At 49.2% G+C, this 139,873-nt stretch overlaps 6 protein-coding genes and 1 long non-coding RNA gene across 13 annotated transcripts in view; 3 read left to right on the forward strand and 4 right to left on the reverse strand.

Moving 5' to 3' along the window:
• Window positions 1-3,425, reverse strand: part of UTS2 (urotensin 2) — a 5,852-nt gene extending 2,427 nt beyond the window's left edge. The window contains exons 1-2 of the mRNA XM_082230709.1: window positions 3,299-3,425; window positions 597-719 (exon numbers count right to left, since the gene is read on the reverse strand). Coding sequence (XP_082086835.1) covers window positions 597-719; window positions 3,299-3,398 — 223 coding nt within the window. The 5' untranslated portion in view covers window positions 3,399-3,425. The remainder of the gene's footprint in view (window positions 1-596; window positions 720-3,298) is intronic.
• A 7,802-nt stretch (window positions 3,426-11,227) lies between these two features.
• LOC309536284 (uncharacterized protein) lies at window positions 11,228-37,593 on the forward strand. 4 transcript variants are annotated; one of them, XM_082230359.1, is made up of 12 exons: window positions 11,228-12,255; window positions 17,276-17,369; window positions 23,766-23,828; window positions 25,558-25,690; window positions 27,137-27,227; window positions 28,839-28,962; window positions 29,905-30,023; window positions 31,811-31,873; window positions 32,756-32,899; window positions 34,047-34,144; window positions 34,384-34,493; window positions 36,343-37,593. In XM_082230359.1, exons 2-12 carry the CDS (start codon window positions 17,321-17,323, stop codon window positions 36,501-36,503), a joined length of 1,155 nt encoding a protein of 384 aa, XP_082086485.1. In that variant the 5' UTR covers window positions 11,228-12,255; window positions 17,276-17,320; the 3' UTR covers window positions 36,504-37,593. The 4 variants fall into 4 exon arrangements, with proteins under 4 accessions (XP_082086485.1, XP_082086486.1, XP_082086484.1 ...); XM_082230360.1 differs by lacking the exon at window positions 11,228-12,255 and adding an exon at window positions 12,435-12,539 and having other exon boundaries at window positions 34,050-34,144; XM_082230358.1 differs by lacking the exon at window positions 11,228-12,255 and adding an exon at window positions 12,436-12,539.
• A 637-nt stretch (window positions 37,594-38,230) lies between these two features.
• On the reverse strand, window positions 38,231-55,044 carry TNFRSF9 (TNF receptor superfamily member 9). Of its 2 annotated transcripts, none has more exons than XM_082230528.1 (7): window positions 53,731-55,044; window positions 52,732-52,785; window positions 51,284-51,415; window positions 50,440-50,506; window positions 50,231-50,346; window positions 47,608-47,742; window positions 38,231-40,953 (listed from the first exon to the last, which is right to left on the reverse strand). In XM_082230528.1, the coding sequence occupies exons 1-7, from the start codon at window positions 53,948-53,950 to the stop codon at window positions 40,832-40,834; spliced, it is 846 nt and encodes a 281-aa protein (XP_082086654.1). In that variant the 5' UTR covers window positions 53,951-55,044; the 3' UTR covers window positions 38,231-40,831. The 2 variants fall into 2 exon arrangements, with proteins under 2 accessions (XP_082086654.1, XP_082086655.1); XM_082230529.1 differs by lacking the exon at window positions 53,731-55,044 and adding an exon at window positions 52,892-53,194.
• A 4,091-nt stretch (window positions 55,045-59,135) lies between these two features.
• On the forward strand, window positions 59,136-69,561 carry PARK7 (Parkinsonism associated deglycase). Of its 3 annotated transcripts, none has more exons than XM_082230664.1 (7): window positions 59,136-59,281; window positions 62,276-62,449; window positions 65,185-65,286; window positions 66,002-66,061; window positions 66,508-66,577; window positions 68,698-68,784; window positions 69,151-69,561. In XM_082230664.1, exons 2-7 carry the CDS (start codon window positions 62,360-62,362, stop codon window positions 69,309-69,311), a joined length of 570 nt encoding a protein of 189 aa, XP_082086790.1. In that variant the 5' UTR covers window positions 59,136-59,281; window positions 62,276-62,359; the 3' UTR covers window positions 69,312-69,561. The 3 variants fall into 3 exon arrangements, with proteins under 3 accessions (XP_082086790.1, XP_082086788.1, XP_082086789.1); XM_082230662.1 differs by having other exon boundaries at window positions 59,142-59,281; window positions 62,294-62,449; XM_082230663.1 differs by having other exon boundaries at window positions 59,142-59,281; window positions 62,298-62,449.
• On the forward strand, window positions 62,457-64,347 carry LOC309536594. Its single transcript, XR_014221658.1, has 2 exons — window positions 62,457-63,206; window positions 64,242-64,347. It is a non-coding gene; the product is annotated as an uncharacterized lncRNA (long non-coding RNA).
• Window positions 69,562-71,115: 1,554 nt separating the features above from the next.
• On the reverse strand, window positions 71,116-82,970 carry LOC309536109 (taste receptor type 1 member 1-like). Its single transcript, XM_082229972.1, has 6 exons — window positions 82,534-82,970; window positions 81,936-82,218; window positions 78,726-79,505; window positions 75,874-76,080; window positions 74,518-74,638; window positions 71,116-72,378 (listed from the first exon to the last, which is right to left on the reverse strand). Exons 1-6 carry the CDS (start codon window positions 82,710-82,712, stop codon window positions 71,435-71,437), a joined length of 2,514 nt encoding a protein of 837 aa, XP_082086098.1. The 5' UTR covers window positions 82,713-82,970; the 3' UTR covers window positions 71,116-71,434.
• Window positions 82,971-97,119: 14,149 nt separating this feature from the next.
• ERRFI1 (ERBB receptor feedback inhibitor 1) lies at window positions 97,120-111,400 on the reverse strand. The gene is made up of 4 exons (XM_082230235.1): window positions 111,293-111,400; window positions 101,992-102,176; window positions 101,117-101,193; window positions 97,120-99,720 (listed from the first exon to the last, which is right to left on the reverse strand). The coding sequence occupies exons 2-4, from the start codon at window positions 102,105-102,107 to the stop codon at window positions 98,531-98,533; spliced, it is 1,383 nt and encodes a 460-aa protein (XP_082086361.1). The 5' UTR covers window positions 102,108-102,176; window positions 111,293-111,400; the 3' UTR covers window positions 97,120-98,530.
• Between the last annotated feature and the right edge of the window lie 28,473 nt (window positions 111,401-139,873).

A 139,873-nucleotide genomic window follows, 5' to 3' on the forward strand; every position in this document is an offset into this window, starting at 1 on the left:
CTGGATGGGAGTTTTCCAAATTAAAAGTAATGAAACCCAGCCTTGCAGAATACCAGGCATTTCCCTATTATGCCCTTCCCCAGCAGCTTGCTTATCAGGACTCTTATCTCACCTTTTCTACCCCCAAGGTGACTTTCTTCCCACTTGATCCTAACAACAACCCTGTGAAGAGGAGGTTAGACTGAGAGGCAGGAACTGGCCTGAGTTCAGAGTTTGTGGCCAAGCGGAGATTCAAAGCCTGGCCTCCCGATTCCTGGTTTAGCCCCCTAACCACTACACCAGGGGTCTTCCGCCCTTTCAAATCCACCTGCTGCAGTTGCACCCAGCCTTGGATCAAACCATAGGTCCTGACCCATCAGTCAGAAGACCCCTGGCTCTGTTTTGAATGCTCCCTGGTTGGCTAGGTTGCATGGAGTGCGAAAGAAGGTGAACAGGTAGTTCTAAGGGCAGGTATGGCGTGGGCGGTTTCAACCCTTGGAGCAGGATCCACTCGGAAGCCGGAGCAGCAGCAGTTTGGTTGTCTGCGTTGCAAGTGCTGCAGAATGCCCCTGTCTGGCTTGCTCCTCCAGAAGCAAAAGGGGGTGTCTCTGTCTTACCTGCTTTCCTCAAAGTGTCTTCCATCTGTGCTCCCACTAATCCCTGTGGGGTCTGCATGAGGGAGGACCCTCTGTTCCTGCTGCTCAGGGCCTCCAGAGTTATCCTGGCATCTTCATCAGTGGCTGTAAGGAGAGAAGGACACGAGAGGGTGGCATCGCGCAGCCTGAGGGGGACTCTATGCCTTGTCATGGGCCAACTGAGGCACAGTGGGTGGTTGGGTTGGTGGGATGCAGTTGACACTCGTGTGGTAGCAGATTCTTCCCAAAGGGGCTCTGCACAATCCACCCACCTTCTTCTCTCTTTCCCTGCAAAAGAGAGTTTCCCCTGCCCGGTAGCTTTTCCCCTGTGTTATTCTGTCACCTTTAAGAGTGTAAGATCAGACCAAAGTCCTCCAGTGTCTATTGGGCAGCTTGTCCCCTGCTCACCCTCTGCTCTTCAGAGGGCCCCTGGATCTAGGGCCTACTATGGGGTGGGAGCCAGGAGGGCCCCTTGGCCCAGGGCCTCAAGGGCCCCCTCAGATTTAGATGCCAATTTTTAGACATTGGATAAACTTGCTTTTATGCTCATCCAACAAAAACCTCTCTCTAACAAACACACACACACAGAGAGAGAGAGAGAGAGAGAGAGAGAGAGAGAGAGAGAGAGAGAGAGAGATTATAACTGCAAATTTAAGCAAAGAAGATACATAGTTTAGTAAAATGATATTTTTTGTTGTTGACTGATACCTATTAACATTTGGGGGAATTCCAGAGTCTGATGGGGTCTGCCTGCCTGTACTGAAAAGGGTGTGTGAACTGAGACTCACAGGCTTGCGGCTCTGGGTTTGTGGGCTTCTGTAGCTTGTTGTTATTCCTGTTGTTTCTGTATGTGTTTTTTAATATATTTCTCACTTTTTATAAACCTCTGTCGGCCTCTTTCAAGACACCTCTTGTTTGAATCTTGATTTTAAAGCTCCTCTGCATTAGTGCTGAAAAGTCTCTGTTCTTATTATTTTCTCCCACTCTGTCTGCTTCTGATATGAATTGTGACTTTTTGTAAGAAAGCACATTATGTGCACACAAGGAAGATGCACAGACAGGTAATGACGGTATGTGCTTTGCACACAAATTATAATCGCATTCCCCTGGGCAGTAGTATTCACAATATTTTTTAAATGCCATTTGCACAGCAATTTGCAGCACAATCCTAAACATATCTACTCAGAAGTAAGTTTTATTGAATTCAGTGGGGCTTACTCCCAGGTAAGTGGGCTTAGAATTGCTGCCAAAATATTTGAGAATTGGGAGTTTCCAATGCCAATTTCTCCCATCCAGTCTGTGCATTTAGTACTCAGGCAGATCATTTTTATTTACTGCTGTGAGTCTGAAGCAATAAAAGGAAGCAGCTTTTGGTTGTTGAATGCCCTATTTTGTTTTTCTGTGCGGGCTCGCCATTTTTAATTTTCATTATGGGTAGGGATGTCAAAAGCCAGGCCTCTGAGCGGCTCAGCCTGCCCCCGGACATGCCTTTTTAAAAAGGCCATCTAAGCTGCTTGTGGCAGGGAGTTCCGTAAGTGAATTAGGCTTCCTTGGGTCAGACCTGTCCTGCTGCAAATGAAGAACTGTGGCTCAAAACCTTTGCCTCCCTCCGCACCCCAGCCAGAAAGGATCATGTCAGGGTCTGGTGTTCATCTGCAGACACAGTCCCCCCCCCCCCAGTTTCTTTCCACAGGGCTCCAGCAGCGTCAACCACCCACCTCATCCTTTGACAAGGAGCAGATCTCGGTAACCTACAAAGACTGCTACAATGGCCATTCCCAGGGATGAGTGGCTTTCATGGGCATTCCTTTTCTTCTGTCATTATTAAACGTCAGGAGGAAAAGCTTCTCAATGGATGGATTGATGCTCTTTCAAAGATCCTCATATTTGGCAGTGCCAAGTACCGGAGCCATTCCCAGTGGTTGGGGTGGGGGGTTTAGAATAGATGACCCGCAAGGTCCCTTCTAACTCTGCAATTTTACGATTCTATGATTCTGTATCCTGACAGGCTCCCGGGAAAGGGCTTGCCAGTTTCCTGATGTGCCTGTTGTTCATCCCTTGAGGGTCCATTTAGGGCACCAGGGGCTCCCTTAAGCCGACACCCAGCTTCTAATCCTCAAGCAATCGGCACACCTGTGTGAACTGGGATGTTTATCCATTTATTTGTATTAGGAAATTTATATGCTTTGCCCAAAGGCCCTCAGGGCGGTTCCTGTCATAATTATAAATGATGCAATAACCACCCAACACAAGAACTTAAAACAATTGTATCAACCCAAATCCTATTTAAAGCAGCAATGTCGACCCATTCATAAATTTCTTGGCCGTTCCTCTCATTGGGAACATGAGAAGCTGCCTTATGCTGTATCAGACTGTTGGACCGTTTAACTTAGTGTTGTCCACACTGGCTGGCAGCAGCTCTCCAAGGTCTCAGGCCGGCGGGGATTGAACCAGGGACCTTCTGCATGCAAGGCAGATGCTTTGCCACTGAGCTATGAGGGCAAACTCCTGCTGGAAGAGGCGTGTCTTACCTGTTCCCTAAAAGAAGCGGTGTGACTGGATGCCCAGCATTGGGGGAGATAGTTCACGAAATTTCTCTCCCTTGGCTTTTCTGGTTCTCCTGAACCTATTCTTCCACAACAAAGCAATGTCTTACTGAGCAAATGGAAAGGGAGAGGACTTACCTGGGAGCCAGTAGGACCCTTCGCTGGCCACAGGGATTGCCCAGAGTGGGCCAGAGAGACTGGCAAGGGAGAGGCAGATCCAGGTCAGCTTGTCCATCATGCCTCCCCAAAACGTCAGTGCTGAGATTCCCACCTGGCCGATGCGTCTTCTCCTGCTGTTGCCCCCATCGTGTGCTTTTATGCCACAGGTCCACCCGTGATGGCGAGTGACCTCATGACTCCACCCAGCGCGGATTCTCCAATGGCTGTCTCGTCCGTGGAAGTGGCAACGCAAGCACGCTCTTCGCATTGATGTCATCTTTCAGAGTAGCGGTTCTCAGACAATAAATTTACTGTCTCGTTGGCCCGGTGGACAAAGCGAACATGATCTCCGACGAGGGGTGGGGTGGGGAAAGAGCAGGAAAAAAAGTTTATAAATCGGGCATAAAATAAAAGAGAGCACCTTCCAGCGATAAATCATGAGCTTAATGAAAGAGCTGGACGTCATTTGAAATGGGCAGAGTATTGAAATGGCTGATTTATGAACCTGGGCAGGCCTGACGCAAAGGATCTGGGACTGAACGGATTGCGCTTTTTCTCACTTCCCTCCCCCCTCCATCTTTTGGGAAGATGGATGAATGAGAATGAGAATGTTTGAAGCTGCCACGCCAAGATGGTGAAGCACACGAGGAGGGAATGACAGATCCTATTTCAACTTCTTCGCATCAAGGAAAGTTGAGATGAAGTTCTCGGTGGACTTTTTCCCATTTTGTTTTTTTCTTCTTCCCTTTCCCCGCTTGCTGATGCCACATGCAAGAGGGATATAGGTGATTTGCCACGGCATTATAAAAAAAAAAATCAACATGTACGCAACCATGTCCAAAGAGCACAAGGGTGGCGTATTCATCTCGGGCTGCTGCAGTGCACCATGCCAGCAACACTGGTCTTGTGTGGGAATGTCGGCAATGACACTGAGCCGGTCGGTTTTCTGTGCTTGCCCCACTCTTGAGGGCCGGTGAGAGTATAACCAGAAAAGGGCAGAGGCAAAAAAAGGGGAGTCCCTCTAGGCAGGGACTGTGGGGTTGCCACAGATAGCCGAGTGCCTCTTATGTGAAAAGACGTACGTTCCCTCAATGGTCACCTGGTGATGGACTCCGCTGGTCCAGTTTCCCAATATCCTCCAACTAAAGATACCCACTTTTAGTCCCTGATTGGCATGGCTGGCCCAAGATATCTGGGCACCTGAGGCAGGCCCCAAAATGGCACCTCCCTCTCTGCCAGGGAAGAAGGGCTGGGGTGGGAAAAAAGATTGATATTGGGATCTGCTGCTCCAGTGGATTCTGTTGCCTGAGGCGGGTGCCTCATCTTGCCTCATGGGAGAGCTGGCCTGGCTGATTGGGCCTCCTCTATGTCCAAAGATTGAGGCAAAGGAAGCCCAGAGGAGGTGCTGTCAGTGTCATGGATTGTGTGGCGTGCAACGACACTGCACCAACCTCCTGAGGATTGGGCTCCTGAGGATGAAACGTGGACCTTTTGCTTTCAAAGCAGGTGCTTCCAATCATTCAGGTCATTTATTTTCCCCTCCTGTCAAAAATAGGCCCATTGAAATATTTAGAAAGCATAAAGGTTAAAGCTGGGGTCAGGGAGTGTCCGCAGTAGGCTTCCCCGGCCTGCTGCCATTCAGATTTTTGGATCACAGCTTCCATCAACCTCAGCCGGCACAGCTGTATGATGCTGCTGCTGGGGCTGCTGGGAATTGTAGTCCAAAACATCTGGAGGGTGTCAGGTTGAGGAAAGCTGTTTTAGGGAGAGGAAAGGGCCATGGCAGAACGGTCAGTGTGTATGTTCGGGTGCAATACATTTATTCCTTCAGCCTGCCGTCATCTCGGGTCAAACAGGTTTGTAGGTTTGTAGGTATTTCAACAATCCAAAAAGCCTGTTTGACCAGAGACCAGATAAGTCACCAGCCAAATCTGCGCATAAATTCGATTCAAGCTTTAGTTTAACTCATTGACGAGGCTGCAAGTCAAGGGCACAGGCTTTTATTTTGAGGGGTTATCATTTCTTTCGGAAAAAATATCAACATTGGGAAGGGGGAAAATATGGTCATGAACAGCATAAGATCAACAATACTTTGCTTACCATTGTGCTACAGGGACATGGAATGAAAGCAAAAGTATGGGCAATGGCCTTTCTTTCAAACAATGAGGTTTAGTTCATTTCTAAGCCACTTGAGACTTCAGAAGGTGAAAGAGGCACTAGCATTGAGGGTTTTTGTTTGTTTTTATTTTTTGTGGTTGTTGTTTTTTTGTAGCCATGGGCCAATGTGGCTCCTGGCTTTATCTAAAGTCAGTTTCTGAGGGTCACAAGTGAGGAAAAATATAGTAAGAGCTGTCCTTGGAGGTTTTCAAACGGTAGTTGGATGGCCATCTTTCATGGATGCTTTAGCTGAGATTCCTGCATTGCAGGGGGTTGGACTAGATGACCCCTGGGGTCCCAACTCTACGATTCCAAGATTCCCATGTTGCCCACTGTGAGAACAAGAGGCTAGGTGGGCCGCATTTGCTCTGACCCAGCAGGCCTCTTCTAATTGCTACGGGAGTCGGAAAGTTGGATGATTAATCGGCATGCCGGGCTCAAATGGATTGACAGCTCTCTCTTGATGGGAGAGGAGCCGGCTGCCTCCTCCGGCCCGCTCCTTCCATCTCCTCCTCGGTGACTCATGGGCCTCATTTCATTTTGCTGTAGCGCAAAGTAATTAGGTCTGTGTGGAGACGGCGCGACCTCATTGCTCACAACAAACCCTTCTTCTCCTTCTCCTTCAACAAATTGCCAGTGACAAAAGCGTCCACCTCCACTCGGAGGAGCCACAGCGGAAAGCTAATGAAGGGAGACCTTCTTGAGAAGGTGCGGCCTGGAGAGGTGCGTCATGAAGGGGCTGGCAGTGGTGGGTGGGGGTTGCCTGTGCCCTCCTGCCTTCACCTTGGCTGCTCATCGCCTCTGGCCCATGACGGTGGCATCTTCCGACACAAATGGACGTCAGTCGGCACTGCAGTGGCACAGAGATGAACCAAGAAGTTTCTCCAAGTGTTGAGGCGGAGGACATGGAGGGAAGATCTCCGACAATGGCAGTGTCATAAGAAAAAAACCTGCTCCTTTTCTCTTATGGGGTATCCAAGAGCCCGTATAGAGTCCTTAAGTGGGTTCCCTATTGGTAGGAGAAAATAACAGAGGCGAACCAGAGTACAGTGGTACCTCGGGTTACAGACGCTTCAGGTTACAGACGCTTCAGGTTACAGATTCTGCTAACCCAGAAATAGTACCTCGGGTTAAGAACTTTGCTTCAGGATGAGAACAGAAATTGTGCGGCAGTGGTGTGGCAGCAGCGGGAGGCCCCATTAGCTAAAGTGTTTCCTCATGTTAACAGTTTCAGGTTCTCTGGAACGAATTAAGTTCTTAACCCAAGGTACCACTGTATATTGAGAAGCAAAGCAGCTAGTAAGCCTGAATTTTCTTAAACTGTTGCAACGGGGTCCCCACTCACCACACGCAGGAGGGAGGAGCACGCCGAACAACGGTGCGCAAGCCCTTATATAGACTTTTGAAACTGCCCACCCCGTAGCCCAAGACCCCCCCCAAAACACCATACATACATCACAGAAAAAGGAGTCTACAGCAGGGGAGGCGGTCTACAGCGGTCTAAATCCGGCCTCCCAGGATACCTGATAATGGTCACTGATTGCTTTACCTGGGCAGCCCGGCTATTCTTTTGTGATGGTTAATACTTTAGTTCCTGAATCCAGGTCTCAGGCTCACCCTATTCATACACAAAAACGCCCTGAAGACAGGATTTGTAAGCAAAAGACAATGGGGAGGCTTTCCCATTTCCTTCCTCCTTGCAGAGAAATATTTGAGGTCAATTTGGGAGAGTCAAAATGGATTCAGGATTGCTCTCCTGTACTATTTCAGACACGGGTGGCACTGTGGGTTAAACCACAGAGCCTAGGACTTGCTCATCAGAAGGTTGGCGGTTCAAATCCCCGCGACAGGGTGAGCTCCCGTTTCTCAGTCCCAGCTCCTGCCAACCTAGCAGTTCGAAAGCATGTCAAAGTGCAAGTAGATAAATAGGTACCGCTCTGGCGGGAAGGTAAACGGCGTTTCCGTGTGCTGCTCTGGTTCGCCAGAAGCGGCTTAGTCATGCTGGCCACATGACCCGGAAGCTGTACGCTCGGCCAATAAAGTGAGATGAGCACCGCAACCCCAGAGTCGGCCATGACTGGACCTAATGGTCAAGGGTCCCTTTACCTTTACTATTTCAGACACAGGGTTTATATACTTATGTATGTGTTTGCCTTGTACATTTAGGAACATTTAATTTATATTTGAGACCTTATAATTCTTATAAAAGCAGGATAAGGCATAGAACAGTTTTTTTGAGATCATAGGGGGCAGGTGCCTACTTTGGGGCAACACCAGTGCCACGCTAGGCAGCAGCCTTCCCCTTTCGTCCATTTGATGCCACCTCTGCCAAGAAGCCAGGAGCGGGGTTGCACTCTGGGCCTCCATGAAGACTCGCTGGTTCTTCCCTAAACAATCCCTCAAGCATCACACCAGGACCACGTACGTATAGCGAGGGGAGGGGAGACACAACTGCCCTGCCTTGGCAATACAAGCATCTCCTAAGAGAGGCCTCCAAACCCTTTCCCAGCTGCCAAAACATCGCTCTTTGTAGTGCTTTCTCTTGCATGGAGCCCTGCTGGGCTGGCATGTGACCCGTACGGCCCCTTCTGCCCAAGCGGAGCCTTTTCGAGCAGCACGCTGGCATTTCACAACCAAAACCCTCTCTGCCCCGTTCACCATGAGGGAAAACAAGTCTGGCATGAGGCCAGAGGTGCCTCCTCACAGCCGAGTCCCCTCTCAGCCCCCGGCAAGGGCAGGCCTCCTGGGAGAGATTGAAGAGGCTGCCCCAAAAGGAGGCCCCAGTCCTCGCCGCCTCCCAAGACGAGCATTGACTCTTGGGGAGACGGGGAGATGTTGCGGCCTAGATGCTTAGGTTCCACTTGCTGCTCTAAAGGCAAGCCCAGCGGTGCCACAGGGTATCACAACTATGACGTAATGCTTGTTTTGTTTAGTTGTTCAGTCGTGTCCGACTCTTCCCTACCCCATGGACCAGAGCACGCCAGGCACTCCTGTCTTCCAATGCTTCCCGCAGCTTGGTCAAATTCATGTTCGTAGCTTCGAGAACACTGTCCAACTATCTTGTCCTCTGTCGTCCCCTTCTCCTTGTGGCCTCAATCTTTCCCAACATCAGGGTCTTTTCCAGGGAGTCTTCTCTTCTCATGAGGTGGCCAAAGTATTGGAGCCTCAGCTTCACGATCTGTCCTTCCAGTGAGCACTCAGGGCTGATTTCCTTAAGAATGGATAGGTTTGATCTTCTTGCAGTCCATGGGACTCTCAAGAGTCTCCTCCAGCACCATAATTCAAAAGCATCAATTCTTCGGCAATCAGCCTTCTTTATGGTCCAGCTCTCACTTCCATACATCACTATTGGGAAAACCATAGCTTTAACTATACAGACCTTTGTCGGCAAGGTGATGTCTCTGCTTTTTAAGATGCTGTCTAGGTTTGTCATTGCTTTTCTCCCAAGAAGCAGGTGTCTTTAATTTCATGACTGCTGTTACCATCTGCAGTGATCATGGAGCCTACCAGGAGTAGGAACTGGCAAGCCACTCCAGTATCCCTGCCAAGAAAACTCCAATGACATAATGCAGTGGTTCCCAATTGTTAGTCCCCAGTCCTCAGGGGGTCTGCATAACCCACCCAAGGGGTCCTTGGCACCCATTCACATAACAAAAGCTACCATTGAGATATATAAGATTCGAAAGTAAAGGGTCAGTGGCTTTGCTTTTGAAAAGGGGGGGAGGGGTCCGCAGTACTTGGCCAATTGGGAGCCACTGATGTAATGAATTGAATAGAATGGAAGGCAAGAGGCAGGAGAGGCGTCAAATTTTGGCCTTGCAGAGGGTGCCGCTGAAATTTGAAAGGTCAAAGTCCGCCCCAGATTCCCCTCTCCACTTGGGTACTCTGGACTTTAAAATTTGTTTCAGAAATCTATTGCTCGGCTTGAAATTGCTTACACTACAAGTGAGGAGGCTTACAATTGCACTCTGCCAGCAGATGGCGCCGGTAACCTTGCTTGTCATTTATTTTTCCGCCCCAAATGGCAGAACCCAAAAACGGGTTTGCATCTGGGGCTCTGAGGTCCCCATGCCCCATACTTTTTATAAGAGGCAATACATATATACTGGTACAAACCTGTGGTTCTTAAAGGATCAAACACCGCTTGCTTATTTGCTTAATTTATGCATTGCTTCCCAAGAAACACCTCATAGCAATTAACAATAATAAAAGATCAACAGTAAAAACAATTTCATACACAGACTTGGGAGGGAGGACCGAAGGGCTGTGGTGCCGCCACACCAAAGGCCTGATTCCTGCATCATGTGTCGGTGGGACAGATCTCTTCTATCTGCAGCACAAAGTCTAGTCTGCAAAGCATGCTATAGAATCATAGAATTGTAGAGTTGGAAGGGGACAACGTGGGCCTTGAACCCACAACCTTGAGATTGCCTCAAGCTCTGCCGACTGAGCTACCAGCTGAGTATATAAGGGGCAAGACGCTCTCTTAGTTTATCCTGATACCAAGCCGCATAGGGCTTTGTATACCAGGACCAGCATATTAAACTTAGTCCCGCAGCTAACTGGCAGCGGGTTCAAGGCCTTCAGCACTGGCATAACATGAAGCCAATACTGTATTCTGCCCCCAGGGAGCAGTCCAGCTGCTGCTTTTTGTACTCGCTGCAAGTTCCAGGCCAACCACACAGAGGGCATTTCAGTAATCCAGCCTGGCAGTTTACCAGCACATGGCTGCAGCTGGTGAAAGGAACTCCTGGCCACTGAGAACAGCTGGGCTTCTATTTATTTATTTTTCCAATTTTTTTATTCATTTCATAACACAAATAAACAATACAAACAGAAATACAAACAATACAAACAAATTCTTGTCTTATCCTTATTTTTTCTAAACATTGTTAGGTGAGCTTCCCCAAGTCCCCCTTATCTGATTTTCATTTTACCTCACCTTTAGCAGTTTCATATATCATAATTTTTAACCATTTTTTAAATCACACTTTTACCTTAAAAAATCTTCACATTTTATCACTTGCAAATAATACTTTTTAAAAATACACTATCTTCTACTTCTAACCCTACAGCCCATATCCACTTCCAAAGCTATTCAAAGATTTAAATATTAACATATTTTCCCAAATATTCTTTAAACTTCTTCCAGTCTTCTTCCACTGTCTCTTCTCTCTGGTCTCGGAGTCTCCCAGTCAGTTCAGCAAGTTCCATATGGAGGACAGCTGGGCTTCTAGCGACACAGATGATGCAGGCGAATCCCTGGATTTACAAACTTACTCTTTCAGAGGGGAGTATGCAGGCAATTGTCCCAGCTGGAGAACTGGACACTCTCAGCACCTCTGCCTTGCCAGGATTCAGAATCAGTTTGTTGGCCCTCGTCCAACCGACCACTGAGTCCAGCCACTGGTCCAAGGTTTGCACAGTTTCTTCTGATTCAGATGTTACGGAGAAATTGTTCCACCAGCACACAGAGGACACTGTGCCCCGAATCACCAAATGATTGTTCCCAATGGTTAGTGTGGGAGGTTAAATAGCTCTGAGAACAAGCTGGTACCCTTCGGCACCCTACGGTACAACTGCTGCCCTCTCCCAAAATAATAATCACCCAGTGCCAGTGCTATTTGTCTAGGAAAAAAAGAGGTGCTGGAACTCACTTGGAAATGCCCCCTTTGGTAAAACATGGAGTCAGTTCAGGAAGATTCCACCATCAATGGAATATTTGCTGAGAGATTAAGCAAGAATAATAGGGTGGCCAGGGCTTTTATTCAGCCAGAACTCAGTTCCGGCACCTCTCAGGTGGGCACCATTGCCATAATAAGAGAACAAAGGAGGTGTTTCAAGGTGAGTTCTGGCACCTCTTTTTCTTGAAAAACAGCACCACAGGGGGGCGCTCCCCTTGTCCTTCTCCCCATGAGGTTCACCCATCAGGACACTTCAGGCCTTTAAAGAGCCAGGCTTGGACCCAGCCTGAAAAGGGACAAAGTGATCAGTTTCACCCAAGTGTATTTGCAACTGTCTTGCCACTGTCTCCCTTAATAGCCTTTCCCCCATGGAGGGTATTTGTCACAAGCCGCTGGGTCCAGAGTGAACTTTCTTCTCAGAAGTGGTGGGATCCCCATCTCTTTCAAGAGGTCCAGGACCACTCCCTTCATGCCGAGATGTGTTCAGCCACTTCTGAATTATGTATTCAGACAATCTTATATACAGTACTGCCCAATTGCAATCGTCTTTAAAGCCATACAAACTTCAGACAAGTTCGCTTTGGATCCTGGTAGGATGGTTGTTAATAACTTGAACCACACACACACTTTTTCATCTTTTTTTTTTAACCCGAACTAAAACAAGTTTTCTTGCATTTGCTGAAAACCTTTCACAACATCATCCAAGCGACCTCAGTGAGCATTTCAAATACTCTGATTGTTCCTACTTTTAGTTAAGGATTTTTATTTATCTTGCTTGCAGCCTTTATTGGGGGGTGGGGCCTTTTCGTGGAGGAAGGAACCTGGACAGCTCAGTTGGCTAGAGCCTGGTGCTGATCATGCCAAGGTTGCATGTTCGATCCCCTGCAGGGGTTGGACTAGATCCCTTCCAACTCTACAATTCTACGACTTGCTTGATTTACGCCTGGCAACGCCTGGGGTCCCTTCGTCCTGATGGGTCTCCTTTGAGTAAATTTAGCTGGCTGCAGCCCCCGTTTCCTCCTCCGCCTCCTCCTCCCCTTGCTTTAATCCTACGCAAGGCCGCTTATCCAGGCGGTCGCCGGGCAGGAGGACGAGGTAGGAGCCGCTGCTGCAGCTGGATCCGCCCGCTTCCCTCCTTCCTTCTTGCGCTCCTTGGGGAGGCCTCCGGGACCGGGGAAGGCGGCGGGCCCCGTGGGTGGGTAGGCGGGCAGGGGCTGCGGGGGGGCTCGGCGGGGCCAGGAAGGCGGGGGAGGCGTCGCCCAGCCTCCCTCCCTCCTTTCCTTCCTTCCTCCCATCCGCCTGCGGAGCCGCAGAGCCGCCGCCTCCTGCCCGCCAGAAGGCGGGGCGAGAGCGCCTTGGCCGCGCAAGCAGGCAGGCAGGTAAGTACTTGGGTGGGTGGTTTTGGGGTGGGGGTCTCCCTCGTCCCTTCTCATTCTGGCGTCTTGGATGAGAGGTTGGGGGTGGCCTCCCCCTCCCCAGCAGGTTGGAGGGAGGGGCCGGAGGGGTTTCGCCCAACAACAGCCCTGCGAGGTGGTCCCGCCTTCCTCTGACCCGGCGTCCTGAAAGTGTTGGCTGGGGGGGGGGGCGTGGAGGAAGAAAGGGCGGTGTCCATCACGGCCAAGAGTGGAGACCTGGCGCAGCAACGCGGATGCGGGTCTCCCCTCTGGGCTTTGCAGCAAGGATAGCTCAAGCCAGGCAGGGGAAGGAGGGACCAGGGTCGTGGCTATGCCCCCTCCCACCATGGCATGCCTGCCAGGTTGCCTTGTCTCGCTGTAATCCTCTGGTCATGTGCAGAGTGCTGCCTCTTCCTCCTAAAAGGGATAAATCTTGCCGTCAGCCTGTCTGCATGCAACCCCCCCCAAAAAAAAATCAACCCCAGGTGGGACCTGGAAAACCTTGGGAAGGGTTGTAGCCAGCAGAGGCCCTTAAAAGGAACAGAGATGCTACTGGCCATGTGCAAAGTTCTTCCCCCTGTTGTATATTAGCAAAGAAGGGTCCAGTCATGTCCCCGATAACATGAAGTCAAAACCAAACCCAAAATGGCAGCTTACTAAAAATCCTAGAGGGGCTGTAGAGGTCACCAAGTTGAAATCCACATCCCCACCGCCACCCCACCGCTGCTCATTGCAGGAATTTGCAACTGCAGCAGTCCCTTGGGGGAGGCTGCCCATTCTACCCACTGGCTTCAAAGGTAGCCTTAGTCTCAGTTCCACGATCAAATAATAGATCTTGGCTGCTCAGAGGTTATCTGCTCCCCTTCTTCCTTGATTCTGGTTGCTGGAGCATCTGCAGGGGATTCCACTGAGAGCAACTACACCTCTGTTACCGTGGCTTTACATTGCTTCACAAGAGCATCTTGCTAGAGGGACAAAATTCAAGCCGTTTGATCATTTTGGATGAACAGTGTGTGTATCTCTCTGTGTGTGTCTGTGTTACGGTTGCATATCCTTCAACAGTGGCGTAGCGTGGGTTGTCAGCACCTGGGGCAAGGCAAGTAATTTGCGCCCCCTAACCCGTGGATTTGCGCCCCCTAACCCTAACCCCCAAATGTTGCGCCCGGTGTGGCCGCCCCCCCTGCACCCCCCACGCTACGCCACTGTCTTTCAATTAACTTCTAGGGTTGCCAGGTTTCTTGCATACTCTCCTTTGGATTCCTTTGAGGGGCCTTGCTCATGTTCTGGGGGTCTGGAGGAAACGGGATTATGATATAGGGGATTTGGCAAAGACTTTCCGAGCGTTGGAGGGACGCGGGTGGCGCTGTGGGTTAAACCACAGAGCCTAGGACTTGCAGATCAGAAGGTCGGCAGTTCGAATCCCCGCGACGGGGTGAGCTCCCGTTGCTTGGTCCCTGCTCCTGTCAACCTAACAGTTCGAAAGCACGTCAAAGTGCACGTAGATAAATAGGTACTGCTCCAGCGGGAAGGTAAACGGCGTTTCCGTGCGCTGTTCTGGTTCGCCAAAAGCGGCTTAGTCATGCTGGCCACATGACCTGGAAGCTGTATGCCGGCTCCCTCGGCCAATAAAGAGAGATGAGCGCCGCAACCCCAGAGTCGGTCACCACTGGACCTAATGGTCAGGGGTCCCTTTACCTTTACCTTTCTGAGCGCTGGGTTAATTGATGGAGAAGTTGGGGCTGAAGTGAGCCTGCTGGGAATGGGTTGCAACTCTGCAATTGCAGATGTGTTCATGTTACTACACACACACACCATGGGTTTCACATCTGCACAGCTTCATTATTGTCAGATTTGTTACCTGTTTTGTGTGCGCACCGGGGGACATTGACAAGATGGGGGTGTCTTCACTCTTCTGACCTTAGGCAGAGATGAGCTTTGTGAACACAGAGGGGAAACCTGGTAGCACTCACAATACAGCGAGTGCAGAATAAAGGGAAGTCTGGATGGAGCCACGATACAGAGAAATTGAGCAGGAGAAGCTCTACCCACCCTTTGTCTCCCTGAGAGGAAGCGCTTCACATTTGCAGTCTTACAGGAAAAAAAAGATGAGGCACATATAGAGAGTAGACCCCCACACATCAACCGGGCACATTCATATGCCCTTACTTGGGAAAAGTTGCATTCCTCTCTGGCTGCTATTTCCAGAAGGAATCCACAGTCTTCAAGCTCTCCACTGGGGAGTTTGTTTAAATTTAGGAATGAGCAGAGACTTTGTACAACCAGACCAAGCCTTGATGAAGGGGAGGTTGGCACCACGCTAGAAGTTAGAGAGAGGTCAGGGGTCCCTTGTGAGTGCGCCTTCCATGGGCAAGTCAGGTATGTTTTATATAAAGCTTTGAACCACCTTCTGATTTTGTGTGGAGTGATTTTGTGTGGGGTTGTCTGTTGGCAGTAAATATCATCATCACTTTTCTGTGTTAGGTCATAAGTTCAGCTCCTCTTCTTCCATTAAGGGGAACAAGAGTAGAATCTCTGTTCAGCTATGCTGAAAAGCAACACATGGCTAGAAATGGTCTAGGGCTATTCTAGGGACAAATGACAAATTGGCAAATCTCGGAGTCTTGATGGTGTTCATCTAAGTAGGGTTCTTAACACAATCCTCTTCATGTGTATGTTGAAGTAAGCCCTAGTGAGTTTAGTGGGACTTGGATCTATGTATTTTTTTGCAGGATTTCAGCCTAAAGGAGATGAACTTGCTCAAAATATTCCACCTCTTGCTAAAATATCCCCCCTTAGCAGAGAACTGGAAGGCAGGCAGCTTAACATGTATACTTATTTATTTATTAAGTGTATCCAGGGGCAGGGGGAGGATCCAGGAAATTGCATTGTAATGTCCGTTTCAGGTAAATTGGTGGAAAGCATAATTAAAGACGAAATTGATCATGCACATAGAAGAACAAGTCTAGCTGAGAATGAATCAGCAAGGCTTCTGTAAAGGGAAGTTCTGCCTCAGCAACCTTTTAAGAGTTTGTGAAGAAGAGTCAGGGAGCACGTGGGTAAGGGAAATCCAGAAGATGTTGTATATGTCTTCTGACACCCAGCGTAGCATAGTGGTTAGAGTGTTGAGCTATGAACTTGGAGACTTGAGTTCAAATCCCCTCTCAGCTCCCTGGGTAAGCTTGGGCCATTCACCATTCCTTGGAGGAAACACGGGGTAGAAATGTAATAATAAGCACACTCAAAAACCTATTGACAAAGAAACACTTCACCGAAAGCAAATTAAATCAAATGCATTTAACAGTCATAGGATAAGACAATAGGCCTTTTTTAGGAGTTAGCAACTAATTAAAGAACAGTAAGCAGAGGGTGGAGTAAATAAGTATTCCTTGCAAAGGAGGAAAGCAAAAAGTGGAGTCGGTCTGCCTGCATACTGAGGGAATCGGAGCTTGTTGTGACTCTCCCCAGAGGGTGCTGTGCAGTCGTGGCAAATAGCTTAGTGCAAACACTGTGCGACAGCTGCGGAAAAGGCTAATTCCATGCTGGGGATTATTAAGAAAGGGACTGAAAATAAAACTGTCAGTATCGTAATGCTCTTAAGCAAATCTTTGGTGCAGCAGCTGCATTTGGATCTCTTTCCCCCACCCCCATTTCAAAAAAAGTAGAGTAGGAAAAGGCGGAGCAATCAAAAATATGTTGGGACTATGGAGGCAACTCCCCAAAGGAGTAAGGGTAAAGCTACCATTATTCCTGTTGAGACAACTTCCCCACCCACCCACCCACCGTAATACTAGAAGTTCAGGTCACCCAGTGAAACTTGCCAGCCAGCAGATCCGAGCGAGATAAAAGAGAGCCGCTGTTCGCAGAGTGTGCAATTTTAACTTGTGGAATTTGCTTCGGCAAGAAGATGGCGGCAGGTTTAGAAAGGGGAATAGACACGTGGGGCAGTGTCTGTGTTGGTGGAGAGGAAGGCAAGCTGCCCGTTGGAGGCTGGCAGCAACTGGAAGCCACCCCATGCCTTTGTGCCATCCTCTGCTGGGTCACCCATCTTGCCCCTCACCATGTTGGCAGCAGGAGGTGCAGGGAGACAGCACTGGGCTCCTTTGGGAGGAAGGGCCGGGTATAGATGTGATCAAGTGGAATGTTTGCCCAGCGTTGATCATGAGTTCACACGCCTTCTTTTCTCTCAATGCCCTCCAGATGTTTGGGACTGTAACTCCTGCAGCTTAGAGTGGGGATTGCAGTTTAGAATGACAACTGGAAGGCAAGTCTCTCTCTCTCTCTCTCTCTCTCTCTCTCTCTCTCTCTCTCTCACACACACACACACACACACACACACACACACCTTCCCTAAATCAGGGTTTTCCAAACTTGGGTCTCCAGCTGTTTTTGGACTACAAACCCCCATCACCCCTAGCTAGAAGGACCAGTGAAAGCCTTGCACAAGAGTTCTTCGGGGATCCTGTGGGCTATCTCTTTTTCCTGGGCTCGGGGAACTCTACACAGAAGCATTTCCTCTTGCGCTGGCCCTGGGAGAGAGTTTTTTGGAGGAGCATGCTCACCTGTCAGCACCGACAGGCTTTGCCAGGCGAACCTCCCTGAGAGAGCAGCAGAGATAACCTGGGCTTATGCAGTGGGAAGGGTTTCTCCTCCAGCATCTCTGAAATCCACTTAGGTTATCATCACTAGGCAATCCCAGTAACTCGTAGCCTCTCTTCTTGCAGGTGGCCTTTTCAGGAGTCCATGAGAGCATAGCCCGGTCTCTGAAGATGACGGAAGTTCAGATTGACACCTCCCGCCTGCCTCCGGTGCAGGAAGGTAAGCCATGCAAGAAGCTAGGAGCTCACCTTGGGGTGTGTGTGTGTGTGTGTGTGTGTGTGTTAGGAAACACGAAGTGAAGCTTCTCTGATAATCCCACTTTACTGATCTGCAGCTTGAAATGCATGAAATTTCTAATCTTGAAAGGTGAGGGTTAATAATAATAATAATAATAATAATAATAATAATTTATTATTTATACCCCGCCCATCTGGCTGGGTTTCCCCAGCCACTTTGGGCAGCTTTCAACAGAATATTAAAATACAATACAGTGGTACATTGGGTTACATACGCTTCAGGTTACATACGCTTCAGGTTACAGACTCCACTAACCCAGATATATTACCTCGGGTTAAGAACTTTGCTTCAGGCAGCAGCAGTAGGCCCCATTAGCTAAAGTGGTGCTTCAGGTTAAGAACAGTTTCAGGTTAAGAATGGACCTCCGGAACGAATTAAGTACTTAACCCGAGGTACCACTGTAGTCTATTTAACATTAAAAGCTTCCCTAAACAGTGCTTCCTTCAGATGTCTTTTAAAGATAGGATAGCTGCTTATTTCCTTCACATTTGAAGGGAGGGTGTTCCACAGGGTGGGTGCCACTACTGAGAAGGCCCTCTGCCTGGTTCCCTGTAACTTGGCTTTTTGCTGCGAGGGAACTGCCAGAAGGCCCTCAGCACTGGACCTCAGTGTCCGGGCAGAACGATGGGGGTGGAGACGCTCCTTCAGGTATGTTGTTGTTGTTGTTATTTATTGAATTTATATACCGTCCTATACCTGGAGGTCTCAGGGCGGTTCACACAAAAAGACCACAGTATATAAAATTAAAATAAAAGCAATTACCCAATAATACCCCCCCACCCAAAGACCCTTTTAAAAGGGTATGGGATGTTGATCAGGTCAACCAAAGGCCTGGTTAAAAAGGAACGTTTTTGCCTGGTGCCTAAAGTGTATAATGAAGGCGCCAGGTGGACTTCCCTGGGGAGAGCATTCCACAGATGGGGAGCCACTGTGGGGAAGGCCCATTCTCGTGTTGCCACCCTCTGGACATCTCAAGGAGGAGGCACACGGAGGGCCTCAGAAGATGATCTCAGGGTCCGGGTAGGCTCATATGGGAAGAGACGGGCCTTGAGGTATTGTGGTTGCATTTATAAGAGTAAGACCACAGCTTTGCCCAGTCGCCATCATGGCAAGGCAGGGACTTCTGGGAAGTCCACTTGCAGAACCCAGCCAGAAGTCTGCCTCTGAACTTGGAAGCTCCATTCTTAAGGGTAATGTATATGCTGCTCTTCTACAAAAAAGAGAAATGTACAAAATAATCATCAAAACAGAGAGCAGCTTATAAGAAGTAAATAAGGAGGCCAGATACAGGAGAAAGGAAGTCTTTTATTTGGTTGTTTGTATTGTTGCATGCTATGCTTATTGTATGTTATGTTCACGCTTAATGAGGGTGGATTTCTGTATTGGGGGGGCGGGGGTTTATGTTATGTTGTAAATAAAATTTCTAATAAAAATTAAAAACAAACAAACAGAGCAGGTGTGGTGCAAGCCCCCAAATGCCGCCAGGTGCTGAGATACGCGGCGTGCCAAACAGCCACAAGCTCGCCCGCTTAGAGATGTGTGCCGGTTTCCATCTCCTTGCTTCTGCTGTGGGAGCAAAGGCCCAGGAAATCCACTTGCCCTCTGGAGTCTGTCATGGTTTCCAATTGATGGCTGGTGTCAGAGCTGCTCCAGATCCTAGCTCACAGAGGATCACGCTAGCCAGCAGTCACTTTGTAAAAGTCTTTATTGAGTTACAGTTTCCATTCTCAAGCTGCTGCGTGCAGCTCTACGTCTTATGGGTTAGACCAGCGAAGCTCCGTCTGAGTCTCCGCCCCCTGTACACCAGCTAAGTACCCTAGCCTTACTCCACCTTTTCCGCCTGACCGTTCTTCTCTGGGTCCCTCTGCCCCCCCCCGTGGTCTCTTCCTTTCGGGACGCTTCTGACGCTGACCCCCCGGACCCTTCTGTCTCCTTGCGTCGGGCTTTAGGACCTGGCTCCCTTTCCGGGCTGCTTACTGTGCCACCTTCCTGTGTATTTGAACTTGGCGCGCGCGCCCAACCTTCCACTTTCCGCTTAACCGTTTCCTCGCTCCCCGATGGAGGTGTGGCCACTCCTGACTCATGCCCTCCCTCCTGCGAGCTGCCAGAGCTCGGTACCTGGCGCCCTTCCTGTCCACTGCGTCCTGTTGGTGATGCTGGCCCCGATTTCCAACTGCTGCTCTCTGAGCCCCCTCTGGACCCTTCTTCCTGGGGTGTCCCCCTAAGCTCCCCCCTTGCTCTGGCCACTGGCGCTCCTTCCTGTGAATCTTCTGATTCACTGGAAAGACTCGGAGATCTCGGGTCGTCGTCATCACTCATCTTTTCTTCTGCCTCCTCCCCCTCGCTCTCTGTTTCCTCCCTTGCCCTCGCCTCTGCTCCTGAACCCCTGACAGCTGGCAAGTCCAGAAGGGAGAGGGCCATGAAAGACATCTCCTTTCCCTTGCTTGCTTTCATTCCTCCTGCCTCCAATTAGACAGGGAGGAGCGAGCAAAATCCTGTCCCTGGCATGCGGCTGCTTGCTCAGTGTACTGGGAGATTTGCTTCAAACTTCACTGCAACTTCTCTCCTTCAGTCACTAGTGTCTAGACACTTGAGAGAAGAGGACTTCCACAATATGGAGAGCCAGCCAGAGTTCAGTACAGTGGTACCTCGGGTTACAGATGCTTCAGGTTACAGGCGCTTCAGGTTACAGACTCCGCTAACCCAGAAATAGTACCTTGGGTTAAGAACTTTGCTTCAGGATGAGAACAGAAATCGTGTGGCGGCAGAGCAGCGGCAGTGGGAGGCCCCATTAGCTAAAGTGGTACCTCAGGTAAAGAACAGTTTCAGGTTAAGAACGGATCTCCAGAACGAATTAGGTTCTTAACTAGAGGTATCACTGTACACAGATCCAGTGGCTGCAGAATGATGGCTCCAGGTGGTATTTGGAAAGGTGGCTCAAGCTGTGGAAGGGCGTCAAAATCTAATGCCAGTCCCTTAAAAATATATATATTAAAAATCCCCTCCCTGTGGCCCAGTTAAGCAGGGTAGTCTTCCCCAGCCTAATGCCCTTCAGGTGTATTGGACCAGGGGCAGCTGCTACACCTTGCCCTGCCAAGATCTCCTCTAGAATTGTGTGAGGATGACGGTTGTGAAGGCCTCAGAAAGCACCTGCCAAGATGGGCGTAGCTAAGGCCTCTGAGAGAAGCTTGCTTCCCCCCCCCTCCCAGCGCTGCAGTGTTGGGGAGGGGCGCATTTTTTCCGCCACTGAGATTTGATTCCGGGCCAGTAATTATAATGCGTGGCATGTCCCTTATTCACCTTGTAATGCGATACGGAGAGGGACGGGGAAAGGATTAAATGAATGTAATTTGGGAAGGAGGAGGAAAGCGATGCCAGCTGGAAATGAGGTCGTGAGGCTGAGTGGAGAGCCACTCGGGGAAGCAAAGCTCAGAGTGGCGGGGTTTCCACTGACCTGCGGCCGCTTGACCATTCAGCTGCCTCTGGGAAGAGATTCTTCAGGGCCTCTCTGCTAAAAGAGCAGCAACTTCCGGGCACCCCGGGTCGCTTCCACAGGGCAGCTGGTTGTGGCCTCAGTGCTGCTCACACAGGCAGATATTATTATTATTTTTACAATATCCACACCAAAGTGCCCCACCACCACCTTTAACCCAGAGTTCTGTTTTCCGTGGTGGTTTTTTTTACTTCTCACACGTTCTGCAGAAGAGGCAAGTCCACATTAAATGGAACCAGAATAACATCCAGTAGCAATGAGTTCCACAGGTCGCCTTTGAAGGAGTATTTTCTCTCACAACTCCAATTCCAGCTTGTTGTTGAATTCTAATTGATCATTGTTCTAGTTGTTGACTTCCAATTCTAATCTGTTCTTTCAGTGGTACGGAAAAAGGAATACAGTGGTACCTCGGGTTAAGAACTTAATTCGTTCCGGAGGTCTGTTCTTAACCTGAAACTGTGCTTAACCTGAGGTACCATCTTAGCTAATGGAGCCTCCTGCTGCTGCCGTGCAACTGCTGCACAATTTCTGTTCTCATCCTGAAGCAAAGTTCTTAACCTGAGGTACTATTTCTGGGTTAGCAGAGTCTGTAACCTGAAGCATCTGTAACCCGAGGTACCACTGTACAGATTTCGGGCAGCCCCCTCCCCCCAAAATGGTCCAACTTGAGCCCTTGACTTCCTTACTCGCTTGGAGGTTCCCTGGCGATGGCTGCTGGCTTCAAGTGGCGATTCCTGGAGTAGGGGGAGAAGGGCCCTATTCATCATGATGCAAGGACAATAAACTTGAAGACTGGTTTTGTTGTTTCGTTTTTGTTTTTTCTGTCTGCCCCCCCCCCCCACCGGCGCTCCACAGAAAAAAGATGCTGAGTGGGGGCTAACTTCCCTAGACTGGGTGTGTCTGATTTCTCATTTTTTGGAAGCAGAAGCTGTGTTTTTGCGCAGCACAAATGTGACCCCCACCGGCAAGCAGCCGGGCTCTGTGACAAGGCTGGCTGGCACTCTTGAGCAAACGAGAGCTTTGCCAGGCGCAAGAAGGCCTGGCGTGCCCAACATGGTCCTTTGTTGCCACCTTGGAAAAGGTTTTCCCTTAGAATGGGCAAACTTTATTTGCCGCCCTTTGGTTGAAGTGTGGTTGAGGCTTAAATGGCTTATTGGGGGGGGGGGTCACATCATAAAGACTCTCCCCAGCTGGCATTTGCCACGGCACCCGGTTTAGGCTGAGAGGTGCGGCCCCCCCATGTTCACTCCCCGCCCTTTTTCTCTTTGTGTTGCGTAAACAGTGCGTGTAGACAGAGATCTTTCAACACCTTGTCAAGCTGTGCTGACTTGTCGGCCAAGTAGCTGTGGAATGGCTGGGTGGGCAGGGACTGGGTGTGCTACGTTGGACACACCCAGATTCTGACAGGGCTCCTGCAAAGAGGCGCCTGTTGCCTTGGGCAGGCTGGCTGCCTTTTTGCCAAGGGAGCGCAGCTCACAGTCACCTCAGTGCTGCCTCCGCTGCCACCTCTTCCTCCTCCTGTTAGGAAGGCAGAATGGAAGTCCTGGAGGCAGCACTGATGCTCTGTGGGGTTACAAGTATTTGGCAGCAACTACACAAAACATGAGGGATGCAGGTGGCGCTGCAGGTTAAACCACAGAGCCTAGGACTTGCCGATCAGAAGATCGGCGGTTTGAATCCCCGTGACGGGGTGAGCTCCCGTTGCTCGGTCCCTGCTCCTGCCAACCTAGCAGTTCGAAAGCACGTCAAAGTGCAAGTAGATAAATAGGTACTGTTCTGGTGGGAAGGTAAATGGCATTTCCCTGCGCTGCTCTGGTTCACCATAAGCGGCTTAGTCATGCTGGCCACATGACCCGGAAGCTGTACGCCGGCTCCCTCGGCCAATAAAGCGAGATGAGTGCCGCAACCCCAGAGTCGGTCATGACTGGACCTAATGGTCAGAGGTCCCTTTACCTTTACAGTGGTGCCCCACAAGACGAATGCCTCGCAAGACGGAAAACCCGCTAGATGAAAGGGTTTTCCGTTTTTGAGCTGCTTCGCAAGACGAATTTCCCTATGGGCTTGCTTCGCAAGACGAAAACGTCTTGCGTGTGTTCCGATTTTTTTCCGCTTCCCCCCCTTTTTCTAAGCCGCTAAGCCGCTAATAGCCTTTTAGCCGCTAAGCCGCTAAGCCTTTAATAGCTGCTAATCCGCTAAACCGCTAATAGCGCTAATCCGCTAAGCCGCTAATAGGGTTGCTTCGCAAGACGAAAAAACCACTAGACGAAGAGACTCGCGGAACGGATTATTTTCGTCTTGCGAGGCACCACTGTACCTTTACACAAAACATTCCTCCTCCAAATGCTGTTTTGGATGGCTGTGAGCTTCCTCGGTCCAAAACACAGCAGCCAGAGAACTGGCTGGCTGGCTGGCTATCCAATCGCAACTATCTTAAAACAAATGCCCTGGTGGCTGGTTTGTCTTCAGGCCCAATTAAAAGTTCTGCTTGCATTTGTGTTTAGAGCTCTATAAACAATTTAGGCCCCAAACATTTGAAAGTCCCTCTACATCCATACCGGCCTTCTTCGGTGTTGAGATTTGCTGAGATGCACCGCTTTAATCTGGCCTATTTTGCTGGATTTGCATTTCTCTGTTTCCATTTTGAATGGCTTCCCCCCCATTTGATAATTGCAAAGGCCTTCCCTGTTTACGTAGCTGCAATGGTTGGAACTCAACCTGCTACTTTGTGGTGTGATAGATGGGTAAGAAAACTTGCAGATGAATGAAAATATTGGCAGAACTGGGCTCTGCTGTTGTTTAATTGTGTGTTCTCTTTCCCCCTGCAGTTTGCCGAGATTTTGCGGTCCTGGAAGATGGCGCTTTGGCTTATAGCCTTCAAGAGCAAGAGAGTAAGAGCTGATGGGACTCTTCATGCTCCTCTTCCTCGGGGCAAAGGCTCAGAGCAAGCCCAGCCTTGCCTTCCCTGGCCAGTGTTTTGGAATTTCTTGGGGTCTTTTTCTACCTGGTCTGGCTGGGCCCCTGGCTTCAGCATTTAACAACAACAACTTTATTATTTGTACCATTCCTACCTGGCTGAGTTTCTCCAGGCACTCTGGGCAGCATACGGGATACAGTGGTACCTCAGGTTACATATGCTTCAGGTTATACTCCGCTAACCCAGAACTAGTACCTCAGGTTAAGAACTTTGCTTCAGGATGAGAACAGAAATCGCATGGCAGCGGCGCAGCAGCAGCGGGAGGCCCCATTAGCTAAAGTGGTGCTTCAGGTTAAGAACAGTTTCAGGTTAAGAATGGACCTCATGAACAAATTAAGTACGTAACCAGAGGTACGGCTGTATATAAAAACATAGTAAAATATCAAGCATTAAAACCTCCCTGATACAGGGCTGCCTTCAGGTGCCTTCTAAAGGTTTTGTAGTTCTTTATCTCCTTGACGCCTGAAGGGAGGGTGTTCCACAGGGAGGGTGCCACTACTAAGAAGGCCCTCTGCCTTTAGCATTGGAGTATTAACCCCCCTCAAAACCCCCTGCATACACCGCATCCACTTAGAGACCTTCAGACGATCCCTGGAAATAGGTCCGTCCTTCATGCGCAAGGCATCCTTTGGAAGCGCATTTAGTTTTCCTAGTACGGGGTGCCTGTTGGAGCCAGAGTTTTTACGGCCTTTTTTTTAGTTAATTAAATGGAGCCTAGTGCTTCAGTGAATCAACCTTGCAGATTTTAACGAGGAACAGGCTTGACAGGCACCACTCTCTCCAGGGACACTCTCAAGGTTGACTCCTTTTGGCGGCCCTTTGGAAGGGGACGGTTCCTCCTGCAACCTCCTTGCCCACCCCAGCCTCTCTTGGCTGCCACAGCGGGTGCCCATGAATCATTCCGCGACGTCATTCCCCGCTGCAGTGACGCACACGGTCCAGGCAGAGGACACTTCTCCCACCTCCCCCGGTGCCGCCCCCTTCGCCACCCACACCCTGTCAGCGGGACTGATGGATGGCAGCTAAGATCAAGCCTGCCAGGGGTGGTGGGAGCAGCTGGCTGGCCAGCCAAGCAGCTCTTGTCTATGGCACCCAGGGGTGGTGAGTTAGGGTGGCAGGCCGAAGAGGAAAGAGCCTTCCTTCTCCGTCTCTCCTCACCAAGCACCCTTGAGAGGGCAAGAAAGTGTCAACAGCCACTGCCCAGCAGACAGGATCTGGAAGAGATCCAGTCAGATGAGCAGCTTGGCATCGCGCCACCTGTTTGGGCTGCTACCTCAGAGTCCTATTGCTCCACCTTCGCAGTCTTCCTTTCCCCCTTCTGCCCAGTGTCTGGAGAGGCAGCCTGAGGAGTTTTGCCTCCCGAAAGTGCGTCGCTTGAAGCAGGATCACACATGCCCTGCAGCAGCTCCTTTGCGTTGGGCCATGCCTCCTCCGTGGCAGCCATTTTGCGACTGGCGCCCCCAGCACTCTCTCAAAATCCGGCCTACACGGACCGGCGGCAGCTCTCCAGTGTTCCAGACAAGGGAGTCTTTATTCCCAGCCGTACCTGGGGATGCCCTTGAAGGCGAGGAAGGGAGGAGAGAGGAGGATGAAAGAGGTCTCTCCATTCCAGCCCACGCAGTGAAGTTTCCATCTCTTTGCAGTTGAGCAGCATTACACTTCCAACATTCAGAAGAACCAGCTGGTCCAGAAGGACATCCGAATTGCCAAGAAACTTCAGGACCTGGAGGAGGAAGCCAGGAGGAAGCACCAGCTCTCTGAGCAGCAGAAGGAACTGTAGGTTTGCTTTGGAGTCCCAACTTTATTGCAGGGCGGCGGTGTCTCTTGCTTTGGGTGGGAGAGAGAGTTATGGTGATGCTTATGGGAAGGCATCCCAGCGGGATGGACAAGGCCTAGTCTTGGTTCTGCTGCGGCTGCATCTTCCAGTGTTTCCCGAGCTTAGGTCTGCAGCTGTTTTCGAACTACAGTTCCCACTGGTCCTGCTAGCTAAGGATGATGGGAGTTGTAGTCCAAAAACAGCTGGAGACCCACATTTGTGGATGAGCATGGATTGGATGTGGGGAAAGTGGGACAGACTAATTCTGAAAGAACTCTTTTCCAAGCCTCTTTTTATTCATTTTATTCGCTTCTTAAATTTCTATACAGCCCTACACCCCAGGGTCACAGGGCGGTTTACAATATAAAAACACAAAAATACACAACATAGTGAAAATAAAAACAATGCCCTCCCAAGTTTAAAAGGCCATAGTTTGTTTAATTAGCCAAAGGCCTGGGAGAAAAGAAATGTTTTTGCCTGGTGCCTAATGGTATGTAATGAAGGTATGTAATGGTATGCAAACCTCCCTGGGGAGAACATTCCACAAGCGGGGAGCCACCACGGAAAAGGCCTGCTCACATGTTGGCACCTCCAGACCACTCAGGGAGGGGCACAAGAAGAAACGTCCCAGATTATGATCTCTGGGTCTGAGTCCCAGAGGTGGGAGAGGTGGTCCTTGAGGTATTGCAGTCCTGAGCTGTTTAGGGCTTTATAGGTCAAAACCAGCACGTTGAATTGTGCCTGGAATTGGATTGGCAAGCAGTGCAGTTGAGCCAGCGTTGGCGTTATATGCTCAAACCGTCTTGCTCTGGAGTGAACAAACTGGCTGCTGAATTATGCACTGGCTGAAGTGCCCAAACCATCTTCAGAGGCAGCCCCACATATGATATGTTGCAGCAATCCAACCTAAAGGTTATCAGAGCATAGATGGCAGAAGTTGGGCTATCCCTGCCCAGATTAGATCAAGCTGTCCTTTGAGGCTGAAAGGGACGTAAACTGAGGTTTGTTTCCCCCCCTCTGCAACTCCAGTTATAATCTGAGCTGCAGAAGAATTTGGGGCTCTTTTTTGCGGGGAGGCAAGCCTTACAAGCCCACAGAGCTTGTGTCTGACCTTGCTTGTGGCGAGCTTTGCACCTGCAGTGCAAGCAGACAGAGCATACTGAACATGTTGATGTCTAAAGTGTGCACCTGGTGCAGATGTCTATGCTAGAGGCAATGGATGACTTTTCTCTGTAGCTCCCCAGGTGCCTTTGTAAGGTTCCTGTACTCTTGAGGTCAGATTAACATCTGATAGGAGGAGGCCCTCTGAAGTTCCTGCTCTGTCCCTCTCTTGTGCATCTGGACAGAGGCTTCCTGCTTCACTAATTGCCTCTTCCTTCCCTCTCTCCTGCCCGCATCACACGCAGGGAAGATCGGGACTCCGAAATCGCCCGTGCAATCCAGGAAGACATTCGGAGGGAGGCGGAGGAGAGTTGCCAGAGGAAGGAGAAGGACCAGGTAACAGGAACACCTGGAGCCAGGTGGCAGGCTCCCTCACTTCCTTTGGCCCCCTCTCGGCAGGAACAGGACAGGGTGGGCTGCCTAGCAGGTCCTTCCGAAAGGCAGATTATTTTTAGCTGGCCCTAGCACACCCTGCAGTAATTTGACTCTGGGTCCGATCACCCCCTGCCCAAGTTAAGTGGGGGGAGTAATGATGGACTGACATCGTTGCATATCCTCATTGCAAACAAATCAGAATGTTTTCAGGGGGTAAAAGGTAAAGGTAAAGGGACCCCTGACCATTAGGTCTAGTCATGAATGACTCTGGGGTTGCAGCGCTTATGTCGTTTTACTGGCCAAGGGAGCCAGCGTACAGTTTTTCCGGGTCATGTGGCCAGCATGACTAAGCCACTTCTGGCGAACCAGAGCAGCACACGGAAACACCGTAGAACAGTGTAAATGTTTCCTCCAGGGCAGGACTGGAAAGAGAGATTTATCTGGAGGCAGATGAACCAATGGCTGCTATCTTATGGATGTTTCCAGTGTGCATTGTTGGCTGACTTGGGCTGGGTTCTTGCACTTCCTTGTTCCTCCTATCGCTGGTCAGTGGGAAGTCGGCTGTTCACTGTGGAGCATTGTGGAAACCCACTTTAACGAGAGTTTTGCCTTTGCAAAAACCTCTTCCTGCTCCCTGCCATTAGTGGCCAAGGGCAGCTTGGCCGCAAACCGCTTTGAGGGCGACGTTTTAATATGTAGAACAGGCTGTTCGGTTCCAAATAGGATTAGCCTGGAAAGAGCAGTTTGGTGGAGCTGCTGCTTGTCTGGCTAATGGAACACAAGCAAGAGATCAAAGCTGGCGGGGTCACCTGAGGTGACAGAGATCCCTGGAAGAGGCTCTGCCTGCCTTCTAAGAACAGCAGTCCCAAATCTGGACTTTCCTCAGCTCCTTCTCCCTCACAAGGGATTGAAACCCCTCTGCCCATTTCCACAGTTCCTCTGGAACAAAAGCTTCCCCAAGAGAATATCCTCTTCTAAACCAATTTCCTTATCAGGCAGACAGAACGAAAAAGAAAATTGCCATCTCCACTCCATGGTTTCAGCCGATCAGAATTACGTATAAAATTACATTTTTTATGGCTGGCTGAACGTTGGCTTGAAAACAACCTAAGGAACTTTGAAAAAGATGAAGGCTTGAGTGGAGGGATGGTGCCCAGGTCCAGAACAGCATTTCACCCTCTGGTTTAAAAATGTTCTCCAGAAGATAAAAGCAGGCACAATATTCCAGCTTTGGGCAGGAGACGGCTACAGTGCAGAGTTTGCAGCAACTCCTGTCATCTCATTGAGTGAGGCTCCCTGTCAACACCAGGAGCCATCAACAAGCCTTGCTTCCACAAGAACCATTGGTAGGAGTGCACTTTAAGGCTGCTTTCCAGTAGCTCCTTTGCAAGGGGGGTGGGGTGGGAAATAAGGCCACAGATGCACAATTAGTACACCAGGTTTCCATTGTCTTCGTTCTCTGCCAGCTGAATGGGAGACAGAAAGCACCACGAAGTAGTGGCAGGGTGAAGCCTGGCTCTGGAATTCCATTTCCATCCCCTCTCAGTGGTTTTTTTCCTCTCCTCCACACAGGAATTAGCCAAGCAGCTTCAGGACTTGGAGGAGGAGAGCCTGCAGAAGAAACAGCAGCTGTGGCTCAGGAGCTCAAGTGCGACACAGCGAGAAGGAGGAGAAGGTATCTGGAGCTGGAGGAGCGGTGAGGGTTGCTCCAGAGAGGCGGGGCTTCTCTGGGGGCCGCATACCAGACACACGGGGCCTCCCAAATTTCATCTGACTGCAACTTGTGTCCTCAGCTGGAGCGCAGGTGGCAAAAGTCTCGTGAGGGCATCCCAACACGCATGGGACCAAAGACGGCACCTACTTTGGGTGCCTCCGTTGCCTGGCCATCGCTGGTGCTGATGGGATTTGTAGTCCCACCAGCATCCGGAAAGCAGCTGGTTGGGAAAGGCTGGTGCACAGTTAGCGCCCGGCTCTCGGGGATGTCTCTGGGCCGAGGCTTTGGCGTTACACCGCCCTGCGACTGGGAAATCTTGGTACCGTTTTCACGTGGGAGATTTCCAAGCACAAAAGCGCTGGAAGTACATATGAAGGAGCGTCTCCACCCCCATCGTTCCACCCGGACACAGAGGGCCTTCTGGCGGTTCCCTCACTGCGAGAGGCCAAGTTACAGGGAACTAGGCAGAGGGCCTTCTTGGTAGTGGCGCCCTCCCTGTGGAAAGCCCTCCCACCAGATGTCAAAGAGAACAACAACTACCAGACTTTTAGAAGACATCTGAAGGCAGCCCTGTTTAGGGAAGCTTTTAATGTTTGATGTATTAAGGTATTATAATGTTTTGTTGGAAGCCGCCCAGAGTGACTAAATAATGGGCAGGGTATAAATAATATATTTATAATTAATTAATTAATTAATTAATTAATTGCCTTTCGGAAAGGGACCAGGCCAGCCTCGGCTGGGTGGTCCTGTTTCTCGCCTTGGCCTTCAGCTGCCAGCAGAGGGGCAACCTCTGCAATGAGCTCTCAGCTTGCTTAACCAGCAGCACATGCAGAGCTGCTCCTTTGTCGTCCTTCCCCATGACTCCATTTTTCATGTTTGTCTTCCTGTCTGTCTGTCTCTCTCTCTCTTTCTCTGTGTCTTCAGATGACTCCCTCGGGCCCCTAAACTGGGTGATGGCAGAACTTGAACTTCAGAACCAGCAGCAGCTCCAGCAAGATGAAGAACTAGCCCGGGAGCTACAAGCTGAGGAAGTGGCTCGCCTGGTGAGTGCCCATTTTATCCTCCTCCTTCTCCTCTGGGCCAGGAACTAAAGTTTGGGTGGCAGCACTTTCTTGCCTGTTACAAACTGGGCCTGTCAAATAAAGAGAGCATGTGAAGGTTTTAAGGTTTCACATCTGGAGGCGGGTTTGTGACAACTGCCCAGTACCTTGAAGGTTGTAAATCTCATGCTGGGACGTGTTGGCTCCAGGATGCTAAATACAGACTGGCATGAAGTGGTTGAAATCTGGAATCTCTCAGGGCAGTGTTCTCCAAAGCAGGAGAAGTACCAGTTTCCTGCACTTTAGAACTTTCTGCTCACAGTGGCTTCCTCTTGTCAGGATTCAGTTTCAGTCACTTGGCCCTCATCCAGCACCCCTGCAGTGGGCTCTGGTGACAAGGGAGGGAGAGCCGAGTGTCATCAGCATTCCAGATCCCCAGCTGACCTCCCTCCAGTTGACTTCTAATAGACTCATAGAACTGTAGAGTCAGAAGGGACCCCCGAGAGCCATCTAGTCCAACCATCTGCAATGCAGAAATCTCGGCATGTGGTCCCCCATCCAATTTGAAACCATACCGGACCCTGCTTAGCTTTGCAAATGTGCTAGCGGTTTTATTGCTGCACCACTAGAGGGATCTGTTAAAGAGTGCAGAGGATAAGGTGGGCCCCATGGGCCTCCGAAACACCAGTGCCAAAGTGTGTGTTTGTATGCATATAGATGGTCTGAGCATATTACACCGATCCTGGTCCAACTGCACTGGCTACTGATTAGTTTCCGGGCCCAATTCAAAGTGCTGGTTTTGACCTATAAAGCCTTAAACGGCTCAGGACCACAATACCTCAAGGACTGCCTCTTTCCATATGAACCTACACAGACCCTGAGATCATCTTCTGAGGCCCTCCTTCGTGTGCTACCTCCTCGAAAGCTCTGGAGGATGGTAACACAAAAACAGGCCTTCTCTGCAGTGGCTCCCCATCTGTGGAACGCTCTCCCCAGGGAAGTCCGCCTGGCGCCTTCATTATACACCTTTAGGCGCCAGGCAAAAACATTCCTTTTCAACCAGGCCTTTGGATGACCTGATCAACATCCCATACCCTTTTAAAATGTGGCTCTTTGGGGTGGGGTATTATTGGGTTATTGCTTTTATTTTAATTTTATATACTGTGGTCTTTTTATGTTAACCGCCCTGAGACCTCCGGGTATAGGATGGTATATAAATTCAAAAATGATAATAATAAATAACAACAACAACAACAATAACCCACATCTTTCAAGATTAGAAATTTCACGCATTTCAAGCTGCAAATTAGTAAAGTGGGATTATCACCCTCAGAGAAGCTTCACTTCAATAAATAATAATAAATAATAATAGATAAAGGAAGCTGTCCAAAAGGCAGCCGCACTGCCTGGGAAGATGCTTTGTACCGAACCAGGCACCACTGAGTCCTGGCTGGCAGCAGCTGCCCAGCAAATGGCCTGAGGCAGCGTTTATATATTCCTGTATATTCCTGCATGAATCAGAATTACAAGGGCACCTCAGAAAAGGAGCAGGTGTTCTTTTGCCTTCCCCGGGTGAGAATAGAGCTTGCAGCTCCTTCCTTGGGAGAGCAGGGTTCATCCTCTGTATTGGAAATGCCTCGTGAAAGAAAGAAAGAAAGAAAGAAAGAAAGAAAGAAAGAAAGAAAGAAAGAAAGAAAGAAAAAGAAAAGGATTTGTGGTGTGAACAGAGCTCCTCCTCTTCCATCTTCCCTGTACCGCCTTGTTTTATTAGCTTTTTCACTCTCATGCAGAAAGCCAGGAAGAACTGGGAACGCCACAATGACTACAGGGCAGCCCAGGTGGCTCAGGATGAGGTAAGGAGCTGATCGCTGGTCTCTTCGCTCGGCTTGGCTCAGTGGGGCTTTGGGGTTTGGGGGGGGTGTCACAGCTGTGGGCTTGCCCACTGGTGGAGAGGGTGGCATCAAAGCAGCTCTGGCGTGACGGCCCAGCCCAGCTCCAACAGCATCCAAGGATGAAAGCAACTCTCTCGCTTCCCTCCATAAACAGCCAGGCTCCCTCCATCGAACTGGACCATGACTGGCTGGCTCGCAGTTGAGGCCACAGCGCTGCCAAGCCAGCTGCTCTCACCATGGGCATCAGAGCGAGGGTTTGCTGCTGGGGGGCTCCTTGCCCACTGCCCCACCCTCCTCTGAGTGTGAAGCAGTGTCCCAAGAGCCAGTTTGTCCTCCCCCCAGTGCCTTGTAAGCTGCTCAGGCCCTACTCCAACAACTTCTTCCCTCCCTCCCACCTTGAGTCCTATTTGTGGGTTCTTTTGCCTGAAGACGCCTGCTTTGGGGGCGGGGGGCTCCCTTCGGCCCACTCACGGCTCTGCGCCCGTTCAGAAGAGCCCCAAGACCTCCCTGTTTGTCTGGGCCTTTTTGGTTCAGGGTTGAGCCAGGAAAGACTGGAGTGTGGAAGGTGCTTTTGGACCTGAAGTGTGGGCTGTCGAGTTACGAATGCCTCAGCTCTCCTCTGTGGACCCTGAAAGACTTTGAATCCTCTCATCTGGAGCAGAAACCGCCCAAGGCCACTTTGTTAGGGTGCAGCCTGGAACACAGGTGGGTGGGTGGGGGACACCATTTGGAAAGCCTCACAAGGCCAACGTCACTGGGCTCCGAGACAGAAATACCTTCAATGAGAGATATTGACTTGCCTTTTTAAAAAAGGTCTTTCTCCCTCCCCTATCCTCCTCGCAGGAGATTGCCCGCTACATGCAGGACCAGGAACTAAAAGCTCAATGGAGATCTCCCAGAAGGGTCAAGGCCATGACAGGGGCAGGGGCAAGGGGCAAGGGCGCCACCATAGAGGAGGCAGCCCCCAGCAGCAGCCCCAGCCAAGAGGTAAGTGACCCTGCTGGGTGTGGGTGTGTAGCAGAAGTCGCCTCTGCATGGACCCAGCAGCTTGGAGCTGGCCGTGGCACCTTCCTCATGCATAGCAAATCTTGACGTGAAGGTGCTCCTAATGACAGGTTCTATGCCAGGGGTCAGCAAACTTACCGCACCTCGGGCCGGTGTCTCCAGCGATGATCGCACGGCCGGCCAGAGGGTGGGGGAGCGCACACGCTATTTCCGGCACACTTCCGAGTCAGAGGAGCACTGGAAATAGATTGTGCACATGTGCACGGGCCTCCTCCGACCCGGATGTGCACCAGAAATAACGCATGCGCACAAGCTATTTCTGGGGCTTCTCCAACCCGGAAGTGGGCAGCCGCGCAGCGCAGCGCTGGTAAGAGCGGGCGGCAGCAGCGGGCATTGCTGCGGGCCGGATAAACGAGTCCCTTGGGCCTGATCTGGCCTGCGGACCTTGGTTTGGGGAACCCTGTTCTGTGCCCTATGACAATATAATATAGTGGTACCTCAGGTTAAGTACTTAATTCATTCTGGAGGTCCATTCTTAACCTGAAACTGTTCTTAACCTGAAGCACCACTTTAGCTAATGGGGACTCCTGCTGCTGCCACGCTGCCGGAGCACAATTTCTGTTCTCATCCTGAAGCAAAGTTCTTAACCCGAAGCACTATTTCTGGGTCAGCGGAGTCTGTAACCTGAAGCATATGTAACCTAAAGCGTATGTAACCCGAGGTACCGCTGTACGGCAAAACCAAACTTTTGACCAGCGCAGGCACAGTGACTTTGGCTCTAGACGAGTTTCTTTTTTCTTGCTTATGCTCCACTTTGCTTAACACCCCACCTGGACTCAAAAGCGGGTTTGCTGTTTGGTGACGATTCAGCTGGCCTTTGGAATTTTCCAAAACGAAAATTGCCATTTGCCCCTCAGCCCATGACTTCTCCTCTTCCTCAGCTTGGCTTACTATGAGCAAAGCTTATTTGTGGGCTATGTGGAGAGTTGGGAAATAAGCACCATGGGGGGGGGGGTGGCACCAGCATCCCTGCAGTTCACACCCAGCTCCGAAAGAGAGCAGCTAGTCCCTTGGCAGGCAGAACGGTTCAGGGTCTGTCTTACGTGGTGCCGTGTTGCTTTCTTGCCAGAAGGAGGCGCAAGAGAGCTGCGGAGCCGCATCGCCAACTGGACTCTGGTCCTCGGACAGCTCAGAGGTGCCCACCCATGGAGGCCAGCCGGACATCAGGTCAGTGCTGCTCAGATGGTAACTTTGCAAAGATCCCTTATGAATTTAATTATACAAATGGTTATTAAATTCTGCTCTCTCTCTCTCTCTTTTAAAAATTCACTTCCGGGACCCATTTATTGTCTTCATTAGAAACCAGATTTCCAGAGAGATGGAGGGCAGGGTGGGAGGGAACGCAAAGAGCTGCCAGGGCAACTGGAGGGGAAACGAACTTGTGAGTGTCCTGTCCTTTCTTGCAGGTTGTCCCTCAGGCCACAGCTGTGCCGGAATATCGCAGAGGACCTGGACCCAACCTTCAGGGCCCAGAGGGTGGAGGCCCCTGCTGGAATGGTTGCCCTTTGCTCCAGAGGTGGGTAATGCAGCTGGTTCTTCTGGGATTGCAAGCCGTTTCCCAGGGCTGACTGTGGACGGGGGTGTCCCTTTGACCTCAGGTACATACAAGAGTGGGACACGGGTGGTATGTGGTTTAAACCACAGAGCCTAGGGCTTGCCGATCAGAAGGTCGGCGGTTCGAATCCCCGCGACGGGGTGAGCTCCTGTTGCTCGGTCCCGGCTCCTGCCAACCTAGCAGTTCAAAAGCACATCAAAGTGCAAGTAGATAAATAGGTACCACTTTGGTGGGAAGGTAAACGGCGTTTCCGTGCGCTGCTCTGGTTTGCCAGAAGCGGCTTAGTCATGCTGGCCACATGACCCGGAAGCTGTACGCTGGCTCCCTCGGCCAATAAAGCGAGATGAGCGCCGCAACCCCAGAGTCGGCCACGACTGGACCTAATGGTCAGGGGTCCCTTTACCTTTACGCACAAGAGTGGCCACCAGGGGGCAAGCAGGTGTTGGTGAGGGCTTCGAACATTTGCTTGGGCACCATCTTTTAAGTGGGCGACAGCGTAGCAGCCCCTCCTGCCCTCCCCAGCGGCCTCTCTCTGTCCTCTACGTTCATTTTGAAGTGCTTATGGTAGTGTAGTCAGGGTGCGCATTCAGTTGTGTTACGTTTTATCTCTGATCTGCCTTGTGTTAATGAAGCATGTTAAAGATATCCTTTTTCATAAACAAACCAGCCACAGTTCTGATCGGTCCAGATCCGGCAATGAGATCTAATTCCACGCTCAGGTGCTCCATAAAGGGCAAACACTAAAAAATAACATTTAATACTTGTCCTTCAATTCCATGGCTAGATGTTACAACGTGGTTTTCCAGCCCCGTTTACCCTCCGCAACGAAAGGCTGGGGCCATTTGCAGGCCAGTCAGAATCTTAGAGTTATAGGGACACTGAGGGCAATCTAGTCCAACCCCTGCAACGCAGGAATCTTTTGCCCACTGTGAGGCTCGAACCCACGACCTGAGATGAAGAGTCCCATGATCTACTGACTGAGCTGTCCCAGCTGCAGTTGATGGGGAAGGGTAGCCCCAAGGCCCAAGTAGAGCAGGGAAAAACTCATCACTGAAACCCTGGTGAGCCGCTGCTGCCAACCAGAGTAGGCGGCACTGAGCTGCATGGACCAGTGGCCTGAGTTAGTGTCTAAGGCAGCAGCTTCCCCTGTTCCCATCCCTCCCCGACTGCACCCGGAAGGCTGGAAGTTGCTGCTGATTCCTATCATTCTGTTTGTCATCCCCAAGTCGACACTTGCCCCCTCCAAAAAAACCCTCTTTGGCTCCCATGAATGATCCCAAGATTATCAGTGGTGATAATTACCAACTGGCTTTGCAACGAGATGCGAGCGCTTCCTGTGCAAGAGGAAGGTGCTCACAGCCTGCTCCACTGGGTGCTTGGCACCCCAGCACCACCATGTCCGTGTGCCTGGTTGCCTTGGGGAGGGTTCTTGTCCTATCTTCCCCCTTATCTCAGCCGGTAGAGCAGGAGACCCTTAATCTCTGGGTCATGGGTTCCAGCCGCAGCAGATCCCTTCTCCCTGTGCTGCAAAGGGAGGAAGCTTCTTCTCCTACAGCTGTCTTGGGTATAGCACAACTGCCCCATCAGCACAGCAGGGAACAGACTTGTGAGCACCCTCCTCCAGTCTGCTGCCCTCCACATGTTACTAGACTACAAATCCCATCATCCCTGAGCACTGGCCGTGCTAGCTGAGGCTGATGGGCATTGTAGTCCAAAGCAGCTGGCTCGCTTGGGATGTGGGGATGCTGCTGCTGGTGATGCCATTACAGACAGATCTCTCTCTCTCCTCTCCTCCGTCCAACCACTTTAGCCGCTGCTGCCCCAGGAGGACACTCAGTCCCTGTGGGCAGCTTCTTCGACTACCCAGATGAGCTCGGCGAACCGGCCTTTGTGTCCCCGACAAAACGACAGCCAGAGAAGGTAGGCCGGCAGAAACCCAGGGACAAGAAGGAAGGCTGCAAGCAACAGTGACGCATCTGCTCCCAGCAGAGCGGCTGCTCCGCCCAGCCCTTGCCACAACCCTCTGGCCTCTTTGCCACCTCTGCCCATACCCGCAGTTGCTCGGGGGGGGGGCAGGATTTGCTATAGCAAACCTGAGGCCAACGATGCAAAAGGCTGCCATTTCCCCCTACCCTTTGCAAAGAACGTCAATCTCCGCACAACTGCTGCATCCTCGGTCCCAAAAGGCTGCCGTCCCTTTTCTCCGGGACCAAAACATCTTAGCCATCTTGACTCGCTCGTGTGACCTTTTTGCCCTGGTTGGGAAGAAGATGGCTTTGCCAGGCAAGGTCTGCCGGGTGTCAAGAGGTAGAACAGCGGGTGCTCTGCAGACAGGCAAAGCCCTGCCCTTGGACTCCTTTGTGGGAAGACGCTCTTTTGCTGAGAGGGTACAGTTTTGCTGCAGCGAAAAATGGGGCAGCAGCTATTGGACGGTTGTGAGACTGGAAACGTCCTCCGAGAGGCTTGAAAGGATAAACCAAGAGCCCTGGATCAGACCCATCTAGTCCGAAATCGTGTCTTCATAGGAGCCAACTAGATGCCTTGTCTAGGGAGCTAGCTAGTACAACATTCATTTTAAGCCTGCAACTGGTATTCAGGGGGCATTGAGGTTGCTTCCTCCTCCATGAACTTGTCTTATCCTATTTTAAAGCCATCCAAGTTGGTGATTTGTCATTGCCGCATATTCCGGAGCTCAGCTTCACCCCACCAGCTTTTTTCTCCTTGTACTGCATGATAAGTGGGTTCTGAGTGACCCCACTAGGCTTTGGAGGAGAGCAGGCATTTCCAGGGGATCCTAAAATGAGGCTCTTTGATAAGAGGGAGAATATATTACCTTCTCGGGCTCTTTGCCTTTCTGCAGCATTGGACACGGTGTGCAATATAAACGGGCAAGGAGCAAGAGCATGAAATGCTTTCAAAGTAGATTTGGAAAAGGTCTTCCACAGACACCCACCCCCATCCCCTACTTATTGCCAGGACTGGATCTTGCACTGCAAGGAGTGCAGTTTGAAATTGGTGCTAAATGTGCTAGGCTTAATCTTAAATATATATAGTAATCCCATGTGTATGTGTGTTTTAATGTACTAGCACCGTGAGCAGGATCTGTGCCCAGGGTGACTGGTGCTGCTCAGCAGTTCTGTTAGCAAGAGTCTTGCTGAAGAAAAAGCTTCCTTGTGACTATTTCATGCATTTTCTGTGGGGGCGGGAGTGGTGTGTGTTCAGGAAATGAGCCCTTGCTCGAAAGCTGGTTCTTGCGCACTTTCGGGCGGCTTACGTAAACCTTTCCCACCTGAAGGGTGTAAACCCATTCACCTGGACCACATCTTCTGGGATTTGAGAAGGCTCCACAGGGGAAATCCTACAGGTTTGAAGGCCCTGCTCCCAATTGCTTCTTTCCTAGATAAGCTGTATTTTCTGGTGTTTCCTCAGTTAAAGAACAGGGGAACCTCTAGAACTCTGTGACAACTCCCAAAGGAGTTTTGCAGAATGCTTTGCTAGGGCTTTATGGGGGTGAGGGAAGTGTGCCAAGACAAAGTTTGTTTTTTGCAAACAAGCAATATATTCAGACACATTCAAAATAACATTCAAAATAACATTCTCTTCTCTCTTAAGCTTCCTCTCAGCTTAATAGGCCCCTTAGACCATGAAGGTTCTCTTTCACACCTCATATTTTCAAGAAGAACAAAAGCACGGGGAAATTGTTTAAAGCATTAATTTATTACAAAATATATATCTCTACGTAGCCTGACAGTAGCAAGTAACAGATAGAGCTTGTATCAGAGGTATATCAAAATGTTGTCGTCCCCACATATTATATATAACACTGTTTATGCAAAGTATCAAAGCTTTTGTTAAAAAAAAATATATCACTTAAAAAAAAATCCTGTGAAAAATATATAATTCCTGTGAAATTATCTTGAGGGAGAAACTGGATTCCCCCTTTCCATGCACCCTCACCAGCACACATGATGCCTTGCCTATGCAGTGCCACCATTCATGTTTTTGGGGCCTTACAACAACCTCCAAATGTTTGGGGATGCAACTCTGAAGCATCAGCCCCAGCAGATGAGGGAAGGCTGCTTTACAAAGCATGAGGTAACAGATCCCGGCCACAAGGAGCTTACAGTGAGAAATCAGTTGCAGTGGTGGATTTAAAGGCACTTGGATACACAGAGGCTCTCCGAAACGCCCTTGAAAGCACTTTAAGCAAAGCCTTGGGGCTTCATACTTTAGCAGATTCTGCCACCTTTTGGTCAGCCTAATGCAAAGTGAGCTGTTTTCTGGGAACTCTACAAGTCCCAGTCCTTGATGAACAAATAACTAACCCCTTATTGGAAGAGCTTTTGGGATGCCACACATCATTATTTCCCCCCCAGAATTTGGCAGTTCTTCTGCCCTTCCCAGCTGCCCCCCAAATCCTTTTTTTTTTTTTTTTTGGTAAACCAAGAAATATTTAATTTTTAAAAAAACACGTTAAAAAATGGAGCAGAGTTAAAACCTTAAATTCTGTCTTAAATTTAAAAGCAATACAAGTCATAGGATGGGACTAGGCCCCATCAGCACATTTAAAGCAGTATCATACCATGTTAAATAGCCATGGCTTCCCAAAGAAACTTGGGAACGGTGTTGAGAGCTGTTAGGAGACACCATTCCCCTCACAGAGGTACAAGTCTCAAGAGTGCTTTCACTATCAATCCTTCTTCCCAGGGAACTCTGGGAATATTAGCTCTGTGAGGGGGAATAGGGCTCTATTCCCCTATACTGCCCCAAAATTCCTGAAGTCAATAGCTGGCGAAATAGCAGCTGAGAATGCTCTTTGTTAACAAGGAGGCTGGGTGACTTTGTGTAACCCAGGGCGGAAGCAATTCCAAACCCCTCTCGTGTCGGAGGATGCTCACATCCGCTGATGCATTGTGTCGCTACAGCCACCCATAACCAACAACTGTTTGGGTTTGGGTTTTTTTTTTCAATCTAGGGATCCAAACCACAGCACCCATTTCCTGCTGCTTCTAGGTTGGCTAGGGATTGTAGGGCTCCCACCTAGGGAGAGCAAGTTTCACTGAACTCGGCAAGACAAAATAAATATAGCTAAGTGCCATTAATCTAGAAGGGGAGTAAGGAGCATCCCAGGCCCACAGCTGAATGTGTCCCTCCAGGCAACACCCTTTGCCAGCCTTGTTCTACCTAAAGTCCTATGCTGGGGCTGTGATCGTGACTTCCCTGGCTAGAGAGTGGAAAAGGGAGGCTTTTAGCACGGCTGGAATGCAACCTCTTGTACAAGAGGCCAGAGACATATTTGGTTCCTCTGCTTTATACGCTGCCTTTCTATCTTGAGCATCTTGCAACTCTGGCTCACTTGTCTTGTGCACCTGATGTTGGGTTTGTCAGTGAGTATCTCTTAAAGCAGGAGCTGCTGGACTTTGCCTTGAGCAGGACAAACTCTTTCCAGAGGGGGTTATATGTGCAGCTGATGACAGGTGCACCTATTCATATTCCGTTTTAGCTTTTTCCATCCCCAGCAGTTGGTAGCATAGAGAGAAACCAGGTCCCGGATCTCTGCCTTCTACACACACACACACACCCATGTGGCAATAGCACATCCTTCAAGAGGCAAGCAGAGCAAGGGTGGAAGAAGGCAGTTCACCAGCCTGGGTGCCCTTTACAGATCAAATACCTCAAACCTCAGTTCGTCACAGAAGTTTCCGTCGGCGCGGTCACCACAGCCGCTCCACGTTAAGGAAAGAGTGCAGAGCACACCGCCGTGAGTCATCTGTGTAACCCTGAGCAAAAATGGTAAAGTGGGAGGTAGGGAGGCCGGGTCTGGGAACTGTAAGATAAGTTATGGTCTTCACTGGGGTCTTGGGGGCTTTAGCTCTGCTAGGATGGGGTGAAGAGAGAAGGTCTGCCGGGCCGGTTCAGCCCAAGAAACGTCGGTGCCTCAGCTTAAAACACCTAGTGATAAAAGCAACCGCCAGAAGGGGCAGACCTCATTGGATAGAGTGCAGCCCTGGGGGAAGAGAGAGTTGGGCCGCTGCTCTGTCCTCCCCACTGAAAACCTACTGCTTGGGTCGGTCAGGGCTACTGGTGGGTTTTCGCCACACGCTCAAATAGGAAAGGGCAGTTGCAGTGTAGGTGTCTGCCTCGAGGCCATTTCACCAGCTCCCTCCCCTGCACCCCACATCAAAAATAAAATAATAATAAAGGCCAAAGCAATGTGAAGACAGGCCGGATGCTTTTGACCCACCCCAAACTCCCATCAGAGGTCGCATCTTCCGAAGCATCCTGGGCACCAGGGCTCACTAAGGGATTTTTTCCATGAGCTGCCCTGTCAGCCCTGCTGTTTCGTTGCTTCCTCCCTCTTCTTCCTCTGGGTAGCGGTAGCTGCAGTCATCCACCTCCTGGGCCAACTGTCCAAGCGGCACTAGTGGGGGGGGGGAGAGAAACAGGCAAGTGATTTGCTCAGCTGGCCCCCAGTTTATATTCTGTGGATAGAATCTGATTTCCATTCCCAGTTTGTGCCTTCTGTGCTGAAGCTCCCGTCCATCTAGCTCAGGGCTGGCTGGACTGACAAGCAGTGAGGGTCTCGGGCCCAGGCCATTTTGCAGCCTTAACTGGAGGTGTTGCTAGGAATGGAGAATGGGACCTTCTGCAAGCCAAGCAGGTGTTCTGCCACAGAGCCACCGCCTTTCTTCAAAAACAAAAACTCAACCTTGCTGCTGCCACCCCTGCCAGGGTCACTACTGACCATGTGAAACGCCTCCCCACCCACCCCTCCATTTGTCTTTCAGCACAAATGTGGGGTGGGTGAGAGAATTTTGTTTTTTGTTTAAAAAGAAATCCCTGCTAACCTCAAAAGATCGGCTTCGCCCAATCTCTCCATTGCTTTTTATATCGGTCCTGGAGGTTTTGCTAAACATGATTAGAAGGGACCAATTGGTTAAAGGTATACAAGTGGGAGCTAAACAGTACAAATTGAAAGCATTTGCTGATGATTTGGTATTGACTTTACAGGAGCCAGAATCTAGTACTAAAAGAGTACTAGAATTGATTCAAGATTTTGGTCAGGTAGCAGGCTTTAAGTTGAACAAGATGAAAACTAAGGTTTTAGAGAAAAAATTAACTGTGATGGATAGAGATAAGTTTCAGAAGGAGACAGGATTAACACTGGTTAAGAAAGTGAAATATTTAGGGGTCAACATGACTGCTAAGAACGTGAATTTATTTAAGGATAATTATGAAAAATGTTGGACTGAAGTGAAAAAGGACTTAGAAATATGGTCAAACTTGAAGTTATCACTGTTAGGCCGAATTGCTGTGATAAAAATGAACGTATTGCCAAGGATGCTGTTTTTGTTTCAAACATTGCAAATTTTGGACAAAATGGACTGTTTCAAGAAGTGGCAGAGAGACATCTCTAGATTTGTCTGGCAGGGCAAGAAGCCTCAAATAAAATTTAAGAGGCACCACAGTATTAACAGATGCTAAAGAAAGAGGTGGATTTGCCCTGCCAGAGCTTAAACTTTATTATGAATCAGCCACTTTTTGTTGGCTGAGAGAATGGATGCTTCTTGAAAACACTGATGTGTTGGATTTGGAAGGTTTCAACAATGTATTTGGTTGGCATGCATATCTGTGGTATGATAAGGTTAAAGCACACAAAGCGTTTAAAAACCATATTGTCAGAAAAACACTGTTTAATGTCTGTATAAGATATAAGGACTTGTTAGAAAATAAAACCCCAAGATGGCGGTCACCAATGGAAGCAAAGGCTCAGAAAAAACTCAATATGGAGGCCAAATGACCGAAGTATTGGGAAATTCTGGAACAAGAGGGAGACAGAGTAAAACTGCAGAGTTTTGAGAAATTAAAAAACAGAGTGCGAGACTGGCTCCATTATTATCAAATAATGGAGGCATATAATTTGGACAAAAAACTAGGCTTGCAGGTGGAAAAATCAAAATTGGAAACAGAATTGTTAGACCCCAAAGTTAAGAATTTGTCAAGAATGTATAACTTGCTGTTGAAATGGAATACTCAGGATGAAACGGTGAAATCTGCTATGATTAAATGGGCACAAGATGTTGGACATAACATTATGATGGCTGACTGGGAACAGTTATGGACCACAGGTATGAAGTTTACGGCATGTAATGCCTTAAAAGAGAATTTAATGAAAATGATTTACAGGTGGTACATAACACCAGTCAAGCTTGCAAAAATCTACCATTTGCCCGATAATACATGCTGGAAATGTAATGAGACTGAAGGTACATTCTTCCACCTTTGGTGGACATGCCCAAGGATTAAGAATTTCTGGGAGATGATTTATAATGAAATGAAAAAGGTATTTAAATATACCTTCCTGAAGAAACCAGAGGCCTTTCTCCTGGGCATGGTCGGCCAATTGGTGCCAAAGAAGGATAGAACTTTCTTTATGTATGCCACAACAGCAGCAAGAATACTTATCGCAAAGCATTGGAAGACACAAGATCTACCCACCCGGGAAGAATGGCAGATGAAGCTGATGGACTACATGGAATTGGCGGAAATGACTCGCAGAATCCGAGACCAGGGAGAAGAGTTGGTGGAAGAAGATTGGAAAAAAATTTAAAGTATATTTACAGAAATATTGCAAAATTAATGAATGTTAGAAGGATGCTGGAATGAAGTTATATGGCTTTAGCAGAAATGTTATAAAGAATTAAGCAAAAACAGATTGTTAATGGGCCAAAGTGGAAAATTTAAGGTTAGATTGTGTTAAGATAAATTATAGAACAAAAATTGAGAAAGATGGAAAGGATTTGCTGAAATAGCTAATTGAACTAGAATACAAAAAAGGGAGGTGTGAGGAGGTCGATGAAACAAGTAAATGAAAGGTAAAGATACGGAAATATTGGATGTGTTTTTAAATGTTTTTGTTTTTCTTGTTGTTTTGTTGTATTGTTTTTTGTTTTATTTTATTTTTGATGTATTGTAAGGTATTGTTTTGTTATGTTTAACTTTTTATTGTTTCTTCTTTTTTCTGTAACCATTAAACCTCTAATAAATATCATTTCTATAAAAAAAAAGAGATCAGCTTCAAAGCCACCTCAGCACTCTTCAAATCCAAAACCAGCTTCCCAAATGCCCCAGAGTTAAATGGAGGCTTTGGCTAGACAAGAGGAAGGCCTTCACGGGCCACCACATCCCCAACCTATGCGGTGGCGAGGCCGCAAGTGGAAAAGGGCTCCTTTCTACCACAAAATGACAAATGTGTGCTGGTATCTGGCTTCACAGCTCGATGAGGACCCCACAACATTTAGAGAGTGACTGATGTGGCTTTTCTGACTCAAGCAGAGAGGCAGGCTGAAAGGCAGAAGTCGCCCACCTTTTTGGACCGGGGGGGCACATTTTTGAAAGCGCTGGGGGCGCACGTCATAAAACGGCTGCTGTAGGCGGTGTGACATAACACAAAGTGAGAGAGAGTACAGTCATGGTGAGGTTTCTCCCATAATTGTCTTTTCATACGCAGTCGTTCTGCCTAGGAAATAAGACAGCGGCAGGGAAAATGAACGAAAGGGAAGAGGGAAACAGCAGCCCTTTAAGTTGCCGGAGATTCCTTTCCACTGGTGTCCAAGCAGCTCATTCAGTAACCACAGCTCTGACTACAGTCCTTGGCTAAAAACACGGACAGGCAGGGCCGTGTTGCTGTGTGGAGGCTGAAGTGAAACAGGGAAGGAGGTGACCTCTCTGGGCCGCAAGGCCATGGGTGCCTTACAGGGTCAAAGCACAGCCTTCTGGTGGTGGGCCCTGAAGGAAGAAGTGACCGGGGGACCAGGCCAGGCAGAGGCAGGCCCTTGGGTGGTGGCTGTTCTCAGCTAAAATTTAAAAATTCTCCACAGAAGCACGGAAAGCAAGAAGCGGCAGCTGCCGGAGGTTGCAGCTGCGACCTTCTGCCTGCACATCAGTTGCCCAACCGCTGAGAAATGCTGATGTCTGCAGCCGACATGTATTGAGCAAAGTAGTGTGATGGGTTTCCCCTCCCTATTTTGCACCGCATATCCTGCGATTTGGGCTAATTTTGCACAAGTCTGGTGTGGCACTCATGCGGAGGGAGAAGGGCTGCTCTGCAGAGCAACAAGGCCTCCCTAGCCCCCACTCCAGGCTCTGAAAGCCATTTTCAGACACCCTGTTTTGACTTCGGCAGATTCTGAAAAATAAGCCCACATCCTTCCAGATGTGCCTTAGTGGCCCCGAATATGCTAATCCTGTTTTTGTTTTTAGAAAGCAGGGGTTTTCAGGCAGATGAGCTGTGGGCTCACTACCACATTCCGTGCTCCTGTGGGGTTGGGGACATATCCCTTGGGTGACCCGAGATGTGGTTGGGGTGGCTCAGCCCTTGGTTAGGAAGGAAAGAGAGAGAGAGATAGCTTCTGGTTCCACTCTGCCTTAATGGAGGCAGCCCCCACGACAACATGAAATCGTTGGCAAAGGAAAAGCAAGGATGATTGAGGGTTATTATCCTTGCAAATTCCCCCCAGGGACAGGGGGGAATAGGCTTCACTCGCAGTTCATCTTGGTACCCGGCTCTCACTCCGGCATGGATTGCGGGAGGCAGGGAGGTGCTGAGTGCAAAAGCACTTCGTCTGCTGAAAAGCCATTAAGAAGCAGAGCTTCTCCCCTTAATTAGAGCTTAACTCGACTAAAGTACAGGCGTTGTACTAGCAAAGATGAGATCACAAACTGCAGAACATAAACAACTGCAAGGACTTTAAGGATTGAATTTGAAATAAAACTTCATTTGGTGCAAGAGACGGTGGGGGGGAGGGGAGCCTATGGTTTCTTTACTTAAAATTTTATTCTCTGCATTTATGATTCAGCAACCCTCCTCTGACTGTTAGTTCAAGCTATATTTGTATAGTACATGCAAGGATGGAAGAAATTGGATTATAAATATGGAATATAATATCAAACGGAACTGTGTGTGTAAAAAAAGGAAAAAGGGAGGGGAGCTCTATATTGCAAAAGGTTTACCGTACAATGGAAACTTAGAGCTGACTCTTTCCCATCCTTTATTATTTACAAACTGAATAATGCTAAGAGGACTTGTAATTTAATATAATTGGAAGTATAATTGCACATATACAGTTGGAAGGAAGGATGAAAGGAGTCTGTGAACTGCCAAGGAACTGATAAGGTTCTTTACTGAGTCATCTGCAGTTTGACATACCGCTCTTCCTCCCAGGCTGAGAGGGGAAATGGTGACAACAGGTAATATTGACTGGGACAGAGTGACTTTTGCAGCTGTTGTTAAAGTTGCAAAACAATGAAGCACAGGACAGAGAGACAAAGAAATCTCTGAAACAACAATGGGATATCAGCTCTGCCCAAGGCATGATGGATAACAGCAACAACCAGGGGAAATAAAGACATGACATCTTACAAGGACAGGAAGAAACACCACGGACAAAATAATTGCCACACACAGCAAGAACAAGGATATAGTTTGAGTTCCTCACTTGTAGTTTTATAAATCATTTAATGTGTCCACACAAATAGAAGTTATTAATATTGCAGTTGTTGTATAAGGGATTATTATTATGACCAGTATGTAATTGAAATTAATAAGATTATGGAATGCAGAAATAAAATCATCAAACCATCAAATCTAGCACAATTTGGTATTTGAACGATTGGTATTAATAATTGTATTATACATTGGTATTATTATAATGAACTATTGGGCTGTAATTGAAAACTGATAAATATTATTATGAAAACAAAAAATAAAAAAGAAAGCGAGAGAGAAACTCTAGGCATTTGAAATAACATTTAAGTGTTGGAAATGTAAAGAAACAGAGGGTACGTTTTATCATATGTGGTGGGAGTGTAGGAAGGTTAAAAAAAATTAAGAAATGATATATAATGAAATGAAAAAAAATGTTTAGAATAACCTTTATTTAAAAAGCAGAAGGCTTTCTATTAGGTATTGTAGGAGTGGAAATTTCAAAAGATCAGGAAAAAAAATGTTTATGTATACTAAGACGGCCGCTTGAGTGATGTTAGGCCAAAGATGGAAAGAAGAAGCAGTCCCCACTAAAGAAGAGTGGCAAACCAAGTTAATGGACTATGCTGAAATGGCAAAACTAACCGGAAAGCTCAGAAATCAAGATGACAATAAATTTTAAAAAGAATTGGAAATGTTCATTATGTATTTGCAAAAGTATTGTAAACAGATAAATACATTGGCAGGATTTTAAGAATACTTGTAATTTTAGTAGTATAGGAAATCTGAGGTTAGAAAAAAATTGGAGTAGTAATGATATGCATTTGATAAGAAATTTAGGGAACCAGGAATGGGGGTCGAGAGGGAAGTCATGGGATTCGGAGAATCCCACTTTATGGAATTGATATGGTTTTATGTATAATTTTCTTTGTTTGTGGATGTTATTGCATTTGTTACTGTTTGTTTTTTATTTTTGTTTTTGTTACTTTTGATGAAAACTTAATAAAAATACTTTTATTAAAAATGAAATAATATTTATTCCAGGTCCAACATATTTCAGGGGGGAAACGGCCCCAAGGAAAGCTTTTCTTCCTAGATGCATCAGGCCTAGACTAAAGCTTATTTCAAGTGTCATAGAACTGTAGAGGTGGAAGGGACCCCAAAGGCCATCTAGTCCAACCCTCTGCATTGCAGCTAAAGCATCCGACGGCTATCCAACCTCTGCTTAAAAACCTCCAAGGAAGGAGAGTCCACAACCTCCCAAGGGAGACCATTCCACTGTTCTGCTCTCCAGTGTGTCTCTTTTTCCTCCTGGGAGCCCTGAGCTGCTAGGAGACCAGCTGAACCCGCAACCTGGGAGGTTAAAAAAACAACACAGGGCTTGTCTTTCTGAATCCTGAAAGAAAGAAAGTCCAGCCCTTTCACCAGCCAGGGTTTGAATGGCCAGAAAACCAAAAGGCTGCAGTGACCCAGGAATGCTGAATGGCTGCAATGGGGACCCCCACTCACCCTGGACAAAGCACCCCATTGGGGTGTGTGAGGGGGGAACAGAGAGCAGGTTCCTGGCAGAGGATCGCGCCTTGGTCTTACCTTTCAGGATCACAGCCGGGAACTTCTCTCGAGCCCAGGATCTGAAGATGATGCAAAAGAGCACCAGGAACAGCACGCACAGAAGCAAGGCTACCGCCAAGGCGATGCTGATGGAGACCAGATGGCTGTCCTGCTCTGAAAACAAGGAGAAGGCATCCCTCAGAAGTAGCCCCAAAACTAAGCCGAGCTCCTGTAGGAAGTCCTACAGGTGTGCTTGGGCTCAGGAGAACAAGGCTGAAAAGCCTTCCTTCACCACTGAATACTTGCCCCAGGACAAGTAGTACTAAACCTACATTTAGGAACAAGTATTAGGAAGAAATATCCATGTTATCCGAGGCCTAAGGAGAAAACCAGGTATTCCAGCTCTGCATAGGGGAACAGGCCTGCTGCCTGGGAAGAGCTCTGGGATCTCTAGCACCAGGTACCTGGCAGTACCCGCCCAGTCCACCAGGTGCCCAGCAGTGGCACCACTTTGTCCAAGATGGAGGCACAAAGGAGTCCGAGACCTCCAACCCAGGATGTGGCTGTAACAAAATGCTCAGAGGCAAGCACACCTATCTACCAAGAAAATGTGACTCATTCCAGGAGAGGTGAACATAACTAATTGTGTACCAAAACAATGGATGGTCATTATTTCAAAGCAGGCAGCCTCTAGAAGGCTGTGAGGCTGGTGTTGTATTTTGCCTCGGAACGGATGGGTACCTGGCCCTCACTTGAACTCCTGAATGAAGCAAACATTTTTTCTGTTCTTACAGCCCACAATGGAAACTCATCATCACCCTAAGCATGGAGTTTTGAACATTTCAGGTACTGTATTTTTCACTCTGTAAGATGCACTTTTCTCCTCCTAAAAAGTAAGGGGAAATGTGTGTGTGTGTTATGGAGCGAATGCAGGCGGGAGGCTCTGCTCAGCACTCCCTTTAAAGAGCAGCGTGGAGCGTGTATGCGGCTCTTGGGGGCTTTTCCCCAAGGAGGGAGAAGGGCTACCCTTCTCCCTCCTCAGGGAAAAGCCCCCAAGAGCCACACACACGCTCCGCTCGCTCTTTAAAGGGAGCGCGGCTCTTGGGGGAGCCTTTTAGTTGTGCGCAGCTTCTCCCGGACAGGGGGTGAAGACTCCCCTTGTCCCCGGGAGAGGCCGCGCGTGGCTATCCCATAAGCCAGGACAGCCAGCAAAATCGCTGCACTGCGATCCAGCTGGCTGTCCTGGCTTCTGGGATTCAGAATATTTTTTTCTTGTTTTCCTCTTCCAAAAACTATGTGCGTCTTATGGTCTGGTGCGGCTTATAGAGCGAAAAATACGGTATGTGTCGCTATGACCTCCAGGGTGAAAAGAGGTGGTCGTGTTTGTGGGATGTGGAACTTAACAGGTTAAGTTGTTCCCATGATGCCTCAGCATTCTGACGTCAGTTTTGGAAGCTTGGGAGGAGCTTGGGAGGAGTTTGTCATTCTCACTCTGTGCTGTGAGGGGAAAGGAAGCAGTCTTATAATGGCTGCAAGCAGTCCTGGTTTTTCCGGAGATTTGTTGGAATAAACAGCTGTAAATAGACAAACCTGTACTGTGTGTGTTTGTCTGGAAGCTAAGCCAAACTACGTGACAGTTTTACACCGCCGTGTGAAACTCTGCTGAGGCGTGACTGAGAGCTGCGGAGCGAAAGTGTGCCGGGCGGCCATAAATCGCTAATTGAGGGTCGCAAATCAATTAGCGGGAGTCACGGCTGACCCACAAATTCCAAGAGTGTTGAGCATGCGAGAACGTCAACTGAGGGGGCTTCAGAGTGACCAAGGATAGCTGTGGAGGACCAGTGTGTACTGTTTCTGGCCATGAGGACAGTGGCGGAGGAAGGGTGTGGGTGGGTGGTGCAGACCACCCCAGGTGTCATCACTGAGGGGGGTGTGATAAAATGAGTTTTTTAAAAAAATTGGGCTCACAAAACTTTAGGAGTGATGTAATGGCTTAGGTTCTGCGCTGCCTAAGATGGCAGTGTGGGATTTGCCTCTGCCTACTGCCTCTCCCTCAGCCGCTCAGCCGCCCTACAGCGTTGGAGGGGCTTGCCCTGCCCCCATGGGTGGATCGCCATGCCCCCAGCCGCAGGACATGCCCCCACACCAGGCACCCGAGCGGCTAGCTACGTCGCTGCATGCAGAAAGCCACTTGAGAGCTGAATCGGAGGAGAAGAATGAGAGGCAGGAGCAGCAGACAAAAAGAGGTGTAGAAATAGGATGATTTACCAGTCTAGAAGCTAAACAAAAAAGAAAACAAAAAAATGTAATAATACGTTTTCCACCCTGTTAGGGTCCTTGAAGCAGCTCGTAGTCAAACCCAGCAATTCAGAAACTAGAACAGCTGCCAAAAATAAATCCCCCCAAACCAAGCTGCAAAATGACTGTGCATCAACTGAGTGTTCTAGCAAATGTTATTCTCCTCTCGAGAGAGAGAGAAGCCAGGTCTCCAATGTCAATCACAAGCATTTCCATCAGTGACTATTAGTGTGACACACAGTAGAGGGTGACTTGCCCTTATTTCCTTTTGCCACCCTCCTCTGCCTAGAGAGCAAAGCCCTCTGAGTGACGTCTGCCAAGCTGCTGGTCGTTCAGCACTTAGAGAGATGCCGCAAACCCTCACCTGTCTCCTTCGTTAAAACCGGCCAAGTCGGGGGTTTTGTAGGGCCTTCTGTTGTCGTATTGCAAACCACATCAGTTTTCGCCGTCCCAGGAATTGAGATCTGATTAGCTGGACATCTGCAGGCAATCACAAAGTCCCATTAAAACACACACCAGCAACTATGATACTGAGAGAAAAAATGTTTTTGCTGGGTTTTTTAAAGGACTTACTGTGTCCAGTTTTGGCATTTGCCAGATATCCAGGCCTTAAACTTCCCTTCAGGACACTCTTGGCAACCTTTGAGGAACAGGTGGGGGTTACTTAATGGAAGTGAGGCAACAAACCCAGCCCTGCCCTCTGGCCTGGTCAAACGGACTCCCAAACTCACCAAGCTTACAAGAGCTTGAAAACCTCTACCCCCTCTGCTGGCAAGGAAGGCATGTAACATTATTTCCCATATATTTTGATGCCTTGGAATTCTTCTCGCTTGGGGAAATGGTTTAGTTTGGCCCTATAAGATGTCGTTTCGTCTAAAACAGAAAGCACCTCTTTGCTGACTAATATTCAACAGGGTCACTAGATTCTCAGAGAACACTTGTAAGGTGTCACTGGAAAGTGAGGGGGCAGCATTGGGGGTGAGATGTTGTTGATGGAGGAGGTGGAGCCTCGGACACATTCCTTTCTCTTATTTCTGCGGCACCTTTTCTTCATGTTCCAAAGCCTCAAAAGAAGGTGCCCAGAGATGGCAGGAAACAGCCCATAACCTAGGGACAGCCCAAGTTTATTTCCAGGCACCTCTCCCTTCTGTTCCCCATCCTCCCCTTTGCGCCCTCCAAGTCAGCCTCCCCTTCTCCATCTTCTGTCAGCTAGACACCCTTCCCCACCCCATGCCTCTTTCCTCTATCTCTCCAAATCGTCTTTCCCTCCCTCTAGCACCCCAGAAGCACAGCAACCAAAGAGGGACCTTTCTGCCCACCCAACCTGTCTGTGACATGAGGGTCTCTCCGCCAACAGTGCCACATCATGGACATATCTCCAGTCTTTGACACATTCCTACCCATCCTAAGCCCTCACCTGCTCCGTTCCACTCCTCTCCAATACCACAGACGCAGCTGCCGCACTCTAGATCTCCGCATTCATATTCAGGGGCGCATTTGCAGACAGCATCGGAGTCTTCTGAGCAGCGTCGCTCATACTGATATTTGTCTAAAGAGTTAATGCATTTTTAGAGGTCCACATTATACCCGAGGAAAGGGGCCGTTGGCTCCATCAAGCAGCTGTGGCCACACAAAGTGGCAACCGAGTCAAAGGAGGAGTTCTGGAGGCAAGCAGGTGGGTTCTGCATGACAAGGTGTTTGGGAGAAAGCCTTTCTGGTCTCCACTAACTAGTACCCTTGGTTACTAGTTAATCTGACAATTGGGAGGGGCCCATCCACCTGTCAATCACCTGGCATCACAATGATGTCAGGGGCAAGGCGCTTTGAACGATAAGAATATGAATGTGTCAAATGCGGTCCGCGGGAAACCTCTTTAATTAAATTGAATTCATTGGCATTTGTATAATTGGGTTAATAGTGGAAAACTAATAATTTTTTTTGTCAAAGCACCCTGCAACATGGGCATAGCTGGGGTGGGGGGCAGCTGCAGCTCCTCAATCAAGTAAATAAATATAAATACTTAACTAACTGACCAATTGCATCAGAGATATTTCGGTTCTGCCCCCCCACAACATAACACCTACCCCCAAAAAAATAAATCCTGGCTGCGCCCATGCCCTGTAAGGTGTTGCTAAAATGAAGGGCTTTTCCCTCTGCTTTAGCAGGGCTTTTGTTGCAATCACATTCCTGACGGTTTGCATTGGAAGACCTGCTAAATCGGGGGAGGGCTTCGGTATGGCTCTGAAAAGCAGCTGCTGGGCATCGCAGATGGAGAAAGTGTACTGAGTTTCTCATTGTGAGGACATCCCTTTGGGGCATCCGGCCACTGTAAAAACTGGATACAGAGCTAGATGTGCCACTGGCGATGGGATACAGCTCTTCCCATGTTTGCATGGCCTTGAGGATGCATGAAAGTGCTTACGGTCTACCCTGCTCTCAAGCAAATTTGCATTGCACCTCTCCTGTGCATGCCCAGCTCTTGTGGACTCCCCACACCCCTCACTGTCCACTCCTGTCTCCGCCCACCTTGCACCCTGCTTCCCCATCCCAAGCAACAAAAGCCCTTAAGATCTGGGTTGTGCCAATATTTCATCATGCAGAAGAGGCAAGTCCAGATACCCTTTTCCCAGGTGGCAGCATTACTCCACTTTCTAAAGGAAATTGGTCCAGATCATCCCTGCTCAGAGCCTGGGATGTCTCCTCATGAGCCATCCTGGGGTTGTCCTGAGCATCAGCTGGCAGTCTCTCTCTCCCACCACCACCTACCCTCGGGATTTCTCACGCCCTGTTTGCAAATTGAAGCCCCCTTCGGAAGCAGCAGGCGCCAGCTGGGAGTGGGGATCGCGAACGGGAGGAGACACCTACCTTGGCACGGGGTGCAGGGGCTGCAAGTCTGGCGCTGGGCGTCCCGGTAGGTGCCTGGAGGAGAAGGGCAAAGGGGAGTCGTCAGAGGAGCGGGCTGACGGGTCAGCCGGGCTCCGGCCAAGCCTCCCCACCTGTCCGCCTGCCGGGGGAGCCCCCTTACCTTTTTCGCAGCCCGTCTTGGCGGCGGCGAGGCATCTCCAAAGGAGGACGGTGAGGAGCAGGAGCGGCATCGGAGCAGAGCGCCCCATCAGAGCGCGTAAGAGGCGAGTAGGGACTACTCTCGCTTCGCCGGGGCGGCGCCAAGCCTTTTGTGCGTCGGAGCGGGGCGCCAGCGACACGTGGGGGGGCCCGGGGCGGTTCCAGGGCCGGGAATCCCCACCGAAGGCGGGGGCAGCCCCTCGAGAGCGCCAGGGAGAGAGACTCTAGACTTAGGACCCTCTCAAAGGCGAGATGGGGGGCGCGCACCCTTCCACTCCTGCGCGCAAAAGGCTTCCAGCTGGCCTTGGAGGGGACCAGCAGGCTTCACTCTCCTGCCCGCGGCTGCCGCCTGTTAGTGGGGTGGGGGTGGGGTAGGTTAGACTCCTTTCTTTGCAGGGCCAGGGAGATTAGACGACGTTGCTTCCAGCAAGGGCATCGTCCCTTCCAAGCACCTGTCCGGTTGCATTTTCCGCTCACTTGCCTTCTTCTCGCCAAACCTCACATGGGGGCGATGGGGGGGGGGAGTGGGGCTTTGCACCGGAGCTCCAAATGCGCACTTTTTGCCTGCACGTGATCGGATCCCACTCAAAAACGGGGGGGGGGGCACTGCTTTGGATCAGCACAACGCACACCGGGAAGGAGGGAGAGGCCACACACAGCACAACGCAGATAAGGGTTCAAGGCTAATCCAGGGAGGAGCATCCTCTTTGGGCTAGGGAGTGGAAAAGAGGGGGCAGGACAGGCAGCAACGGGGGGCGGGTTCTGAGGACTTGGGCAATGGAGTCATTTGGGGGCACTTACAGGTAAGAAGTAAGCGTTGGTGGTATAATGGTGAGCATAGCTGCCTTATAAGCAGTTGACCCGAATTTGATTGCCAGCCAACGCAGAGTGTCTTTTCTCCTGCCAACCTAGCAGTTCGAAAGCACGTCAAAGTGCAAGTAGATAAATAGGTACCACTCCAGCGGGAAGGTAAACGGCGTTTCCATGTGCTGCTCTGGTTCGCCAGAAGCGGCTTAGTCATGCTGGCCGCATGACCCGGAAGCTGTACACCAGCTCCCTCAGCTAATATAGCGAGATGAGCGCCGCAACCCCAGAGTCGGTCACTACTGGACCTAATGGTCAGGGGTCCCTTTACCTTTACAGGTAAGAAAGCACCTCATGCATAATTCTGTGCATCATGAAGCTGCAATGAAAGGATGGATAAAGATAGCATCACCAATTTGTTGTGGTCCTTTTTATTATAACTGGAGTGGAGAATATTGCTCAATATGTTATATATCACCACTTAACTATAAACACATTAATACAAGTCATGAACAAACCAAATCATTACCTCCATAAGCTATGGGAGGGACATAAGGTGAATTGGTGTGAACCAGTTCACTGATAGATAACAAGACCTTGATTAGTGGCTGATGAGCCCTTTCTCTTCAGTAATATCCTGTTTTATGACATGAACTTTTTTTTGGCTTTCTTGGAAGCAAAGTCCTCAGATCACTGTAATCCAAACCGCTGCCAATTCAACTGAAATCACTAAGCCACCACTGCATAACAGACCCACCCAGGCAGCCACAGCAACCTCCCATAGCTCACTGCATCACTTGAGAAGCAGGAGGTGCGAGTTCGAGACCCACCGGCCATGTCAGGGGCCAAAGTGAGGGAACTCCTGGAGTCAAAACCAAACTGGGTGCTCCACAGAGAAGTACAGTGGTACCTCAGGTTACATACGCTTCAGATTACAGACTCCACTAACCCAGAAATAGTACCTCGGGTTAGGAACTTTGCTTCAGGATGAGAACAGAAATCGTGCTCCGGCAGTGTGGCAGCAGTAGGAGGCCCCATTAGCTAAAGTGGTGCTTCAGGTTAAGAACAATTTCAGGTTAAGAACGGACCTCCGGAACGAATTAAGTACATAACCAGAGGTACCACTGTACTGTGACACCACCCAGCCATGGCAGCAGACAGGGCAGCAGGCATCAACCTGTACACCAGTGTCAGGAACTACGGGAGGAGCCCCAGTGAGATAGAAAAGGGGGCCCTAGTTTGAATCCAGGGTCATTCCTACATTAGGAAAGGGGAGGATGATCCCACACAGGGACACCTAAGGAAAAACGGGGGGGGGGGGAGAGAGAGAGAGACAGTTTCACAGACCAATTATAATAGGGCTCCTGTGTGGGCCAACCAGACCTTTTAGCTCAACCCCCCCCCCCGCAACCCACCTTACCAATCCACTCCCTCTATATTACCTGATAGGTCAGCCATGAAAGATAACACCCCCGCTTGTCCCAGCCTGTCCTCTCACAGCCCAGAGAATGGGTAGGCAAACTAAGACCTGGCGCCTCTCCGGCCCAATCACCTTCTAAATCCGGCCTGTGGATGGTCCAGGAATCAGTGTGTTTTACATGAGTAGAATGTGCACTTTTATTTAAAATGCATTTCTGGGTTATTTGTGGGGCATAGGAACTTGTGCATTCCCCCCCAAAAAAATATATTCTGGCACCCCACAAGGTCTGAGGGAAAGTGGACAGCCCCCTCCTAAAAATGTTTGCTGACCCCTAGCCCAGAGAATGGTGTGAGCAGTGAGCGAAAGAACTATTGCCTCTGATTCTGCCTCCCACCAACTCAGAAGTTTCTCCTGAGGCTTACTGAAGCCTGTTCCTAGGGGATCCCTAGCTACCCTTCCTTGCAATTAGGAGACATGTTCACATGAGTTAGTTCCATCACCTTTCAGCTCAGGTAAACTGTGAGGGCCCCATCCTTGTCTCGTTTCATTGCAACGCCTCAACAACGGCATAATCTGTATTTGTTTGTAGGCAATGACCTCCTAGGTCTCACCCTCTTTTACCCGTTGGCCAAACAAGTCTGACCAGTGGTCTTTCAGTTTTTCACACCTACATTTCATCTGAGCGTGAATTTGGGGGAACCACTTTTTAATCAGGCTGCAGTGAGCCCAAAACGTATTATCACTGGAACACCAGTGGTTGTGAAGAAAAGGCGTTTGCCTTCACCTGGCAAGCAGAAAGCCCCCACCCCAGATAATAAGCTGACCATGATGCCCTGTGCTGGGAAGTACAGTATGTGAAATGTCAAAGGAGGAAGGGGAGTTGGGTTTCCTGTCACTGGGCTGGATTAGAAACATGAGCGGTAATCTTGCAATCGTGATTGAAGATAGAGAACTGTTAACTGTGGCTTAAAATAGGATGTTGTTGTGATTTTGAAACAGATAAAGCAGTTTTTCTGCTTGATGATACCTACACATATGCAAGCAAAAATGTAAAGTGCAGTTTAGATAAGTTATCCTAACTGAAAAAGCATTGGCACCACTGACCCGGTTGGGCATGTTCATTTTATTTTAATGAGCTGCTTATACCTGTTTTCTTCAACTTGGAAAATAAGACTGTTTTCTCTTGGAAAAAAGTATGTGCAGTTGCCTGTATTCTTAATAGAAATTATTCTGAAATGCCCATGCACTGACTCTCCAGCTACTAAACATGGGGTGAAGATTGAGTGCACAGAGAATTCAGGTGCTGTGAATGTTACTGCTGCTAAAAAATTAAAATGGGACAGGTGATGTGCTGCTCTGGTTATATGTTAATAGCACATTGTCTTGATAGTTTCTTCAGTGGCACAGCCAGGCTTGATGGGGCCATGGGCAGGTGGGGCATACTGCTACCCTGCTTCCCCCGCCAATGGTTGCTCAGTGCCCCAGCCCACTTGCCAAGCAGTTGAAAGGGACTAGACAACCAGGGAGGAGCGAGAGAGCACACCCCTCCCCACCCCCGAATGTCTGAGATGGTTTGTATCACCAGTCTTTGGCTAGATCTTTTTTTGATAATCCTAGAAATCACTGTGTAAAAATCTAGGAAACTGCAGACCATTAGCTTAATATCTGTTCTGGGAAAAGTGGTGGAAAGCATTACAGATATAATTCTGAATCATGCAGAAGAACAAGTCTTGCTGGAGCAGAACAAGCATGGCTTTTGCAAGGCCATCCTGTCGAACTAACCATTCTGAGTTCTTTGAGAATGTTAATAAGCATGTGATCTGGTAGACATTGTGCATCAAGACCGTTAAACAGCTTTTGAGAAATTTCCTCAGCAGAGAAAGCTTAGCAGTCATGGGTGATGAGATCAAGTCTTTCCGTGGTTCAAGAACTGGAAGCAGAATTAGTACAGCCAAGGACCCACAAGCTTTGGTGTGCGTTATGAATGCCTACCCCATTATTAAAATGGCCATGAGGTTACTATGGGATTGCTTGGCCCAATGTTTACATTCCACAATACTGTCCTTCGAGTCTCTCAAAGCTGCTAAAAAAATTCTAGCATTTGAAGATGGGCAGTTTATTGAATTCTAATAATGACTTTAACCAATGACAGCTATTTGAACCAACTGACACGACCAGATGATTGGTTGTAAGTCACTCTGGGTTGCTTTGGGCAATATAAAGTGACTAACAAAAGTAAGAAATAAGATAGTAAGATGCAGTCAGCCCTTCTAAATAAACCCTGAGTCATCCTGTGAAGGCACCCAGGCTTGAAATTTTGGATATGCCAAAGAGCCTGTTGAAAAAGCTGTGCCGCTATTCTTACCAAGTGACTATGAAATGGTAAAATCCTAGTTTCTGGGAAATATCTTAACAACTTTGTTCTCTGGGAGTGAAGTTTAAGGCGGCAAAACTCTGATCAAACACTTACTGATGCCCTTACTCACACACAAGAGTCGAATAACTGTCTTTTCTGCTATTACCACCCAAAGAAAATTTCTGCTATCAGAAGATTTAAGAACCAGTCTGGTGCATCATCAAGCCTGAAATCAGAGTCGCTTCCCACGTTGGCCAGCCAGATGCGCCTGAGAGCCTATAAGCAGAATGGGGAAACAGCATTTGTTTGCTCTCCAAGCACCTGGAATTCAGGGGTAGACTTCCTCTGGACAAGGAGGTTCCACTTCGCTGTCATGGCAATCACATTACAGTGGTACCTCGGGTTAAGTACTTAATTCGTTCCGGAGGTTCGTTCTTAACCTGAAACTGTTCTTAACCTGAAGCACCACTTTAGCTAATGGGGCTTCCGGCTGCCGCCGGAGTATGATTTCTGTTCTCATCCTGAAGCAAACTTCTTAACCCGAGGTACTATTTCTGGGTTAGCGGAGTCTGTAACCTGAAGCGTATGTAACCTGAAGCGTCTGTAACCCGAGGTACCAGTGTATTCATAAACATGGACCCAGCGTGTTGCCCCTTTGTGCTTCGTTTTCCCTTCACAGGGTCTGTGACCTTCTAACTCCTGGGGTTTAGTTCGACCAGAATCCAGAGCATCCATTTCCAGAGTTAACTCTCATAACATGACTCCCCCGGGGTCCGACGCACAACGCAGAAGCTGCCTTTCCCCATTGGCTCCGCCGCTGCAGGTAGGCGGGCCTTGGCCTTCCGCCTCGCGCCGACCCAGGTGCGAACGTGACGTCAGCAAAGCCCCCTCAACTGCCAAAAAGCGCGGGCTGAGGCGGCCGCTCGCTCTCGCCTTTTAAGCTTGCCTCCCCTCCCCCACCCCCAGCCGCGACCTTTTCGAATGACGGCCGCTACGCGCAGGGCTTGAAAGCGAAATACGTCACGAGTCTCCTCAGATCAGACCCCCTCGCCAGGGAATTTCCACACAAGTTCTCACCAAAGACATTTAAAGCGCGCGACTCCCCCACCCCCCAAAAAAGAATATTATTGGCTGCTGTAGTTTAAGGGTGCTGGAGACTGTGGGTGTGACACATTGGTGGGGAGGAGGTGCCGGGTATCTGCGAAGCTGCCCCCTCCCCCCCCCACCCTCTCGCCATAGGCCATTTAGGCAGCTTCGCGGTGAGGTCGCACAATGTTGTTAGGAGACTTCCCCTCCCCCTCTTTCGCGAGCCATAATTCTCGCAGTCGTTTAACGCCTTTCCCCTTGGGGAATTCTGGGAATTGTAGTCCTTATGGGGGGGGAAAGCGACGAACAGGGGACTTCTAACGGTTCTCAGCACCCTTAACAAAATACAGTTCCCAGGATTCCTTGGGGGGGTAAGTCGCCGCTCTTTAAAGTGGTAGGAGATACCGCTTGAAATGTGAAGGGCTGTTGTAAGAGAGGGAGAGCCGCAGCTGGCGCGGAAGGTGTTAAGGGAGTCGGAGGCTCCTCCTCCTCACGGGAGTTCGAGTGTCGCTCTTTCTCCGGCTGTACCATTCCTCCTGGAAGCGGGGGGGAGGAGGAGGGGAGGAACCATTAAGCCTTCGCTGACGGAGAGCCATCGCGAGCTTCCAGCGAGTGGCAGCAGCAGCAGCAAGCGCCCGCCTCGTCTCTAGAGGAGGAGGAGCTGCAGTTGCCGCCGCCTTTTGCACGTAAGAACGGGTGCATAAGCGTGCGGGAAGGAGGCGCGTGCAAAAGGTGGAGGGATGGGGCGCCTGGGTGAAGCGAAGGCCTGGCCGTGGAGCGGCGGGGCGAAATCCTCCCTCGTAGCCGCCGGAAGGCCGCCCCTCCGACTCGCGTCTTGAGCAGCCTCCCTCCCTCCCTTGAGACTAAAAGCCGGGCAAATCCCAGCAATGGGAAGCGCGACGGGGGAGGCCTGGCTGGGCGCGCATTCGCACGACTGAGGTGACCCGGGTTACGACATGCGCGTCAAGGTGGTCCAGGGGAGTGCGTGCCTCCGTCTCTCCGAGGCAGGCCTCCAGATGACCGACAACGTCAGCCCCGCCCCACGCCCCTTCTCCAGCCCTGCTCTAAGCATACAGTCAGACAGCAACCAGGTCTGCTCCTCTGCCCTTGCTTTCCATCTTTGGGTAGGCCAGGCATCCAGATACCCAAGGCTGAAACCTCCAATCTGTCCCCTGCTTTCACAACTGTGCCCGCTGACCCCAATTTCCTGAAAAAGGCCAATGCACTAGGATAACACAGGACTACACTGCTGGACTGTAACTCCTTCCTACTCAGCTAAATAGGTATTAGCAAAGCAGAACTATTTTGCACTGCTAGCAATAAGCGGTGCACCCTCAGCTGCATAGCCATCTTGATACTGGTATAATAATGATGGGGTCTTTTATGCATAGATACTGGCAATGGAATTAATATTTGAGAGGTTGCAATTTCCACAGAGATTTGAGCTGCAAGCCCTTCAGTGGGTATCTGCAAAAGTGTCTAACAATATCTTGCAGTTTTCCTCCTGCAACGTTTCTAGGGAGAGAGTGCTCTGTGCTCTTTGTGTCATCCCTGACAAGAGGGCACCAATTGCAGGAGCCATTTTACCAAAAAGGCTCTTAACATCTGCTTCCGGTCCCCGATTGTAGCCTTGAATTCGTATAATAATAATAATAATAATAATAATAAATTTTATTTATATCCCGCCCTCCCCAGCCGAAGCCGGGCTCAGGGCGGCTAACAACAATCAAATGGTTCAACATTGTAAAACATTTCATTATAAAATTAATTAAATCAAATTAAAATCAAATTAATGGCAACCATCAAGCATTTTTTGTGCAGATTGCCAGAGGAGGGGGTCAGGCTGCGCCCTGACAAAAGGCCTGGTGGAACAGCTCTGTCTTGCAGGCCCTGCGGAAGGATGTCAGGTCCTGCAGGGCCCTAGTCTCTTGTGACAGAGCGTTCCACCAGATTGGAGCCACGGCCGAGAAGGCCCTGGCTCTAGTTGAGGCCAGCCTAACCTCTCTGAGGCCTGGGTTCTTTAGGGTGTTTTTATTTGCAGACCGTAAATTTCTCTGTGGGACATACCAGGAGAGGCGGTCCCGTAGGTACGAGGGTCCTAGGCCGTATAGGGCTTTAAAGGTTAAAACCAGCACCTTAAACCTGATCCTGTACTCCACCGGGAGCCAGTGCAGCTGATACAGCACCGGATGGATATGATCTCGCAGCGAAGACCCCGTAAGGAGTCTCGCCGCGGCATTCTGCACCCGCTGGAGTTTCTGAGTCAGTCTCAAGGGCAGCCCCACGTAGAGCGAGTTACAATAATCCAGTCTGGAGGTGACCGTCGCATGGATCACAGTGGCTAGGTCAGGGCGAGAGAGATAAGGAGCCAACTGCTTAGCCTGGCGGAGATGAAAAAACGCCGCCTTTGTTATAGCTGTAATCTGCGCCTCCATAGAGAGGGAGGTATCGAAGATTACACCCAGACTCTTCACGGACGATGCTGGCACTAATTGCACCCCCGCAAGAGACGGGAGTTGCCTGTGGGCCTGATCCTACAGCTCTTCAGGTTTTATTTCCTTTTCACTTTAGCTTCACTGTGTTAGTGCTGTTCTTAATATTTTCTTCAACCCTTGCAAACGAATAGCATTCAAGCATTGTGTGCTTTCCTCTCTCTTCTCAGTAAATTCAGTTCAGAAGCTATTTTTTCAGCATTACGTCTGAATCAGCTGCAACTGATGAGAATCCTGTCAGTTACTCGCCATTACTGTACTGCTCACAGTCAGAGCAGGCCTAGTTGCTGTAATTGCTGGCAAAAGTAATTGAAAATGTGAAAGAAACCTGTGCTCTCATGCCGATTTACAGAACGTTTAACCAAGGGCGAGATGTATAGATTACTGTCATTGCAGTTGTTATGTAGCGAGCCCTTGGGTCATCTTGACTCTATTTCTGCATCCTCCCAAGGTGCTTATTTGACCACTGTAAAGTTGGAAAAGGGGCAACAGAAAAATGGTGGTCAGCCCACTGGGACTTGCTTCAGGCAGGATTGCAGCTTGTGACCTTGCCAGATTAATGATCATTATGACTTCCTTGCAATAAAAGTTGGAGTTGAGGTTCCCTATGTCTTCTCGGCAAGAGTTGGCTTCTGATGTAGGGAGAAATGTCATTCCCCAAGCACCTGGAAGTAAATGACCTCATTTCCCCAGCAACAGGTTTTCCCCCTCAGTCACAAATTGGTGGTTTGTTTGTTTTGGGCTGTAGTTATGAGATTGCTTCTTCTTGCCTGGTGTCCCTCATAACCAAGGCAGTGGGTATCTATGATCTCTTGTCTCCCTTGAAGATTGACGTAGATTTAAAAAAGGGCTGAGATCAGATATGCAGCTGGCAGGAAGCTCCTATTTCATCACTCTTCCAAGAAAGAAATGCTAAACCAGAGCTTTTTTTCAGAAAAGTGCTGTGACCTTTGATCTTCCCAGGACTCTGTGGGTGTTCCTGGCCATACTGATGTTGGCTGCTTTAAGGTGCTGCTAAGGCACTTAACGCTGACCTCTGTCCAGCAATCCTCCTTGCTATATCTTTCTTCTCTTCAGTAACTCCTCAGTCTGGCTGCAGCTTGGAGTATTGAGCAGTGGTGATTGAACAATAAACTGTGCAGATAAATGTTGCTTTGTCTAACACTTTGTTTCTCTCTTGGTCTGTAGTGTGTGTGTGAGAGAGAGCGAGAGCGAGAGCGAGAGAGAGCTATCCTTTTGTTATCGAGCGGAGCAAAACGCCCAGTTTTCAACATGACTGCCAAAAGGGCTCTGGTGATCTTGGCCAAAGGAGCTGAAGAGATGGAAACTGTCATCCCCACAGACATCATGAGGAGGGCAGGTGTGAGTATGCCCTGGGGCTTCCTAGATATCTCTTCCTTTCCTCCTGGCATTGTTGTTGTTAACAATAAGACATTGTCCATGTGCAAGAAGGCAAGTCCCTTCCTTGGCATAGGGAGCTTACAGTAGCCGAAATGGTTGTCCTGTGCCTCTGCGTTGTTGCCTGCAGGTGGATTCCTCATGAACTAGATGCTTAGCTGGTTGCAACAGTGTTGACTGTTTAGTCCTGGGACCTGGAGGACTCATGCACTGTTTAGAGTTGCATAGACAAGGCATGTTTAGTTGCTTGGCAATTGCGAAGTGGTTTGAGAAGCCATTTCTGCTGAGTTTCCCTTGCGTAGGCAAGCATGGGAAGTACAGCAGGCCACCTGTCATTTGAGAAATCCTCCAGAGTGGAAGGTGGCTGAACCCGGAGCCTGGGTAATGGCCAGGGATGGCGGGAGCTGACGCCTTGCAGCATCTGGAGGGCTTTGGGTTCCTCCACTTCTGCTCCATGCAAACAGCACTTTGGGCAGGAGGTGTTCTGTATTAAGGATGGGTAGGTTTACATTCTCAACAGTCCTATCACCATCACCATCACTCCCCTTCCCATACCACCAACCCAACCCCCCCCCCCCCCCGCTATTATGTTGGGGACAAGGTTATATTTCAATATAGAGAAGCAGACCCCCATCCCTGCAGCCTCAAGCCAGGAAAGGAGAGAGAGATTTATAGACACAGATTATCTAGATGTAGGTTTATGCAGGTAGGTAGATATACCGTATTTTTCACTCTATAGGACGCACTTTTTCCCCTTCAAAAATGAAGGGGAAATGTGTGTGCGTCCTATGGAGCGAAGAAGCCATAGCCCCGTGACCCTCTCCCGGCTGGAGAGGTGGCGCGGGGCTATGGCAGGAGCCTCTTTAGCCTCACACCACTTCTCCAGCTGGGAGAGGGTCGCGGGGGGCTTCTTTAGCTAAACAAGCCCCCCAGACCCTCTCCCGGCTGGAGAGGTGACGCGCGACTATGGCAGGAGCCTCTTTAGCCGCGCACCACCTCTCCAGCCAGGAGAGCGCGCGTGCGGCTAAAGAGGCTCCTGCTGTAGTCGTGTGTCACCTCTCCAGCTGGGAGAGGGTCGCAGGGGGCTGCTTTAGCCGCGCGCGCGCTCTCCCAGCTGGAGAGGTGACGCGCGACTATGGCAGAAGTCTCTTTAGCCACGCACCACCTCTCCAGCCAGGAGAGCGCACGCGCGGCTAAAGATGCTCCTGCGGTAGTCGCACGTCACCTCTCCAGCTGGGAGAGGGTCGCAGGGGGCTGTTTTAGCCACGCGCGCTCTCCCAGCTGGAGAGGTGACGCGCGACTATGGCAGGAGCCTCTACAGCTGCGTGTCACCTCTCCAGCCTGGGGAGCGCGCGGGGGGCTATGGCAGGAGCCTCTCTGCTGCGCACCTTTCCCCGCTCCCCGACCTGCTCTTTGGGGCTGGTGGTGGGCTTCCTCCTGCCAGCCCCAAAGAGCAGGTCGAAAGGAACCTGAAGCCTGGAGAGCGAGAGGGGTCGGTGGGCGCCAACCCCTTTCGCTCTCCAGGCTTCCAAGGTAGCCGCCTGAAGGCGACTGAACGCACCTTAAACGGCACCTTGTTTTAGAGGGGGAAAACAAGAGGGGGGAAATTCTCCCCCTCTCTGCGCAGCGCCTCCTGCCGCTTCGCTGAAGGGGTGCTGGGCAGAGAGGGGGAGAATTTTTTTTTCTTGTTTCCCCCCCTCTAAAACAAGGTGCGTCCTATTGTCCGGTGTGTCCTATAGAGCGAAAAATACGGTAGGTCTCTGCTGTTTTGTGGGCTCAGAGGGATTTACAGTGGTTTTATCATTCTTGTCCTCATGGGCCTCACAAAACCAAATGTTTTGGCATGAAAGAAGCCCCCCTCCCCCAATAAAAACTGTTCTGGTAAATGTTGTAAACCCTGTTCTAATAAGCAAATAGTGAAATAAAGTAAACCACACCATCCCAAAAGCCATCCAGAGGCAGGCTGGCTGGCACCTGCTAGACACCAAAATGATGTGCTGTAGAGCAGGGCTGGACTGCAGAACAGAGGCCAGTTACAGGGGACTCTTTCTGATTGGCCACTTGTGCAGACCAAGCATTAGTCCTCTGAGTTTTATTTACCCACTTAATTCCACGTATGCCTCTTTAACAGCTATTGTATGCCCACAGCATATTTAGAGGAGGTATGCTAGAATGTCTGCGGACATTTATTTGCAGCCAGGGAGAGGTGGGAGATATTGTTCAGTTATGTTGCTCCCTGTATAGATTTCTCCCAAGGGATTCTTCAGAGAGTTAACTTTTTGAAATAAAAAAATTCCTTCCAGTAGCACCTTAAAGACCAACTAAGTTAGTTCTTGGTATGAGCTTTCGTGTGCATGCACACTTCTTCAGATCTGAAGAAGTGTGCATGCACATGAAAGCTCATACCAAGAACTAACTTAGTTGGTCTTTAAGGTGCTACTGGAAGGAATTTTTTTATTTTGACTATGGCAGACCAACACGGCTATCTGCAACTTAACTTTTTGAATAATAGTGGGTGGGGTTGGTTACTTGCTGATGGATTGGGGTGGGGGGAAGGAAACACGCTATATACAGATTTACTAAATGCGCATTGTGCTGGGGACCACTAATGCAAAAATTTACCTCCATCAAACTATTTCCATTTCTTTGGTGACTCAGTAGATTTTGGCAAATGAAGCAGTTGTCTATTTTCTCACCAGATCTCTGTGACCGTAGCAGGCCTGACTGGTAAAGAGCCTGTGCAGTGCAGCCGAGATGTCTTAATTTGTCCCGACAAGAGTTTGGAAGATGCCCGGAAGGAGGTTGGTGCCACACAGATTTCATGGTGCAAAAAAATGGGTGCCCCGCCTCTTTCATATTATGTGCAAGTTTCTTCATCATCGTCATCATCTAGGGGTGGCCCAAGGGTACCTTCAGCTTGCACAGTGATAATAATCAGGAGAAGGGGGGAATTGCTGAGGAGCTGGAAACTCTGACTGGTAAAGAAGCAAATGGTGACTCTGGAAACTTTGGAGAAACCTCTCACAGTGCCTGCATGTGGCTTCATGGAATCATGACCACAGAAGGGAAATGCGGTGGTTGAACTTGCAAGTTTCTGCGTGGCGTTCTATTAGCAAATGTGGGTAGTGATTCTTAGTGCCACTGAGTTTAAATAAACACTATGACCTTACATGTCAAACAGATGCTAAGAAATGGCACTATGAAAAAAACAAAACACCCCACAATATTTATAACTTTTGGAGGGAGGGGAAAGATGCTAGGATCAAATCTGTCTGGAAGTAGCATCCTCTGATCCGGAAGATCTCTTCTGCCCACCCACAGTCCCCCAAATCCTGTAGTTTTAATGATGAAGGGAAAACCGTCACACCAGAGACGCTTATTTGTGTTTATTCCAGGATTGAGCCATGGCACAATATTGAGCGGTTGCCTGCTAAAGGATAGCTGCAAATAAGATGTTTACTTTTGTTTTTCCAGTCTTCATGCTTTTCTTTTGCTAATGCTTTTTTCTATTCTTAGGGACCCTATGATGTGGTGGTATTGCCAGGAGGGAACCTGGGAGCTCAGAACTTGTCAGAGGTAACAACTTGGGGAAATGTGGGAACTTCCCTCCTATTTGAGCAAATATTCTCCTGTTCTGAAAGTGAAGGAAGTGGAGTGCAATCTTTCCAAAGTCCAAAGCAAATGTTGCAACTGCTTTGGTGTGTCTAAAGTCAAACTGGTTTCTTTTCTGGGGGAAATTGGTTCACCTTCCCTTCCCTTGTATAATGCTGTAGATATAAATCCGCAATTGAGCCAGGCTTACTCGAGCGGTTTTGAAACAAAAGAGGGCCCAATGGCATGTTTTGGGGGTGTGGGGGCAGGGAGAGGAAGAAGCAGTTTCCTTTAGTCATCTAGTAACAACAAAATCCTCCAACACCTTCCACCCTTTTTCTTTGTTGGACGGCCAGTTCTTATACATAACAGCTTTGTGTGCATAGCTGGAAAAGGATAGCTTGTTGATCAAATAATATCTTTCCTTGCAGTCGCCTGCTGTGAAGGAGGTCCTGAAAGACCAAGATGGCAGGAAAGGGCTGATTGCTGCCATCTGTGCAGGTATGCTATCAAGGTCCGCACCCAACACTCCAAAGATCCAGGATACCAACCCTGCATAGAGCTTCGCCTACGACAGCTGATGCCATTGGCTGCCTCACTTCTGAGGTTTGGCTTTCTTGTGCCACTAATGGTGTAAAGAAAAACACAACTAATATTGGCTTGCTGCAAGTCTTGCAGGTTTGAAAACTGAGAGTTGAAACGCTGTCTCAAATCTCTACCCGTTGAGGAGAGAAACTTGAAGATAACAATCCCGTTATTTGTGCTTGCCCCCAGGTGGAAAACGCTCTGTTTATACAGCGAAGCAGGCCTGGTTTGTTTTTTGTTTTTCGAAGGGAGGCTTCCTTTAGGGGCAGCTTCTCTGAGTTGGGATGTGACACAAAATAACACTGCAGAAATAGCTGCATTTCCCCCATGGAATCCTAGGTCCCTCTTCCAGTTAGCAGCTGCTGGCTGTGATTCTCTTCCCTCCTTGCTGCTTCTGACAGGGTGGCTGGCCGGGCTGTGCTGTGCTTGCCATATGTGGTGTGGCTTGACCTTCTCTCACCACTTGGCCTTTGGGTGCTGTGAGTGTCAGGTTCCGCAGACTCCTGAGAGTTGCTCAAAAGCATTCTGGGTTGGCTCTTGTGAGGGGATCCGTTTGCAAGAAATGCATGTGGATGTCTTAAGCTTGGCCTACCACTCCAGGAGGCCTCTCACTGTAGTGGGGATCCTTGACTCAGTCTCTCCTTAGACACACTTGCTGTAGGAACTCCTCTGAAGTGGGAGTGAGTGTCATTCTCAATGCAAGGGTTTCCCAATGTAAGGGTTGGCTTCTTCTGGCCAGTGGGGAAACACCAGTCTCCCTCTACTTTGTGGCAATAATAATCCTTCCAACTGCTTATTTGTATTTGCAAATGCAAGAACCAGCCAACCTCCTCCTTAGGGTGTAGGTGAGGCTGACTTTGACATATGGGCAGAGCCACCTACCTGTCAAATGACCTGCAGTCATGGTGACATCAGGTGACTGATAGGTGGGCAGCCCCAGCCCCCTGTCGAAGTTGACCCATAGGGTGTGAGGAGGAGTCAGCTTCACCAGCGCCTTCCCCACAGGGAACTTACCGGCAGGAGTGAACTCTGGGTTCTGTGCTAGCTCTACACACCCGAAAGGTGTTACCAAACTTCCTGTTACCTTCCTCTTCCAGTTCAGTGGTTTAACCAGGACTAATCTGTTAGTGACTTGCTAATGACGCAGTGCGCAATGGTGTTTTTGTCGCCAGATTAAAAGGAGGGAGATCGCTTTGAAACTCTGCATAAAAGTTCCCTCTCTTAGTTATGTAGATCAGTTCAGTATGTGTTGTACTTTGTTCAGTGGGACTTAAAGGGAGGTTAAAGGACCCCTGACCATTTGGTCCAGTCATGACTGACTCTGGGGTTGCGGCGCTCATCTCTCTTTACTGGCCGAGGGAGCCGGCGTACAGCTTCCAGGTCATGTGGCCAGCATGACTAAGCCGCTTCTGGCGAACCAGAGCAGTGCACGGAAACGCCATTTACCTTCCCGCTGGAGCGGTACCTATTTATCTACTTGCACTTTGACATGCTAGGTTGGCACTTTGACATGCTAGGTTGGCAGGAGCAGGGACCGAGCAACGGGAGCTCACCCCTTCCCGGACTTTTGAATCGCCGACCTTCTGATCAGCAAGTCCTAGGCTCTGTGGTTTAACCCACAGCGCCGCCCGCATCAGTGTGACTTACTCCCAAGCAAATGGTGATGGGTGTACTACAAGTTGCATAACTTAATTGCGGGTTGTTTCCAACTGGGGAATCGTCATCCCACATATTTGGAAGTTTTGTTAAAACGGGGGGGGGGGGGGGTTATGGTATTCCTTCATTTAAACCTAATGTTATCATTTCAAGCTTATTAACTGCACACACTTAACCGTTCCTCCCAAATCCTGCATGGGTAGGGCGTGTGATGGTGGTAATGGAAGGGTGAGGGATTCCCAACACTTTTGTTGATCTGGCCTCACTTGCCACTTCGATGCTGGGACATCTTTCCAGCATGGTAAATGTGGCCCCGGGTTCCAAAAAAAGGGTTCCCGCTATAAAGTGTGCACAAGTGACGGCTCTTTGTTGATCTCTAGGACCCACGGCTCTGCTGGCACATGGCATCGGATACGGATGCAAAGTGACAACCCATCCCTTGGCCAAAGACAAGATGATGAGCGGAGGTAGGTGGCTGCAGGCGCACGGCAGAGATTGACTTGCGCAGAGCGTGTTTCATGAAGCACAGCTCAGGATTGTAATTAAGATGCCTTTCCCCCAAAAGGAATGTTGGGTAACACACAAGTATTATCAGAGACTTTGGTTTTGAGGAATTGCCAGTTCTGCGAGACCTAAATCCGGCGGCAGTTCAAAGTTTGAGGTTTTTACCTCTTTAGGTGTCCCTCTCCCCTTACAACTCCTTGCTACAGTGGATGAGGTTCATAGTTGGGGGTGGAGTTACTTCCTACACATTCAAGGCAGCTTCCTGTGGCTGATGCCTGCTGGAGTAACCTGTTCTGTTATGTTTTTTTCCCTTGTGCTTTCCTCTGAAGACCACTACAAATACTCCGAGAGCCGCGTGGAAAAAGATGGGCACATCCTCACCAGCCGGGGACCTGGCACCAGTTTCGAGTTTGGCCTTGTGATTGTGGAAACGCTGCTGGGGAAAGAGGTGGCCGCACAGGTGAAGGCTCCCCTTGTCCTGAAAGACTAGGGCAGTGCCTTGCTGAAAGAGGAGAAAGCCTTGTGGCAGAAAGCCTTTTTTCCCTTTTATAGCAATAGTAACACACATTCTCACACAGGTCAGGCAGCCCCCTTAAGCGCAGCAGCAGCAGCAGAGATGATAGTTGCACTTAAGCCTGGAAACTTGAAGCAGCCTGGAGGAGAAGGTGCTGCTGTCCAAGTCCCTTTTGTGTTTTCCGAGACCCTATTGCTTTCAATAAAAGAGGAACTCTGTTGAAGAAGTTTGTCTTGTATTTGTGGCCCTGTTTATTTAAGAATCCACATCCCATTGTTCTTTTATCTTTTATCCCAATAAAACAGTTTAAAAAAATCTGTGAGTACAACAGCAAAAATAAAACCACCAAACTGTAAGACTTAAGCAGTGACCCACCTGCAATCCAAATGTGTTGCAAAACAGGCTTGCTAAGGTGGTGGCTTTGAAGCCATATGAAGTTGGGGCTAGGTGGGCAGCCGTCCTGGGGTTGGAATTCAGCTAAGCTTTACCAGATGAAGCCACGTATTTGTCTTGAACTGCTTCAGCATAGGCAAAGGGCTGGATTTGTTTCATTGTTTGAAAAGATGCAAGATTTCGCCAGACCATCAATGGAGCAAGTAACTGACAAGGGATAGGTTGAACCCACAGCCTCCATTCCCCCTTTCTAGCAAACCTTTTGAAGCCTAAATTGCAGAATCACAGGTGCAAAATGGCATTTTGGCCTCCGTGCAAAACAATGTTTGCTTATCAAATTATCTGGTTTGCCTAGTCAAGTCATGCAAATGGAAGATAAATGTTGAGGGAAGTGATTAAATAAGAGCGATTCTGAGAGAGTACTGCAGGGAATACATAGATGGTTGAGACATTTTTCATGTTGACTACGCACAAAAGACTTCTAGGCTTAATTTTCATATTCACTATTTATAGATGTTTAAGAGAAAGAAAGCAGCTTTGGATCAATGCAGTTAGTTGCGTGCCTGAAATCTAGAAGGGACGCCTCATTTGTTTGAGATGCCAACCAACATAAAAACAGACACACACTTGTCCACAGCAGGGGTACGACTGCCCCCCCAATGAAGGAAAACGATACAAAAACACAATTCTTTCACACACCCTAACTTGAACTTAAGGATTTTAATAGCATGCATAACACCTGAGTTGAATTGATGCTGAATCGAGTCTACTTTTGGCTAAGTGTTCCAAAGCATTGATTTATCCTATTTAACAAAATTTATATACCACTTGGTTGTTTAAAAAACCCTAGCAGCAAACCTGTAAATTATTTACAAATACAGTCAAATGTCTTGCCCCAGGGGCACCTTACAGTGGGGATACCCCTTCATAGATCACCCCTACTGAACTTAAGGGTCAGTTTGAGAACACCAACAGAGAGTTTTGTAAAATAATTCTGCTGCCCTGGGTAGATGGTGCTAAAGTGTGAAGGAACAGCCCCCCCCCTTCCCAGATTCTCCTGCAGTTGGACTTTACTCCTCTTCACCCTCCTCCTTCCTACTGTGCCCGGAATGGGGGCCTGCCCAATACTGTGTGAGCTCCCAGTTCCCAGCAGACCATGTGGCCAAGAGTCAGGGAGGATGAGGACGGCAAGCATAACTCCAGCTGCATCTAGAGGGGGTCCCCCTAAGGCTTCCCTATCCCTGCCCTAATTCTGGAAAGAGGGTGTCTCACTTGGGCCTTTGATCTTGCCTTCTGATGGTGGTGGAGGGAAGAGGAGCAGCTATCACTTTCTTACGTAGGATCCCTAAAAAAGATTACACAGACAAGCGGCAGAGAGAGTTGCTTACTTGCAGTAGCCAAGCAGCACCATCGACAATCCTGTTGTCATTGGACCTCTGCCCAAAAATCCATTGAAATTCTACACCGAATTCTCAGAAGCTTGAAATATACAAATGTAGCCTCGCTCTGTAGTTTCTGCTATTTGGCTCTCGGGCACACAGATGTTCTATGATTCTGAGCACCCGGCCTATGTTTACAACACAGGTGAAGTGTGCAGCCCGCTACCCCCGTCTCCAGGCTCCCGTTTCTTGTTGGAGCAGAAGTTTTCCCATGGTCCTTCCGGGCTTTCTCCTGCGGGAGAAGCCTTTACCCCACCCCAAGGCTTCTCACTGCTCGGTGTTTCTGACTGTGGCCGTGTAGGCTTGGATACAGGTCTGGAAATGGGCCACTGTGTTGAACTGTGGCTGGAAGAGGATCAGGTAGCATTTGGGCAGGAAGAAGGTGCAGAGGATGGCATAGACGCTGGTCTGCACCGTGAACATCTGCAAGGCAGGGATCCCCTTGCCCTTCCCTTCGGTGGTGATGTAGATGAGCATGAAGCTGCCCCAGCCCATGAGGAAGACCAGCATGCTGGTGGTGAGGAGCCTCGCCTCGCTGTAATTCTTGGGCAGGTTGCGGCCCCAGAAGGCAAAGGCGAAGCAAGCGCTGCCCAGCAGGGTGATGTAGCCCAGCACCCCTCCTAGCCCCATAAAGTGGCCCTCTGAGCATTGCAGGTAGACCTCCCTCTCGCTCACAAAATCCTCTTGCAACGTGGGCGGGGAGAAGCGGAGCCAGAGGAGGCAGATGAGGGCCTGCAGGCCGCAGCTGAGGCCTACCGAGACGTAGGTGCCTTTGTACTTGACCCAGCACTTGGCGGCTCCGGGGGGCAACTTGCAGGCCATTTTGAAGATGAAGATGATCTGGAAGGAGCGGACCAGGAGGCAGGAGACGCAGACGGTGAAGCTGATGGCGAACAAGGGCTGCCGGATCAGGCAGGTGACCTCGGTGGGCTTCCCGACGAACAGGCTGGTGGTGGTGCAGGAAGACAGCAGCGAGGCCAGCATGACGAAAGCCAGCTTGCCCCCGGCCGCTTTGACCACTGGCGTTTGACGGTGGAGGGCAAAAACCAGCAAGCAGCCAAAGAGCAGGAAGAAGTCGACGATGGTCAGGATCACCAGGGCCAAGATGGTGGTGGTGGTGATGTTGAGATACGTGATGAGCGGGGGGAAGCAGGTGCTGCTCTTCAGAGGGGACCACATCCCTGGGGGGCACAGGATGCAAGTGTCTCCACCTGAAGAGGATGAAAGGAGAAGCTCAGTCAGCTTAGAAGTAGAAGAAAATGCCTTACACCAAGGCAGGCACTAAATTGTTGTCTCTACATTGACTCTCCAGGACTTCCATGCAGGGTTCTCTCCCAGGCTAGGGATGCACCTTCACCGCATCAAGCAGTTGGTTCCTTACGTTTCCCGCCCCGACCTGGCCACAGTGATCCATGCGGTGGTCACCGCCAGGCTTGACTACTGTAATTCGCTCTACGCGGGGCTGCCCTTGAAGCTGTCCCGGAAACTCTAGCAGGTGCAGAATGCTGCAGCGAGGCTCTTCACGGGGTCCCTGCCATGGGTGCATATTCACCCAGTGCTTTTCCAGCTGTACGGGCTCCCGGTGGAGTACAGGGTCAGATTTAAGGTGCTGGTTTTGACCTTTAAAGCCCTTCACGGCCTAGGACCCTCTTACCTACGGGACCGCCTCTCCTGGTATGCCCCACGGAGGACCTTAAGGCCCATAAATAGCAACACCCTAGAGGTCTCGGGCCCTAAGGAAGTTAGATTAGCCTCAACCAGAGCCAGGGTTTTTTCAACACTGGCTCCAGCCTGGTGGAACGCCAGTGGCGTAGCGTGGGTTGTCAACACCCAGGGCAAGGCAAGTAATTTGTGCCCCCTAACCCGTGGATTTGCGCCCCCTAACCCTAACCCCCAGATGTTGCGCCCGGTGCGGCCGGCCCCCCCTGCACCCCCCACGCTACGCCACTGTGGAACGCTCTGTCTCATGAGACCAGGGCCCTGCAGGATCTGATTTCTTTCCACAGGGCCTGTAAGACAGAGTTATTCTGCCTGGCCTTTGGCTTGGAGTCAATTTGATTCCCTCCCCCTCTTTTTTCCTTTCTCCTCCTGTGATGAGGCTGCATTTTAATGTTTTAATGTTGTCTTTTAATCTTGCTTTTAAGTTGTATTCATTCAACTTGTTTTTATTATTGGTTGTTAGCCACCCTGAGCCCGGCCTTGGCTGGGGAGGGCAGGTTATAAATAAAAATTATTATTATTATTATTATTGGAAAGATATGTTGACAAGCTGGAACATGAGCAGAAGAGGGCAACTCAAATGATCAAGCATCTAGAAGCCAAGCCTTATGAGGAATGGTTGAAGGAGCTGGGTATTGTTCAGCCTAGAAAAGAGGAGACTGAGCAGAGATACGGTGGTCATTCTCAAATATCCAAAGGGCTGTCACATGGAAGAGAGAGCAAGCCTGTTTTCTCCTGCTCTGGAAGGTAGGACTCGAACCAATGACTTCAAGTTACAAGAAATGAGATTCTGACAAATCATCAGGAAAACCTTTGACAGTAAGAGCTGTTCAACCGTGGAACTGTCTCCCATGGGAGGTTGTGGACATTCCTTCCTTTGAGGTTTTTAAGCAGAGGTTGGATGGCCATTCGCTTTAGATGAGATTCCTGCATTGCAGGGGGTTGGACTAGATGACCCTTGGGGTCCCTTCCAGCTCTAAAGTTCTGCTTTTCAGCCCTGCCTTCCCATTGTGGAAGAAGAAGAAGAAGAAGAAGGAGGAGGAGGAGGAGGAGGAGGAGGAGGAGGAATAATTAATTAAATTTTTTTTTTTTTAATCCCACGTTTCCCCCAGATGGTGTCTTATAGCTGGTGAGCTTCCTGGGGCTTTGCAGGGCCCCACACTCTGTGCAAAGTTCGGTATGGGCCTTTGCAAAGGTCGTGGAGTCACAGATAGAGACAATCGCTGGAGCCTGTGTTGCCATCCACAAAGAGCCCTTTGCCTGAGTCTCTGCTTGGGGGAGAGGGTAAAGGGGCAGAGGGTAAAGCTGTGTTGTGACTCAGAACAAAAACAAACCCTCCAGAGGACCCTCTGTCAGCCCATGAAGGGACAGAAGCAAAAGTGAACAGCAGCGGCACTTTGTGCTCCTGTTCTGGACTGTTGTTCATTCGACAGAATTGGAACCATCACGAAAGACTTTGTGAACGGGGATTTGAACCCACCACCTTATCTGACACTCATAACTCCGACACCTTGGGACTCTTTCCTGCCTTCCGCCTCTGCCTACTTGGCAGAACTTGTCTAGCGCATAGCGGAGGCCAGTCTTCAGATTCACAAATGAGGCTCCCTGAGCCATGCGGTGTTTGCACTCACCTGTTTCGTTTTGATAGGTCCCTTCCAGGCAATCGTCACAGCGACATAAACACTCCTCCAGCAATTGCTTGCTTCGGATTTGACCCACTTCACACACTGCTATGCAATATGATTTGGGGACCTAGAACAGGAGAGTTCGGTTAAGTGGAGGCATTTGAGTTGTTGGCGACTGGTGGAAGTCAGTCGGTAGTTCACTGCACCCATCCAATGTGGTATCCATCATTAAAAGGTGTCATTAAAAAGGAATAACAAATCAGTCCCCCAATATCACAAGGTTTTTATGGAAATCTATGTTGAGAAAAATGTAGGATATTATATCAGAAAAATGTAGTGTACTGTTAAAACAGAAGGGGGTCAAACCATCACAAGGGGTGTTGAAATTTTGGGAGGTTGGATAGTTACAATGGAATGGTCTCAGTGGCGGGGTACACGTGTTTATTCTTATTTATTTATGGTTATTACTTTCTCTAAATGAATGAATGGAAAAAAAATGTAGGATATTGTAAGGCTGGAAAAGGTGTGCAAGAGAGCAAGCTAAATTTTCCAGGAGCTGCAGCAATGCCTTGGATAGGCAGCATGTGGATGTCAAGGAAGCAGCAAGATGAAGTTTCCCAGAAAGATCTCCTTGGTCACTGTGAGAAACGGAATGCCATAGCAGAAGGAGCCATTAGGGTCAGATCCAGATGGCTGCTCTTAGGTTCTTTTATGTCCAAGTAAGCCCCAAGCTGTTCCCCAATCTGATGCCCTCCAGATGCTTGGAGTACAGCTCCCATCTTTTGTAAGATCTAGCTACTGACTCACAGCTGCATGAATGAAAGGGTTAACCTGAGCTCAGGTTGTCAGTGGAGAAGGAGCTTAGCAGGCTCCCTGCAGCCTTTTGTTTCCTCCCCACCCCTTCTCTCTCTTTCCCCCTCTGTGCTTCCTGAAATAAGCAACTGGGTTCCCTGCAAGTGAGCTGACTCTCTCCAAAATGGAGATTTTAAAGCCTGCGTCTTTGTTAACCTAAAGATTGCATGATTCTTTTCATATGAAAACCAAGTTCTTTGGGGAGTCATTTGGAACCTTTTCTTTCTTATTTTTTACTGCCAGTGGATAGAGACTTGTTTCTTGTAACTTCTGGAATCTCTGTGAGTAAAAGCTTCACTTATTTGGAAAGCTAAGTCCCTGTGATTTATTCTAGCCTGAGCATTTATGTGGGGAACATTTGTTTAAAGGTGGGCAGATGTAAATTGGAGCATTTGCCACTGTGCTTAGCTCTGCTATGGAGAGTAAGAATCTTCTCTCCCAACATCTATCATCCTCATCCAGCATCGCCCGTGTTTTCCTTCTTTCTGGGTGTTTCGCCTGGTGTCTTACCTGATACCCTGGTGCTGGCCAATTGATTTCAGACTTGTTGATATTCAGGGCTTGGGAACTGTAGCTGCCGATCATCTTGAAAGCAGCCGTGCCATTTTCCCAGCTCCAGGTGACGACACTGTAGCCCAGGAACAGATCTCCCTCTTGGCCAAAGGTGATGGTGTTGCCTTGCAGAGGAAAGTTCACCTTGTACAATGCTTCATAAAACTGAAATGAGAAGAGAATTGCATCTTGGGGGTGCAGGGGGAGGGGTTTACTGTGCTTGTTGAAGGATGTGTGGGTAGCACAGCTAAACATTGGCCTGAGAGATGATGATCCCTGTTGTTTGCTTTATTTCAGCTGGAGGCAGGAGACAATGTCAGCCTTCTCCAGAGATTCACGCTGAGCAGGATTTTCTAGAAAAATTATGTCAAGCATTCTGGGCATATTTAGTTAGAATTTAAATGCCAAGTTTCTTTAAATTACAATGCTACCTCGGGTTACAGACGCTTCAGGTTACAGACGCTTCAGGTTACAGTCTCTGCAAACCCAGAAATACTACCTCAGGTTAAGAACTTTGCTTCAGGATGAGAACAGAAATCGTGCAGCGGCGGTGCAGCGGGAGGCCCCATTAGCTAAAGTGCTTCAGGTTAAGAACAGTTTCAGGTTAAGAACGGACCTCCAGAACAAATAAAGTTCTTAACCCGAGGTACCACTGCACAACGATTTGCTGTTAAAATGCACGGCTCATGGCATTTATTTTTTATTTATTTAAATTAGTTAAAATTAATGAAAAGGTTAAAAGTGCCCTTTTGAGATTATCACTCTCCCGCTCCCCCATGGAAATTCCATATATATATATATATATATATATATATATATATATATATATGCAGGTTTTGGTGTCTTCGGGTGTCTTCCCGTGTAAGAGTCGGGGTGTCTGTGCGACGTTTCGACGAGGTCTCACTCGTCATCTTCAGGCTGGTGCTTTCGGCTTCTTGTTACTGGAACCAGTAACCAGTTCCAGTAACAAGAAGCCGAAAGCACCAGCCTGAAGATGACGAGTGAGACCTCGTCGAAACGTCGCCCAGACACCCCGACTCTTACACGGGAAGACACCCGAAGACACCAAAACCTGCATATATATATATATATATATATATATATATATATATATATATAAGCTCTGCTACAGACACTGCACCCACTCCTCTCCCGGGTGATGGGAGAGATCTGCTTCAAGTTTCTTCCCTTTCCTCCCACAACCTCAGGGCACCTGATCCTAAAGGCAGCTACTGCCTTTGACATCTGAATGCCACCTGCTTGCCTTGGGTTTATGAACCAAGTGAGCTGGGGAAACTGCTCTGGCTGCAGCCATTACTGCGGAGGCACTAGCTGACACCTATCGGATGCTATTAAGTCACACCACCAATAACAACAACAACAACAAATTTTATTTACAGTGAGGGGGGAAAGTATTTGATCCCCTGCTAAATTTGCCCATTTAACTCTAGCTGAAGGTTTGAGTAGCTACACATCAGCCTCAAAATCTTACTGACTTGGAGAGGATCTGCAAAGAGGAGTGGGACAAAATACCTCCTGAGATGTGTGCAAACCTGGTGGCCACCTACGAGAAACGTCTGACCTCTGTAATTGCCAACAAGGGTTTTGTCACCAAGTACTAAGTCGCCTTTTGCAAAAGGGATCAAATACTTATTCCACTTGTTATAATGCACATCATTCTCTGACTTTTGTCTTCTGGGTTTCTGGGGTTTTTCCTGTTGTTATTCTGTCTTTCACAGCTACAATAAACCTACCATTAAAATTATGGACTGGTCATTTCTTCGTCAGAGGGCAAACAGGCAATTTTAGCAGGAGATCAAATACTTTTCGCCCCTCACTGTATATCCCGTCCTCCCCGGCCAGAGTTGGGCTCGGGGCGGCTAACACCAATAAAATTTCAGTAAAAACATAATAAGAAAAAGAAGAAAAACAATTAATAAAAAGAATACAACTAGACATGTTGCACATGGACATAGGAGGGAGGCGAGTGGCAAATGCACTTTAGTCCCTTGGTGCCTCAAGCCGACTTCCTCCAGGCATTGAGGGTAGAGGACAGGCGCTTCCTAGCCTGCCTTTGAACAAAGGGAGATATGGAGCAGCCTGATCCCAAATATACCAGATGTTTGGGAAGGAGCAAAGGAGCTGAAAGGAAAAACCCCGGGGAGAGGATGCTATTTATCAAAACAGCAGCAGCAGTGGTGGCCTGCTCCCCTGAACGTAGCGCTTACCTCCATGGGAGCATATTCACCCAGTGCTTTTCAAGCTGCACTGGCTCCCGGTGGAGTACAGGGTCAGATTTAAGGTGCTGCTTTTGACCTTTAAAGCCCTTCACGGCCTAGGACCCTCGTACCTACGGGACCGCCTCTCCCGGTATGCCCCACGGAGAGCCTCAAGGTCCATAAATAGCAACACCCGGGCCCTAAGGAAGTTAGATTGGCTTCAACTAGAGCCAGGGCCTTTTCAACTCTGGCTCCGACCTGGTGGAAAGCTCTGCCTCATGAGACCAGGGCCCTGCAGGATCTGATTTCTTTCTGCAGGGCCTGTAAAACAGAGTTGTTCTGCCTGGCCTTTGGCTTGGAGCCAATTTGATTCCCCCCCTCTTTTTTCTTTTCCTTCTCCTCCTGCGATGAGGCTACATTTTAATATTTTAATGTTTCAATATTTTAATGTTGTTTTTAAGTTGTAATCATTCAACTTGTTTTTATTATTGCTCGTAAGCCGCTCTGAGCCCTGCCTTGGCTGGGGAGGGCGGGGTATAAAAATATTATTATTATTATTATTATTATTATTATTATTATTATTATTATTACCTGCCGTGGCTTGAACTCCTTGCTTGCTGGACATCCTTCCAGGCTGCACCCCAGGTGGTTGTGGAGGGCCTCGGCCAGGATATAGACAGAAGCGTATGAATAGAAAGACCACTGCCAAACGGAACTGTTCAAAATGTTGGCTAAAGCGTCTGGGGAGAGCAGTTGGTTCTCATCGCAGGACTGGGAGCAAGCCTCCACCGTCGGGGCCTCAGAGAGCAAAGGGCCATCCATCTTGTTTGACGGGGAGTGCTGTAGCGTTTTCCCAACAAAGTGTACAAATTGAGGCAGTTTGACTGGCTTGACGGTGAGTCCAAGCACGGTGCCTGTTTGCTCAATGTTTGGTATGGAAGCAATGGTGTCGGCTAAGATCCAGGACTCGGGTGCGATCCAGACTTTGCCTTTGATCTTCAGTTTGATGACAGCATGGAAGAATTTCCTGGTAATGACCACATTGGAAAGGACGATGACGACGTTGGTTCTGGCTTTCTCTATGTTCTCAATCACCCTCTGCAGCCGGCTTTCCAAGATGCGGAGATCGGCCGTCATCAGCCCCTGGTAGGAAATGCATATGCCCTTGGCTGCTGCCTTGGCAATCAAAGACTGAACTGTTTTCTCGCTGGCTTTGGTGCCACTGTCCACAGCGGAGACGTACTCCCAGCCAAAGGCCGAGATCAAGGAGATGAGCCCCGAGACCTGGTGGTCATTGCTAGGGATCGTACGGAAAAGCAGCGGAAAGAGCTTCTTGTCAGCAAAGATCTCTTTCTTGATACTGTACGAGACCTGGACAGGAGACAGGCACGTTTTTAAAAGCAGGAGGGCAATATGGAATGATGTGTGCACAGCTCAGAGAGTGCCTAGAGCAGTGTGTGTTCTTACCAGGTGCAGATGGAGAAAGTGGGGGAGTTCTCATTTATCGCGTCCATTAGTCACCTAATACGCGTGACCAAGTTTAAAAACATTTACAACTACAGCCCCAAGGTGAAAGACTTCTGGGAGAAGATTTATAATGAATTGGAAAAAAAATGTTGAAATGTACATTTATTAAGAAACCAGAGGCCTTTCTTCTTGGAATAACAGGTTTGGAATTGCCCAAAAAAAGATGTTAAATGATTTTTGTACGCCACAACTGCAGCAATAATTTTGTTAGCGAAGAATTGGAAAACACAAGAAATACCAACAGTAGAAGATTGGCAGATGAAGATGATGGACTTTTTGAAGCTGGATGACCTGACTGGAAGAGTCCGCGACCAGAAGGAGAGGAGTATCAGGAAGAATGGATTAAATTTAAAGACTATTTAGCTAAATATGTTAAGATAACTTAATTGGAAAAGCTTGCAAATAAATAGATAGGCTTAGGATTCAAATATATAAAGATAAGTTTTAAGATGTTTAAAGTTAAATTAGAAAGAATGAAAGATGTTAAGTGACCAAGTTAATTTTTTGAAAAAATAGATTTTGGAAAACTGTTATAATGAAATTCAACCAAGGGGATTTGAGTCACTTAATAATGTTACCAAGATTTAAACAGGATGTATGTATGTCTGTTTGTCTGTTTTGAAATTTTGAAAATCAATATTTTTTTGAAAAAAATAGAAATAAAAACATTAACAACTACAACATGAGCAACCACTGGCCATTAAACAACATATTAACAACATACACCTAGTTCTATGTGGTTGACACTGCCTGGCAGCAGGGAATGTTTCCTAGCCCTGCCTGGAGATGCCAGATGCAAGGGGGTTGTCAGGCTTCAAGGAATCTGTTTCCCCTCCCTCACGGCAGTCTGCCAGTAAGGGAAAGACAAGAAGCTCTTACCAATATCTTTTAGTCAATATTCACAGAGAGAGACATCGACAGCAGCGGAGCAAGCCGATTGGGCGCCTGGGGTGGCGCATGTGCCCTGCGTCCAGGGGCAGGACCAGCCTTGGCAGGACGCTCCGCAGGGCCTCTGAGAAGTCTGCCGGCCTCCTCCCACTCAGCTGCCCTACAGCTGAGGGGGAGGTGGCAGGCGGACCGTTTGGGGCAGTGCGGAGTCTGCGGGCGCGCAAGCCACTGTGTCACTCCTAGGAAAGATGCGTGGCTCAGGCATGCTGCAGGCCCCGCGATGGGTGCTGCCCAGCATTTTGTCACCCCCCTCAGTGGTGAAACCTGGGATGACCCGCCCCCACCGCCCCCCTTCCTCTGACCCTAGAAATAGAAATGCAGTCTCTCTTGGATAATGGCGTTGCTCTGAGTAAACCCCTCCATCTCTCCTATTATATGTCATCCCTACATTGGCTGATCTGTGCTTTCTGCCTCTGAGCTTTCTGTTTTACTTTCAATGCCCGCTGGGTCCTAGGAGGGGTGTGTGTGAAATACTTTCTCAAGTCACTGAGTCTGTCAACTGTCTCTCCCCTGGTGTTGCTTCTTTTCCCTGTTCCTCTCCCAATATTTCCCAGCTTCTCCCTTCTGCAGCCTCTGAACTGTGACCTTCTGCAAACCACTGTTCTAAATCTATACTGTCTCTCCCTCTTCTCTGGGAAGTGCAGGAGGAGGGGAGGGCAGTCTCCACCATTCCTCCTCACTCCAGTCCCTGACAGGGGTTGAACTTGGGACCTTCTGCATGCAAGCATTATGGTAGTGGGGCTGTGCCCACTGAGCCATGGCCCTGAACGGCGGGCGCTGCCAACTCTCCCAAGCCGCCTACATCGCTGGGTGAGGCAGCTGCAGGCTCCTGCTGTGTTTGCTATTGTCTGTCATTTGGACATTTTACATGTAGTGCCCAAGTTGCTTAGGGCTTTGTGAATGAATTAACACAAGAGCTTTGAACCTGTCCCAGCAGCACGCTGGCAACCAGTATAGCCCTGGGACATCCTCTCCTGGGAGCAACCTGCCTGCCGCATTCTGTGGAAGTCAGAGCTTCCAGACCAGTTCCACTTTACACATTCACCCAACTGGTGAGGGCCTAACAAGGATTTGGCTGACTTAACTGCTGCCTTTGGGGTCTTCCTTCCCTCTCCCAACATGGTTGCTTGGTGCCTGAGAATCCCTTGAGGTTCATTCCACAGCTTTTCTGGCACATATATGCAAATATGGCTGACACCACAACGAACCAGTCCATTTGTAGGCCCACCAGCTCAGCAGAGTGGAGACGGCTACAGGGTCAGATGTTGAAACCGTTTCTCGAAAAGGCCACCGAGACTAATGCATAGCATCAATTTAGCAGCTCACCTGCGGAAGGCCGTAGAAGGTGAAGACTCTCGCTGTCAGCTGCGTCATTTCGGGCGTGTCGGGACCCACCACACCGATGACTCTCTGGGAACAGCCTCCTTGGTGCGAGTGGCACCACTGGTGTGGGGAGAGCTGGAAGGCGGCTTGCAGGTAAAGGCTGTCTTGACAGGTGTCCCATATGTGGTATCCCAAGGTGATGTTGGGGAGCAAAGTGGAAGAATTGTTGATTTCCTCAACAGCCAGTCTCATGGCTTGAAAATGAACATAGCCCCAAGGGTTTAGACTGAGGAAATAAATGTAGGGTTCAATTAAGCCTGTAGAAATGGTACCTCAACACGCACACACCCCACCAGAGAAGAATGGCAGATCAAGTTGATGGATTATGCCTAAAGGGCTAAAATGACTGGAAGAATCAGAAATCCTCATTGCTGCCCCCACAACCAGGTGCCCATGAACGGTCACCCACCAGCTGGCCAAAGACAGAGGAAGAGTCAAAGGGGGTGAAGCATGCTGAGGAAACAGCCCTGATTTCTGCTTCAGGGATGGGAGAAGAAAGAGCCCCCCCACAACACAACACAAAAAACCCCAGCCCTCTCACCTCTCGCAGGAAGGCAGCTGAAGTGGGCGGGTCCTGTTCCGCTCAGTGCTATTGCTATGGACTGGGTAGAGGCCGCCGATGATGAAGTCCCCTGGCAGGTTAAAGAGGGCCTGGCAAAAGTTGTTGGCAGCAGCCATGTGCCCCACCAGGAAGGCGGCCAGGACAAGCCCCGCAGGCATGATGGAGAGAAAAAGCAGCTCGCTGCCTCTCCCTCCTCGGGGCAGGCCGGTAGCATGGGGCGGGCAGGGGCTTGGAGGAGGCTCACACGTTTCCGCCGACGGCTGGCTTTGCCACTGCTACCTGCCCCTCTCTGCATGTCACCCATGGGGGCCTCTTCTCCTGCTCTTCGGAGGAGGAGGCCCATTTGCTTGCTTAGAAAGTGTTTTACATGCAGCTGAGACTGCTTTGCTTAATGGTGCCAGCTGGGAGTGGGAGTGGAGAGGCGGGGCGGGAGGCCGAACCAACTCAACCTCTCGGAGGGAGAGGGGCAGGCAGGCATGTTGGTAATATCCAAGGCAACACGATTACAACAATGCAATATAATAATAATAATAATAATTTATTTATACCCCACCCATCTGGCTGAGTTTCCCCAGCCACTCTGGGCGGTTCCCAATAGAGTGTTAAAAACAATACAGTATTAAATATTAAAAACTTCCCTAAACAGGGCTGCCTTCAGATGTCTTTTAAAGATAGGATAGCTGTTTATTTCCTTCACATCTGAAGGGAGGGTGTTCCACAGGGTGGGTGCCACTACTGAGAAGGCCCTCTATCTGGTTCCCTGTAACCTCACTTCTCGCAATGAGGGAACCGCCAGAAGACCCTTGGCACTGGATCTCAGTGTCCGGGCTGAACGATGGGGGTGGAGATGCTCCTTCAGGTATACAGGACCAAGGCCATTTAAGGCTTTAAAGGTCAGCACCAACACTTTGAATTGTGCTCAGAAATTTACTGGGAGCCAATGCAGATCTCTCAGGACTGGTGTTATGTGGTCCCGGTGGCCACTCCCAGTCACCAGGGTAGCTGCTGCATTCTGGATTAATTGCAGTTTCCGGGTCACCTTCAAAGGTAGTCCCATGTAGAGCACATTGAACTCTTTATACAGTCTATACGAACATTGAGACACCAAATAAACAGAAATCTTATAAATCTCTGAAAGTCACTAAATGTGCACTCTTGATGGATTCTCTTGAAAACATAGAACCAAATAAACCTAAGTCTTATAAGTCTCTGAAATTCTTTGTAAGTCTCTGAAAGAAGCAATGGGTCAGATTCTTATCTGATGAAAACAAGCCGTAGAGCTTTGTTTTATGGCGTCCAATGCTGCCAAAGTGGTCCGCAAACAGATGTAGTGAACAGTGATTCTGGATATACCCACTGTTCCATAGAATTCTTCTTAGGCACAGCAGAAGGATACAAAAATGCTTCATAAACCCATCTATACGGTGAATGGAATTGTATAACAACAATATCTGTGGAGCAGTGGCCACGAGCAGTTTAAGAAAATAAGAATCCTGCAGTTGGACTGAGCCAAAGGTTCCATCCTTCTGAGATGCCATAGGAAGCAGGACATGGGATACAGCAGCTCCTATGGCTTCCATCAACAGGTATGCAGAACCATTCGCTGTCTCTGCCCATGGAAGCAGAGCAGAGCCATTGTGGAGACAGGCTTGCTCCACATCTGTTAGTGCTGCCTCAAGTGGCACCTGCTTTTTAAGCAGTCACACCTCACTGCTGGGCTCAATTGAGAACCAGCAAAGACACTGGGATCCTTATCAGGGCTGCTGCTGCTGCTACCACCAAGGCAGGTATCCCCCATCCCAGGCTGGGGCCCTTCACTTTTTTGGTACCTAGATGCAGGACTTCACTTAATTTATCTCTGCTGTATGGCACCTTTTCGATGTTGCTCCAGCCTGCTCACCTGATAGGAGCTGTGTGGCACCTCCAAATGTCAGAAGCATCCCCCTCTACAGCACCAGCCAAAAGCTTGATTAACTATGAACCCCCTAATCTGGGATCCCCCTCAAAACAGGTGCCAAAGTTTTGCAATCATTTTGCAGCTGTTTCAGCAAAGAGTCCATGTTTTGCAGCACCCCACAGATGGAGTAATTGATGCATCAAAACAGGGTTTGTCGTTAATGCCCCCAAACCCAACGTTGTCCGATTCGCTCCAAACTGGCACCAAACTCTGGAAAAGTTTTGCGGTATTTTGCAGCAAAAAAATTCCGTGTTTTGCAGCGCCCCACAAACAAAGCAATAAGCACTCAAAGCTGGGGATCACAGGGTAACCCAAAAACTAAATGTCATCCAATTCACTCCAAACTGATGCCAAACTTTGGGGAAAGTTTTGCAGCAGCGTTTTGCAGCAAAACCCCCACAAACGGAGCAATAGACAATCAAAATGAGGGTCATGGGTATTACCCAAAAACCCAACGTCGTCTGATTCTCTCCAAACCAGCACCAAAGATTTTAATCAACAGGACCTGAACGAATTACAGAAGCTTGCCAACATACCCAAGAATGATTGGTAACAGTTAATATTTATAAATATAAACATCTATAAAACCTGCAATCAGAATAATTCAACCAAATAACCAAAACCAATGTGATGCCGTTTTTTTTTGGGGGGGGGTCTCTGTGGAACACGTTTTTTTGGCCACGAAAGGCTTCTGCAGGGCATTCCTCAAGGTTTAGCGCCGTTTAGGGGTGAGTTGGATGGTGATGGTTTTGGGGGGATGCTTTGACCCCCGCAAATTATGTTGGCAAAGAAAACGTTTCGGGGGTCTCTGTGAAATGATGTTTATTGGCTGCAAAAGGCTTTTGTAGGGCTTGTACTGATGTTTGGCACCATTTTGGAGTGAAATGAGTGACGGCTTCCCCCCCCTTTTTTTAAACTGTGATTCCGTGGGTTAGGGTGTCGAGGACATTGTGTTGGTGGTCTCTGCAGAACACGGTATTTTAGCTGCAAAAGGCTTCTCTGGGCTGTTTCCCAAGGTTTCACCCCGTTTGAACTGGATTCATCTACAATTGGGTGCCCGATGCCATATTGAATTAATATGGTGGACCAAACTTCTTCTTGTTGTTTAGTCGTTTAGTCGTGTCCGACTCTTCGTGACCCCATGGACCATAGCACGTCTTCCACTGCCTCCCGCAGCTTGGTCAAACTGATATTTGTGTCTTCGAGAACACTGTCCAACCATCTCGTCCTCTGTCATCCCCTTCTCCTTGTGCCCTCAATCTTTCCCAACATCAGGGTCTTTTCCAGGGAGTCTTCTCTTCTCATGAGGTGGCCAAACTATTGGAGCCTCAGCTTCACGATCTATCCTTCCAGTGAGCACTCAGGGCTGATTTCCTTCAGAATGGATAGGTTTGATCTTCTTGCAGTCCATGGGACTCTCAAGAGTCTCCTCCAACACCATAATTCAAAAGCATCAATTCTTCGGCGATCAGCCTTCTTTATGGTCCAGCTCTCACTTCCATACATCACTACTGCGAAAACCATGGCTTTAACTATGCGGACCTTTGTTGGCAAGGTGATGTCTCTGCTTTTTAAGATGCTGTCTAGGTTTGCCATCGCCTTTCTCCCAAGGAGCAGGCGTCTTTTAATTTCATGGCTGCTGCAACCATCTGCAGTGATCATGGAGCCCAAGAAAGTAAAATCTCTCACTACCAAACTAACCCTAGTTAAATATTCGCTCCCACTCCACCAATTAATTTGGGGCTGGATCAGGTGCTCCCTGGGTCAGGTCAGAGCTGTAGGTTCACACAGCCCTAAAATTAACAAATAACACGATCCATTTTAAAATCACAGTATTTTTTAGGCTTCCTCGACTTCCAGGGCTGCACTAGAAAGTTCCTGCTGTACAATTAACAAAATCATATATAAAATGTATTATTACTGTGTATAAAATATAAGATATAGTATTATATTGAATGTAATAAAAGAATGTAATAGTGTAACTGCAGCCTCTTTTCCTACCCATTGCTGTCACCTGGTGGCATAATAGTATAAATGCAGCCTCTTTCTGTGGACTCCTGCCATCTGGTGGTATAGAAGTACTGTAAAGGGTCCACTGACCGTTAAGTCCAGTCACGGACGACTCTGGGATTGTGGTGCTCATCTCGCTTTACTGGCCGAGGGAGCCAACGTTTGTCCGCAGACAGCTCCTGGGTCATGTGGCATGACTAAGCCGCTTCTGGCGAAACCAGAGCAGCACGCAGAAACGCGTTTACCTTCCCGCCGGAGTGGTACCTATTTATCTACTTGCACTTTGACATGCTTTCGAACTGCTAGGTTGGCAGGAGCAGGGACTGAGCAACTGGAGCTAACCCGTCGTGGGGATTCAAACCGCCAACCTTCTGATTGGCACGCCCTAGGCTTAAACCACAGCGCCACCCGCACCCCAGTATAGCTGGAACCTATTTAAAGCCACTGTTTGAACTGTTTAGGCTCATAGGTTGGCAGTGCTGCTTGATCTGGTCCTCCTGTTGTAGTTGTAGGTGGCATCAGTGGCAAGGGGCACCTTTTCCCATCATGAGCTATGACTTGCCCTGACCAAATTGGACCATGACATCATATTGCATGTCCTAGTGACCCCGAGATTAGACCAGTGTTTCCCAACCTTTTCCTGACTGTTGCCCCCTTCCGACCTTGTCTCCTTCCATGATTGTAGTTGGGGGGGGCAAGGGGGCAGCTGCAACATATTTTAAAGATGAAATGAAATAATAACATAAAATAAAATCTGTTCCCTTTGCTTGAAATCACTAGAGCCCTGTAAATATGACTTTTGAGATACAGTCGGTCTCTAAATTTGTGGCTTTTGTAACAGAGAGTTAATGCCTGGAACAAGAGCTCCCCCTGGAGGCGGGGAAGATAGGATTGTGTGTCTAGGAACTTTCTACCACAGTGTTTCCCAACCGGTGTTCCGTGGCACACTAGTGTGCCGCGAGACGTTGCCTGGTGTGCCGTGGGAGGGAGTCGGGCGGCGAGGGGCGGGGCGGCGACGGCGAGGAGCGAGCTCCCTCCCACATCCCATCGCCGCTCTGCCGCACGCTAGCTCTTGACTGCTCTTGCCGCACGCTAGCTCTTGACTGCTCTTGCCGCTCTTGCCGCACGGCTAGGCTAGACCGGCCTACTGGGCTGTCGCAGGCGGAAGGCCTGCGCATGCGCGAGGTTTTCGCGCCTTCGGGATTCCCTTCACGCCTTCCTCCTCCCGGGGCCTTGAGAGCGCGGGAAGCGGCAGCGCGAGACCGGCGTTGAGCCTGGCAGGTATTGCGCTTGCCAAGGCAGTCATTTGGGAAATGAAAACTTGCAAAGCAAGCAACCAGTTCAATCTGAGGTACGTGTATGCTTAATATCCTGTATCTGAAACCTGTTCTGCCCCCTCCCCCACACTTGGTGCCATTTTGCAGACTGTCTACTGAAACGTCATACTTTTCTCAGCTTAAATGTTAATAAGGCCTCATCTACACATGCAGCAGAGTAAGTTGACCCAGAATAGTACCAATTCAGATGGCAGATGGGAGAATGACAGTGCTGAATGCTTTCCCATGTAGAACAGTCCCTGCAAATAAAAACCTAGCATATTTGGAAGAGGGATGCTAGCCTAACCATTACCTTCTATGCTGTTACTATTTTTTTTATTTTTTTTTACATAAGTAAAAAGTGACCTTTCCCCATCTGGCATGGTGGTGTGCCTCGAGATTTTTTTCATGAAACAAGTGTGCCTTTGCCCAAAAAAGGTTGGGAAACACTGTTCTACCATATGTGGTGGATATGTAGGAGAATACAGGTATTCTGGGAGAGTATCCATGCAGAACTGCAAAAAATGCTAAAGATCTCTTTCATTAAAAAACCAGAGACCTACCACCTGGGAATAACAGATTTGGATATTCCGCAAAAGAGGAAGGCTATCTTTTTAAATGCGACGGCGGCAGCAAGATTTCTGATCGTGGCAAAATGGAAGAGTAATGAAATCCCCTCTATACAAGCTTGGATCCAAAATCTGACAGAATATGCCGAATTAGATGGTCTATCAGAAAAAGTAAAGAATAAATCAAAACAGGAATTTGTTTCAAAATGGGAGGTTTTCAAAGAATATCTGAAAAATAAATATAGTAGTTTAAATTCTGTTGCAGCATTCGAGGAACTTCAGTAATAGTTGCAAGGTAGATATAAGAAATCAGATATATTAAGAAAAAGTTTAATTATGATAAAAGTGTGTATTGGCAATAAGTAATATGAAATCGAAATATGGAATAGATGGGGAGGTTGGGTCTTTAGTGTTAAGACCAATATATGTTTTATTGTTTGCTAAGAAAATTATGTGTCTATGGTTATTCCTGTGTGTAATTTGGTATTTGTGCTTTTTTCATTTTTCTTGCTGTATCAATAAAAATCTTTTTTTATTATTATTTTAAAAAAGGGATTTTGCGTCTAGGTCTGGGTACAACCTGCTGAAGTGAGGCTCAATATTCAGACCTCAATATTCCTTGTCTTGCCCAGCTTGCTCTTTGTCAACAGCCCAAACTACTGTATTTTTCACTCTATAAGACGCACCTAGTTTTTGGAGGAGGAAAACAAGAAAAAAAAAATCTGAATCTCAGAAGCCAGAACAGCAAGAGGGATCGCTGTGCAGTGAAAGCAGCGATCCCTCTTGCTGTTCTGGCTTCTGGGATAGCTGCGCAGCCTGCATTCGCTCCATAAGACGCACACACATTTCCCCTTACTTTTTAGGAGGGAAAAAGTGAGTCTTATAGAGCAAAAAATACGGTATTTTCTAACTGGCTTTTTCCTTTGACTGCCCTCACTTCCAAGCCTTCCCTGCCCTTATGAGAAGAGGAAGGGGAGGAGGAGAAGCACCACTCATCAAAATCATTAAACTTAAGGAGCACCGTCTATCGCACAACCACCTACTCACAAATTCCTCACCGTTCCCAAAGAACCTCCCAGGATCTCATTAATTTGCAATTATCTCGGGATGTGCTTGGAACTGAAACACTCCCAAAGTGTAGGCAGCCCAGGTACGTCATGCCAGCCTCATTCCTGGGCTGGAGGAAACAACGAAAGCCTTTGCCAATCATTTATATCAAGGTGCTTCTCGGAAGCACCGAAAAGCCAGTGTGGTGTAGTGGTTAGAGTGCCGGACTAGGACCGGGGAGAGCAGGATTCGAATCCCCACTTGGCCATGAAGTTCACTGGGTGTGACCTTGGGGCAATCGCTGCCTTTCAACCTAACCTACCTATCGGGATTAATTGAGGAGGAGACACATGTATGCCACCTCAAGCTCCTTGGAGGAGGGATATGAATGCAGTAAATAAATAAAAACATTGTCCACATTATGGGGGGAAGAAAAGCTGGTGGACCAATGGGCAAAATGAATGAATGAGTACAGTGGTACCTCGGGTTAAGTACTTAATTTGTTCCGGAGGTCCGTTCTCAACCTGAAACTGTTCTTAACCTGAAGCACCACTTTAGCTAATGGGGCCTCCTGCTGCTGCCGCGCCGCCAGAGCACAATTTCTGTTCTCATCCTGAAGCAAAGTTCTTAACCTGAAGCACTATTTCTGGCTTAGTGGCGTGTGTAACCTGAAACGTATGTAACCTGAGGTACCACTGTAATAGAAAGCATGCATTTTGCTTTCACACCAAGCCTGAAGGGACAGTTCTGAAGATTCACACATGCCAGCTCTCAAATTCAATCGAGGGGAGAATTTTGAGGAGCTGTTGTTCAAGGGGCTCAGATTTTGTCTCTCCGACTGAAAAAATAATTATTGATCTGGTGGCCCAGGACAAGTGGGGACATGCAAGAAGGCCTAGATTGGAAGAAATTCAGAGGTCTGGAGAACCGCTAAGTCATGGGAGTCTGCTGTAAGACTGTGGGGAACAGCAATGCTCTCCACCCTCTGAAGCTGGACAGAGGAGGTTCGTGATGGCAGCAGGAGACATGTCCTTGGTGTTCCCCGTGATGATGAGGCCAAAAGGCGGAGGGTGTCCTGGGGGCAGCTTGGGGGTGGCTTTGGACCCCCCAAATCTTAAGCACCTTCCTCAACCAGGTATGCCAATCAAAGGATCACAGCAGTCCTGATGGATGCAACCCAATGTCACCATCCCAAACCAAACAAAATCAGTTTAGTTTTTCGGATTAGCCCTCATCAAATCATGTGATTACACAGAACCATCTTTTCAATGGCTTTCCTTATTAAGACTTTGACTAATTTCCCTGTTAATTAAATCATGGGTCATCTTGATCCAACTCCCTGCGAAGCAGGAATCTCAGCTGAAGCATTCATGACAGAGGGCCAGTATGTCTCCAATATCATCTGTCTACAAAAAAACTCAAAATTAATCACCCGTGTGATGTGGAAAATATGAAAACAATGAGAAGAGGCAGGACTGAAGATTTGGAGATATACTTCAGAGGTCCAGACTATGGGGAGCCTGGAAAAATTAATAATAATTACAATTCGGTCTTTTTTTTATTTTAGTTTTTTGTTTTTAATTGGATTGTGATGTGGACATGTTGATTGGCTGTTTTTATTGGAAAATCAAGAAAAACGATTAAAAAAAATTAATTACGCTTGTGGTCCCTTCCAACTCTGCAATACTAGCTGTGTGTGTGTGTGTGTGTGTGTGTGTGTCAGGGGGATAAGCCCATACTCTACCTCTACCCTTCCTCTGCCAGCCACCATGAGCTTGGCAGGGCCGCAGCCGTGGTGGCCCCTCTGCCACAGCCTCACTCCTCTTCCAATCTTTGCAGGAGCGCTCTGCTCAGATGCTCAAAGATGCTGCCTCTTGATTCTCGGAGCTTGCGTCACTGCTTAACCACATCACATTTGACTGGCAGTGATTTATGGTGGGTTGTCCACCCCAGGAAGAACAGGACCCAAGGAATGCCATTGCGGGCGGAGTCCAAACTGTCTCCTCCCTTTTCATTCCTGAAGTTGTGTGTCCTCGGCTGCCTTATTAAGGGGATTGCTGCCTCCTTCGCACATCAGGGCAAAGCTTGATTGTGTTCGCAGATAACAGAGCACGGTTGTATAAGGAACTTGCCACACGTAGTTCAGGGAAGGGGGTGGGGTGAGCAGCAAATTCTTTGCCCGTGGAAATTGGCACATGGGCAGGGGTTGTGCAAGGCCCAAATTACCCTGCAGGACGGGGTAGAAGGGAACAGCCGCCTTTCCCCAGACAAGGTCAGCCGCTGAATTCATCACAGCGATGTTTATTACAGGTTAAAAAGTATGCTTGCCTCTGCCTGAGAAGCTTGCATTTCCAAAGCAAGCAGTGATCACAGGAATGACCTGCATTGGCGGGGATACCCGCCCACCCAGTGCTTCCACATCCCTGGCAAGAAAGACAGTCTTGCATAGTGGTTAGACTAGTGCTGGAGACCAGGGTTCAAATCCCCATGAAGCACACCGGGTGGTCTTGGAGGCCAGCCACTGCCTCTCAGGCTTATCCACCGTATTTTTTGCTCTATAAGACGCACCCGACTATAAGACGCACCTAGTTTTGAGAGGAGGAAAACAAGAAAAAAAAAATATTCTGAATCAAATGTTGTACTAAACTATTTAATAAACAACCCGAAGGGTTTCATCAGGATACCCTGAACCTTGAAGATACTTATATCACACACATCCAAGGAAGCTGTTAGGTAGGAGATCAGGACAGACAAAAGGAAGAACTTTGCACAATGTATGGTTAAAAGACAGAACTTGCTAGAAGACTGAACGACAGCTACCAGCTTGGGTGACTTCAAAAGGGGATTAGACAGATTCCTGCAGGATAAGGCTATCAATGGCTACCAGTCATTATCACTATATGGTACCTGCAGGATTAGAGGCAGCATGCCTCTGGATACCATGTGCTGGTGAACATGAATGGGAAAGTGCTATGATGCTCATGTGTTGCATGTGGGCTTCTCACAGGCACCACTGTGTGACAAGAGAGCAGGACTAGGTGGGCCTTCCGTCTGATCCAGCAGGATTTTTCTTACGTTCATCTGACTGCCCACCTTCACCTGCATAGCAGGGAAGTTCAAATGCATCACATGGCTCAGTGACTGGCTCAAGAATGGCTCAAGACTGACTGAAGAGGAAAAACAAGAATAATGTTCTCCTGTCTGTTTGTCAAGTTGCTCAGGGGGCTAAACAAGGGCTATCACACAACAACCTAGTGCGGTTAAGGTGGCCCTCTCTGCACAGTACCTCTCCAGCAAAGCAGGAGGAGAAACAGAAGGGGCTCCGTTTCTCCTCCCGTTTCGCTAAAGGGGCTCTGGGCAGCTCTCCCTCTCCGCGCAGCACCATTCGCTCCATAAGACGCACACACATTTCCCCTTACTTTTTAGGAAGAAAAAAGTGTGTCTTATGGAGCAAAAAGTACGGTACTTTGCAGTGTTGCGGTGAGGATAAATGGAGAGGTGGAGAATTACCTTCAGGACCTTGAGCTCCTTGGAGGAATGGCGGGATGGAAATGAATTGAAGAAATAAAGAGAGGAGCCTCTTAGCAAAGCAGGTGTCTCAGTGGTTGTGCCAAGTGAAAAGGTCTGGCTCCCTCCCTCTGCTTGCTTCCCTACAGTTCCTTAGAAGCAGGGCATATAACGCAGCCTCCAAGACTATTCAAATATGCCATTTGGAGTCCACTGTGGTGCAAAAGAGGGGCATTTCACCAGTGTTGGTGCAGCCATGGCTGTTATGCACTGAAGTTCTCATCCTGGGCCAGCAGGGGGATACTGTAGATAGCTTTCACTCAGTTCCACATATGCAAATAAGGAATTGAAAGTGACATTCAGTGATTGGATAGTTACAGAAAGTTGTTACTGTTGCGTTGTAGTGGAGCTTATATAAGCAGGCTGGCTGAACCCTTCAGTTCTGTTCTGTTCTGGCCTGTGGATAAACAAGAGCTGTCTGAAGAATCGCTGTGTCGTCTATTATGTTCACCCACAACTTAACAATGGCGCTGTACCAAGCTTAGCCTGTAACTAACCCTCACCCTTTCCTCTTCCATTTAGGGCACAGCCCACCTGTTGAGAGGGAATTGCAGCAAGGACAGGGAGAGCAAATATCTAGAACGATTAAATCAGGCTTCCTCACAATTGCTGTTACTGAATGTGTGGACAGACAAGTCTGGCACTCTAGGATCTCAATAACCCTAGAAAAAATCTGCATTTGGCAGGGTGGTAGAACAACTTACGAACTTTACCTATTGCCAAATAAAACTACACAGCAACTGCGAGTTTCCAGGGGTTTTTCAGGGATTATTTCCTGTGCTTCAGACCTAGATGCTCAGCATTCACCCTCCACGCCACCTCTGGGAATATGGATGTGCTGGTTTATATTGGCGTCATTACCTTTTCCTTCTCTTCTTGTTTATTGCTTGTTTGCTTTGTATGACGTAATTTTAACCTTTTGCTATTGCACTTTGGGGTTGTTTATAGCATCAATAAAAGAAGGAGAATGGGAGCAGCAGAAAGATGGAAGTATCGCTGGTGAGGGTTACAGCTCAAGGCATCTCCAGAAGTGGTGAGGCTTGTCGCATGGGAAACTGGTGCCCACCTCATGGCCTGGAACTTTTAAGAAAGGTGACTTCCTACAAGGTAAAAGGTATGGTAAAGGACCCCTGGACGGTTAAGTCCAGTCAAAGGTGACTATGGGGTTGCAACACTCATCTCCCCTTCAGGCTAAGGGAGCTGGCGTTTGTCCACAGACAGCTTTCCGGGTCATGTGGCCAGCAGGACTAAACTTCTTCTGGCACAACGGAACACTGTGATGGAAACCAGAGCGCACGGAAACGCTGTTTACCTTCCCGCCACAGTGGTACCTATTTATCTACTTGCACTGGTGTGCTTTGGAACTGCTAGGTTCCGAAGCAGAGATGGCCTACAGATGGTCTCCTCCTCTCTTTGGAGAATCTGGATTAGGACCACCGCTCTGGTTGTGCACTAGACAGGTTTCACTTGCAGATTTCGTAAAAAAAGAAAGAAAAGGAAAGCTCAAACTTTACAGAGACAACCTAAGTTTGCACCCTTCTCTTCTCCAAAGGAAAGCAACCTCAGGTAAGCACTGCACTGAGGAAGAGGAGAAAGACATTGATAGGATCATTCTCTCGTATTGCAGAATGGGGTGGGGGGTGCACAAATATGGCAGGGGGAGGGACAAGGCAAGGTGTGTGCTACTCCTGAGTCTCTGCACCACTTCCCCTCTCATATAAATGAATGCCTGTCAAGGAGAATATCCCAGCCTCCATTTCTCAGAAGGCAGAAGGCCTGTCCACGGGAATTTGGCCCAATTTCCCCCACATTGATGCTGAAGATCAAATCCTGCTCATGGTCGACTGCTGCTTCTGGGTGCCTTAGGACCAACTGGCCAGTGGTTCTGAGGAGAGGGCCTGGAGGCAAATCAAAGACAGAACAACCCATCTGCTGCTGGGGTTTTCAGGACCTTAAAGCAGCAAGATTTGGCAGAGTTTGCCTGCAGAGCCAGCCCACTGAGGGCATCTCCTTAGCACCCACCCACAGAAAGCTCTCCTCTCTAACAGGGAGGCCTCCTTCAGACCTCCTGGCGAGCACCTCTGCCTCCCACCTCCTTCCTGAGGCAGCGCCAAGCCCTCGCTGTTGAGTATCTGAGTAAGTGATCAAGAAGCTATTTGCACAAGCGAGACAGGAGGCCTGACAAGTCACATCCTGCACTGCAGCAGCAGGAGGAGGAGCAGGACGAGCCTCCTTGGCTCACCGGTTATGGCAGTGCTGCTGCAGCATCAGGCAGGAAGGGGAGGGCGAGGCAGAGAGACGGTGGCCAAAATCGGGCACCACAGCAACCTGCTAGGACAGGGGAGGTTAGCCTTCTTCTGCCCATGGGCTGGTGCATCTGTGGCTCTGCCCTCAACCTGCAAATCTCAACCTCTACATACAAAAACCCAGATATTAGCCCACCAGAGCAGGGAAACCTGGGTCTCCAGCAGTTTTTGGACTACCGTTTCCATCATCCCTGACCACTAGCTAGGGATGATGGGAGTTGTAGTCCAACAAGAGCTGGAGACCCAAGTTTGGGAAATCCTGCACCAGAGCCAAGGGGGAAAACACAAACTTAGAATTAAATAATTCTAAGCCCATTATTTATTTTTTTGAGTACCAGAACCAGGCACAGCTCAGAGCATCCTTCCACACAACACACATTTCTGACCATCAACTCCCGATTTTCCTATCAATTCCACCAGCCCAACTGTGTGGTTTTTGGTATTGCCATTATTAAATGCTTGGGAGTTGGATCTACAGCACATAGTCTTTTGCCCACCTTGCTCTGGCACCATTTAAATTGTCTGTGGCCTTCCCTCAAGAGACACTGATAACTGAAGGCAGCTGCTGAGCAGAGATCTCATCAGTCCTGCAAGGGGAGTCAGCCCTAACTATGTGGAGATGCAGCTAGCAGTGGTTCTCAACCTGTGGGTCCCCAGATGTTGTTGGACTACAACTCCCATCATCCCTGAGCTCTGGCCTTGCTAGCTAGGGGTGATGGGAGTTGTAGTTCAACAACATCTGGGAGCTCACAGGTTGAGAAAGGCTGAAGGTTGCAAGGCAGTTTGTCTACAGGCACTGCAGCGATGCCTTCCACAGCCTCAGGTACTCAGGTGTTAATAACTGGGTGGCAAAAATGCTCCTAGGCTGCATACACAGATTTCTTCTTTAAAAGCCGTGTAAGACATGCCTGTTTTCATTATGAGTAAAATTAAGACATCAGTTTAGTAGCTCAGAGGGCATCTAGTCATCGGCCCCTGCGCACACATCCCCAGTTTGATTCCAGAAAAAAAAGTGATAATAGAAAATGAGGAAAAAGGGAAATGTTTTTCAGAAAGGGGGTAGTGGAGGGTTTCATGTACTGCCTGGGTGGGGGCAGAAGAGGCTTCACGGAAATCAACCTGCACCTTCGAGGATGGGGTGAGGAGAGATGTCAACCCCTTGGGCAGGACTCAAAATGCTTGAGAAGAATTCTTCCAAGCACCAAAACAGATGATAGCAGCATTAATGTGGCTGCACCCCATTTGCATGGGCACAAGCCACACTGGCAGAGGGAAGGAGACGGGGTTCCTTTAAAAGTCAGAGAAGGGGCTTCCTCCTCCTCCTTCCGCTTGAGTCCTCTGCTGCCCCCTTCTCTCCCTCCATCTCCCAGGGCTTTCCACCTGCCCCACAGCTCTCACAACGCAAGCCCAGCCAGGGAGAGGCTTTGTGGGGTAGGGAAGAGACTTCAGGGCTTGCCCACCCAAGCTGTCCTGGAAGTGTCAACCCCTGCCACCAGCCCAGAAACCACAATTACAACGCAGGACAGGTCAAGAAACACCCTGGGAGTTGCACATCCTGCCTGCCCACGTGCTGGGTGGCTCTGGAAACCAAGCACCGGTGGCAAGCTGCCCAATCTTGATAAGCTGCATAGCATGATTCCAGGGAGCTTCTCATTGGCCAACGCAGGGAGACGAGGAGACGCACCCCTAAAATGCACCAGGAGGGAGGAGGTGGAGGCGGCGAGAGCTCGCTGCTCTGCCGCTTTTGCGAAAGGGAAGCAGAGCCCCCACACAAGACGAGGCAGCCGAGGTGGTGTTATCATAAATAAGTACATTATAACTTTATTAAAATCCAAGACACGGAAATATTCCAAAATACAAAGTGAACGACGTCATTCTTCCTCAATACTGTACACCTGATGCAGGACCTCTCTCAGTGCATTATTATCAATATTATTTCCAGAATGTGAACATTGCCTTCATTTAGAGTTTGTACTAGAACCAAGTCAGCTTCCCAGACGGTTTCAGAGGGGTGAACTCCCAAGCAAACTTTATTTTACACTGTAAACCGCAGTTGCATCCGCCGGGAAAAAGCCAAGGCCACGCCGGGCCCTGGCCAGAAAGCACCGTCCCCCTGGGGCCTGCGGGAACAAGTCGAAGTGTGTGGGTGTGGGTGTGCAAGGGGGGTGGGGAGAGAGACGGCAACACCCTTCACCAACCCTGACTGGGCCGCCTTCAAAGAGGACTTGGCAATGCCCAGCCTCTTCCACCATCCTGCAGAACACTGGACAAGACAGACTCAAGACCAGCTTGGGCCTCACTGCTATGCATAAACACTCCAAACGCCACCTGGAGAACAGAAGTTGGTCCCATTTTTTAAAATATTGGGGTGGTGGGGAAAGGGGGGTTGCTGCTTCACCCAGGGTGCTGTTCAGCCTGAGCTCCAGCTACCCAACTGCAAGGACACACACAGTCGCGCGGAACCCACAAAAGCTAGCGCACAAAAGTCCTTCTCAGGTTTCATCAAAGCCAGAAGCTGTGGGTAAAGGAGAACCAGTTGAATTGTGGCAAGTATCTGAGTGGCCGGGTGTGGGTAGGTGGAGATTAGGAACCGGGGGCAAGATTCCCCACCCCAGACCAAAAGTCTAAAACATGTGGAACAGCCCATCCAAACTAAGGCAAGCTCAGAAATGGGTGGTGGACTTCCCTGCCGCCCTCGCCCCCCCAATCTCCTCCCACCGCAAGGATAATTCCTGCTGGGATTCCCCACCAGTGGGAGAAGAGCAAATATTGGCAGAAAGGGGTTTTTTTTTTAAGGGGGCGGGGGCAGAAACACACTGTGACCACCACTGTGCAGAAAAAAGAATACTGAATGGGGCTTCTTTTCTCTTCTGCTTCCAGCCGAAGCAGCTTGTCCTGTTAGCAAGAGTGCAATTCTTTCCCTACTTATGCAAGTTTGCTCTAAGAATATTGAATGACAACTGGCCAATGCTGGCTATGTACGCTCGAGTCCTCCTCCAAGTCCTCTCCTGGACCAGAACCGCCAGGGCCAGGCAGCCGAGCCCAACGCAGGCAGCGGCTGCAGCACCAGACAGAGGGGCCTCCCCCCTGCTCCTCTCCGGGAGCTGGAGGGCTGGGCGGCTGGGCTTCTGCCCCTCCTTTTCATCCTCGAAAGGCCTGTGGCCAGCTCCCCGATGCCTCCTTCCTTGTGAGGCTCCCTCTTCCCTAGGGAGACACCATGCAGGGCAAATGCTTGCGCTTGACTGGAACGTTGAGCATCCCGGCCAGGCTGGCTGCCTCCCCTTCCGGAGCCTCAGGCCAGAGGGACGGCGGCAGCTGCCCTTCTGCGCTCAGGCTGCTGCCCTCTTCTGCTTCCCGGAAGAACTTCTCGTACCTGTCCAGGTAGGGGGGCCTTTCGGGCAGCAGGTAGTAGTGGGTGGAGCTGACCTTCTTGCCGTTCTCGATGATGGGCAGGATGCAGGGCACCCGGCTGCCCGAGCCCTCGCTGTGCTGCCGCTGCAGCGCTTTGCTGCTGACGTACTTGGGGTCCGGGGCAAAGCTCTGGGTGGGCGGCATGATCCCGTTGAGGTACGAGGGCAGGCTCTTGGGGCTGGGCGTGCGGGAGTTGCTGCAGGACAGAGGCTCCCTGGGGGGTACCTTGGGCGGTTTGTCCTCGTCGCTGTAGGCGCTCGAAGCCACTTCGGCGGACCACCTCCGGTAGTCGGGCTTCAGCACTCTGGGCGGGATGGGCACCCTGGGCGGGACCTCGGGCTTGTCGTCGTCCGAGCTGGGAGACGCCCGGCGGAAGTGGCTGGAGACCCTCACCACCGGTTTGTGGAAGGACCCGGCTGGCCCAGAATGCGAGCGACGCAACCGGCGGTGGAGCTGATGCGCCGTGGGAGCCGGAGGAGGAGGAGGTGGAGGAACAGCAGCAGCAGCAACAGCAGCAGCACAGACCCCGGCCGAACACCCGCTCTGCTTAGCGGAGGGAGGCTCTTCCGCCTTCGATCCCGCCGGGGCGTCGAAGTAAGCGTAGTTTATTTGCCCGCAGCCCCGGAAGCTCCGCCTGCCATAGGTGGCGGGCTTGAAGGCAGGGCCGCTGCACTCCTCCAGCAAAAAGTCCGTGTCGGAGCTGGTGAGGAACTCCACCTCCCGGTCCACGTCGTCGTGCACGAAATCCTCCGGGATGGGCAGTGGGGGAAGCGGGCGGGTGCTGCGCTCAGCACCCGGAGGCGCCGGGGGGAAGGAGAACAACGGCCCGCCCTTGGTGGGGGTTGGGGGAGCCGCCTCGTTGGACGCGGCGAGGGAGAGTCTGCCAAAGGCGGGGACCAGGCTGCGATCCTCTGGCCTCTCCCCATTGGGGCTGGGCTTGTCGCTGCCACCGTTCTGTGCTGGATCAGGGTCTGAAATGTGGCCTGAGAGGGAGAGGGAAAGAAGGGTGAGTTGCTAATCTCAAGACACAGGGCACCTCATGCACAACTTTCCTCAAGGGGGGGGGGAGCGTGGCTGCGGGAGTGGAGAAAGCCAGATACCCCCGGCTGTTCATTGCCAGCACATGGCATTTACTAAGACTGGTAGACTGCTTTTGAACATGGAGGCCCCACTGGCTAGGAGATATGGATAGACCCCACCTCCTCTGCCATGTTCTTAGATGACTAGATGGTCGTTGGGGTCCCCTGAGAACTCTGCAATTCTATTAAAAGGGGCTGGATGGATCCCAAGTAGGGCCCAGCCTCCAAAGTGGCCAACTGGGTGCCTCTGGGAGCCTCACAGACATGGCAAAAGCAGCAGGCACAGTCCCTCCTCGACTCCATCCCTCTCAGCACCGCTGGGTGAGGTATCACAAGCCTTAGAGCCATTCACCCTCAATTGTGCACTCAGATGCACACATGTATATAATCAGATCTAGATATAAATGCATATAATATTTATAACATATATGAGGATTTAGATCAAAGAACGGTCAGGAAAGAATGGAACTGGATTTCGGACAACTTCCGTTCTAATATAATTTCAGGAGAACTATTTTAAAAGCTTTGCTCGATGGTATTTAACACCTTATAAACTGAACTATAGACAGACAGGATCGGATAAATGCTGCGAGACGTGGATTAAATAAAGCAGTTCACATACACAGCTTTTGGAACTGCTCTCAAATAGAAATACCCTGGAAATCCGTTCAGGCCGGTATCTCCGATGTGTTAGGATATCATACATCATATGCCCTCGGAACCGAAAATATTTCTGCTTGGCTATCTAAAACACGTTATTCCAGTAAACGATCAAGAAACAGTGTTCAAAACCCGATTAACCGCTGCTAAGATTGCAGCTAAAAAATGCGGGCAAAAGCCATTTCTCCTACTATATCTGAACGGACTGATACGATTTGGTCTGCAATAACTATGCTTAAGGTTACTTATTACAAAATAATGTATACAAACTATCCTAACAAGTTTATGGAAAGAATGGTGTGGGATTTTTTGTAACTTTCTGGAACAACAAACTCGATGGCAATGCTGCCTTCAACTTGCTGTAACAATATTTCTTTATGCTCCTTATTCTTGGTTTACTTTGTTTATTAATATTACTATTATTAAAAGCAAGACAGCATGGGGTACTCCAGTGCTCTGGCTGCCAAGACTGCTGGTTTTTCTGCTGCCTGCCAACCTTCCTCCTCTTCTTCAATAAAAAAAAAAGCAGGTATCTTCAGGAACCAAATTGCTAGTGGAAGGAGGAGGGGGAGTCACAACTGAAGAGCTCTGAGCTGCAACACAAATAAATATGAGGTCGACGGCGGTGCCAGGTACCTACCAATGGACGTTAAGTGATGCTGTGCGGACGAGTTCAGATTGTAGGCCATTGCTACGGGCTCCATGTTAAAGAAAGGGCTGAAATAATAAATAAATAAATAAATAATTTCTATTTGTGCCCCGCCCTTCCCAGTTCAGAAAACCAGGCTCAGGGTGGCTAACAACAAATTTAAAACACTTAATTGATGCAACAAAGAACAGCATAAAACGTGAATAACAATAAATTCAAAAGTCAAAAATCAATTTAGGGGGGAAATCCATCCAATAAACATTAGATGATCACCAGGGCTAGCTGGCTAAATTCGTCCTATTTGGGCCAGCGAGGAGACCAGGGGAGAATTAGCTGTGGGATCCCAGAGCAGGTAATCTTCATAAAAAGAGGAAGGGGAATAAAAGATCGGGCTAAGTTCAAATTGAAAGCCAGACAGAATAGCTCTGTCTTACAGGCCCTGCGGAAGGAAGTTAAATCCTGCAGAGCCCTGGTCTCATGGGACAGAGCATTCCACCAGGTCGGAGCCATCACTGAGAAGGCCCTGGCCCTAGTGGAGGATAATCTGACTTCCTTAGGGCCCGGGACCTCTAAACTATGGTTATTCATGGAGCTTAAGGACCTCTGCAGGGCATACCAGGAGAGGCGGTCCCGTAGATACGAGGGCCTTAAGCCACAAAGGGCTTTAAAGGTCAAAAGCAGCATCTTAAACCTGACCCGATACTCCACCAGGAGAGAGAAAGGAGGGTATCTGTAGGTGAAGCAGGGACAGCCATAACCCAGAAATAGTACCTCGGGTTAAGAACTTTGCTTCAGGGTGAGAACAGTGCAAGGCAGTGATGTGAGTGGGAGAAAATATCTGGTACCCTCCCTGAAGGAAGACTCACTTTTCAAAATGGCCTCCCCAACAGGGCTTGAGGCTCCCAATGCCTTGCCCCTTGTGGAGGAAGCTGCTCTTCAAGGGGACTCTCATCTCTGGAGCTGCAATGCCGGCTGTGGACATGCTGCTCGGCTGACGTCTGCGCTTTCAGAAGTCCACTGTCCTCGCCAGGTAGCCAGCTACTTCAGCAGCCTTTAAAAGAGGGGGAGACAGACAAACAAGGGTGTGTTAGTCCCATGCGGCAGAGCCAACAAAGGTCCAGGGTCAACCCAGGAAGAACTTCTCAAGGCTCACAACAGCCAGTGGAAGGAGAAGCTGGCTTGTGTAGCAATTCTAGGTCAAAGGCCCTCCTTGTAGCTCAGTTCAGTGGCAGAGCATCTGTTTGGCGTGCAGAAGGTTCCTGCGTCAATCCCCAGCGGCATCTCTGGGTGAAGGCTGGGAGGGAACCCTGGAGAGCTACCCTTCCTCCCCCAGACACACCACGATTTGAGCCCTGGCATGATTATATTACGAAGCCTGTTCAGAGCGACAGCAGGAAGCACTGCCCTCACTCAGAGTAGGCAAACATTTTCACATATGCAGGAAACGCTATTGTCAGGTCTCCTGGTGTTTTGTTTAAAGGGGAGGGTAATAGGGGAACCCGAATGGACATCTAGACATTGCTGGGCTCTGGCTCCCATTGTCGCTTGTCCACAAACCCTCAAGTTCCCGAGCCCAGATTTAAAGCTTCAAGGGAGCCTCTTGGTGATGGTAGGATTCAGGGAGTGCGGAAGTGGCTACGGCTCCCCATATCCCCAGTGCAGACTCCTTCCCAGCACTGCTACCTGCACCCAGTCCCCCCCTCCAGCTGATTTAAATAATGCTGGGTTTGGAAGGGTATAAGAAAAAGAGAGAGCGCTCCTTTGGCAGTTCTCAGATATTTTAACCAGCTATATAAGTTAGGCGCCAAACAGCTCCTTAAACCAGGGTTACAGCTGCCAACGCGTAACGCCTAGTCCCCATTAGGGAGCCATGTTTCAATACGACTTTTCGGTTCCCGAAATTCATTCCGATTGTGCAGATTAAAAATAACAGATGGAATTCTACAGGATGTGTTGCTAGTGTTTGGAAAACAGTCAAGATCCAAGGATCCCCAGGCATGTGCCTCCAGACGGCAGAGACACCAGGGGCCATCCTGGTGCCAGGGCATCTTCCCTTGGCCATAAGTGGCCTATAGACAGGTACAAAAAGTGCATGGCAAATTTCAAACTCCGCTCCCTGCCTCTCCTCCTCTTGGCACTGCAAATTGGCACTTTCTTTCTAATCAAAACGCGGTATATCAGCATATTGCAAAATACAAAGTACAGTGGTACCTGGGGTTACATACACTTCAGGTTACAGACTCCGCTAACCCAGAAATAGTACCTCGGGTTAAGAACTTTGCTTCAGGGTGAGAACCGATATAGTGCTCAGGCAGCGCAGCAGCAGCAGGAGGCCTCATTAGCTAAAGTGGTGGTTCAGGTTAAGAACAGTTTCAGGTTAAGAACGGACCTCCGGAACGAATTAAGTATTCAACCCGAGGTACCACTGTATGTTTCGAGCACAAGGCACAGGCCCACCAAAGTAAACATAAGAACCTCCCTCCACTACACCCTGAAGAGATGGGGCAGGTAACCTTCTGGGCAAACAGACCCCATTTGCCATCTTGCGAAAGCCAAGAGGTGGACATACTCCCCAGGACCCTTGTTAATGGCCCCGCTGCCTGCCCCCCCAAGGCTGTGGGGCTCAGGCCACCTGCACCCTCCTGCTCAGGCTATATGAAAATCCCTCCGTGTGCTGTGCCAAACCTGGAAAGCACAGAACACCTTGTGCCAGCCTGCCCCCTGCAGCGCCCGCAGGGGTGTTGTGCAACCAGCTCTCGTTTTGAAACCGTTCTGGAATGCAGAGCCTCCACTGCCATCAGCACATCGGCGAGGACGGAAAGATCCTCCCACTCCCTGGCTTTTTTCAGGAGTCTGGCGGCTGCAGTGGGGGTGGGTGGGTGGGGTGGGGTTGGGGATGGTTTTATGGCCCAGTTCCTCCCTCCTCAAAAGAAAGTGAAGCAGACGTAAACCCATTTTCTACAAATGGAAGCCACCAAGAAAGGGGCACCCGCAATGCTATAAGAGCCAAACTGGGATGGGGGGAGGGCAGAGAGAAAGGGAAGGAAGTCAGCCCAAAGCTCACCAAAATGGAGGAACAGAATCACAGAACTGGAAGGGACTGCCTAAGGTCATCCAGTCCAACCCTCTACAATAAAGCAATCTCAAAACACGGTTTCCCATCCAGTTTGAAACCATACCAGGCCCTGCTTAGCTTTGCAAATGTGCTAGCAGTTTTATTGCTGCGTCATTAGGATGGTGGTAATGCTATTATTGATTCTGAGGCTGGCTCTCATCATCATCATCATCATCATCATCATAGCAGCAGCAGCAGCAGCAGCTGACTTCTGGTGCTAAATATGGGTGCCTTATGTGGAGTTCGCTTTCAAATCATTAAATAACAGCATGCATACCCCCTGGGTGCAGGGCACAGTTCAGGGATTTGCAGCAAATGCTTCCAGTTACTCCAACCTAATTCTTTTTAGAAGGCAACAAAATTAGTACCCCGAGTGCACTTCCTGGAGTTTCAAGTTATGCAACCATAATGGGGGGATGGGTGGGTGGGATTTACAAGTTACCCACAAAATTAATGCGGAAACTGTCACTGAGGCAGGTAGTGCAGAGGGCTTTTAAACAGCCTATAAGTTTGCAAGGAAAAACAAAACTTTCTTCAGGGAGAGAGGGGCAAGTGGCTGCTCCCTGCAATTGTGACCTCCTTGGGGCAGAGACTCACCTCTGCTACTCTGACGAGCGCCCGGGATGCTGATGACAAGCCTAACAGTAAAAGCAAAGGAACATAGAGGAAGGCACCCAGGCTCTGCCTTCCCCTTTGGAAGGGAGAGCCAAAACTACAAATTGGATTATGGCCCAGAAAATGCAAAAATGGGACCCAAAGTGAGGCAGCACAAAAACGCACAGTCAGGTGAAGGCTGAAAGCCCTGAAGGAAGCCGCTGTGTGTCCAAATTCTGAATACATGAGGTGGGGGGGGGGAAGGGAGGAAGTGTCCAGGCAGTCAGTCCATAACAACTTTGTCCTTTTGCGGCATCAAAGCAGCACAGGAAGGTTCTTTGCCAGGTTCCCAGGAGGCGATTCCAATTCCTCCTGCCCTGGGGTTCAGCCACTGCCTCTTTCCTCTCTTAATGAGAGCCAGAGTTTCAGAGAAGCTTCAGCTGCCCTCAGGGCAGTCATGGAGGCAACTCCCAGTCCACACCACTGACCACCAGCTCCCACCAATGGGATACAGACATTCCCGGAAGCCACGTATCTCAGGTCCCCTTTGGGGGCGAAAAAACTGGGCAGGATGAATGGTGAATGACTTGCGAGTCAGCTGAAATCTAAACCTATGTCAAGGATGCTTTAAACTGGCTGCTTGTACAGTGGTACCTCGGGTCACAGACGCTTCAGGTTACAGATGCTTTCAGGTTACAGACTCCGCTAACCCAGAAATAGTACCTCGGGTTAAGAACTTTGCTTCAGGATGAGAACAGAAATTGCACGGCGGCGGTGCAACAGCAGCAGCGGGAGGCCTCATTAGCTAAAGTGGTACCTCAGGTTAAAAACAGTTGTAGGTTAAGAACGGACCTCCGGAACGAATTAAGTTCTTAACCCGAGGTACCACTGTACTGTAGCATTTATTACAGCACTGGGTTTTTGTTTTAACTGCTTGAATCCAATGAAACATATTCAAAGGCCCTGTCAACGCATAAAAGGAGTAGATGGAGATCTGCAAAGTAGGGAGGTGGTTGGGAATCTTGCATGAAGAGCCAAAATAAAATCAGGCAGAGGACAGCCAGCCAAGAAACCTTCCTGCGGCCACAGCAAGTGGCTGGCAAGATAAAAAAACCCGGGATTCCTTCCTGTGGTTCAGCCAGGGTGCCGGGAGAGGCGCCATGCTGCCCTCGGGGGAACACAAGAGCTGCATTTATCCAGCCTGCCTTTTGCACAGGGAGGAAGAGGAGGTGGAGGTGGAGGCAGCTGCTGCTTCTCTTTCTCTCTAGTGGTAACCTAATTTTGCCTGCTTAACCACTGAGTATCATGAGTAAATCTCCAAAGAGGGAGGGAGGGAGGGAGGGACCCATTACCAGCAGCCAACTCATCAAACCCAGCCTGCAGCTCTTCCCTGCTTGACAACCACATGACGTCATTTCCTCCTCCTCCTGTTGAGATTTATCCAGAGCTGAACTCAGAGGCACTTTCGCAAAACACGCTCCTGAGATCCCAATAAAACCCAGGAGGGAGGGAGGGAGGGAAGAGGAAACGCCCCCCCCCCCCGCCAGTGCAAACTGGACTGTTGGCAAGTAGCACGTACCATGTCCTTCCTAGAATTCATAAAAGGAGTGCTGTGCAGCCCCTTACGTAATCTCCAGTGGCGTCAGCCTTGCAGGATTTTGCTCACAGGTAGATGATGCCAGGACATCCGGGGCTCCAGGTTGCAACAGACACCTGGGCTTCTGCAGCTGCAGCCTGCTAGCCCCTCCCCTCCGTACCACCATTCAGTCCTGCTACTCTTTAAAATAATGAAGGGATCAGCCGCCCACAGCAAGCCACACCACTCAACACAAACCTCAACAGGCTTCCTGTTCCGTTCCCCCACCCCTGGACTCTTAAGGTGAGGAGAGCCTGAAAAAACCAGTTTCCTGATGCCGCTCAATTTCTGCGTTTATAATTTCCTGTGGTTTCCCCTCCAAGTGCTGCTTGCAAATGCTGGAGGGTGTTGCAGTGTTTCAAGGCTGCTTGCTCGCCACTTTTGAGTGTCAAGGGAAGGCAGTAAAATAAAAAAACAGATTCCTGCTTTGCCCACACTTCCTAGGCACTAGGTCTGAGCAGTTTTGCCCAGTAAAGCCCTCATCTTTAAGCAATAAATCAGAGCATATGTCAATCCAGAGAAAACCTGATTGTTTGTTTGCTCAGGTTCGGGAGTAAATATGAGAAGTGGTGGGGAAGTCTTGTGAGCTGCGAGTGCCCAGGGCTGTCCAACTATACCTTCCAGCTCCTCAGCAGTCCTTCCACAACACTGCCTGCCTCTGCAGAGCAACACAAGAAACCTAACAAGACCTTGCCCAACACGCAAGAGCCTCTATTTCCTGAAGTTGCTAGGGATATTGCAGGCTGCAGTCCATCACAGATGGAAGCCACTCACACACAGAGGGGTGCGATTGTGAAAGGGGAAGCAGGTGTGTCCTGGTCCACATGTCTGATGCTCAGGAACCCAACAGGGCATTTGCATGTGGGCCTATGGGCCTGGGCACAAGGCATGTCTCCTGCACGCTGGAAGAGATGTAGCATACTGAGCATATGGAACAGGCTGACCCACAGAAACATCCGACTGCCTGGGGACACAGAAGGAGCAGAGCCCTAGAAACCCCAAAGGGAGCGGAGTTGAGTTTTCAAGGGAGAAATGCACAGGTGGGAGGGGATTTTGACAGCCAAGGGGCAGCTGCACAGATCAAGGCAAAAGGCAGCCGAGAAAGAAGACCGGAGGAGATGGTGAGAGTTTGACAATGGAGGCAAAAATTCGGTCACGAAAAGCTAAATTCTGCAAAACAACCAACACCACCCATGAAACTCCTGAAAATGCACCCAGATAACATTACTGGACTCAAATACGTCAGTTACCCTTGAGGTTAGCTTGGTTGGTTAGAGTGTAGTTCTGATAATGCCAAGGTCATGGGTTCGATTCCTATTCAGGACTCCTGCATTGCATAGGCCTGGACAGAATAATAATAATAATAATAATAATAATAATAATAATAATAATAATATTTATATCCTGCCCATCTGGCTGGGTTTCCCCAGCCACTCGGGGTCCCTTCCAACTCTAAGATGCTGCCATAGGAAGGGACACTCATGTTTCATGGAGTCCTGCCCTGCAGTGCCTTTTGAAGAGCTCCCCAGATATCCTCGCACGCCAAACAAGCCCACAAGGCCTAAACCCTTGACTTCTCCCTACATGGACGCTGAACTTTGCACATACTTCCAAACTCTGGTAGGTCCCCCTCCCCCTGAACCTATGAGAGAGAGAGAGAGCCCTGGGTTTGCTCAGAGTTGCAGAAAGAAAACTTACATCTGAGGCAGAAGAATTGAGCAAAGCGAGACCAGGATTTGGGGTGGTGAGGACATGCGAGGAATGGGGAGATGGTCTGGTGAGTCCAAGAGGGAATCCCTTGCTGGATGGATGGCAACAAAGCTGACCTTTCTTTCTTGGGAGCTGAGAAGCGCCTGAAACCCACCGTAGCCTGTAAAGGTGGCAACCTTGTCTCAAGGAACCCCTTATTTAGGAAAGAAGAGCCCCCTTTCCTTTTGCATTTTCAGCACTGAGTAGTGAGCACAGTGGGGGTTAAGGCTGGACTTTGCTTACAGGAGGACCCTGGGAACATGGGTCCTGACAATGGCGTGTACCCCTGGAAATGACCCCAAAAGGGGAAGGGGGCTGCTTGGGAGGGAGAGGCACAGCTAAGAGGCTGACTTCTGAAGTCCCTGGTTCAAATCTCCCCCCTGGCCTGCCTCTGGGAGGAATCTCCACTGCAATTGTCCTGTCTGTGATATGAGCCTTAAAGTTACCTCCAAAGCTCAGAAGTTTGGCATCTCAGATGTTGAGAAGCACTGATGCCCAAAGCTCTCTCTCTCCCCCCCCATAAATAGAGGATGTTTGGAGGCCAGTTTATCACCTTTGGCCCATGATAAGAACTGGAACAGACATAGCATATCTGACACAACAGAACTCAACCCGCTTTGTAGATGCTTACATCTCCACAATGAAACTGGGGAAGTGCATTGTGGCAAGTGTGTATTTTCTGCACAAGAAATGCAACTTGGACCCTCCAGGTTGAAGAGGCGAGGGAATAACATCTTTGTCAGATTGACTCTGAAGATGCAATTTGTTAGCTGAGAATTTTTTTAAAAAATTAAATCAATTAAAGAAGAAACTTGGTGTGTGTGTGTGTGTCCTGGACGTGACAACTTATGAGAGCTCCCACATTAGACAGCAGTGATAATAGACTCCACATTTGTTGCCAAAGAAGCAGTAGAAGATTCTTCGCCCCTTTAGAGTTAGGGGGTTGTCAGATGCCTCCCTCTCCCTCTGACTGACCAGAATCAAAACCATTAAAGAAAAAGATTGATCAGCCTTCGCCCGCCTGCTGCCTCCAGATTTGTTGGACTACAAGTCCCATCAGCCTCAGCCAACTATAGAGGCTGGTTCAACACATCAGCTGCTTTCAAACACACACCCCTTACAGATTTCAGCAAGATAAAGCAAAGCAATTTTACACCAAAGTCTCTTCTCATTCAACTAGCCTGGTGCTTGCACACTTGAGAACATGGGCAGGCTAGTGGCCAGTCCTGAGGGGCCTTTGCCCACCGATGGAAAGGCTGACCACTCTCTGTTTCCTGCACACGGAAGTGGAACACACTAAATCCCCAAATCCACCCCCTTTCCTATCTGAATAGTTCTGAGCTAATAACCAACATGGTGCCCTCAGCAATCTGTTGCAGAACTCCAGCTGCCATTATCCCTCAGTGACCACTGGTCATGCCAGCTGCTGCGAGTTGGGAGTCCAACAAGCACAAAAAGCAGTGCACACAAGTACACATATCAACAGTGCCCCTCAGCAAATGTGCCTTCTCAAGAGTAAGGGAATTTGCTGCATGAAGGGCCATCACAGTAGCAGAACCATCTCCAGATATAACGCCCTGTGGCCTCAAGCGCATTGTTCTGCCCCCTTGGAACTGACCCTACCTTCTGCCTTGTTGAAACGCGCCTTTCTATAAAACAGCGGGGGTGCAGAATTCACCACATCCCAGCAAATATTAAGAACTGAAAACCTGCAGGCAGAGATGAAGTAGCATGCTGGTCAAAGCCATTTAAAGGCCATTGTGCACAAGACCACTTGAGGAGCAGCCAGGGTGCAACACCATGTTTCAAAAATTAGGGATTTAAGGCTGTAGTCCTCAATGCACTTACACAGGAAGTAAGGTCCAGCAACCTTCGTGATGCTCATGTCCAAGCAGACATGTGCAGGGGCTGAGAGACATCCTAACCGTAACCGGCGTTAACAGTCACCCCAACGGGACCAACCAGGACAGCCCTATCTGCACCTAGGAAGAAATCGCACACATGCAAGCACCAAGCTTCCAAGGCCAGGGAAAACAGGCACAGAAATCGCTCCCACTTTCATGTTTGGCTGCTATCATTTGGATCACAGGAAAACACCAGCTTCTAAGGAAAATGTCATGGAAACCCAAGATGCAGAGGAGGCCTGGGGCTCAGTGGCAGGCTCAAGCTGCCACCCACCACCTTGCGCAGCCCTGGAAGCTGCTCCTGCTGCAGGGACCCCTCCTCTGCCCCGGCCCAGAGGCTGGCACCAGTGAGACAATGGCTGCCGTTTGCCCCACCAGCTTTTCCCTGCCAGTGCCTCAGTTTCCCAGCCAGGCGGCGACAAGGGAGCCTGACACCGCGCAGGCACAAGAAGGGGGGGGGGGTGACGTCGTGACCTAGATGTCCCCCGAGTCCCTCTCCTCTGCATCCCGTGCAAAACGTTTTCACCGCAGCTGAAGGCACCGATCCTAAAGAGGGGGCGCGGAGGGCGGGCTTGCGCTCCTCCGTCATGCACACCTGCCGCGGCAGGAAGAGACCCGCCCGGGTCCGTGCGCCGGAGAAGCCCTTCGGGAGCGGGCCAGGGAGCGAAGGGCAGGCGGTAGAGGAGACAGGGAGGCCCGTCGGGCAGCAGCTCGCCGCCTCCGCCCGGGCGGTTGCGTGGCAACGGCCCTCGCCCTACCTGCGCGCGGCAGGTGCCCCGTCGCCCTCCTCTCCGCCGCAGCCGCCGCCGGTCCTCCTTCCAGGGCGGGGATGACTAAGCCGCCCTTCCGCAGGCGGAGGCTGCCTCGACGGGCAGGACGGCACAGCCCGGCCAACCTTGGCGGGAGGGAACCGAGCGGCGGGCCAGGCGGGTAGCGCTCTAGCCCCTTAGCAGTGGCGGCGGCAGCAGCATCAGCATCTGACCGACGAAGAGGCGAAACCCCGTCGGGCGCTCCGCCGCCACCCCAGGTCTCCAGCCCGCCCCAGCGAGGCGCCGCTGCGCTCGCACTGCCCCGGCCCGGGGCTATGCTGACGCCATCAAAAAAAAATCTACACGTGTCCCCGAATCCTCACGTCCTCTCCGTTCACGCAGCCTGCGTCCCGCCCTTACCCGTAGGGCAGCGCCGGGGCTCGACATGTCCCGTCTCCCCGCGGCGTCGTTACTGCGCACGCGCCGCCGCTGCCATCTCCCAGCACCTCTCCCGACCGCGACTTCCTGGCTCAATGAAGGCGGACGAGAGACGCAGCCTCTTTTTATAAGGGTGGGCGTGGCCCCGAGCTTAGGCCGCGCCTCCTCCCCGCCCAGCGCCAGGGAGTCTTAAAAGGGTAACGGCTCTAATTTCCGGCGCAGGGAGGTTCAGCTTCATCCGCTCCCCCCACTCCCGCTCTAAAGCCACGGTACTTTCTGGGTTGGCGGTCCTCCCTTTGCTCCTCCCCCCCCGCACAGGTTCAACAGGTGCAGCTTTCTTCTCGCAGCAACGCCTCCGTGATGCTGTTGAATTGTTGCCTGTAGGCAGCCGCTCAAGGCAAAGGAACCCGGGGGCAGCTATGCATACCGCAGTTGCATCGTACTTTATCTATTGGGCTCAACACCATCACAATTTTCCTTTGTTTCCTGGCACTAAGCTCCATGGACTTCAGTGCTTACTTCTGCCAAGGTTTCTCTTCACCCTACCTGCGATCTTCTGTTTACAGGGTATTTTTACCCGTGATTTCCCAAGAAAAGCTCAACAACTTGATTTCCTTAAAAAACAGTGCAACAACTTTGACTGCCCCTTCAAAAAAATAAAAAAATAAAATCCTGGGTATGCCCATGGTCCGCTTCTCACCTTTATCCCAAGGTTTTGCCAGTTGCAGCTTGTCATGGACAGGTGGGAAATTCTGTCTTTTGCATCACCACTCTCCAATTTATAGGCCCCCAGGAGCTGCTCCCCTTTGCATCTTTGCCCACCCATTAGGACAGGTCAGAACAGGAGTTCCAAATGCAGCATGTCAGACTGCCCTGGCCATCTATGCCTTCCTGAAAGGACATGGACTTGCCTTGGCTTTTTCAGGACAGCCCAGTGGCAGATTTTGACCTGGTCACTGCCCTTGATGGTAGAAGAAGGTTCTGGTGTTTACACACTGAAATCTGAAAGGTACCAAAACACCCACAGCTTTCATTGTGAGAGCCATGGATCTCAGGAATATTCTTCTTCTGCAATGGCATTTCATGTACAGGGTGGTTGATTTTTGCTGTGTCCACATTGCTCTGCCATTTTGCATACTCTGGTGGGTGATGTAACAGCCTTTGGGCTTCAGTGAATTCTTGCCCATTTTAAAAATTATTATTATTCCATCTTACCGTTGGGAGAGACCTCCCCTGCTTGCTGAGGGCATGCGCCCAAATCCTGTAAAGAAGGCATGAAAAACCCAACACGCAGCCTGAAAAGGGTTAAACTTTTGCAAGGGTTGCAAAAAGCCTCACAGCTATGGAACAGGCCATGGAGGCAGGGGACACAGCTGAGACAGGAGCAGGTTCTCCAGGGAGGAAGAGCCAGAGGCATTCCTATCTTCCTGCAGTGAAAATGACCTAATTTGTGCCACTTTCCCTGGGGAGAAAGCTTTCCGCCCCCCTTCCCTGGAGGACTGCCTCCCTAGCGGAATGGATGCAAATAGCAGGGACGAAGAAACAGGGAGCCCCAGTCCCATTTTCTCTGCGTGGAAACATGACCTGTTGCAAGCTTCCCCAACCTGGTGCCCTCCTGCACCTGCTGCTAGGATTGGCTCTTCTGCCACCACAGCCCATCATCTCCTGGGAAGAGGCAGGAGGGGGGAAGGCAGAGGCTGCTCCCTGCCACGAGAAGTGATGAAGGTGGCTTTGAAGAAGTCTATTTGCCTCCTGCTGTGAAACCTCCAAAAGTCTGGTAATAATAGCACTTGACCAGGGAGAACAAGGAACTTTAAGGAAGCTCCCCTCCCTCTCTCCCAGGCCCTCTGGGTTTACATCTGGCCAGCCCTGCTGTTTGAGAGTGGGGTTAGCGGAAACCTGAAAGGCATATCTGCTGGGGAACCATCGGCTGGAAGTGATTCCCTCCCGTTCCCATGGCAACTGGAGAATCCAAAAGAGGATGCAACTATCACCATAGTCGAGGCTGCCTGGCAAAACAGCTTCTTTGCCCTCCCACAACTGAGTGGTTTCTGAGAGATGAAGATTGCTAGTCGGGGCACCCGTGATCCACCCTCAGTGAAGCACTTGAAAGAACCCTGGAGCACATTGTGCATCTGTTTATGCCCTCCGATGACACACCTTGGCTCAGGTTTTCTCCCTGAGTGCAGCAAAGCTGTTCAGCAGTGGACAAGGCAAACTGGGCGGCCGGGTGTCAGAAGTTCCTCTTGCACGGTTATTGATGATTCTTGGCTAGAATTTAGGATAGGAGGACCAGGAGCACTGCACAATGTGGCTTCAGCCTGGCCTTTGCCTCTTGAGGTCCTCAAAGTGGCTGCTAAATTTGCTGGATGCTCTGGGCCTTTATCTCTCTGGGCACTTTTCCTCCTCTGGCCTCAGGGTCTCTCCTCTCATGCTAGCCAATATCCAGCAGGCTGCCCAGAGAAGCCTGTGGGTTGCTGGGATTCCATCAAAGAAAGCTGGAAAACGTGGGTCCGTTTCATCCAGTGTCTCGCAGATGAAACACACATCCCCAATTCTTACATTTCCTGAGGTTTCCTGCTCTCCCAGTTAAGACGAGGCAAAAGCTCTTTTCTTTTCTTAAAACATAGCATTTTGGAGGCCTTAATCTCACAGCAAATCTTGGTGTTGTGAAAGATTTGCAACCAAAGTGCATTTTCCAGAGTGGTTGCAGCAAAAACAACAAGCAGCTGTTGAGCAAATGGGCATTAAAATGGCAAATGCAATTCAAAGTGATGCACAATAGGGAAAGAAATAAAAAAATAATTTCCCATATATGCTTGTGGAGTGTGAACTGACAGCAACTGACCAGGAACAAGACCTTGGGGTCATAGTAAGTAGTTCAAGGAAGATGTCAACCCAGCAGCTGTGAAAAAGGCAAATTTGATGCTACGGACCATTGGGAAAGGAATTCAAAATAAGACTTCCAACATCACAGTGCTGTTATGCAAAGCTACAGTGCGACTGCATTTGGAATACTGTGTACAGTTCTGATTGCCTCACCTCAAAAAGGATGCTGCAGAATTGGGAAAAGGTTCAGAAAAGGCAAGTAAAAGCTGACATGCTGAAAGTTTAAAAAATTATGCATGGCATGGAGAAATTGGATAGAGAAACGTTTTTCTCCCTCTCACATAACACTCAAACTCCTGGATATTCAATGCAGCTGACGGCTGGAAGATTCAGGAATGAGAAAATAAAGTCATTTTATTTTATTTTTCCTAAAATATTTGTATGCTGCAACTCCGTAGCAAAAAATCAAGATGGTTCACAACAATTGCAATACAATAACAAGCCACACAAAAATTGAAGCAGATCACCAGCCATGGATGGCCTCAACCTCCATGAATTTATCTAATCCTCTTCTAAAGCCATCCAAGCTGATGGCCTTCATTACCTAAAGAGGAAGTTTAAAAGAACTGCACTTTCCCTCTTTGTCAGGAGGAGATCGAGGCTTCCTGCAGACTCAGGGACTTCTTCAGAATCCGTCCTCCGAGGCGGCGCCAGGCTCTCCAGCTGACCACTAGGGTGCGCTCTCCTCCCTTCCCAGGAAATGGGCTGCTCTTCAGTAGGCAGTCCCGGGGACTGTTTGAAATGCCGTGGTAGGGATGCTCCATGCTCCAGTCTGGCCATCCTTCATGGGGAGAGGAGTCTCGTCCCTCTCTTGCAAGGAAATGAGGGGCTGTGAAGGTGCGCAGCGTCAGCAAGAGCGTGGCTCGGCACCCACTGCAGTGACATCAGACGTGGGTGGCTGTCACTCTTCTGCAACCTCACAAACCAAGTTGCAATCATATGCATTTTGCTAACAAGCTCAGGGTGTTTGCATGCAAGGGGAAGCTTTTTCTGCACAGCAGTGGCATAGCAAAAGGTGGGGAGGGGAAGGAAGAAGAACAGCCCGCCCTGGGCCAAAAACAAGCTTCAGAAGTGCTGTGATATCGTGATAGATTTAAAAATGCCCCAAGCAGCCCGTCAGCCGTGAAGTAGAGACAGTGGCCAGAGAGTTTGCTTTGCATGATGACAAAGCTCACTTTCTCCTTCTCCGGCCCAATGTGAGCAGTTGCCATAGCGAAGCGACGCCAGCCTGAGTAGGACCAGTTTGTCAGAGAGCATGGACTCAGTGCAGCAGAGCTGTTACAAAGATGCACCGCCTGTTCTTCACTCACTGCCAGTCACATTCTGATCCAGCCAGCCAGGCTTTCCTTAATGGCAGGTGAGAGAGAGCAGGTCACTTACTGCAGACTGTGAGGGGCGACCTGGTGGCCCCTTGCTGGGCATGAGGAACGGCCTTACATGGCTTCACTGGAAGCTTTTATCATATCTGACTTTCTGTATTTTGTACATCCTCCAGCATTATATCTGATGAAACTATGGACGTCCTATTCCATAATATTAATAATAATTGTACTATTTATTTGACAGGGTTGCCTCAGCCACTCTGGGCCGCTTCCAACATATATAAAAACATAATAAAACATTAAATATTAAAAAACTTCCCTTGCAGGGCTGCCTTCAGAAGTCTTCTAAAGGTTGTGTAGTTACTTATCTCCTTGGCTTGGGGGGGGGGGTTGCATCACTCCGTACCCTCCAGCATTTCTCTGATGGAAATAGGGATGGCCTAAGGAAAAGTGGCATGTTCTGGGATCAATTCAGAAAACAGAATGCATTCTTTAAATCGGGGACTGTCCTTAGAAAATAGGGATGCTTGGAGGGTTTGACTTGACAATCGTTATATATCAATCAATAGGTGTTTCAATTATTCATTGAAAACAGAAGTAGAGGCTAAAGGGTCAATGCGATGGACGTGACTCATAGCCTTGCAAAAGTCGCACCTCTGCACCCCTTAATCTCTCCAGCCTCCATCCCAGACAAGCAAGAGGCACACCCCTCTCCCCGGGTTCAAGGAGGGCCCTTCCCAGCCAGGCAAAAGCAATGGAGGAGGGTGGGGCCTCTGAGAGGGGGTGTGGCCTGGGAAGGAACCCTGAGGGCAAGCTGAGAGCTCAAATCCAATTTGTACTGTCCTATTAGGTTTCGAAATACAGTGGTACCTCGGGTTACATACACTTCAGGTTGCATACGCTTCAGGTTACAAACTCCACTAACCCAGAAATATTACCTCGGGTTAAGAACTTTGCTTCAGGATGAGAACAGAAATCGTGCTCTGGCGGCGTGGTGGCAGTGGGAAGCCCCATTAGCTAAAGTGGTGCTTCAAGTTAAGAACAGTTTCAGGTTAAGAACAGACCTCCAGAATGAATTAAGTTCTTAACCCAAGGTACCACTGTACATTTATATCAGACCGTTTGATGCAATGAAGTAATGGCACTTTGTCTTGGCGCTGTGCTGCTGTCCTCGTCTCGCGTCAGCCATATTTGGGCACATTTATACGGGGAAGGGGCAAACAAATCCATGTCGTATAACAACACCTCAAAGAGTATTATGTGCTGTCCTGGTTTCAGGGCTGTGGGCTGGCAGGAGCTAGATTAGGGGTAGCGGTGATTTACTACTTTATGGCGTGGCCTGCAGTAATGGACGTGCTTGCTGGGGCAAAGCCGCTCGCGTTACACTCAGCAAATGAGTAACATCTGTTCATCCCACATACAGAGCTGACTCCATCTGGGAGGGCCTGTAATTTTAAGTGCTTTTCCTCGGAACCTGTTCCTAACAGTGGCTGGAAGTCAAAAGACGGGCTTTTGGGATGGGTAATGAGTTAAAACAACAACCCAAAGCAAACTTCCTGCAAGCTGGTAACTGCCCTGAAAAGGGGCAGGTCTCCTCCTCCTCCTCCTCCTCCTCTCACACTGACCAGAGGAGCACCTTTAATTGATGCAGGAAGATCTTGTGTGTCTCCTCTGGCTCATGACACACACAAGCGTGCACACTGAGTAACTCACGAAGAACGTGCTCACTTCCTCTGTGAGCAAGAGGCTATTCATGCCTCTTTCCTGGTTTCTGCAACGGGGAGAGCCCTGAGCTGGCCTCTTCCATCCACTGTCTGCCACATGGCGACAGGCAGCTGCTACTTATTTATTTATTGCAGCGAAGGAGGAGAAGGGAACCTTTGCTGGTTTCTGTGACCTCATAAGGAAAGAAACTAGGACCGTCTTCACAGAGTGCCCACCTGCTCGGCCACTCACCTTTTCCTTCCTGGAGGTGCCTTAGCAACAACCAAAGCCCACCTCCCTCCTAAGGGCAGATCCATACTGCAAGCTTTTCTACGTGTGTCACTTTAACTGTCATGGTTTCTGGGAACTGCGGTTACTGAAGGTGCAGAAAAGTCTCCTAAGAATGTAAGAGAAGCCTGCTGGATCAGGCCAATGGTCTATCGAGCCCAGAATTCTGTTCTCCCAATGGCTAACCAGGTGCCCCAATGGAAAATCCTCAAGCAGGACCCAAGCACAAGAGCATTCTCCCTACCTGTGGTTTTTCAGATATTTAGAATGCGGGAGATATTCAGGAACATTTGCTGCCTTGAACTGTAGGGGCAGAGTATAGCCACCATTACTAGCAGGCTTAACTTCTACAGATTTGTCCAACCTTCTTTTAAATCCATCCAAGATGGTGGCCATTGCTGCCTCCAGTGGCGGTGAGTTCCATAGTTTGACAATGCGTTGTGTGAAGAAGTGCCCTCTTTTCTCTGTCCTGCATCTTCCAGCAATACAAGAGAGGGAGAAAAGCTTTCCTCTAGCCACATTATCCATGCTGTGCATTCATAAACTTCTCTCATGCCTTTTCTCTAACTTGCCTTTCCTCTAGACTGAAAAGTTCCAAAGGCTGCTGCAAGCTTTCTTCATAGGGGAGTTGCTCCATCCCCTTGAACATTTCAATTCTCCCTTTCTGAACCCTTTCCCAACTCTACAATATCCTTTGGGAGATGAGGCTCCTTGCAATGCCCAGAACCCTCCAGCAAAGGAATGGCTATCGAGCCAGTTTAAGTCTGTGGCTGAGCCATGCCCTTGGAATGACCTGGCTCTTCCTGCATATAATTATGGCATAAGAGGATGTGCTGGAAAGGAGAAGCTGATGGCATCACAGATTTGAGCCAATCACACCTCTCTCTTCCTCACCTTTGGTACCTCCTCTTGCCCACAACGGGCACCTGCTGCTGCCCAGGCTCCGTTTCCCTAAGACTCTGTCTGGAAAGAGAGATAACTGTCTACTTATCTGGTCTCCATTCATGCTGTTTGCTGAAAGATCAGCTATAAAAATGCAGTAATATGTTCTACTTGTAGCAGTCCATCAAGCTAGTTTTACTTTGCCAGTGCATCAAGGTATGGTTTCAATTTTTTTAAAAAAATTTTTTTTTGCAATCTAAAAATGAAATTCTTCTTGCAAACGATACATGCAGAAAAATGCTGTTTGGCATGCCAGCCCCAAATAAGAGGAAGTTCTCTTGAAACAGCTTTTCAAGGATGGGTGTGTGTGTGTGTGTGTGTGTGTGTGTGTGTACTTGTGAAGACAAGGTTGCTGTTCATTAACAGAATAATCTCCCTGCCGCATTTATGCTGGGTTGCAGATACACCAGCATGGCTGGTACTTACGAGAGTTCCCAGGAGGACCACTTAGCCAGCTTAATTCAGGAAACAGGATTTCCCATTTAAGACATTTTAAGGGCAGGTGCTAATCTGTAACATACGAAGCAGAGCATTGCGGGGGTGGACGGATGCTGATTGCAAAGCAAAAAGCGTCCCAAAAGCAAAGGGCTTATTCCCACATCAAGGTTCCTTCATCTCAGTCAGCTGTCAAAAATATTAGGCTTCTGTCTTCCTTTGGCAGCTGCGTTTCACCCACCACTTGGTTGTTCCCATTTCTCTACACAAGCACGTGGGGTGTTCTTAGAGCTGCCAGAATTAAAAAGCCACCGGGGTTAGTGTCATGGGAGGCTTAGAGGACACAGTCCTGCTCCCATAAGGCTAAACAAAAACTTAGCTGGGCCCCTCCAGATGTCTTTTTCATTGTGCATTCATGATGGTTTGTGTTCTTGATGCTTATATGCCTTCCCACTTTCAATATTGCTTGAGCCTGCACGTGGGTACCCATCCGACTGATATAAGCCCATTAATTGCATCCATGACACTGGCAAGTGCTGCAGAGTTCACCCACCAGTCTAGAAAGGCCTCTTGTCCAATGGCAGAGGAAAGGGTGTGTGGTGGTTAGGGATGCCCTGGGTGCCATCAATGAGGGGGGTGACAAAATGCAACTCACCGCTGCCTGTGGAACTGAGCAGGGTTGAGTTGCATCGTGACGCATCCCCTTCCCAGCGCTTGGCCAGTGTGATGCAGTGGTTAGGAGCAGTGGACTTGTAATCGCATCTCCACTCCTCCACATGCAGCTGCTGGGTGACCTTAGGCCAGTCACACTTCTTTGAAGTCTCTCAGCCCCACTCACCTCACAGAGTGTTTGTTGTGAGGAAGGAAGGGAAAGGAGAATGTTAGCCGCTTTGAGACTCCGTAGGGTAGTGATAAAGCAGGATATCAAATCCAAACTCTTCTTCATCTTCTTCTTCTCCCATCCCGTCCATGTCCCACCCTTGGTGGGACCCTGTCTTGCCTCGTGAGCAGCAGCACAGCTTCGAATGCGGCCACACACACACACACACACTGAGGGGGGTGACATTCAGCACGCTGCCTGCCTGCGACTCCCGAGCCTACCCCGAGCCGTCAGGGGAAGGCAGGGAGCTGGACCGCTTTGCCAGGGGCCTTCCCCCTTCATTTTGACAGCTTGGGGAAGGCTTGGGAGTCGCAGACGGGTGGCACGCCATTGCCGCCCATGCTCCCGGGCTGCTGGAGGAGGGCAGGGCAGGGCTTTCTTTGACCGGGGGGGGGGGGGGTTGGAGGGAGGAAGAGGGAGAAGGCGGGATCTACATTGGATAGCTGCCTGTGTGGCTTTCTTTGACGGGGGGGGGAATAGAGGGAAGGAGGGGAAATTTCAATTTGGGCGTGACAAAGAAATTTCTGCACCAGGTACCACCTGACCTTGCTACACTATGCCACTTCTCTTGTCTCTCTGAAACAAGAGCCAAAAAGCAACAGGAAACTTCTGACTCCATCCAGACACAACCAAGTCCAACCTGGTGCTGTTTGTTGAGCAGCAGGTGAGACGGTGGTGGCTGCTGCCAGCCTGACCAGTTAGCTTTGGCATAGTCTCTAGCAGATGTACTAGGTTTTTCCAGCACTGCTTGTGCCATTGGCAGCTGCGTCTTCTCAAGAAGAGAAAGCACTGTTGCTGGTTTCTGTTAACTCTTCCCTCTCCAGCCTTCTTGACTGAATATGACCGGGGTGCCCCGCTTTTCATTTCCACAATAGCTGGAGTCCACCTTGTCTTTTCTCTCTGCCTGGTTATGAATTCTCTCTCTCTTTTCTCTAGCTAGCTCTAAATATCAACCCCACTCTTTGTAAAGCCTCTCTCAGCTTGGGAACCTGCAGCAGCAACTTTGTCCACATCAGACCACTTGGGGAGGAGCTGCTTCTTTCCCTCTAAGGTTGGAATTTACATTTTATATCCTCTATTTATTTTATCATTTCATTACTGTAAATTGTCTTGGTGCCTTGGTAGAACATCAATCAACATAGTAAATGAATAATGGTTGTCCTGATTTGCCCCCCGCCCCCAGCAATTCAGTTGGTGTGGACCCACAAGTTAAAAGAGCATTAGCCGGTCATTCTGTTTCAATTTCTTTTCGGTCTGTATCTCACAGTGTGCTTGATGGCAGTGAGCACTAGTGGTTAGGTGGCCAAAGTTGTAAAATGGCTGGAAGGAATGGAATTCATCTGCCATTGTGAGACACAAGACAGGCCCAAAGAAAACCTAATGTTTATGCATGATATTTACATTTTCTTTGCCTTGTTAGGACTTTGTGATTTTAAAACTTGGTTTCTGGCACCATACTGTGGAAGACTGGAAGGCTGTATTGTCAGCCAGAAAGCTAGACAAGAACTTCATTGTCTCCCTGAAGAAAGATGAGGAAGCTCCACCCAGATCAACAAAGTCCGGTACTGCCACTTAGCAACTAGCCCACAATCTCAGCGGTGTAACCTCAGCCACACGGGTTAAGCAAACACCTGCCAGCCCCCAGAGCACATGAAAGGAACATTTTTATTTATGAGTGGTAAAAAAAAAAAAAAGCCTAGCGAAAAGGTCATAATCTTTGTACCACCATCACATCCCTGTCTGGCTACCACAAACATTCTAGGGCCTTCTTATCCACTGTTGGCAGTCTGTCTGTAGAATATCCTCCCCCGAGGCATGGCTGGGGCTCCCCTGGGCTCTTTCAGGAGGAAGAGCGAGATATTACTGGGAAATGGAACAAAGCAGTGTTGTCACTGATTAGTTTTGGGCACCAGTCGCAAGCGTCCCTCTTCTGACAGGCCTTTCTCGGGATGGAGGAGATAATAATAATAATAATAATAATAATAATAATAATAATAATAATAATAATATATTCTTTATACCCTGCCCATCTGGTTGGGTTTCACCAGCCACTCTGGGCAGCTTCCAACAGAATATTAAAATACAATAACCTTTTAAACATTAAAAGCTTCCCTAAACAGGGCTGCCTTCAGATCTCTTCTAAAAGTCTGGTGGTAGTTGTTGTTCTCTTTGACATCTGGTGGGAGGGCATTCCACAGGGCGGGTGCCACTACCAAGAAGCCCCTCTGCCTGGTTCCCTGTAACTTGGCTTCTCGCAGAGAGGGAGCCGCCAGAAGGCCGTCGGCACTGGGCCTCAGTGTTTGGGCAGAACGATGGGGGTGTAGCACAAGAAGCCACCCAGATCCCCCTTGTGTGTGTGTTTTGAGAAGAAACTGGTGGGACAAAATCTATATTGTTAGGCTGGTGTTAAGGTTTTTATTTTTATTTTCTGGTGTGTTTTTATTTGTGTGAATCGCTGGGATAGAAATGGTGCAAGCTAACTAAATGAAAGCTTCCCCTTTGGTATCCTTGGAGGCTAGTCTAGCAAAGCAGTTTCCATGAGTGAAATGCAAAAGCTGAGTCCAAAGACCAGAAAGGCAGGAGCACCTACTCCCTTGTATGGATGGGGAACAAGCTGACCTGTGCCCAGGGGGCATTCTGCCTCCTCTCTTCGGTCCCTGGGCTGTTGTTCAATGAGCCCATCATTGGCACTTTGGCAGGGCCCCCACAGATGCCCTCAAACCTGACAACCTGCTCTGCCCATGGCCTGCATCTACCATGGCTCTGGCTGGAAGCCACTTGATGACCGGCAGTCCCCTCCTTCAGCAGCAGCATAGCACATAAAGAGCCTGGTGCATCAGTCGAAAGGGGGCCCGTTCAGCATCTAGTTCAGCATCTTGTTCTCACAGTGTCCCACCAGATGTCCAAAAGGGAGACCTGCAAGCCAGACCCCATCACAACAGCACTCCCCCTCCCTGTGGTTTCCAACTGGTATTCAGAAGCATTACTGCCTCAGTTCTCAGCCAGTGTGGTGTAGTGGTTAAGAGTGGTAGTCTTGTAATCTGGTGAACCGGGTTCGCTTCTCCGCTCCTCCACATGCAGCTGCTGGGTGACCTTGGGCTAGTCACACTTCTCTGAGGAGCCCCGCTGAACTACTAATGGGTTGGCGCCTTGCAATCAGATTGGACCGCCTTCACCCTGATAGAGCTCAGGATGAGGTAGTAGTGGGGGAAGGCAGGAACCCCCGGACCTTCGAGGCCCAGGACCCAGTGTACGCAAAGAATTTTGGGGCAGGCCCTGCATGGGTACCCGCCACAGTCACCAGGGTCACTGGCCCCGTGTCGTAAGAGGTGCTAACAGATGGGGGGCAATGCTGGCGCCGCCACTGCGACCAGATATGGCGACGATTCCCGGGAGAAAACCAGGAGGAGGAGAACAGGTCAGAGGAGTCCCAAGGGAACAGTGGGGCAGTGAGGCCCATAGAGCAGCAGGGGCCAGCAGGAGAGGCAGAATCAGTAAATACAGAGAGGACCCATGAGGCAGAAAGGACACCGGAACCAGAACCACGACTGAGCGAGCCGGTTGCGCCAGACCAAACAGCCCCATCACAGCCAGCATCCTTGGAACATGAGCCAGAACCTGAACCCCGGACCAGGGAACACCCCAGGCCGCAACGCACACGTAGGCCGCCGGTGTACCTTGAGGACTATGAATGCGACCTCCTGGGCAGGACTGGAACTTAGAGGGGAGGGGTGTTATGTACTGAGTTGAATAGGATCCAAACTGCAGCAGTCTGATTGGTCCTAGAACAATAGGATCCAAAAGGCAGCAGTCTGATTGGTCCTAGAACAATAGGATTCAGAATGCAGCAGTCTGATTGGTCCTAGAACAATGCAGCACTATGACTGGTTGGCAGGAACCACCCAATCATGATCCAGATAGAAGTGAATCCACAACCTGATTGGCTTACAGTAGAATTCCGGAATTAGCCAATCATGTGCAGCCCATTGTGTAAATAATGTATATAAAGCAGATACTTTGAGGGGACATTCATTCATTCCTCCTCACCACTATGAGCTGAATAAAGAGCATGAAATCACTTTGCAACTCTGAGTATATTTCACTCACTCACCTCACTGAGTGTTTGTTGTGGGGGAGGAAGGGAAAGGAGAATGTTAGCCGCTTTGAGACTCCTTCGGGGAGTGATAAAGCGGGATATCAAATCCAATATCATCATCATCATCTGTGGCTCCTGGAAGCTGTCAGCCTGAGACAGAGGCCCCACCCCTGAGATGAGCCGGCTAAACCAGGTGATGAGGGTACCCAGTGGGTCTCGAACCTTTGGTGAGTTAGGGACTTCCCCTGCATGTGATCACAGGCTGCTGCCAGCGGTCAAGAAGGAGGTTTCTGCATGTGCTGTAGAAGGAGGTGAGAGGCAGGTGGAGCTCATCAGCCTGGGGAGGTAGCTCATTTAGGAGAAGGAAAACTCTGGTCCTAAGCCTCTGCTGCCTTGAGGGATATCTTTGGGAGAAGGAATGGCTAAACCCTACACAGATTCGGAGTGGAGTCTCTAAGATGGTTGGATGCATGCTTCCTTCCAGCAACTCCTGCAGCCAAACTGGTGTCAAACGTCTGGCTCTCCTTCCCTTTGGACCACATCAGCGAGGCCAAGAGGGTGGGGTGGGGAGGTCTTCTAAGCAGCCCAGGACCTCCATACACATTGCCCAGGCTTGCACCCCAAAGAGGTTACTTCCTTGCTACTAACATTTGACTTCACCTCCTGGAGGCGCACTCCATTGCCTCTCCAGACAAATGCAAACAACTGCCTCGGACTGCGGAGGCCGAGCGTAGCCATCTTGGCTAGCAGGAGCCAGCCACCGTGTCTAGTAGCCATGTACAGCCCTCTCTTCCATGAATGTGCCTGATCCTCCTCTTTTCAAGCAGCAGCGCCCCGCGTCTTTTCCCGCTGGCAGGTCGAGCCAGCCAGTTCCAGGCGCAGACGCCGCTGCCTGCTGGCTGGAGCCGGGGCGCTGGGGATGCTGATGCTGCGGCTGTTCCCCGAGAGGCGCCTGCGCTCCGCCTGCAATTTCCTTGATACGCATCGGCGGCGGCGGCACCGCTCCTCCGTCTGTTGCGAGGCGGAGGCGTCTCCGCTCAGCTTCTCGCGGCCATCCCTCGCTCGGCTTTGCCCTCGGCGGCCTGATCCCGTGCGATTGTCGCGGGTTAGGACGGAGGCGGAGGGAAGATCTGCACCCACGCCGACTAACTGATCAAAGCGCATCCTCCATCCCGGCTTAAAGTGGGAGAAGTTGGCTCTGAGCTTAGCAGGGAGAGGGCGACTCAGAAACACAAGAAAACGAGGCTCCCATTAAAAACGATCTGCTCACCCACCCAGGTCATGCCAATGTGGGGAGCTGCCTGTGTTGTGCCCCCTTCACATGTTGCTATCACCCCACCCAGCTCCCATCAGCCTCACGCAGCTTGGCATGAGCATAATGGGGGAGTAAAGTAAAGGTAAAGGGACTCCTGACCATTAGGTCCAGTTGTGGCCGACTCTGGGGTTGCGGTGCTCATCTCGCTTTATTGGTCGAGGGAGCCGGTGTACAGCTTCCGGGTCATGTGGCCAACATGACTAAACCGTTTCTGGCGAACCAGAGCAGCGCATGGAAACGCCGTTTACCTTCCCGCCAGAGCGGTACCTATTTATCTACTTGCACTGGCGTGCTTTTGAACTGCTAGGTTGGCAGGAGCAGGGACCGAGCAACGGGAGCTCACCCCGTCGCGGGGATTCGAACCGCCAACCTTCTGATCTGCAAGTCCTAGGCTCTGTGGTTTAACACACAGCGCCACCTGTGTCCCTTAATGGGGGAGTAGCTGCCCCCTAAAATCAAGCAAAAACAAACAAACAAAGCTAACTGACCAATTACGTCACTGGTAACTCGGTTCTGTGCCCCCCCCCAACATAAAGCCTGCCCTTCCTAAAATAAATCTTGACTATGCCCATGCAGCCTGGCTAGCCTTCTGTGATGATGCTGGGAGATGGAATCCTGCAACATCTGGGGTGTGTGTACAGATGTCCCTTACTGCTGCTTGATGCTGAGTACATCTCGGCACCCATGCCACCCCCCAGCCCCCTCCAACCCTGTGTCTCCCTGTTTCTTTGCACATCAGCATAAACTGGATTGCTGGTAGTACATGTGAAAAGGATGTAAGGGTCTTAGCAGACCACGAGCTTAACATGAGTCAACAGTGTGATTCAGCAGGGAAAAGAAGGCAATTATTCTAGGCTGCATCAAGAGAGGGACAGTTTCCCAATCAAGGGAAGTAATAGGCCTGTTCTGTTCTGCCTTGCTGGAGTGCTGCTGCATCCCATTCTGGGCAGCACCATTTAAGATGGATATTGACAAGTTGGAATGTGGGCAGAGGTGGGTGACCAAGATGACCAAGGGTCTGGAAACTACTTGGTTGGTTGTGCAAAAATGTGGCATGCCCACATCCGAAGCTCCTTTCAGCTTATTACACAACCGTGAGTCACTGATGAAGTGAGCATAACTGTTTGGAAAGTGTTAGCAACAAGGTCAGGAGGATCAAAGCATTGAGAAGGTATAACCCACATTTCAGGTCTTTGAGATGTTTCCAGAAAGTATTCAGGTCATATGTTATCTGCCTCCCACCTACCCCCCTCAACTTCCCAAGTATTGGCTGAGGCAAGCTGGAAATAGATGTGCTTTGGAAACCCAAAAATATATTGCACTGAGTCACATTTGGTGAATCAAGGTATGCAAAGTAGTATTTGGATTTCTCCCCCCTGAACAATGCTCGGAAATGCATTGGCTCAGGAATCCAACTCTTTCCCTCCTTATTCCTCTCTTTCCTCCCTCCCTCTCTCCTCTGTCAATCTGCAGCATGGAAGCCCTTTGGGGCAGAGACTTGTTTGGTTTTTCTCATGTTATTTGAAGTCAATGGATGGTGTTTTTGCTATTCTGAACAGCACCCACCACTCTGAACCTGATCCAGCCCCTGTGCTAAGGAGGCTCAGCAAGGGATTCCCAGGCAGAATTGCTGCACCTGCAAAGGGCCCCCAGATTCACTGGTTGTTCCTCTGGGATGACTCCCCAGCAATGATGCCATTGATACAAGATCCCAGGAGATCTTTCCTTTGTCCTCATTTCTTTGTCAGATCATCCACTTGCAATATCCCAATCGCCACGCTACATTCCTCCATGCAGCCTCTCCCTGTGCCATTTTCATGCTTTCAGACCTCCAAATTCTTTACGGGAAAATTGCCCACCAGTAACACACAGCCAAAGGGTCACTGACAAGGGCAGCTGCTCTGCTGCCTCAGGCGGACAACAGAAAAACCACCTGGCTGGAAGCAAGAGGAAGCCTGGAACTTGGCCGCCTCCAAGGGGAAGCCGGCCGGACATCTGTCTCTGCTTCTTCTCCCACACATTTACAAATGTTCTGCAAGCCTATCGTTTGCTTCCTAGGGAGAGAAAATCCATCACACTCACAAGGAGCTGAAACGAACTTAACCATTTTAACAGGTTGCTTCTTACAGAGGCCTTTTCCCATCTCTCAGCATTTTTATGTGTCAGAAATCGTGCTGGTGTGTGTGGGGAAAATCTGTGTCTGTAAGGGATGGCGGTCATAGGGATGCTTCATGTTTTACGTCTTTCATGTCGGCCTTCCCCAACTGTGTGCCCTCCAGATGTTTAGGACAACAGCTGCCACCAGCCCCAGATGCCATGGCAGTTTTGGGGAGGAATAAGAGCCTCTCCTCTTACTTTTAGGGCTGATGAGAGCTATTGTTGTCCAAAACATCTAGAAGGCATAAAATTGGCTGTTTTACGGCATTTCTTGTATCGCCTCTTATCATAGAATCCTAGAACTGCAGAGTTGGAAGGGACCTTGAGGATCATCTAGGGTTTCCCAAACGTGGGTCTCCAGCTGCATTTAGCCTACAACTCCCATCATCCCTAGCTAGTAGGACCAGTCGTCAGGGAAGATAGGGGTTGTAGTCCAAAAACAGCTGGAGACTCAAGTTTGGGAAACTAGTCCAACCCCCCTGCAATGCAGGAATATATGCAGCTGCCCCATTTGGGGATCAAACCTGCAATCTTGGTGTTATCAGCACCATGCTCTAACCAGCTGAGCTATCCAGTTGGTTATCATAATCATCCTCTTCATTTTAATTGCCTTCTCCCCTTGGAGCTATAACTGAAAGGTGGTATGAAAACAAACTATGTTAATAAAAGAAAGAGATTCATGCTAAAATATGCTTGCTTCTTTGGCATCGGATGATGGATTTATAAGCATTGGTTTTGTACTTCCCTTTAGTGCAACATTTCAGGAGCAGCCTTTAGCAGAAGCTGCTTCCTGTTGAAGGGAACGTATTGGACACTCGGGGTGTTTTCTTAACATTGGTTTATTTATGAATATATACACTCTGAGTGGAAGTGGGTGAGAAGCAGACACAGTGACTGGGAGTCCTTGTTTTGAAAGAATGCCAGTCCCTAAAAGGAACAGCAGGCCCTTTCAGCAGCTGTCCCAAAGTGTGTTTTGCCACCCATCTGCAAAACCACAAATCCAAGTGCCAGGTGGTGTGAGGAGCATGGAAATCCAGGGACCGTGTCTTTCAGCAATCAAATGCCTCAGTAAACAGGGATGTTTTGAAATTCCTTCTAAAAGTGTCACAACCGATGGACATGAAGCAGTTAATGCAACAATCAATAAAAGCAACCCATCAATCAAAATAAAGCGGTGTATTAGAAATCACAGATTAACACACACACAAACAAACAAACAAACAAACAAACAAACACACACACAATAAATAGGCAGAGTATTCTTTAAAAATGACTTCTGCTGAAACGGAAAGGTCTTCTTCATCAAGCACCTGCAGTTCAACAGGGAAGGGGCCTGTCTGATCTTAGCTGGTCCACAGTACTGAACGAATAGCTTTTGGCAGATATGAGCGCTAAAGTAGAGCTCATCTGCACCCAACTTTTGCCCTGTGTTTTCTAGGCACAGGCCTCTGCTTTAAAGCTCTGTGTCTGAGAGCTCCCTGCCCCCTGCTTTCCCCAGGAAAACTTGCCTCTTTGCCACTGAATCGGAACAAATGGCAATTCGTATCTTCCATGGATTGCCATCTGTTCCGATTCAGCACTAAAGAGCATGTTTCTGTGCAGAAATTGCCAGGGCGAAGAGGTGGGGAAAGTGCTTGGACAGAGCATTTTAAAGCATGGACCTGTGCCAGGTAACGCGACACGAAAAGAAGTCTGGATGAGATTGAGAGGCAGGAGCAGAGTCGCATTGCTAGTACAGGTCACCCATCAGGTCAACCAAGTTGGATTTAGTTCCAAAATCAAGCCTGAACCCAGATTGAAATGAATCTGCTCTGCTCTCCACTGCTCTCCACCAACTTGCTCAAGAACGGGGTATTTGTGACCAGGTGGCAGTTCATAACAGCTGCAAGATCCAAGGTGGGCTTTTGCAGGAGTACATACACTACCACCTGTTTAAGGGCAGGGGACTCACTTCATCACGTGTTCACCACACTCTGGACCCACCCAGTCAATTGTCCCCTGTCCCCTGGACTGTCATTTGCCAGCCAGGATGGACAGGAATCAAGACAGCAAGGAGGTAGTCACTGGAGCAAGATGGTTGGAGCATATTACACAGATCCTGGGCCCATCACCTCCTGGCAAATAGAAGGGGAAGAAACAGAGGCAGTGAGAGATTTTACTTTCTTGGACTCCATGATTACTGCAGATGGTGACAGCAGTCACGAAATCAAAAGATGCCTGCTTCCTGGGAGAAAAGCGATGACAAACCTAGACAGCATCTTAAAAAGCATCACCTTGCCAACAAAGGTCCGTATAGTTAAAGCCATGGTTTTCCCAGTAGTGATGTATGTAAGCGAGAGCTGGACCATAAAGAAGGCTGATCACCAAAGAATTGATGCTTTTGAATTATGGTGCTGGAGGAGACTCTTGAGAGTCCCATGGACTGCAAGAAGATCAAACCTATCCATTCTGAAGGAAATCAGCCCTGAGTGGTCACTGGAAGGACAGATCCTGAAGCTGAGGCTCCAATACTTTGGCCACCTCATGAGAAGAGAAGACTCCCTGGAAAAGACCCTGATGTTGGGAAAGATTGAAGGCACAAGGAGAAGGGGATGACAGAGGACGAGATGGTTGGACAGTGTTCTTGAAGCTATGAACATGAGTTTGGCCAGACTGCGGGAGACAGTGGAAGACAGGAGGGCCTGGCATGCTCTGGTCCATAGGGTCACAAAGAGTCGGACACGACTAAACAACAACACCACCAATCCTGGTCTAACTGCACTGGCTACCAATTAGTTTCCGGACCCAATTCAAAGTCCTGGTTTTGACCTACAAAGCCTTAAATGGCTCAGGACCGCAATACCTCAAGGACCGCCTCTTCCCATATGAACCTACCTGGACCCTGAGATCATTTTCTGAGGCCCTCCTTCGTGTGCCTCCTCCTTGAGATGTCCGGAGGGTGGCAACACGAGAACGGGCCTTCTCTTCAGTGGCTTCCCATCTGTGGAATGCTCTCCCCAGGGAAGTCTGCCTGGCGCCTTCATTATACACCTTTAAACACCAGGCAAAAACGTTCCTTTTTAACCAAGCCTTTGGTGGATCTTATTGACATCCAACACCCTTTTAGAATGTAGCTTCTTTGTGTGTGTGTGGGGGGGTGATACTGGGTTATTGCATTTGGTTTGATTTTATATGTTGTGGTCTTGTTGTGAACTGCCCTGAGACCTCCATGTATAGGATGGTGTATAAGTTGAAATAATAATAATAATAATAATAATAATAATAATAATAATAATAATGGTCCCATCATTGCAAGTGCCCTGTTCACATCACCAAGCTGCATGAACTGAAATCAATCCCAAGTACGGTACGTGAAGGTGCTACTTTAGACATTGAATTTGCAAGCCCTGCATCACCCAAGGTGCTGCAGACTGGAGCAACTTTCTCTTGGAAGTGCTGCAGAAATCGCTCACAGATGGCTGCCGTGCACTCCAGTCTCATTGGTTTCTCATTGATTTTTTAAAAAAATATTATTTTGTTCAGTGCTTTTTTCTGAGGGGTACTGAATGGTATGCAGTACCAGCACCTTTTTCCCCCTAGAAGAAAAGCACTGATTTTCAACTGTTTAATTTTGTAAGCTTCCCCGAGAACTTCCCCGAGAAATGGACTGTCATTTGCCAGCCAGGATGGACAGGAATCAAGACAGCAAGGAGGTAGTCACTGGAGCAAGATGGTTGGAGCATATTACACAGATCCTGGGCCCATCACCTCCTGGCAAATAGAAGGGGAAGAAACAGAGGCAGTGAGAGATTTTACTTTCTTGGACTCCATGATTACTGCAGATGGTGACAGCAGTCACGAAATCAAAAGATGCCTGCTTCCTGGGAGAAAAGCGATGACAAACCTAGACAGCATCTTAAAAAGCATCACCTTGCCAACAAAGGTCCGTATAGTTAAAGCCATGGTTTTCCCAGTAGTGATGTATGTAAGCGAGAGCTGGACCATAAAGAAGGCTGATCACCAAAGAATTGATGCTTTTGAATTATGGTGCTGGAGGAGACTCTTGAGAGTCCCATGGACTGCAAGAAGATCAAACCTATCCATTCTGAAGGAAATCAGCCCTGAGTGGTCACTGGAAGGACAGATCCTGAAGCTGAGGCTCCAATACTTTGGCCACCTCATGAGAAGAGAAGACTCCCTGGAAAAGACCCTGATGTTGGGAAAGATTGAAGGCACAAGGAGAAGGGGATGACAGAGGACGAGATGGTTGGACAGTGTTCTTGAAGCTATGAACATGAGTTTGGCCAGACTGCGGGAGACAGTGGAAGACAGGAGGGCCTGGCATGCTCTGGTCCATAGGGTCACAAAGAGTCGGACACGACTAAACAACAACACCACCAATCCTGGTCTAACTGCACTGGCTACCAATTAGTTTCCGGACCCAATTCAAAGTCCTGGTTTTGACCTACAAAGCCTTAAATGGCTCAGGACCGCAATACCTCAAGGACCGCCTCTTCCCATATGAACCTACCTGGACCCTGAGATCATTTTCTGAGGCCCTCCTTCGTGTGCCTCCTCCTTGAGATGTCCGGAGGGTGGCAACACGAGAACGGGCCTTCTCTTCAGTGGCTTCCCATCTGTGGAATGCTCTCCCCAGGGAAGTCTGCCTGGCGCCTTCATTATACACCTTTAAACACCAGGCAAAAACGTTCCTTTTTAACCAAGCCTTTGGTGGATCTTATTGACATCCAACACCCTTTTAGAATGTAGCTTCTTTGTGTGTGTGTGGGGGGGTGATACTGGGTTATTGCATTTGGTTTGATTTTATATGTTGTGGTCTTGTTGTGAACTGCCCTGAGACCTCCATGTATAGGATGGTGTATAAGTTGAAATAATAATAATAATAATAATAATAATAATAATAATAATAATAATGGTCCCATCATTGCAAGTGCCCTGTTCACATCACCAAGCTGCATGAACTGAAATCAATCCCAAGTACGGTACGTGAAGGTGCTACTTTAGACATTGAATTTGCAAGCCCTGCATCACCCAAGGTGCTGCAGACTGGAGCAACTTTCTCTTGGAAGTGCTGCAGAAATCGCTCACAGATGGCTGCCGTGCACTCCAGTCTCATTGGTTTCTCATTGATTTTTTAAAAAAATATTATTTTGTTCAGTGCTTTTTTCTGAGGGGTACTGAATGGTATGCAGTACCAGCACCTTTTTCCCCCTAGAAGAAAAGCACTGATTTTCAACTGTTTAATTTTGTAAGCTTCCCCGAGAAGAGAAATACTAAAGGGCAGGATATAATTCTCTTAAACAAACAGAGATAGGAAGGTAAAGAGAGCAACTAGTTGGTGCCGTTTGACTTTTAAGCACACAGAGTTTTCAGCTGGCTACGGTGGAGTGGGAACGCGGCATCCAGGTCTGTTTCTGGAAGGATGTGATGAATTCATCCTCAGCTGTCAAGAGAGCGGATGGGAAAGGGATTCTGGACCCAGTGCTGCACTTTGTCCCTTTCTGACACATTCCCAGACTCCTTCCTTTCCTTGCAGATAACGCTGGGAGGTTCCTTGCCACGGCTGAGCAGAGGCAGGAGATGTTAAATCCAGCATCCACCTCTGTGACTCTGGGGAGCCTCAGCCGCAGACAGAAGGTTCCCTTGCGAAGCCAAAGGGTCCATAATTCATCCCAACAACCAGGGGCTTCTTGGCCCTGCTCTGCTGCATCCTGTCTCCGAGGCACCAGAGGACATGCAGGCGAGATGCTCCGGGGTCCTGCGGCTGCCCGACTGGCAGCATTTACAGATGTCTGGCTGCCGAAACAGATCTTGTCGAGGGGCTTCCCTCGCCCCTGAACATTTCTGAATTGCACGAGACATATTTCATTTCTTTCGTCGTGCAGCCAGCCTCTGGAAAAACGAAGTCGTTAAAAACCAAATGTACTTTTCCCCCTGTGGCCGAAGGAGAACCAGACTCTCTGAACCGCGAGAGATGTTTCTTGTTGGGAGGTTTAGGAGGGAAACAGCAGTCTCCATGAATACAATGGCAGATCTGTTTATGGACAAGGGAGAGAGTCAAACCCTGACTCCTGTGCTGCTGAAACTGGGGCAAGGAACAAGGGGGCAGGAAGGAGAAGGTGGCCCATCATTTGCAGCCAAAGCATAATCTCCAATGTGCCCAGTCCAGGGAGGAATCTAGACATGGAACCCTTGATAGAATCCATAGGAATGGCAAGAATAATTTATTACTGGGAACGTACAAAATGACCCTGAAAATGAATGAAATCAGGGAGGAATCCAAAAGGTGGACCTAGCCTTAATTGTTTCTATGTTTTGTTCAGATCATATCTTGTTCACTGATTTGATGGCTTGTGAAGAGGTCTATGAATTTAGTTCATCCTCATCATCTAGACTAGTTGGCATCCATCTTTCCTTGGGATATTATGGAGGAGTGGGCCATTGGGGTGAAGTCAAACCATTGGAAGGTTGCAGCCAGGGGTGCCAACTTGAATGAAATATTGGGGGGGGGGGAGGCAGGTAAGCACCACCCCACATGATTGATTACATGATGTGGTGCACACACACCATTTGAATGGCAATGCTCATCATTAGGGGAGGGGCTGGTCCCCTAAAATATTTTATTGGGGGGGGTGAAGACCCCTCAGCCTCTTGGAGTTGGCTCCTAAGGTTGCAGCACCTGCTGCGGCTGTAGAGACCGATACGGGAGAGACAGGTTTTGTTGCAGCTAGGGCAACTGGGGGCTTCTGGTTGTGCTGCTACAGATGCAGATCATCTGGACTACTGTAATGCACTCTACACGGGACTGCCTTTAAAGATAGCGTGGAGACTTCAGCTGGTGCAGAACGTGGCTGCCCAGGTGCTTGCCGGAACTGAGTGCACAGGAAATGTCACACCAATACTGCTCCAGTTGTGCTGCTTACCAGTGGATTTCCAGGCCCTATTAAATTGCAGGTTTGACTTTGAAGGTCATAAGCAGCTTGGGGCTGGGTTATCTGAAGAACTGTTTCCATCATAGGGGCTGAGGCAGTTTTGGCCCCCTGAATGTATTTTTTGGAGGGGTCAGGCCCCCTCGATTTTCAGAGGGCATTCATCTCCAGCCCCTGGCACCTTATAACACCAGGATTTTGCACAATGTTGTGTGTGTGTGTGTGTGATGTTGAACCGGGCTCCCCCAGTCCTTTGGAGAAGCTGGTGCCTCTGGTCTGCATCCCTACCTGGACACATGCAGATGCGCCTCAGAGGTTCTGCTTGTCTTTCACATCTGCAGATATTGCTGGGCTAGAACTCCAAAACTCATCCCTGACCATTAGCCATGCTGGCTGGGAGCTTCTGGGAACTGAAGTCTGGCATCATAGGAAGAGCTGCAGGTTCCCCACTGAGGCTGTGCTGCTGTTGTTAAGCCAAGAACCCAGCTGAATGGTTGCTAAGGAGAGAGACTCATGCAACGTACCTACTTCATCTAGCCTGGTCTTAAGTGATGCAAGCCTGGTTGGTCTTCTGGACAGCAGCAGGCTATATCCCGGAGCCAAACTCTGAGGCTATGACCTCAAGCACTAGATCAGTGTTTCCCAAACTTGGGTCTCCAGCTGTTTTTGGACTACAGCTCCCATCATTCACAGGAACAGTGGTCAGGGATGATGAGAACTATAGTCCAAAAACAGCAGCAAACTCAAGTTCGTGAAACACGCTCTAAAGCCTATGGTGGCTCCAATTGACCGGCTGTGGGATCGCGGCAACGAAACCATCAGCCTACCTAGAAGACACAGAATTGGCCCTGAGAGAGTCTGGCTGGCCTCAGAGAGTGCTAAGGCATGTCTTGTTCTCCCTTGGTGAGAGGAGGGAGGCCATCCAGTGCCAGGCCGGAGGAACTGAAGGAGTTAACTGAAGGCAGCTGCAACAGCAGCACCTGTGATGTGTGGCTTACACAACCTCCACTCAGGAGGCCCCTGGCCAGGAAATCCTGTATTTCAGGTTGGGCTAGACTAAAAAAGAAGGCTGTCAAGGATATTTTCCCTCTGTCTGCTTAACTTCCCTCCCTAAAAAAAACGTCTCTTGCGAAATCTGTGTGTTTGTGTAAAATAGAAGACTCCCCAAAGCCTTCACGCTTTCACCTTCAGGGCTGGCAGCCCAAGACATTTGAATGCCTCAGGAGAAAACCCAAATTGCAGGGGTCCCATCCCTTGCCTTCCCTTCTAGTTGACCCCATGGCTTGCACGCTACCTGCCGGCAACTTCCCTTCTATGACTGAAGAGAGCAGCCCCAGAGTTCCTCTTCTCAATGGGTCAGCCAACACAATAGAAGCTACGGGGAGGATGTCTCCATGCAGGCAGTGGTCGAGTGGCAAATTCAGAAGTGCAGGTTTGCATCAGGATAGTCGCAGCCACGCCCCTTCTAAGATAACCTTATACTTATGCAACAATAATAATTAAGGACGCAATGCAATGATCAATGCAGATCTGCCTTTCAGTTACATCTGCTATTCTCTGCGCAAATCATTTGAGGGACCACCATATCTTCTTTTGGAGGGACTTAATCTGTGCATTACCCGAAGTTCCATTGTACATAATAGAACTTGCGCACCATTCTCTTGGAACTGAAACCACCCTTGTGGTTTCCACATTCCCAAATGCTTAGCTTCAGAGCATAAAGGTAAAGGTACCCCTTACCATTAGGTCCAGTCGCAGACAACTCTGGGGTTGCGGCGCTCATCTCTATAGGCCAAGGGAGCCGGCGTTTGTCCACAGACAGCTTCCAGGTCATGTGGCCAGCATGACTAAGCCGCTTCTGGCAAACCAGAGCAGCACACAGAAATGCCATTTACCTTCCCACCAGAGTGGTATCAATTTATCTACTTGCACTTTTGACATGCTTTTAAACTGCTAGGTTAGCAGGAGCAGGGACTGAGCAACGGGAGCTCACCCCGTTGTGGGGATTCAAACCGCCGACCTTCTGATAGGCAAGCCCTAGGCTCTGTGGTTTAGACCACAGCACCACCCACGTCCCTCGCTTTGGAGCATAGAGAGGCTTTAAAAGCAACCCTTTCATGCTTATTGGGTGGTTCTAGGTTGATAGAGACCAAGGACCCAGCTGCAGATACTTTTCTGTGGTGGCTCCCCAATTGTGGAATGCTCTCCTCAGAGAGGCTTGCCTGGTGCCATCACTACATGTCTTTCGGCACCAGGCAAAAGCATTCCTTTTTACCCAGGCTTATGGCTATTAAGTTATCTGTGGTCTGTGAAAGTGTGGGGCAGAGAGGATTGCTATGATGATGACTATTTTTTTATTAGGCTGTCAGTCAGGGTGTTTTTTATTATGTTTTTATCATTGATGTTCTGTAGCATGTTTTTAATGTTATACGCTGCAGTGCTGGATTTACGTATAAGCTAAACAAGCTATAGCTTAGGGCCCCACTTTCTTGGGGGCCCCAAAAAAAATTCAAAGGAAAAAACACTGGGATGTACATTTCCAAAATATAAGATAAAAAACAAATAAAATAAAACCTACATACGGCAACAGTGTTTTGTGTTGTGTAGGCTCCTATGATGTAAGTAATGGGCCCCGCCTGCTAGCCTGCTCCCTAAAATATCACTGGTTTGCTCGTTTCTATATGTAGGGTGCCTACATTCTGCATGGACTGGGTGCATGGCAACATGTGCAAATGCCTTTAGATACCTGTTAGGTCCATAAATTACCATATAGCATATATTCAACACAAAAAACAGTGAAAATTTGTTGTTGACACAGAGGGACATATAAAGGGCCCCATTACCTTCAGTAGCTTAGGGCCTCATCAAACCTAAATCCAGCCCTGACGCTGCTATGGAATCTCTTCATAAAGGGTGGTATATCAATTGAATGAATGAATGGGTCTTACACACACACACACACACACACACACACACACACACACTTACCTTGGCCCCCCTAATATGGGGCAACACTAGCAGGGCACTTCCTCCTCTTCCCTCTTCTCTGAAAGTGAGGACAAGGTGAGTCCCAAATACCGGCGGACTCTCCTCATCATCCCAGAAGCACACCAAACAGAGAAGGCAAGCCCTCTTCAGCTCTGTCTTATTGTTTATGGAAACTGTCAGGCATCAGGGAATATGATCCTCCCCCACCCCACGGCAGGCTGCCGGGGATAGACAGCTTTATGTCTTGTCTATGTGGGCCAGCAGTGACTCTCCAGGGTTTTAGACAGGGAATCTCTCCCAGCCCTACCAGAAGATGCGGCCTGGAGGCTGAACCTAGGATCCTCCGTATGAAAGGCAAATGTTCTACCACCACTGAGCTATGGCCTTCATCTCTGGTATGAAGGGTGGGCACTGTTACTGGGGGGTGTCTTCATGTTAGAATTCCTGCTCCGTGATTGCAGTCATGAGATTGTTGTCTATCACATGGTGGTATATGCTTTGACTCCACACAGTGGGAAGTGACGGAGACAGGATGTTTATGTTACTGTGTTCCGTGAAGTAGGACTATTGTCCTTTGTTTTTTCTCTTTGCTGTCTGATGCTAGAGAGAGAGAGGAAGCCATGTTGCAGCTCACCGTGTGTGTTTATATATAAATAAAGTAGATTAGCCAAAATGCTGAGTTGCTGAGGTCTGTTACGCAACTGCAAAGACTCTGCGGATCCCTAAGTGTGCCGATGTCTGTTGGTATCGGTCACTGTGATGTTTGGGCAGAAGAAAGGCTTCTTTTGAGGCTCCCAAACAAAAGAGCAGGAGGAAGAGAACATGCCAGTTGGGCATGTGTGTCTGCCAGGGTCCTACTCGAGTGTAGGATGAGCTCCTAACACTTCATACCCTCCAACATTCCTCCACTGAAAATAGGGACACCATAAACAATAATAAATAAATAAATAAATAAATAAATAAATAAATAAATAAATAATACCCCACCCGTTTGAGTGGGTTGCCCCAGCTAACCTGGGTGGCTTCCAACATACATAAAAACACAATAAAGCATTAAACATTAAAAAGCTTCTCTATATAGGGCTGCCTTTAGATGTCTTCTAAAGTTGTATGGTTACTTATCTCCTTGGCTTCGGTTGGGGGCAGGTTGCATATCTCCATACCCTCCAACATTTCTCTGATGGAAATAGGAACGTCCTAAGGAAAAGCCAGACATTATGGGATCAAATTAGAAACCGGGACAGCTTCTGTAAATCCAGGACTGTCCCTGGAAAATAGGGATACTCGGAGGGTCTGTGAGCATTTTGCTAGCTAGTAGTCATAATAACTTTCACAGATGCTGGGCTTAGGGCTCGATCTCACTCCCCCCCCCCAAAAAAAAGCATGCACACTCCCCAGGACCCGCCTTGCTTGGCATCTCACTCAACTCACTCAAGAGACATTTGCTGCCTCTGAAAAAAATTATTTTGCATGCTTCTTTCTGGCCCAAAGTGGGGTACAGAAATGCAGTCAAAAATGGCGACACAAAAAACAACAAAACTAAACAAGTAGCAAGAAGTGCTTCCATTAAGTTGCATAACGAAGAAAACTAATAAAAAAGGGAGAAAATAAGATAGTTTTTTTTTTAAAAAAAAACCCCAAACAAACACAAAGCGTTTCTGAGAATGTGCTGCTCCACCTCCCACAAAATCTCCTTTGTCAAAGCCTGACACTTCCCACCATGTCAGGAGCAAAGTCCTAGGCCCGCCAATCCCTTCTGGTTCACAGGAGGCTCGTGCTGGCAGAATTGCCTCTCTGACGTTTGGCAAAGGGCAAGGTCTACGTGCAAACCTGCAGTGCCAGCCGCTGCCGAGGTCAGCGGCCCCCTCCCTTACAACTCGAACACAAAGCCAGGAAGCTCTGGGGCTGGTGTCTCCTCCAGGTGAATGAGGGGGTGGGGTGGGGGAGCCAAGTGTGCAAAGCACACAGCCCCAGCCCCACCATAAACAGTGTTCCCTCCCAGGTTGCTAGAAGATGAACTCATCCCTCTGTATCATAGCTTTTCCCTTTTCTTGTGAGGAATCCTATTCGGAATAAGGGAATTTCCCTTAAAAAAAGGGAAACATTGACAGCTATGCTCTGTATCAGGGGGTAGAGTACCAGATGGCATTGCACTCCAACTCCCATCAGCCCCACAATAGCACAGCCAGTTTCCCACCTCTGATCCTGTACTCACAATCACCTGGCAAGTGGGTTAGCCATGCAGGGGCACTTTCATAAGCCCAGCCATAAGGGGATCCTGGCTGTTGAAATGTCTCCGACCCAAAGGGGCTTCACCTGCTTACAGTGCAATCCTACACATGTCTGCTCAGCGGCAGTAAGAGTCCCATTGATTTCAATGGGATTGCACCTACTATTGTTGACTAATCAATTAACTGATGGGATAACTGGTTGATTATTCAAGAAGCTACATTTAAATCTTTGCGTATTACCAGGACCTCAGTATGGGGGGCCTTTGCAGGACGCTGAACAAAATGTGGGATAATAAACAAAAGCGTTCCCTCCCTGCTGGGGTGCCAACTTGAATAAAATATTGCCAGGTAAGCCCTGCTCCATGCAATCAGTTACATGACATGGCA

Source organism: Podarcis vaucheri, assembly GCF_965113315.1.
Source record: "Podarcis vaucheri genome assembly, chromosome: 7".
NCBI classification, from domain to species: Eukaryota; Metazoa; Chordata; class Lepidosauria; order Squamata; family Lacertidae; genus Podarcis; species Podarcis vaucheri.

Coding starts and splice junctions, on each gene's coding strand:
- PARK7 (XM_082230664.1), top strand. CDS start 62,360: ATGACTGCCAAAAGGGCTCTGGTGATCTTGGCCAAAGGAGCTGAAGAG. Junction 65,287..66,001: donor TGGAAGATGCCCGGAAGGAG/GTTGGTGCCACA, acceptor TTCTATTCTTAG/GGACCCTATGATGTGGTGGT. Junction 66,578..68,697: donor GATTGCTGCCATCTGTGCAG/GTATGCTATCAA, acceptor GTTGATCTCTAG/GACCCACGGCTCTGCTGGCA.
- ERRFI1 (XM_082230235.1), bottom strand. CDS start 102,107: ATGTCCACAGCCGGCATTGCAGCTCCAGAGATGAGAGTCCCCTTGAAG. Junction 101,194..101,991: donor TGGGGAGGCCATTTTGAAAA/GTGAGTCTTCCT, acceptor TTATTATTTCAG/CCCTTTCTTTAACATGGAGC. Junction 99,721..101,116: donor GCATCACTTAACGTCCATTG/GTAGGTACCTGG, acceptor TCTCCCTCTCAG/GCCACATTTCAGACCCTGAT.
- LOC309536284 (XM_082230359.1), top strand. CDS start 17,321: ATGACGGAAGTTCAGATTGACACCTCCCGCCTGCCTCCGGTGCAGGAA. Junction 27,228..28,838: donor AGAGGAAGGAGAAGGACCAG/GTAACAGGAACA, acceptor TCCTCCACACAG/GAATTAGCCAAGCAGCTTCA. Junction 28,963..29,904: donor TATCTGGAGCTGGAGGAGCG/GTGAGGGTTGCT, acceptor CTGTGTCTTCAG/ATGACTCCCTCGGGCCCCTA.
- LOC309536109 (XM_082229972.1), bottom strand. CDS start 82,712: ATGCCTGCGGGGCTTGTCCTGGCCGCCTTCCTGGTGGGGCACATGGCT. Junction 79,506..81,935: donor CCTTCTACGGCCTTCCGCAG/GTGAGCTGCTAA, acceptor TCTCCTGTCCAG/GTCTCGTACAGTATCAAGAA. Junction 72,379..74,517: donor GACCTATCAAAACGAAACAG/GTGAGTGCAAAC, acceptor CATCCTCTTCAG/GTGGAGACACTTGCATCCTG.
- TNFRSF9 (XM_082230528.1), bottom strand. CDS start 53,950: ATGACTAAGCCGCTTCTGGCGAACCAGAGCAGCACATGGAAACGCCGT. Junction 52,786..53,730: donor CCAACGCTTACTTCTTACCT/GTAAGTGCCCCC, acceptor CTTCTCCTCCAG/GCACCTACCGGGACGCCCAG. Junction 47,743..50,230: donor GGTTTTAACGAAGGAGACAG/GTGAGGGTTTGC, acceptor CCTTGTTTTCAG/AGCAGGACAGCCATCTGGTC.